The sequence below is a fragment of the Armigeres subalbatus genome, chromosome 3, assembly GCF_024139115.2.
Source record: "Armigeres subalbatus isolate Guangzhou_Male chromosome 3, GZ_Asu_2, whole genome shotgun sequence".
Lineage (NCBI taxonomy): Eukaryota > Metazoa > Arthropoda > Insecta > Diptera > Culicidae > Armigeres > Armigeres subalbatus.
This window is the reverse complement of record NC_085141.1, coordinates 303,864,266-304,008,444: the sequence shown is the minus strand read 5'-3', so window position 1 is coordinate 304,008,444 and position 144,179 is coordinate 303,864,266. Positions and strand designations below refer to the sequence as shown.

Here is a 144,179-nt window from a genome sequence, read left to right as displayed (position 1 = left end):
CGCAGAGATATTGGTGATTGTCCATTGTTGAAGGGAGCGGGTGTTGGCATGGATGATCCGTCTGATGTACGACAAGGACGAGAAAAGTAACTTATCATATTTGAATGGATCAATAGTAATGTAACCACCACTCGCAAGTAGAGCACCAGGTCTTATCGGTTTTGTTCTGTAGGTTAATTGTATTTTTTGCGACTCTTATTTTATGCAGCGAACGGAGTTAAACCTGGAGCCAATGCCTTTTTTTACTTTCTGCCACCACATTGAAAAAATCAAAAAGGTTGTACTGAAAAACTATGAATAAATTAACACTATAACCATATGTCTATTTTCAGCATGAGTTTATCATTTACTTTCCATATTAACATTGCTATTATAAATAGCATTTAAATTCTGAGTTTTATTTATCTGTTCCTAATACGAGACACGGCCATTACCTACACTATTATTTCCATTACTCTGATTAGTATAATCCATTCGAACTCCTTAATGCGAATCAAAAGGCTGCACATAAAATTCATCTTGGCGATATCGGCAATAATTCAATAACGTTGCACATAGTTTTCATGTATAAAAGTAACTGGTCGTATTCTAAGTGCAGGGCATATATATGTAATGTGCGTTTTTATTTGAGTGCACACACACATATACAAACTGCAATAAATAAATTGTTTTTTTTATCAAGATTTGCATTGATTACAGGTGCATATCGTTCTCAATCATGTTACACCGTATTTTCATGAATGCAAGATGTGAGTAGTGTTGTTTTCGATGTTTCTAGCGGGCTTTCGTTTTCGGGGCTTTCGGTGCACGGAGATCCGAAACAATCCAAAATTAAGTATTTTTCACTCAACTTGACAGCTAAGTGCAACCACTCAAAATTGAGTTATTCGCTACACGGATAAAAATATAAAAGTTAAATAGATTAAAATTTAAGCTAAAACCATATTCGGTCTATCCACTCATTGCTAGGATTATTTTTGATTTAATCTTTTGAGGATTAAAGTTGATTTAATCATTGCAAGGCTTTCCTTGCTATAATTGTTAAGCAACGGTGTGCATGTTGTTTACATCAAAATCAAATATGAAAAAAATGAAAATGAAAAAATAATAAACAATGATAACGTCACGACGTTGAAATGGAATTTTGAAAAAATACGGGATTCAAGCTACGACTAGAATGTAAAAGTCCAAGGGCAAAAAGTAAGTTCCTTTGAATGGAAATGTGATCAAGAGCGGAAAATTACGGTTCGTTTTTATCAGTCTTTTTGCGAACGTGTTGAAACTTGAGTACTAGCTTGGGTTCCATATGGGGTATCAGTAGAAAATCGATTGAATTTGTTTGATTGCCAAGGGAAACGACACAAGTTTTTCTGGGCTGAAAAGTTCCGAAAACGATGGTGATTCCTCCAAAAAGACAACAAAACCCGCATGCCGTCTTTTGTGAGGGATATGCCGTCTTTTTCGGCATAGGAAAACCTCGTGGAAAACTTGTTTCTTTCCCCTTGAGGAATTCGTCGGTTCGGCGCAACTCCGGAACAAGTGCGAAAAATGATTTTTTTTAACGCACGGCTCAATTTCTCATAGTCTTTTTGCTGACTTCACAAAGCCGGACTCGAGTCGGGCAAGATGGCGTAGATGATTCGTCAAATAAGCTGGAACAACCTGAAAAAAAATGAAATGTTGCTGCGATTCGACCTACCTTGATGAATGACAAAAGTGTAATGAATGTTTTTCTCAAGTCTCAAGAGTAATAATGCGAGCTTGTTAAGCATTTAAACATTTATTTTTCAGAAAATCATTACAATGCTTAAAAAGCAAGCGAAGCTAAATTTATTAATAATCCTTGAAACAATTAAATTTTGAAAAAGCTTCAGAAGGATTAAATAATAAGCTAATTAGCTTTTTATATTTTATCCGTGTAAGTACTTAAATTTGAGTTATTTTATAAACACTCCATGTTAGGTGATTTTTACTTTTATTCGAAGAGTTGCTTTTGGGTGAAAATTACTGAAAATCTGGTTTCTTGTAAAGAATTTTAGGTGATATATTTCTGGTATATGTTAATGGCATGATTGAAATAAAAAAAATCGAATGTATTCGTTTATTGCATTATATAAATAGAAAATCACATGAATAAAAATACTAAACGTTTTCCTGTTCCGCTGCCCTCGCCGCTGCCATTATCAGGATCTGTAAGGAGAAAGAATTGGAGAATTGAACAAAAAAGTGTCGAGGAATTGAGCAACATAAATCTGAGGATATAAAACCCTACCATGAATGGGTTAAGGATAGTTGTGTAACTATAAACATTAGATTTAATGGTTCCACCCGAGGTTCCACCTACCATCAATATAAATATGTGCGGTCTCGGTGTGGCACTTGCTTTTGCCATATTATTTTCGCATCCGGAAAATGGCACCGACACGGAAGGCACTGAAGCCACATTCCAAATCCAGTGAGGCGCTCACTTCCGGATGAGTGTTCGAGAAGGTCATTTCTAGACCAACATTTGAAAAGGGCGTAACAGCCAAAATTTATTCCTTCTGATTCTTCGCCTACATATAAAGCTTTATATGTAGACAAAGAATCAGAAGGAATCAATTTTGGCTGTTACGCCCTTTTCAAATGTTGGTCTAGATTTAATTAATCCTCGGGTTAAACCATCTTCGTCAATTGAAGCGATGCAGCAACATCTGCGGCTCGATTGCCGGTGTCGGTTAGTTTAAGTTTTTCTTTGGAAAGCATCCTAGAATTAAATAAACTAATAAATACATTTGTTTTATTTATAATGAATTAGTTTTTACTCACCTACTTCAACACAACTTGAATTTCGGTTGATTAATCGAGAATAAACTTAGAAAATTAAAATAATGTTAATTGATTTGATTCCACTCCCTTGAATCTGTTGGAATATCAGGTAGTGTGCGACGCTTCGCTGTAGATCGAAGATGGATAAGAAGCGGGCGCCGGTTAGTTGTAGTTGCTCTTTGGTATAGATTAAGGAAGTTTGTTATGGATTATTGTATATACCTATTGTTGAATAAAGAGAACTGCAGCTGCTGGCAGATGTATCAGTCAGTAGCCTGCCGTGGTGTAGAGAGGGAACTCTAGTTTGTTATTCTTTGTGAGGGGGTTCCCTTGTCTCGGCCAACAGGTTATGGGCCCAGGAACGATTCCCGTTCTCCATCTTAGTGGGATGTTATTGCCATCGACGTTATCGCAGTGGGATCATGGATCGGCCGCATAAGTCGCGTGGCGCAGTGGGATCATGGATCAGCCACGTAAGTCTTGGGTAGCGCCGGACGGAATTCATCAGGAGGGTGGAACGTTCGGTAGGATGCTGGCTGGTCAGCAGGAGTCCAAGAGGAGCTTTGGATCGGAACATTCAGGAGCTGGTCGGCAGAGCATCGAGAGGCGCTGTGTAAGCTTCGGAGTCGGACCACTTGTACAGGCGCATGTGCTGGAGAGGTTGTCGTACAAACATCGGAGTGGAGGCCATTTGTACGGGCAACGGATATGAACCAGGAGGAATTGTTCCGGCGAGGAGGAGCTCTGGACGGGAGGCTCGGTGTTAGGAGGAGCCAGGACAGTAGCGACGCGTGCACACTAAGGAGGAGTGTTGGAATATCAGGTAGTGTGCGACGCTTCGCTGTAGATCGAAGATGGATAAGAAGCGGGCGCCGGTTAGTTGTAGTTGCTCTTTGGTATAGATTAAGGAAGTTTGTTATGGATTATTGTATATACCTATTGTTGAATAAAGAGAACTGCAGCTGCTGGCAGAAGTATCAGTCAGTAGCCTGCCGTGGTGTAGAGAGGGAACTCTAGTTTGTCATTCTTTGTGAGGGGGTTTCCCTTTTTCTGGCCAACAGAATCTAATGACAAGTAAATTTTCAGCCAAAATCAAGTTATGGCTCAACACGTAATTTTGGATACTTTCATATAAGCAAATTGATTCAGAAGGAAGTTATCAAGCAAGACTTGTCAATTAAGTAAAAAGGACCCATCTACCAAAATAAAATTATATCCAAAATGGGAGTGTTGGGAAAACACTCAATTTTGAGTACTTTCAATCTTGATTTTGGATAGTTTCGAATTTCAGTGTGCTTTCGGGTTTTCAGCACAAAGTTCGAGTCGAGCCGTCAGAGAACGTGCGCCTCCAGCAGTGTTGTGCATCGAGGAGATATAAACAATAATAAACCAAATCGTTTCAGTTGATTTTAAATAGATACCTATTTCATGAGTTTTTACAATATATAAATACCTATGTATAGTGATAATAGTATCAACTGATTTAGATTGAAAGCTTCAAGAAAATTGGCCGTCATTGAGTACAAAACACAGAGGAACGACAGGTATTAATTATATGAAAATGACTTGCATAATTTTGATCTCCATGGCCAGAAATAATTCCCCTCTTCTATTTCTAAGCAGAAATCGTCAATTCAATACATCCCTTGCCATTCAAAATCAACCCGACTGAGGAAATATTTCTTGCGATGCCACAGGACTCAAAACGGGAAAGGAAAAGTACGCAGGTAAGCATTTACAACGTAATTCGCTAAAGCGGGCCTTGAACTGCACCAGTAGGGTGTTCCAAAAAGTCGTTTTGCAATTTTAATAATGTGCGTATCTATTTTTTTTTCATCAGTTTACAATTACGGGACTGTTAATCAAAAAAACAGTTTACATTCGTCGACGTTATGTTTTCGAATGAAATTGATATTTTCCGATCAACCTCAACCTTTGATTCTAAATGAAGAACTAATAAATAAAACTTTTCTTGATGAGACCTCAATGAGCACTGACCATTAAAAGTTTTGGGACACCCTAAACACCAATTCAGTGTTGCTGTAAGCGTTCTGCATTAGCAGATCATTGTGCCCTTGAGCAGAAGACGTGCCAGTCGATTCGGAAGATTGTTGTGCTCTCTCAGGGCCAAACAGTCTTGCAGCATTATCCTAATAGTAGCCTTCTCTATCCTTGTAGTCCACGATGCATTCGAAAAGAAGTCACTGGAATGAAGTAATTATCGAAACCAATGGAATGGAGAAAGTCCGTCATTTTACATGTTCCGTCTGAATTTGCCCCGTTTTCTTGCAGGCCCCCTTGTCGCCGTGTCCCATTCCGGACATTAGTGACGATGAGCTGGTGTCGATCTCAGTACGGGATCTGAACCGTACCCTCAAGCTTCGGGGACTCACCCGGGACGAGATCGTCCGGATGAAGCAACGGCGTCGGACGCTGAAGAATCGTGGATACGCCGCAAGTTGTCGGATCAAGCGGATCGAGCAGAAAGACGAACTGGAGACGGAAAAGTCGCAGGAATGGCGCGACATGGAAAAGATGCACGAGCAAACCAACCGGATGCGGGACGAGGTGGATGCCCTGCGGAACAAGTACGAAGCGCTGCGGAAGTTTGCTATCGGTGAAAAGATTCCACTGCCACCGGAGTTGGACATTTTGGGTTAGAGGCAAGATATTCCTTTAGAGTTTTAGGATGGTGTAGCTTAAAGTGGGGGAATTCCCGTATGTATAATTTAGCAGAAATTAGTAGGTTTATGTTAATTTGAACTAAGTGGTGTTTGTTAATTGATATTTTCTTGTGTAAAGTCAATCATCATACAATACTATGATAATAAATAATTTTAACGAAAGCAATTCATAATTGTTTTTCACTCATGACAGGGGAAACCCGAATTTTTATGTATATAGGTATGGGTTGTTGCCAGACTAAGGCCGGAGTAGCCTGTGCAATACATAAAAGTCTTCTCCATTCAGCTCGGTCCATGGCTGCACTTCGCCAACCACGCAGTCTGCGGAAGGTCCGCGAATCGTCCTCCACCTGATCGATCCACCTTGCCCGCTGTGCAATCGCCTTCTTGTTCTCGTCGGATCGTTATCGAGAACCAGTTTTACCGGATTACTGTCCGACATTCTGGCTACATGCCCGGCCCACCATATTCTCCCGATTTTCACGGTGTGAACGATGGATAGTTCCAACAGCTGATGCAACTCGTGATTCATTCGCCTCCTCCACATACCGTCCGCCATCTGCACCCCACCATAGATGGTACGCAGCACTTCCCTTTCGAAAACTCCCAGTGCGCGTTGGTCCTCCACGAGCATCGTCCAGGTCTCGTGTTCGTAGAGAACTACCGGCCTAATAACCGTTTTGTAGATAGACATTTTGGCACGGCGGCGAACTCTATTCGATCGAAGCGTTTTGCGGAGTCCAAAGTACGTACGATTTCCTGCCATGATGCGTCCCGAATTTCTCTGCTGGTATCGTTATCGGCGGTCACCAGTGAGCCCAAGTACACGAATTCTTCGACCACCTCGATTTCGTCACCACCGAAACTCGTGGTGGGTGGCTTACATTGACCTCTCTTGAGCCTCTTCCTATCATGTACTTCTTCTTCGACGTGTTGATGACTAGTCCAATCCGTTTAGCTTCGCTTTTCAGTCTGATGTAGGCTTCCTCCATCCTCTCAAAGTTACGTGCCATGATATCAATGTCGTCGGCGAAACCAAATAACTGGACGAACTTCGTGAAAATCGTACCACTCGTGTCAATCCCTGCCCTTCGTATTACTCCCTCCAAAGCGACGTTGAATAGCAGACACGAAAGACAATCACCCGTATTGTAATTGCCGTAACCCTAATGCGCGTTTCGAAGGGACTCGAGAATGCCCCTGAAACTCTAACTACGCCTACTACTACTACTACTACGAATCACCCGATCCATCGTCGCCTTGATCAACCGTATCAGTTTATCTGGAAATCCGTTTTCGTGTATTACCTGCCATAGCTGGTCCCGATCGATTGTATCATATGCGGCATTGAAGTCGATAAATAGATGATGTGTGGGCACGTTGTATTCGCGGCATTTCTGCAATACCTGACGTACGGCGAACACCTGGTCTGTGGTAGAGCGTTCACCCATAAATCCCACGAACTCTCTTGCAATTGGTGTTAGTCGGCGGCATAAAATTTGGGAGAGTATCTTGTAGACGGTGTTCAGCAATGTGATTGCGCGGTAGTTGCTACAATCCAGCCTATCGCCCTTTTGTAGATGGGACACAAGACACCTTCCATCCACTCCTGCGGCAGTACCTCATCCTCCCTCCCAAACCTTGGTAATTACCCAGTGCAATGCTCTAGCCAGTGCCTCACCACCGTGTTTAAATAGCTCTCCTGGTAGTTGGTCAACTCCAGGTGCTTTGTTGTTTTTCAGCCGGTCGATCTCGTGGATTTCCTGGAGATTCGGGCCGGAAGTCGCATGTCCTGCGCGCATGCTCCTAGGTTCATTTCCATACCTCCACCGTTGTCTGCCGGTTCCCAGCTTGTTGGTGGTGCCACAGCTTTGGTAGAAGGTAGCCGCTCGATGCCCGCTTTTCCACACTTTCTGTCCTGTCCAGCAGATTTCCTGCAGCCAGGGTGGCCAGTGAATTTTGAATTTCAAATTCCCGGTTATTTCCCGGTATTATGGAAAATTTCCCGGTACAAAAAAATATATAAGCATTAGAAAAAATTAAAAAATCCGCGAATTCATAAATATTAAAAGTAGAAAAGAATTTCCATATAAACAATTAAACTGCAACTGCAAAATTAAATGTAGAAGAGTGATTTTTGCTGGCTAAATAATACTATTTTTTACTTAATTAGTTTGATTTTTTTATTCTAGTAAGTATGAACTCATGACAAATTATTTAGACATTCTGCAGAAAAATATCAAAAAATATTTTAAAAAAAATGTTTAAACACCTCATATACAGACATAAATACAATGTTCTATTCATCGAAAGTCCATATGTTTGTTAACGTTTGAAAGTATAGTTCGTCGGTAAAGGTAGCCTCACACCTCGGGAATTTTGTCCGCGGATTTTTCCCCATGTATTTTTGCATATGCGATGTTTTCGGGATTTGGGCACGGAAAATAAAAATCCCGGCCCCATTTAAAACGCACGGGGACCAAATTCCGGCGAAAATTTTTCCCGAGGTGTAAGGTAGCCATAAACAGAAATACCGAACCTAAAGGCTGCCTTACACCTCGGGAAAATTTTCCGCCGGAATTTAGCCCCCGTGTATTCCGAAAACATCGCATATGCAGAAGCACATGGGGAAAAAATCCGCGGACCGAATTCCCGAGGTGTGAGGCCACCTTAAACCTCATATCAGAGATGCATCCTGAACAGAACATGAGCCAAGAGCGTGCCTATGTGTTCAAAGCTTTGAACTCTGAGCACAGTTCAGTGTGCACTGGATTGGTATGCAAGCAAAACGATCATGGTAACTAAGATTCCTTAGATTTGGAACTAATGCAAAAACATACGAGCATGCTTGATTTCTATACGATAGATGCTCACGTGTTCCAATACTAGCCGAAAAATGAGTAGCATGCCGTCGTTTGAGTTTGTTTTCCTAGGATACAAGTTGCTAAGTTAGGTCAGCGCTCTTGAACAGTGTGCAGTGTTCAGAACGTTCTGAACACGAACACGCGTTCTTGTGTTCACAATGCATCTCTGCCTCATATGATGTCACGAATTAATATAATGTGTAACTGTGAATCAAATTTCCATCGTCACAACTCTTTTTTTTCAGCTTTTTTGAATGGCTTTGGAAATGTTTCAATATTTGAAATAAAAGAGGAGGGATACCAAATATATTTATTTGGACAAATTGGAGAACCTAAAAGGAATCGATTGAGATAATTAAAAATCAAGGAAAGTTCAAATCAGATTTAATACAAAAAATCGGTGCAATCAAAGTTGATTGCTCATGTTCCGGGTACATATAAGTAACCCGGAGTTGTAATTAATTACTATGTCTGAAACTCAACTTTGGTCAACTTGATTGAATGAGGTATTTAGGGTCTTCATAAATACATGACCTACTTTAGAAATATGTAAACTCTAAAATAGAATGGAATTAGCAAATGAGTCTACCAATTCTCTCATGATGTTTGATATTACTGCACTAATTTTTACAAAGAGACAAATGCAGATTTGATAATTTTCCCGGTGGTTATTAAATTTCCCGCATATTTCCCGACATTTTCCCGGTGATTTTCAGTTCCCGGTTTTTTCCCGGTTATCCCGGGTTTCCCGGTTCGCTGGTCACCATGTGCAGCGCTACGACGTCGAAGTTGCGAAGATGTTATTCATCGTAGATTATCCTGTCGCAGCCTGCGAAACCTAGCAACATGCAATTCTATGTTCCAAGCTTCCAATCGTGACCCTTTATTCGTCGCCTAGGTCGTTGCCGATTATATCGAGTCGTACTATCTTTTATGTCGTTCGTAATGGTTGTTTTAAAGGCGGCTTATTGGGCCTGCGCAAACCTCCTGTCTCGTCGGAGGACCGTCGTGTCAGGGCTGTTTAGCGGCCAACCTAACACCAGGACTTGGGCTTGTGCGCTTTGAGCGGCACACGGTCACGGGTACATGCAGCTTTTTATAGAAGTTTAACAGGGCCCACTGTCAAACCCCACCACATCCTAGGCAAGCACCACAACTCGCAGATGGCCTGGGAAGGGATCGTCAAGCCCTTGGACATAGTCCCTGCTGCCTCCAATAGGTATGAGCAGTCTATTTAATCATAATTGGCACATTCACGCTAACTTTCATCTACTCAGTGACTGAGTAAAATTGTAATGCCCTTTTTTGGGCCACGGAAATTTTACTCAATTTCCGTCAAAAGCGGGACTATTCTAAACTATGAGTAGTCCTGCTTTTGAAGGAAATTGAGTTAATTTTCCGTGGGACGAAAAGAGAGGGCAATACAATTTCACTCAGTCACTGAGTAGACGAAAGTTACAGTGTTGCTTCTTATTCTTGTTATACTCAACGCATCCCCGGGCCGTTGCCAATCTACGTTGTATGACACTAGGCAATACACTGCTGGCTTAAATTTTCAACGTGACGATTACTATGTCGAACTCATGAAATCAATGTGAACTCGACTCGTGGAAAACCTATGTAGTCCAGGTTATTCGAGGCTTGTAATAGACCCTTTAGTACAATGGACCTTTCCATCCACTGACTGGTAGGCTGGAGCGTCCCGTCCTCTGCTTCAGACCCAAAAGAGTTCGAAGCAGTTCAGTTTCAGGTTAGTAAATTGCTTAGCTTAGCTTGACTGACTGTACATATCAATAGTTGCTACTCCGTGATTGATCAGAACTGGTGCAAATTGCACTATGTAGGCTTGTAAATATTCGGCAGTGTAGTATTCAGAGTAAGCGGCTAATGATTTTAGTTTGTATAAGTGATTCTAGACTATGAATTGATTCTGCTATTGCGAATAGTACATTAAACATAAGCAATCAAATATACCAATCGTGAAATCACATATTTCGCGTGCCCCAATTTAACGTACAGTGTTACAAGTTTTACATTAGATTTGATTCGATCTCTCAATTTTGCATCTGCACTAATCACGATAGAGAAAGAATCTGTGCATGATTGAGTGCATGATTGTGCAGTGAGATGGTGAGATGGTGTTGGTAGCGCCATCGGGTTGAGTAGCAACGACGAAGATTGCACCGTCAGTTTGTTGTCGATGAATAGATGATGTGTGGGAACGTTGTATTCGCGGCATTTCTGCAGTACTTGGCGAATGGCGAACACCTGGTCCGTGGTGGAGCGTTCGCCCATAAAACCCGGCTTGTACTGCCCCACGAACGCTGTTGAAATTGGTGCTAGTCGACGGTATAACATTTGGGTACCTTGTAGGCGGCGCTCAGCAATGTGATTGCGCGGTAGTTGCTACAATCCAGCTTATCGCCCTTTTTGTAGATGAGATACACGACACCTTCCATCCACTCCTGCGGCAAAACTTCCTCTTGGTAATGATCCAGTGCAGCGCTCTAGCCAGTGCCTCACCACCGTGTCCCTCAAACTGCCGGGACGAATCTTGACAACTTAAAACAGCTCGTTCTCGGTCAATTTTTAACTAAATTGCAAGCGGCTTCAACTGTGATCAAGGGGAATAGTAGTTCCAGCATGTAGATGGGTAAAATGCTCAGGATGACCCTCCCTCTTTTAGAGGGGGGAGTTTTGAAGTGTGGCATAAGTCATTTTTTGAGCAAATGTTTAGTATTTTGAATTTTTTAACGTCGTAACAGGTGTTTTAGTATAAGTAATTAATGGTCAATGTGAATGGTTGACAACAATGGTCAAATAAACATAAATTGACCTCCGGGTGACCTTCCAATAGGTTCCGGAAACCCGGAATATCCGGTATAAAAGGCCAGCATAGAATCACCGAATATATCGGTCTTCCGACACCTCAAACTTCTCAGAATCTCATAGGTAACTTAGAAATCGCCATAGTTTTTTGGGAGGATAAACTGGCCATTTGATGGCCACGGAACAGGTTCTGGAAACCCGGAAATTCCGGTAAAAAATGGCCAACATAAAACTACAAAACAAATAAGCCTTTCGATACCTCAAACTTCTTAGAATATCATTAGTAATCTGTAAAAGGCCTTAGTTTCTTATTAGGGTAAAACTGGCCGTGCGGTTGCCATGGAACAGGTTCCGGAAACCCGGGATCTCCGGTAGAAAATGGCCATCATAAAACTACAAAACAAATTAGGCTTCCGACACCTCAAACTTCTCAGAATCTCATGAGTAATCTAGAAAACGCCTTAGTTTTTTGTTAGGGTAACACTGGCCGTGCGGTGGACATGGAACAGGTTCCGGAAACCCGGAATTTCCGGTAAAAAATGGCCAACATAAAACTACAAAACAAATTAGGCTTCCGACACCTCAAACTTCTCATAATCTGATGAGTAATCTAGAAAACGCCTTAGTTTTTTTGTAGGGTAAAACTGGCCGTGCGGTGGCCATGGAACAGGTTCCGGAAACCCGGAATTTCCGGTAAAAAATGGCCAACATAAAACTACAAAACAAATTAGGCTTCCGACACCTCAAACTTCTCATAATCTGATGAGTAATCTAGAAAACGCCTTAGTTTTTTTGTAGGGTAAAACTGGCCGTGCGGTGGCCATGACACAGGTTCCGGAAACTCGGAATTTCCGGTAAAAAATGGCCAACATGAAACTACAAAACAAATTAGCCTTTCGATACCTCAAACTTCTTAGAATCTCATAAGTAATGTAGAAAAGGCCTTAGTTTCTTGGTAGGGTAAAACTGGCCGTGCGGTGGCCATGGAACAGGTTCCGGAAACCCGGAATTTCCGGTAAAAAATGGCCAACATAAAATTACAAAACAAATTAGGCTTCCGACACCTCAAACTTCTCATAATCTGATATGTAATCTAGAAAACGCCTTAGATTTTTTGTAGGGTAAAACTGGCAGCGCGGTCGCCATGGAACAGGTTCCGGAAACCGGAATTTCCGGTGAAAAATGACCAACATAAAACTACAAAAACAAATTAGCCAAACTTTTCAGAATCTCATGAGTAATCTGGAAAAGGCCTTAGTTTCTTATTAGGGTAAAACTGGCCGTGCGGTGGCCATGGAACAGGTTCCGGAAACCCGGAATTTCCGGTAGAAAATGGCCAACATAAAACTACAAAACAAATTAGGCTTCCGACACCTCAAACTTCTCGGAATCTCATAAGTAACTTAAAAAACGCCATAGTTTTTCAGTAGGGTAAAACTGGCCATGAGATGGTTATGGAACAGGTTCCAGAAACCCAGAATTTCTGGTAAATAATGGCCAACATAAAACTATAAAACAAATTAGTCTTCCGACACCTCAAACTTCTCAGAATCTTATAAGTAACTTAGAAAACGCCATAGTTTTCCAGTAGGGTAAAACTGGCCATGGAACTGGTTCCGGGAACCAGGAATTTCCGGTACAAAAGGCCAGCATATAATCACGAAATATGTCGGTCTTCGAACACCTCAATCCTCTCAGAATCTGATTAGTAATCCAGATAACGCCATATTGTTTTGGTAGGATAAAACTGTGCATGTGATGCACACGCAACAGGTTCCGGGAGCCCGGAATTCACGGTACAAAAGATCAACATAGAACTATAAAACAGGTCCAAACCCTTATCTTACCTTACACATTACTTTCTCGTTACTAAAGATCAAAGTAGAGCTATAAAATAAATCAGTCTCGGATGACCACTTTGACCAGCTATTAGATCTATCGCAGCATTCCCCGTATTCTTAATGTATAGGTGCATCTCGAAATACTCCAATACTATTGATAAGCAACAGTGTTCGGAAAACAAACCACCCATCCCCCCCCCCCAGACCAATTTTCTGGCTACGCCACTGATAAGCAATGCAGTATCGGTTTCGATATAGTTCTTGCTTTTTCTCTCTCAAGAGGATCATGATAGTCTATTTGGACCCTTTACAGAGAGCAATATCATTGAATGTGCGCCCCTTATCATAAGAATTCAATCCTTTCTTGAGAAAACAGAACCGTAATACTGTTATTTGACCAAGTATTGGAGCCCTAGTCACCTCTTTGTCTTGCTTTTACAATATCACCAGTAAAGCACCACACCTGGGATTTAGCTATATGTACAAAACCATTTCTAGCTAAAACATTTGTCCTGCAATGAGAATTTCCGTCATCTTCAGGGAAAAGTTAGGTTAGTTATACTTCAGATACTTCTATTGGTAGCGTAATCCTTAACTAAAACAACTTATAGCCCTAGCTCGGAAAATGGATTTAGCTAGGGCTCGGTTTGGTAGGTCTTACTCCGTAAGACACTACATACAAGTGATCTTTCCAACGTTACATAGAACTACAAAATAAATCAGTCTGTCGACCCCTCAAACTTTTCACAAAATTGTAAATTATTTGTAGGGTAGAAATGGCCATGCAATGGCCACAGAACAGGTTCCAGAAATCCAGTATTTCCAGTGAAAAAGACCTACATAGAGCATCTGTACAAATCAGTTTTCCGACACCTTGAACACCTTGAACCCCTCCCCAGCTGTCTGCGAGTCAGGGAGAACTGCCTAGGGCGTGGTGGGATTTAGCAGTGGGCTCTGCTAAAATCCCTCCCAAAAAACCACAAGTGCCCGTAATCAGACTCTATCAAAGCGACTGTGTGCCGCTTCAAAAGCACAAGCCCAGGGAGTGCCAATTGGCATGGGGAGTGTCCCTACTTCGGTAGGGTAGCGCGTGAGCTGCTTCGGCAGGGAGTGAGTGATCTGGTTGTGCTGAGGCAGGAGTGTCATAGCGTGTCGCCGCTATTGTCACCTCGAAGCGCAGCAGAAGTCTGAGTATGGACTGCACATGCTGAGGTAGGAGTCGAGGGACCTATCGACACCTCGAGGCATGGCAGTGGAGTGTTAGAGTGAGCACCCGAAAAAGGGTCACATGGAGCGAATGGTCTTTGGAGAAGCTGCTTCGGCGGCAGGCACACCTACAGTTGTGCACATGTGGTGCATGGGGAGTGTCCCTGCTTCGGCAGGGTAGCGTGTGGTCTGCTTCGGCAGTGGTGTGATTGATCTGCTCGTGCTGAGGTAGGAGTGTCGTAGCGTAATATCTGTAGGCCCAGGCAGTTACCGCTATAGACACCTCGATACTGGCAATACTGGCAATTTTATAGCCACGGAACAAGATTCGGAGTCTCTGGAAAGCCCATTCCGATAGCCTAACGTGGCTTTTTGTACCGGATATTCCGGGTTCCCGAAACCTATCATGAAACTATGGCGTTTTCAAAATTACTCATGAGATTCTTAGAAGTTTGAAGTGTCGGACGACAGCTTAGTTTCGAGGTTCTATGATGGCCTTTTGTACTGCTTGATACGGACTTTTGGAATCTATTCCGTGGTCATCACATGGCCCAGTTTTACTCTACCAAGGAACTAAGAAGTTTTCTGGATTACTTATGACATTCTGAGAAGTTTGAGGTGTCGGAAGACTAATTTGTATTGTAGTTTTATGTTGGCCTTTCGTGCCGGAGATTCCGGGTTTCCGAAACATTTTCCGTGATCATCCCATGGCCAGTTCTACCCTACCAAAAAAACTATGCTGAAAACTATGGCATTTTCTTAGTTACTCATGAGATTTTGAGTAGCTTGAGGTATCGGAAGACTGATTTGTTTTGTAGTTCAACGTTGGCCTTTTGTACCGTAAATTTCGGGTCTCCGGAATCTATACCGTGGCCCTTAATTACTTATACTAAAATATCCGTTATGATGATGATTTCAAAATACTAAACATTTGCTCTAAAAATGATACAAAACTCCCCTCTAAAAGAAGGAGAGTCATCCTGAGCATTTTACCCATCTACTTTCTGGAACTACTATTCCCCTTGACCACAGTTGCAACCGCTTGCATTTTAGTTGAAAATTGACCGAGAACGAGCTGTTTCAAGTTGTCAAGATTCTTCCCGGCAGTTTGAGGGGTAAAAGAAACCTTGAGAAAAAATATGTTACCTTTGAAATTGTTAATTCATTCATCTAATCCGAGCACCAGCATTTTTGGCGTTATTGGTTCATTTATAATTTGGCGTCAGTAGTAAGAACTTTAATTTGAGGGGATAATCGGTCAAGCGATTAGTCAATTGAAAAAAAAGTCAGGCAGTTTCAAATATAAGAGAAATTTTAATTGAGGTGCCGAAAGCCTAATTTATTGTGTAGTTTTATGTTGGCCATTTTGTACCGGAAATTCCGGGTTTCCGAAACCTGTTCCATGGCCATCGCACGGCCAGTTTTACCCTACCAAGAAACTAAGGCCCTTTCCAGATTACTCGTGAGATTCTGAGAAGTTTGAGGTGTCGGAAGCCAATTTTGTTATGTAGTTTTATGTTTGCCTTTCATACCAGAAATTCCGGGTTTCCGGAACCTTTTCCGTGGCCATCGCATGGCCAGTTTTACCGTACTAAAAAAATATGGCGTTTTCTAAGTTACTTATGAGATTCTGAGAGGTTTGAGGTGTCGGAAGCCTAATTTGTTTTGTTGTTTTATGTTGGCTTTTTGTACCGGAAACTCCGGGTTTCCGGAACCTGTTCCATGGCCACCGCACGGCCAGTTTTACTCTACAAAAAACTATGGCGTTTTCTAGATTACTCATGAGATTCTGAGAAGTTTGAGGTGTCGGAAGCCTAATTTGTTTGTAGTTTTATGTTAGCCATTTTCTACCGGAGATTCCGGGTTTCCGGAACCTGTTCTATGGCCACCGCACGGCCAGTTTCACCCTACCAAGAAGCTAAGGCGTTTTCTAGATAACTTTTGATATTCTGAGAGGATTGAGGTGTCGGAAGCCAAATTTGTTATGAAGTTTTATTTTTGCCTTTTGTACCGGAAATTCCGGGTTTCCGGAACCTTTTCCGTGGCCATCGCATGGCCAGTTTTACCCTACTGAAAAACTATGACGTTTTCTAAGTTACTTATAAGATTCTGAGAGGTTTGAGGTGTCGGAAGCCTAATTTGTTTTGTTGTCTTATGTTGGCTTTTTGTACCGGAAATTCCGGGTTTCCGGAACCTGTTCCATGGCCACCAAATGGCCAGTTTACCCTCCCAAGAAACTATGACGTTTTCTAAGTTACCTATGAGATTTTGAGAAGTTTGAGGTGTCGGAAGACCGATAAATTCGGTGATTCTATGCTGGCCTTTTATACCGGATATTCCGGGTTTCCGGAACCTATTGGAAGGTCACCCGGAGGTCAATTTATGTTTATTTGACCATTGTTGTCAACCATTCACATTGACCATTAATTACTTATACTAAAACACCTGTTACGACGTTAAAAAATTCAAAATACTAAACATTTGCTCAAAAAATGACTTATGCCACACTTCAAAACTCCCCCCTCTAAAAGAGGGAGGGCCATCCTGAGCATTTTACCCATCTACATGCTTGAACTACTATTCCCCTTGATCACAGTTGAAACCGCTTGCAATTTAGCTGAAAATTGACCGAGAACGAGCTATTTTAAGTTGTCAAGATTCGTCCCGGCAGTTTGAGGGTTAAACAGCTCTCCTCCTAGTTGGCCAACCCCAGGGGCTTTGTCGTTCTTCAGCTGGTCAATGTCCTCCTGTATTTCCTGTTGATCCGGAGCCAGTAAAATTATGTCCTGCGCGCGTTCTCCCAGGTTCATCATCATACCACCATCTTCGTGTGCCACATCGCCATTGAGGTGTTCTTCGTAGGGCTGCCGCCACCTTTGGATCACCTCATGTTCTCAGTTCACTCATTGGCTATGGATGTGGCATAGTTTGCAAAAGATCAATCAAAGACTTTGTAGTACATATTCTAAGTATCTAGCTTCAATCATGCAAACAAACAAAAATTGAAAATTTGTATGAAATTTTTTTCCCGTTTTTGGCAACATCCCCATTTTGGCAACATTAAAATCCGGTCGTGTTGCTAAAATCGGGAAGGGACTGTATTCCCGATATTGAAGAAAGCTGAATTTGGATATTTTATGATGTTAAGCTTTTTTAGATTTGACGTATGTTGCTCGGCGTTGGTGTTGGTGTTGGCTACGCAAAACATGAGCTCTTAGCATAGGCCTGTTCCGGAGCGAGTAGAACTCCAAGGCATGTTGGAGTAGGGGTTCGTCTGTGTATTCAAAAGAAGAGTACACTTTGAAGATGCAAACCAGGACTCCAAGGCATTTTGTGTTCATTTCTGAGCGAGTAAACATCAGAGACGTTTTGACGTAGGACTGCATCTGGGTATTCTATAGAGGAGTACACTTTGCGAATGCAGACTCCGAGGCATTTTTTTGTGAATGTGAGTAAAACTCCGAGGCATGTTGACGTTGAACTACGTCTGTGACCACTTTGCAAATGCGAAGCTGGATTCCAAGACATTTTGTGTTCATTCCGTAGACATAGGACTTCGGCTGTGTATTCTATAGAGGAGTACACTTTGCGAATGTGAAGGACTCCGAGGCATTTTTTTGTTGATTCCGGAGCGAGTGGAAATCCGAGGCATTTTTACGTAGGACTACGTCTGGGTTTTCTATAGAGGACGACACTTTGCGAATACAAAGCAGGTGTCTGAGACTTTTTTGTTCATTCCGGAGCGAGTAGAACTCCGAGGCATGTTGACGTAGGATTACGTCTGTAGAGTACACTTTGTGAATGCGAGCCGACCTTCGAGGCATTTGCGTGTTTATTCTGAAGCGAGTAGAACGCCGAAGCATATTGACGTAGGACTACGTCTGTGTATTCTACACAAGAGTACACTTTGTGAATGTGAAGCACTCCGAGGCATTTTTGTTTATTCCGGAGCGAGCAGAACTCCGAGGCATGTTGACGTAGGCCTACGTCTGGGTATGCTATAGAGGACCTCTGCGAATACAGAGCACGACTCCGAGAAAATTTGTGTTTATTCCATTTTGTGTTCATTCCGAAGTGATTAAAAAATCCGTCTGTGTATTCTATGGAAGAGTACACTTTGCGAATGTGAAGGACTCCAAAGCATTTTTGGTTATTCCGGAGCGAGTAGAGCTCCAAGGCATTTTGAGGTAGGACATCGTTTGTGTATCCTATAGAAGAGTATACTTTGCGAATGCAGAGCAGGACTCCGATGCAACTCCAAGACATGTTCGTCTGGGTATTCTATAGAAGACCACAAGAATGCAGAGCAGGACTCCGAGACAATTTTGTTCGTTCCGGAGCGAGTAGAACTCCGAGACATGTTGACATAGGATTCCGTCTGTGGCTTCTATGAAGGAATACATTTTGCAAATGGACTCCGAGGCGTTTTTTTATTTATTCCAGAGTGAGTAAAACCCCAAAGAATGTCGACGTAGGATTACGTTTGCAAGTTCTATAAAGGATTGCTCTTTGCGAGTACCAAGCAGGACTCCAGGCATTTTTGTGTATTCAGAATTGTGCAAGAGCAAGTAGAATTCCGAAAAAAAAATTAAAATGTGACCCACAATCATTATTAGTGTTTAGCTAAAATATGACGGTACTTAACATATTAAGTTTGTTCTTCTTTGTGTTAGATGTTAATGGTACTACAATATTATGAATTGTTTTAATTTATTTTGAAGCAATTTGGATATGATTTTTCTTTATAATGAAATATTTATAAAATTGAAATCATATTCTTACAAAGTTCAAAGAGTAGGGAAGGAGAAAGATGTAGTATTCAGAGTAAGCGGCTAATGATTTTAGTTTGTATAAGTGATTCTAGACTATGAATTGATTCTGCTATTGCGAATAGTACATTAAACATAAGCAATCAAATATACCAATCGTGAAATCACATATTTCGCGTGCCCCAATTTAACGTACAATGTTACAAGTTTTACATTAGATTTGATTCGATCTCTCAATTTTGCGTCTGCACTAATCACGATAGAGAAAGAATCTGTGCATGATTGAGTGCATGATTGTGCAGTGAGATGGTGAGATGGTGTTGGTAGCGCCATCGGGTTGAGTAGCAACGACGAAGATTGCACCGTCAGTTTGTTGTCGAATTTTAAAACGAACAGTCGCACCGCTCTTCAACGGCGGATTCCATTCAGCCGTTTTCGGCTGGAATACGACAGGCAGCACTGGATGAAGGTGATGTTTTTTTATTTCATTTTTTTTTATTTTCTTCCTTCCTTGAAATCGATCTCACATTCCCGAAGAGGTATTAGGTTCTGCAGCGTCTGTATCTAACCTCAAACTGATGACAGATTAGTAGTACTTCGCGTTGGACTCGGGGGCAGCCAACCAATCACGAACTCGAACTTTGTCGGAGTCCTCGTCGGAGTCAGTGGAAAGTACTACTGAACTGTCAAAAAAGTTCATTTGACGAGGACCGAATTCATTCGTGACGTCATGCTGCAGAACCTAATATACAATACACATTCACCCAGCAAAAGACAAAAAATCACCACGCGTTTATATGGGCCACTCACATTCATGCAGTAACGCACGAACTGAGCAGCCTGTCAGAGCGACTTGTGTTGGGTGGAATCAAGATGAATTGAACACCACTTGATGTTCCAATCTGCCAAATTCACGATTCAGCCATCTTGGATTTTAGTATGGGAGAGCCAGCCGGTTTGTTGTCCTTTTGCACTGGAAATGAATTTTTCACCCCCGCTTCGCAACAACAACTGGCATCTAGGTTGGGACGTATTATATGAAGTCATCGTGATGATTAGATTTGAATAGTTAACGGGTCGCATCACGGAACACTTTTTCACTTAGGTGGCGATTTCTAGAGTAATTTCCAAACAAACTTCAAACTGCGCGTGCTCAGTCTAGTTACATCCAAAGTTGCTAAAAATTTAGGAGGATTAATAAAACAGCAAAAGTCAGTATAGAGGAGAAAAAAAGTCAAAATTTGAATCACTCTACTGAGCAATCAGGTGCACATCTATTCTGACGTCGTCTGACAATTGTTTGTTGTCTAGGATGCGTCGCAGTTATCGAATGCCATTTGCTAACTGAAACGAAAACATGTTGCAGTTATCGAACGACTAGTGTATTGTCCATAAGAAATTCTTGGAAAATCCCATTGGCCGAAAGCGACAGATGGCCGAACTGGTAATTTGGCCCAAATAGTCGTTTGCCCTAACAGGTCGTTTGGCCGAATTGATCATCATCCCAAATATGCTGTTTGGCTGAAATGGTCGTTTGGCAGAATGGAATATTTGTCCGAAACTATAGTTTAGGCCAACAGGTTATACGGCCAAATGTCAATAAATGAACGAGTAATTTATTCCAAGATATCCATCCATTTGGCCTAATGACATTTACGTTGAAAAAGCCTATTGTCAAACGACCGTTGAACGAAATTCCGTAACCTCTCTACTTTACTGGCTTTTAAGCCAAAAGCCATCTATAATGGGATGGGATTTGGCATTATGCCGGATTGTACGTTTATCTGAAACTGTTATCAGGTCAAAAATAGTTTGACCATAAATGTAGGGATGGTAATTTGGCCCGAAAATGTCCTTTCTGCAAAACAACCGTACCCAACCCTACCCAAATTACCTATTCGGAAAAACGTCTTTTTGGCAAAATGATCAATTCAGAACAACACTTTTCAAGGAAGGTTGCAGAAAGTACATTTTTGGGCCAAATGGCTCTTTCTACTAAATCATTTTTGGTAAAATGATCTATATTCAGTCAACCGACTTTTTCATCCAAACGGCATATTCAGGCAAATCACCTGTTAGGGTAAACTACTTTTTACAAGTCTGCCCAAATTTTCCTTTTGGCTGTACATTGCTTTCGGAAAAAATGATGGGGTTGTATACAAGACACGACCGCTCGACGTAAACTACGTAAAACCAATGTGATGTAACTTTTAATGTTTGTTTGCTCAACATTCTGGAGCGACGCTAGCATACTGTCCGCAAAACTTGCACTGGAACACTTAGTTGGGCAACAAAATAACTTTTCTCAGTAGTTAATATAATATAAAATTGCTTCCATCTTCACAAATGTAACGTTTTCCAAAAACATGTTTCACTGGTCAAAACGCCCCAGTGTAGGCAGGACAATATGCCCTTACCAATTGGACACAAGCGCGGCGAGCTTGCATCAGTTGCTTCCAAATTGTATGGACAATATTGAAATGTAATTCCAACCTGCTTAAATGAACTTATGTTGGTTTTTACTGTCAAGCACATAAGAATGTGTAACCTTTTTATTATGTGATTGATAAAATACTAATGAAGGGCTATGAAACGTCTTTGGTTAAGGTGGGGCGTATTGCCTAGGCACTTTTTGAAATCCATTTTTTACGAGTTTTCAAAAAAGTTTTATTACGTGTTATCTGTAATATTTATATATGACTACTTACGGGCAATGCATTTGCGACTTCCTGGACTACCAAATAACACAAAGTTTGCATAAATTGCGTTGAAAAGTAAAAGTTATCGAGGAGTTGCCTTAGGGGGGCATATTATACCGTCTTACCCTATATAGAAGAGAAAGAGCTATCCTAGCGACACTACTACCCAGCTTTAGCAGCATCTCCCACTCTGTGAGGAAGTAGGGACCACACTGTCTATAGCAGCTGGGCCTCCCCATTCATACACCCCAGTTCATCAATTGATAATACCCTAAAAGTAGGCAATTATCGTGGATTGGAACGCGCTGCATAGGAGATGAAAGAACTAAAATTTTGCATTAAAGAACTAAAATTTTCAATAGTTTAGCTTCGATACTTAAAAGTTTCAATATAACTGGCAAATTGGTGGAGAGTTTGCGAATCGATTGGTATATAAATCTTTAAAATCCATTGAAAGATAAAGGACCTATTAATGTTACAAATCTAACATGATTTCGTGACGGTCCCCAATTTTGAAATTTTCATTTTACACCTTGTATCCGAGTCTTCCCCTTAGACGTAGTTTACGTCAAAACTACATTTTCGGTCAAACCAGTTTTGACCTGATAATAATTTCCATGAACCCTTAAGTTTTGCTAAATGTTACCTGGTTAGATGTCTATTGGCCTAAAGCCAGCATCGACTTAAAAATAGAGAGGCCACGGAATATTAAAAATAAAAAGACCATTTCGTCAAACAAATGGCCATTTCTGACCATATTACCCGTTCAGTACGAAGTTCAATCATTGAAATTTGGCCGTATGACTTTTTCGGCAAAATGGCCCATTCTGTCAAAACACTATTTCTGCAAAATGAAATTTTTGGCCAACGATCGTTTCGGCCGGACAACCTGTTAGGGCAAACGGATTTTTCGGCCAAATTGCCAGTTCGGCCGTCTGTCGCTTTCGGTCAATGGAACTTATCAAGAATTTCTAATCGAAAATAGAAAGAATTTTCTGAGGCAATCCAAAAAAATTCTCAAAAATTCCGAGCATGTTTTCGATGTTTTAAAGTTGGCTATGCCAAACTAGCCGTTTAGTGAACTTCTTCCTACAAAAAAATCACTCTAATAAAGGATAAAAAGCTAGCCGTCTTAAGTAATCTAGATTGAGGAAGTCAACATTAAAGCATTTCTTTCACCAGTCACAATTTTCTGTGTGAATTTCAAAGATTACTCAACAGAAACTCAATAGGAATATACCGTGGATATTCCGAATATTTTCCTATAGATTCTCTTCTCTTCTTCTTCGTTGGCATTACATCCCCCACTGGGACATTGCCGCCTCGCAGCTTAGTGTTCATTAAGCACTTCCACAGTTATTAACTGCGAGGTTTCTAAGCCAAGTTACCATTTTCGCATTCGTATATCATGAGGCTAACACGATGATACTTTTATGCCCAGGGAAGTCGAGACAATTTCCAATCCGAAAATTGTCTAGACCGGCACCGGGAATCGAACCCAGCCACCCTCAGCATGGTCTTGCTTTGTAGCCGCGCATCTTACCGCACGGCTAAGGAGGGCCCCTTTTTCCTATAGAAATTTGGAACAACTTCCCGTGAATACACTGAAGAGATTCTCATGTAAATCTCAATCAACTTGGTAAATGCAAACAGCTCCTCTTGGTAATTCCAAAGAGTTCTCGAAACTTGAAAGTATTTTTCGTAGAAAATTTATAAATAATTTTCAAAAAAATATTTTGGAAAAACTGTAAATCTCCCATCAAAATTTTGAGGCGAAATTCAAAAGATTATCCAGTTTTTGTCTAGAAAATATCCAATATGACCAATTCAGCCGAACGTCACTTTCGACCGAATATCCATTTCAGCCAAATGGCTTTTTCGACTAAACGACTATTTCGACCGAAGGACATATTCACGATTTGTTCAGCCAAAGGAACTGTTCGACCAAGTTACATTCTCGGCCAAATAACTTTAGGTTAGATATCCTTGCGAAGTTTGAAAACATAATGAGATCATATAAAAACCTTATTTTGATTTGGACTTCAAATTGAGTCATAATTTGTTTTCAAATACCGCCATCGGGGGTGACAATGGGTCTGGGGGGTGAGAATGGGTCATCGCTCTCACCGGAAGCCTCGCCGGAAGCATGGAGGTCGTACAGCAAAATCGTTCAGAAAGGTCTCTTATATGTCTTCTTGCCCTCAGATGCATTCAATCCATTCTGCAAGCATTCTAAGTAGTTGAAACAGTAACGCATTCTCACCCCCATTTGACCCATTGTCACCCCCGACGACGGTATGTATAAATCATTATGATTGATTACATATTTTGATCTCATTTTGCTGTAGAATACTAAATTGAATGATATGACATCAGTGGCGTCGCGTAACCTCACTTTTTACCTGTGCACTGATATAAAAAATGAAAATTTTGATATTTCTACAGCCCAAACGGAAAATAAAATTATCAGAGTTGTTTAAACTAATCAAAATCTAGTTATTCCATATATTTTCCTACGAAAATTCCTTAAATTTGAGTCCAGTGCACAGGTAGATTGAGGTTAGGGAAACGCCACTGTATGACATCAAACTGTGTAGGGGAAACCGCCAAATGTTGAACAGCTAATTTTGTCGTCTATTGTAGAACTCCCATAAGAAATGCACGTGCGTTCAACAATAGGCGAATAAATTAGCCGTTCAACATTTGGAAAATTACCGTACTTATTTTGCTATCGGAAACCAATATCAAAATTAGTTTTCGATTTGCTCTCATCGATAGCAGGAATAGTTTTTGATTGAATGTCACAGTAAGATATTTCTGCTATTACCGTTAAAACGACCAAAAATATATCATATTAGGTAAACATAATCGATGATTTCACAACATTAAAAAAAATCGATTTGTTCTTAAGCTTTGCTCGGAAGGCTTCTACCAAATAGTCTTTTCGGTTAAACGACATATTCGGCTTAACAACTTTCAGCCAACGACTCTTTTCTGTTCAAAAATTCAATTTCAATTAGATTTTTTAAATTTCAACGGGAACTCCTTCGCAATTTTCACGCTTAGTTTTTACGGAGAGCTCTTCAATGGAAATAATTGTTATCTTCACGAAAAATTCTCTGGAGTTTCAACGTGATGTTGTAGAGATTAGGAAATTATATGGAAATTGCACTGAATCTTTGGAGTTTCCACTGAAAATTTGAATCGGCGTGGAAAATTATCGATCAGCGGCGTGACAAATTTGAAACGGCGGCGCGCCGATGCAAAAACGTCGGCGGCGGCGGCGTGCCAAAAACTGTCGGCGGCGGCGGCGTGGCACGGCGGCGCACACCTCTATCGCAGACCTACATAAAGTCACTAATTCGCACTCCTATTTCTCTTCTTCCAGCTCCACACAGGATAACCGTCTACGGAATTAAGAAAGAATTTATTTTTCCAAAAAGTGACCATGGAACAATTCTGTATAAGAACCTATCAAAACCTGTATAAGAACTGAGCATATGCCAAAATGCTAGATTCTTATACGCATATTGTAGCTTTTTAAAATATTTGTTCGTAAGCTTACATTTTTTGAATAAGAATCCAACAATTTCGCATATGCCCAGTTCGTATACAGATTTAGGTAGGTTCTTATACAGAATTGTTAGAAACAGTTGCTGGTTGGGTGTATGCTCAGTTGAATGAACCAGAGCGTGCTCCATTAAGTAAGCAAAATTACGCCTTCCTTCAACTGATACCTCGGAGTATCAGAGTTGATGATAGAGCAACCTAACGGTTTCATCCTGAATAAACTACTAAATATCGTTAACTGTTCTTCGTAGTCTTACAATTAGTCAACTAACACGCATGTCCTTCATGGGAACATCGATCACATAGAGATCTTGTTCAATACCCTCAAAAAATGCGGTCAAAGCAAAAGCCTCGTTCGCCCATCGTGCACATCTAAAACAATTTTTATTTTTAGTACAATCAATTAACACATAGGTAGGTATGATACAGATAAATAGTGATCAGCATCGTCAGCAAAAGACATTGGGCCACCGATTGTGGCGGGCACGTTTCACGATCACGAGTCTCTCGTTCTGATTCGATTACCCATAAGGCAAGTATAGCCCGAAAACGAAAGCAAGAACGATCTTGTACCTTTGACCCCCGCCAAAATCGCCGAATGATGCTAAATTAGTGCCGAGGGTGAATCAGTTCTGTGAATTTATTCTTTACACACCTACAACCGATCTACCGATCGTCCGTCGGTTTGGCAGTTTATCACAAAACTCGATCACACACGACACGCCACTCGGTTGAGATTGGACCAGAAACACACTTTCTATGGTTTTCGCACGAACGCCGAATGAATAACTTAGTTGATGCCCAATGAATCTTTAGATCGGTTGGGATCGATAACTGATAGCGATTGGTCTCAGAATAAAATAGTGAACCCTCATACTTTCTTGTGATGTATGAAATGAACAGCACTGTAAATAGCTAGAGATTCACATGACGGAAACACGAAAGCTATACAATGTTGCGATTACTCATAGGAGCTTATAGGCAATCTGATGGATATTACCCAATTTGCTGCTACGGATTATTTGTACTGCAATAAAATAAGGTCTCAGTGTATCACCGATAAATTAGAGATCCCTACCTTCATTCTGGTAGGAGTCCCTAAAAGTACTCCCGATTTCCTAGAAGGGAAGGTGGGTCTAACGGGAGAGGTTCAATATCCAAAGCGTGGCCCATTTATTTTAATCCCTCTGTCATAAGACTAGGTATTATAGGGTGGTTCAAAAAATCGATTTTGCTCCACAGTGCTCATCTGATTCTTTATCATGTTCTGAGTGACCTCTGAAAATTTGAGCTCATTTGGATTGAAACTGATTTAGCACAAGTGATTTCAAGTTTGCATGCAAATTAGTATGGGGAAATTTATTTTTTCAGTATACAGTGAACGTTCGCTAATTGGGGTTTTTCTAGTTGGGGCGCTTTTTAGTTGGGGGTTCGACAATTGGGGCGAAACCCAATTAAAAAGCAGCTAAGCGTCAGAATGTGATGTCAAAAACGCGTTGACGTTTTATTTCCGTGTTTGGCGGGATCGATATTTTCTGGCGCGTAAAATTTTCTTTTGTTCAATGCAAAAAGTAAACAACATTGACGCTTGTCAAACCGCCCCAATTAGCGAACGGCATTCGCTAGTTGGGGTGAGGTCGTGCCCCAATTAGCGAACGATCACTGTACTGTAAATGACGCTTCCGCATTAAGCGCAGGTTAAAAGAAAACCTACATAGCTAAAAGGAATACTCAACAGCTTTCACCCAACGAAAACATCATGTTGTTTGATCGTTCCAATAATTAGTAATATCGATCGATATCTCGGGATCTGTGAGATTTAGAAAATTGCCGTCTTATGCAAAGTTGTTCGCGAATTGTAAACCAATATGTCGAAAAAATGGGACGAACTATCCAAAATGACCATTTTACGGACATTCTGAATTATTCGGAAAGCCGTCTGGTGGCCACCTGCGGTTATAGCTGAGTAAGACTTTGAAATATCTTCAAGATCACCTTCAGAAATGGTTTAGAAAAAAATGCGCTGCTCTAGGACGAACTTTCCAAAATGACCATTTTTGGCCACCTGCGGTCATAGCAGAGTAAGAACTGTGTATTAGCTCAAATATCACCATCAGAAATGGTTTAGAAAAAAATGCGCTCCCCCAGGACCAACTTCCCAAAATGACCATTTTTACCAATGTTCCAGATTCTTTAGAAGGCCGCCAGGTGGCCACTGCGGTCAATATAGCAGCGATCACCGTCAGAAATGGATTAGAAAAAAATGCGCTGCTGTAGGACAAACGCCATTTGGCTACCAAGATATTGGAAGCTTTCAACATTCACCACTGATTGCCCGGCTACTGTGAAACTGGAAGGGGTCACCGTGTTTACATCCAACGATTTAGTCTTGTTGACGTTGATGACTAAACCTGCCGAAGAGGAGCGCTCGGCAAGAGCGCCGTTGAGCGAGGAGTACAACGTCATCAGCCAATTCGAAGACGTTATAGGCTGCCATAGCAGCCCGCTGTTTGGTTCACGGTCAATCGCATCTACCAGAATCTCGTCGATTACGATGAGGAACAGTAATGGTGACAGAAAACATCCTTGCCTCACACCATCTACGACCCGCATAGGGTCGGACAAGACCCCATTGTGCAGCACTCTACACGAAAAGGCCTCGTGCTGTGCCTCGATGAGGCCGATGATTTCCTCAGGAACCCCCTTGCGTTTCAGGGCGCCCCACATATTCTCGTGATTGAGACGATCGAAAGCTTTTTCGTAAAGCTATGTCATTTTCAATCCGGAATAATAAAACATCTGTATCTAGGTAACGGAATGACATTCAAATAAGGTTAATACATCAAAACAAAGGTAATTTATTGTACTTTAATGAAAAGTTTTCTAGTGACAATTCGCACTTTCTTCTTTATTCCTCCCATCAAACGCTGCACACCTCCGGAGACAACTTCCTTGGCACATTTGATCCACATGTTGGTCATCCGAGTCGCGTCCGGTGTAGTTGGGTGGATTATGTTTTTATTGTTGAAATCTACGTTATTATCGCGGTACAACTGAATGACTTCCCGGCTGTAGTGGCAACTCTCTAAATATGGCTAAAACTTCACGGGACCTTCATGGGCTTTCATGAAACTTAGTACGCGGTTTTGGAAACATTCTTCCTTGTACAGCTTAGAGTCCATCGTCTTATTCGTAACGAACACTTTGGTCTTTGCTCTGCAGGCCATGCAGGATCTTCCGGCACGGAATCCATCCTGCTGCCGCCGGAGAGTCGCATCGATCTTCTCCTGAATTCGGGCTAGGATAATTTTGCATAGAACTTTGACAACGGTACACAGCAACATAATGCCTCGCCAGTTATCGCAGACAGTCAGGTCACCCTTTTTGGGAACCTTCACTAAGATACCTTGCATCTAGTCGACCGGGGAAGTTGCGGCTTCCCAGGTGTTACGAAATAAACGATGCAGTAGTTTAGCGGATATCATGGGGTCAGCTTTGAGCATCTCGGCTGATATGCGATCGACCCCTTGGGGCTTTATTCGATTTCATGCTTTGTATGGCTGTTTGAATCTCTAGCAGTGATGGAGCATCGGTTTGACGGGTGTTATACTTCAGATCCTAGGCAAATCATGCTGAGGTGGTGGTACTTGAAAGAGTCGTTCGAAGTGCTCGAACCAGCGTTTTAGCTGGTTTAGGTCTTCCACGCTGCCACCTTCCGGAATATCTGCAGCACGCGTCTCCACTACTTCAACGAAGGACCGTTTCACAGTGACATCTTTCAGTCGGCGTGTGTTGAACCGTCGTCCAACTCTCTCCTCCTGCCGACGAATCCGTACAATGCGCAGGCGTATTTCGCCGATGAAGAGGTGATGATCAGATGCGATATCGGCACTAAGTTTATTCCGTACATCAAGAAGGCTCCGTTTCCATTTTCGGCTGATTTTCTATAAAGCCGTCACGGGAGACCCACGTGACCTTGTGAACCGGTCGATAAGGGAAGAGCGATCCCCCGATCACCATGTTGTTATTACCACAGAATTCTGACAACAGCTCTCCGTTTTCGCTCATTTCTCGGAGACCATGGCGTCTCATAATGCGCTCATGGTTCGAGTTGTCGGATCCGATCTTTGCATTGAAGTCGCCCAAACAGATCCTGATATCACCCTTCGGAATTCTATCTACGACGGCATTGAGTTGGCGGTAGAAGTTCTCTTTGTCTTGCAAATCGGCAGCATCGGTTGGCACATAATGTGCAATTCAACATCGCGCATATTTGTCACCCATCATGTTTGCACTGCTACACTCGGGAGGAAGGTGGGATCGACTGACTGCGAATGTGTATACTCACGATGACTGACACGATCTGTCATTTGACACATGCATGCTAGGCCTGTTCATGATAATAGGCCTGTTCAATGCCACACATCTCCCCTCTTCTCCAAAAAAATGATATCACTCTTTTCTTCTGCATGAAAAAATAATAACATCTACAACATATTATGTATTATTCGGTTTCTCTCTCATCATGATACAAAAGCATCTTGCAGCAAACAATCATTCCAGGCACACCATTGTATTGCGAGCATCTCATTTCATAATCGGAGAACACACTTAAATGGTGGCACGCATGCATATGGGAAACCACTCTCAAGGAATTCCCGTGCAGTGGGCGTCTCGACTCACAATTGTACTCCTGAAGAAACATTTCGCTTTTACTTCAAATCACTACTACTACTTCTACTTTTTCAAATACACGTCCGATCCACTGTGCATCCACTGTGCATTCACAGATATCGTAACCAAAAAAAAATCCCGATAAACAGCTCCAAATCATGGCCGAATATCTAATCTCAGTTAAATCAAATCTTTTGTGTACCCGTGATCTTTCGGATCTACAACACCAAACTACTTGTAGGCAATCGACCATTGCTGAGCAAGAGATTCTTGGATAAACTGTGACCACTCCGATTCACAATAGCATCGTTCTTGCGGGCGTCCCACCAACGCTGAGGAAGAAACACTTGAATGCGGGCGTCCCACCACGCAGAATTGTGATCATTCCAATCCACAATAACACCGTTCTTCTTGCGGGCGTCCCACCAACGCAGAGGAAGAAACACTTAAATGCGGGCGTCCCACCACGCAGAATTGTGATCATTCCGATCCACAATAACACTATTCTTCTTGCGGGCGTTCCACCAACGCAGAGGAAGAAACACTTGAATGCGGGCGTCCCACCACGCAGAATTGTGATCATTCCTATCCACAATAACACCGTTCTTCTTGCGGGCGTCCCACAAACGCAGAGGAAGAAACTCTTGAATCCAGGCGTCCCACCATGCAAAATTGAAATCATTCCGATCCAAAATAACACTATTCTTCTCGCGGATGTCCCATCAACACAGAGGAAGAAACTCTCGAGTGCGGGCGTCCCTCTAGCAAAATTGTGATCATTCCGATCCACAATAATACTTTTCTTCTTCCGGGTGTCCCATTAACGCAGAGGAAGAAACATTCGAATGCGGGCGTCCCACCACGAAGAATTGTGATCATTCCGATCCACAATCACACTGTTCTTCTTGCGGGCGTCCCACCAACGCAGAGGAAGAAACACTTGAATGCGGGCGTCCCACCACGCAGAATTGTGATCATTCCGATCCACAAAAACACCGTTCTTCTTGCTGGCGTCCCACCAACGCAGAGGAAGAAACACTTGAATGCGGGCGTCCCACCACGCAGAATTGTGATTGTTCCGATCCACAATAACACTATTCTTCTTGCGGGCGTCCCACCAACGCAGAGGAAGAAACACTTGAATGCGGGCGTCCCACCACGCAAAATTGTGATCACTCCTTTGAATGTGAACGTTCACCACACAGAACTGTGATTCATGTACAGCTACAGCAATCAAGCTCTCCTTATTGAACTCTGTCGCTCCCCGAGACAACGCATGCGAAAACGATTCTTCTTTTTCATAGTTTTGTCTTTTATTCTTCTGCTTATCACAGTTGACCGACTTTTCATAGTACTATAAGTGTTTCCAATTCGTAAAAGTGTAATTTATGTTTCACAATGGTTTTCATATCGGAATAAAGCACATTCATAACTTTATAATATTAGGCATCACAAATATGTTCTAATACTCTTCGAAGGAAAGAAGTCTTCGATAATCGAATGTAATTCAAAATATTTTATTCTAGATGCATCTGACAGTTCGTAGTAGCGTTTGGCTGAATGCAGATGACGTTACACTTTCTCTTCGCAAGTCCCATCCCAACTTGAACCTTAAATTTTCCAAAGAATAGTTGAAAAACTTTCAAAGAGTTCCCGATCTTTCGAAACTTAGCCAACCTTGTAGCCAACACTAGCCATCCTCAAAGTAAAAATTTCTCTAACACATTCCAATCCATTGTACTTAGATTCAAAGAACAGTACGAATACGTGTTCTTGATAATTCAAACTATTGTAATAAAAACATTTGAACATTTTAACATTAAATTTTCAAAATGAACTTGTTTTGAGCGCAAAATCGTTTTAAAACTGTAGTTTGCTCATTGTTTTCATGATTGTATCATGCTGCATTATTCAGTAGTGGGGGCGTTTTGCATCATTTTCTCCTGTAACAAACGTAAACATTCAAAATTCGCACACACACTTTCGCAAAAGAAATCAGTATTGAGGTAATTTGACAATGAGGGATAAATTTATCTCCCAAATTAGAGCAAGCAAACAAAACTGTCCAAACCATTGCGAAAAAAAATCGGATTTGGGTCCGTGGACAACAACCAAAAAGCAGAATCCCATTGACAAAGATGCATATTAATCGTCACTCTTCTTACCGATACAAAAAGCTCCGCTGCTTTTAGTTTTTCGGCTACGTCCGAAATTGTTTTCTTTCAAACACTTCTATTAACATGATGGGTGACTTCATGCAATATATTTTCAAGAACTCCTAGCAGAATCGCCAAAATGTGCAATTTAACGTCGCGCATATTTGTCACCCATCATGTTTGCACTGCTGCAGCACTCGCGAGAAAGGTGGGATCGACTGACTGCGAATGTGTATACTCACGATGACTGACACGATCTGTCATTTGACACATGCATGCTAGGCCTGTTCATGATAATAGGCCTGTCCAATGCCACACACATAACATTGGATTATAGTAAGGTTTCGAACCCATGTTCTAAATCTGGCAACGATTATCCTTTCGCTTATAGGTTCCCACTTCATAAGCGCAGAGTGTGCCTGAGCACTTGGTAGGAAGCCAACTACGCGATGCCGGAGAGCGTGTTATTCTTTGCGAATATCGATTGCGATAACGATAGCGATAGCGATAGCGATAGCGAGAGATGTTTTTGGAGGTAAATCAAACCTCTCGACCGTATGGGGCATCAGACTACGTGTTCATCCGGGGAATAGCATTTCACACTCAGCCGCTGGATTCCAGAACAGACACTTTTGAGCCGCACCTCCTTGACGAACAGACGCTCGATCAGTAGGGTCAAATTTGTTTGAAGTCCCACCCAACACAAAGACTAGGCTGGTGCGCTTTGAGCGGCACATGGTCGCATGGATAGGGCCTGCTTGCGGACACATGCAGCTTTTTATAGCAGTTCAACAGAGTCCACTGTCGAACACCACCACATCCTAGGCTGCCTCTACAGAACGCACCATCTCACTCTAGCTGATGTCGGAAGGACAACAGTGCCCAGGATAAACTACCAGCTAAGTACGCAACCCTTAGCTGGCGGTCAATTGTCATCGGAAGACCCGTGGAAACGTGAGTGTTGGAACTGGTAAGGACTAAAGCTATGTTAGACGCTCCTTCCCGGATGTCAACTCACCAAACTTTTACTGACATCCTATTATTTTGTTTGACATCTACGGTAATGAAATAACTGAACACGTCGTCAATTTGTTACAAAAAAAACTGTTATTTCGGGCAGTTCAAATTCATTTCTGTTTAGTACTGAGTATTCGGTAATCCGAAAAAATACCAGGCCCATAGATGTTCAGCAGTTTGAAAACCCTGTTGCCGACAACAGTAATCTGATTTTACTGTGCAGGAAAAGGAAGTATGGATGAGTCATAGGCAGTTCTACGATTTTTATTATTGTCTTTATTATGGATGCTTCCAGCCCTAAGCTAGCTCATCTCTAATTGGAGATTAATTTGCTTGTTAATGTTTTATTCAGGAAATTCTCATGTGATCCGAAAAAATATCATTTCGGCCGCATTTGACGTTACGTTAAGACGTTACATAATTTTTTGGATCCCAGCAAACCAGAAACACAGTAGTGGTGGATAAACAAAGCACAACCCGTGAATATTAGATTGAATTTCAGATTAGGTTGAATATCATTGACACAACAATTTACAGAGCCCAGTAGTACCTCCAATTTATCGACAGACTCACTCCATAATCGGATTTTTCTTAATTCGCATAGGTCCGATGTCGATTCCGGTCACTAATCAACCTTCCAAGTTTTCTTGATGCGACTAGCCTCAATGGCGATTCCGATCATCGATCAACCCACTTCTTAGCTGTATTTCATTGAACTAACTAGGTCCAATGGCGTCTGCATAGTTGGATTTTTCTTGATTACTGGATTTGTTGCTGGATTCGATTCCCGGTGTCGGCCTAGGCAATTTTCGGTTTGAAATTGTCTCGACTTTCCAGGACATAAAAGTACATATCATCGTGTTAGCCTCATGATACACAAATGCAGAAACGGTAACTTGGCTTAGCAATCTCTCAGTTGATAATTATGGAAGTGCTTAATGACCACTAAGCTGCGAGGCGGGAATGTCCCAGTGGGGGATGTAATGTCAATGAAGAAGAAAACCAGCTTCCAATGTTTGTTGGGGTTGGTCCGATGGCGATTTGGGCCATCAACTAATCCATTCAAGAGACGGGTAACAAACTGGGTTATGGTGATTCCTATCGTCGGTTTACTTACGTTAGAGTTGAATTTTTTGACGTAATTAAGTTCAGTAATATTCCTTGAAATCATCGACCGGCTTTGGATTTTTGTTGATCCGAATAAGTCCAATGCAAATGCAAAAATTCACATATAAATAAAAGAAGAAAAAAAAATCTAGTAGTGCGTGGGTTCACGAAAAAATATATTTTCCTTTTGATTTGCGTAAGCTTATTCTATCCTTTTTTTTAATTTCAAGAGTTTTCTAGGAACTTCATGGTAAGTGCTGTGCGGAATCCCCACTGGGCAGTCCAACAACGTAGCAGTCACTGAGCATATCGCCCATCAGGACGGGCTAGTCTATAGGACATATCGATCAAACTTTATGATTTTGACCGCCATCACTCTTCTCAAAGCCCTTAGAATGGCTCTGCTAAGTTCCCAGAATATTTTGCGAATAGTCAAAAAAATACCTCGAAATTTCAAACATTCTTAGGAGGAATTCCTGCAATCTACAATTCCTGAAATTTAAATTGTTATCCAAATGTAAAATATTGTAGGTACATTTTTTCCTCGGTAGAAGGCCTACGGCTCTGATCAGAGAACATCCATAAATAACGCTTAGAGGGTGGAGAGGGGCTTGCCTGGAGTGTGGCGATCCTTAAAAAATTTCAAATGCATCATACAGAAGTGTGACATAAGGAGGAGGGGGGTTTAAAAAGGTCCAATTTTTGCGTTACGTGATTAATGAATATTCCTTTACCAATAATGTACATTTTTAAAGTGTTTTAATTTATAATCTTTAGACATTTGGTGACCTCAAATTTATCGGTGAAGGCACGGTATTACCAAGCCTGAGGTGATGGGTTCGATTCCTAGTTCGACCAACAGGATCTCTCCGGCTGATTTTTTTCTATTTCTTTGATCATAGTGTATCGCAACAGTGTTAAGGATCGATCCGCTCAAATAATAAATGCCACAATCAGAAGATGTATCCACTTCTGACAAAGTTTAGGTATTCAGGTCTTGGCCATTTTTTCGGGAAGGGAAAACTCTGAATTCCCCTGAGGATATAGTTTTCATGACAGCCACATGAAACACTGCAGAAGTAGAAGTGCCTAATGATCGCTACATTGCGAGGCGGGCAATGCAATCAAATTCAATTCAAACATCCAGATGGTATAAGGTGAGCATGGTACACGATTACGACAACGGGCGAGTTCTTAAAAACATCAGCAACAAAACAATCCGAGATCCTAGAACGACGGAAGGTGAAGCAGACCACGGGGCGAACTTGCAGCCGAACCGAACGTCGGATGAACTTCCCTTACGAATTCGTCCCCCATGGCCGGTGTATATAAATAAAATCCCCAGTGGCAAGTACGTTTAGTCTGACCAAACCAGTAGCACCACCCGCAGTTCGATATCAACAGGTAGGTTCAACGGACGATTTAGTGAGTGATACTGCAGCGGTGCACCGCACGCACAATTGATGCACTCGAAATAATCTTCGGTGGCACCAAATTTGGTGATTGATTGGTGATCGAATTGAAAAATAGACTGTGTGCATGGTGAAATACAATTCGCAATGAGTGTTATGCAATTAGTTTGAAGAGATGAATCAATATCTGGAACGGCTGGAAGATACGAACGGACTATGGATAACGAACGTTGAATGATTCATGTGGACATTTTGGTGCCTTTAAAGGTTTTCAAGAAACCTGTACTATCGTGCAAATATTTGAAAACTGAACTCCAGAGTGCAATGAAAACAATATAAGCAAATATACAAGCACTGTGTGTTGTCGTAGAATTCCAGGGAATAGTGAATCTAGTGTGGATAAAAAGAAGAGAAATAAACCATCTGATTCTCTTGAAGTTTAAAGGAGGCGATCAATTAGGCCGACGTTATGACATAATGGGGATTATTTTCTGTGCTCCATTTTTTTTCTTATAATAAAAACTAGCAGATGTGTCAATATTTAAGTGAAGAGAATTTTCTAGTGTGCTATGAAGAATTTTTTTTACCAAGCCATGTTTTCAGTTCATTTCAGTTAAATTTAGCTTCTTGAAGCGTGCACGATATGTGGAATAAATGATCTTGGTATTATTGTTGTTCAATTACTATCCAATAAACCCAAAGTGTGGCCTATGTCCACAAATTACTCCATATGCGCCCGTCACCAGCCACAAAGTCTACGGAGGATATCAAATCTTTTTCCACCTGATCAATTCATGAAACAATTATGTGCTTTTAATTAGGGTTATGAATGGTATTCCAGGGCAGGGTCCCCTTTCCGGGCAGGCTCAAAACCAGAGATATAGGAAAATTATTTTACCAAAACTCCTCGATAATCGAGTGTGCTCATTCAGGAATTTACGATGCAACAAGTTGAAATTGAACTTAAAGATGCAATTGCGGCTTTAGAGTGGTGTGCCAAAGTTCAATAGCCTACCGGGAACACCAACCAATACTCTATCTTATACTTGTACTTGTCGGATCATTATCTAGAACGATTGTTATTTGGTATTATCCGATATTCAACGACCTCAGTCATTCGATTTTCATGACGTGTGTAGATCGGTGCAAAATTGAATGTATCGTCCCTGTCTCGCCTCGTTATCGTCTCCCGATTGAACACAGCCAGTGAGTGCACGGTCTGATCCAGAGCCGACGTTCTCTTACAGGTTCCCTAACAATCATCACGTTTACTGGCTTCGCCTCCGGCATACGTAGTTCATTACACACCTGACGGAAAAGGAAGTGAAAAAAAGGAAAGGAATGTGGATGGGAGAACAAAGGAAAAGTTTGGAAAAGGGCCCTTGAAGAGGGCATACAACGCATAAGCGTACAAGAACTTATAGCTCTTTACCACAACGGGTTATGAACAACAAAATACTCTGAAGGTTCAGGTTTCTGAAGTCAGTTTCACTAAGTAAGTGTTTACCAAATATTTGGAAACGCAATTGCGCATTCTTCTTCTTATTGGCATTACATCCCCACACTGGGATAGAGCCGCCTCGCAGCTTAGTGTTCATTAAGCACTTCCACAGTTATTTAACTGCGAGGTTTCTAAGCCAGGTTACCATTTTTGCATTCGTATATCATGAGGCTAACAACGATGATACTTTTATGCCCAGGGAAGTCGAGACAATTTCCAATCCGAAAATTACCTAGACCGGCACCGGGAATCGAACCCAGCCACCCTCAGCATGGTCTTGCTTTGTAGCCGCGCGTCTTACCGCACGGCTAAGGAGGGCCATAAACGCATAAACAGGGCAAATACATATCAGATGGTAACAAGTTCCATAACCAGATTCACAACTAACACAAACAGATGATTCAACACGTTGAATATTTGCCATGTGATAGTTCAGTCGGTAGTGACCTGTCAAGGCCTTGATTAAGACACTGCAATTCTGTTTAGACAGATTAGCTACATAGCTTGCTACTACCGGAGATGGCTCCCGGATGTATAATTTTGTTTAAGGACGTGAATCCAGACTACTCCAATGCCATTTCTGCTGAGTGACAGCCCAAGAGTTGATCAAAAGCTTCACCCAACACTTGGATATTGGAATAGCTGGCTCAGGACCAAAAAAGTCATGTGATGCTCCATTACGAGCTAACTCATCAACCAATTCGTCTCAAGCTACAAGGTGTAAGGTATTAACTGAATTCAGTTCCTCAATTTGAGTTCGACATGCGATTACTAACTTCGACCTTGAGTTGGCCGAAGCGATAGTTTTAGTGGCTGCTTGGCTATCTGAACAGAAGTATATTGCTTTGCCCATATTGCGTTGCTGCAGTACAGATAGCACTCCACCAGGGATTGAATCCTAAAGAGAAAGAGCAAGTCTCTCACTTATCTAGACTAACATTTGAAAAGGGCGTAACAGCCAAAATTTGATCTCTCTAGTATTTTGTCTATGTATATAGCTATGTATGTAGATAAGGAATCCGAAGGAATAAATTTTGGCTGTTACGCCCTTTTCAAATGTTGGTCTAGTTATTATCTCTGTATACATATACGATACGTAGCATACCGCGAGAAACTTTTTTCGCAAGCTGTCATGATAGAGGACTGATTCGGGATGTTATACCCCATGATAAATTTCTTTTAGAAAGCTCCAAATGTGGGGAGCACTGGTTCTGATGATGCATTTCAACTTGTTCTACACAGTTGTGCAGTAACCAACACAAAAGGAGCGAAAACAAAGCGAAAATCACCATTTTTCTGTGGCCATCCGTTTCTGTTTTTTCGCACTTGCATACAAGTTTGATAAATTTGTTATCATGGCTTGTTATTATTCGGAACAGTTTTTGCATCTCTTTTATCGTTGTTCGTTATCTATTGAGAGCGATTTCTGCAAACCCTGCACTCCACACATTATGGCAAATATTTCCGCTTGAAAGACAGTACAGTGTTTTTTACCCAGTGAGTGTGACTGTTAGCTCCAATCTCAGATCACGCGAATAGACGCCTGCACCTGCTCTACCTTCGAGAAGGGAGCCGTCAGTGTAACAAACAATGCTGTCCGACATCATTCTCTCCAAATAGCCAGATATCCACTCATCCCGCGAGGGAAATTGTGTTGGAAATGTCCTATAGGGAAAAAATACTAACGTTTGTGAGATCACTTGGAGCAAGGAAAATTTCGTCCCAATTAACCATAAGCGGTAACAACGAAGTTTGCATAGAACTGCGGTTTACAGGATTCTCTTCCATAAAACCGAGTACCCATAATCGGTAAGTACAAGTAAATGCTTCTTGTTTGAGATGTATGTGTAGTGGGGCCACGTCGAAGAGAACTTCGAGAGTAGACCTGTGCGCCGCCGCGCCACGCCGCCGCCGCCGACACTTATTGACGTACGCTCAACGCCGCCGAATTTCGAATTTCACGCCGATGATTGGCTAACACAAAAATCACTGTATGCAGTGCGTTTGCATCTGCCGAAACAAAGCAACCTATCAGGCATTAATTAAATAGCTATTATACCTTTAGCAGATTTGTTTGCTTTTATCTCTGTCACTTTTACAGGTATTGGCGTGCTAAATGTTAGGTCGTCTAAGAGCTTCTTGGCTACAGACCTACAAATCAACGAGCGTAGCGATGAACTACTAATCTCATATGGAATTTCATGTGGAATAACCTCATTCTGGTCACATTGGGCGGTTCACCATCTTTTTAAAGGTTCGAATTTTACATATATTAATTGGTCTAGTGCTTATATACGAGGCTACAAGTCAACACTGTGAATGCTGGATTTGAATTCTCAGTCTGGTAGGATTTGGGCATGGGGCATGTGACTCACCAAATTGAACATTCTCTTCACTCCTCCTTGTATGTACCTAAATTGCCAGAATTGTTCTGAAAAAAAATGGTCCTGGAGGAAGTTCTGAATCTTGTAGAATTTCTGGATTTATCCCCGCAGTAATTTCTGGAGGATTTTCTGAAGGAATCCCTGGGGAAAATTTCGAAGGAATTCTTGGATGAATGTCCAAAGAAATTCTTCAAGAATGTCGGTAATTTCTTATGGAGTTCCTTTGGAAATTGCTCTAGGAATTCGTACGGAGATATCCGAAAATTCGTTCTAGAATTTTGATAGGAAATGACGGAGAAAATTCCAAAGGAATTACTAGATGAATCTCCGAGGCAGAGCAGAGGCACCTAAGCGAAGCCCGCAGGGTAGAGAGAATCTCCTTTCAACAGTGTAATCCAACAGACTAATAAATAGATTCGCTATACTTTGTATTTTGATAAAGTATTCCCCGTTAAATTTCTTTGTTTTATTGAAATAATTTCCGAAGGAAGTTCTAAGGAATGCATTAAAAAAATTCTTAGAGTCTTGTGGAATTTCTAGATCTATCTCCGTAGTCATTTCTGGAGGATTTTCTGAAGGTATCTCGAAGAAAATTCCGTAGGAATTCTTAGAGGAATGTTCAAAGCAATTCTTTATGAAATTTAAGATGGCGGTAATATCGTAAGAAAAATCCTTTGGAAATTATATCTGAAATCTGAAAATTTGTATTCTACGAAGAAAATGGCGCAGGAATTCCGAAGGAAGTACTAGATGAATTTCCGAGGGAATGAATTGTCTTATGGAATACCTGGAAAAGTTCCAGTGGAATTGTTAAAATAATTTTGTAGCAATTTTTGAAACTATATATGTATACATGTAGTTAACCACCATCATGGCTTGAGTCTTACTCTGTATACGCCTCTACCCATTAGTATAGTCGAATTTATTTACCATTCTGCTTTCAACGCGCTGCTGTATAAAAGGCAAAAAACAGAGACACTTACGCGAAGCCCGCGGGATAGAGAGAATCTTCTTTCAACAGTGTAATCCAGCTGACCAACAACGAGATTTGCAATACTTATTAAGCTTCCCGAGGGATGGCTTCTTCAAGGAAGTTTGCGTCAAATCCATTACTGTGGGAAGGAAAGTTTTAAAGGGGTACTGCCGTTCTACGCATGCTTGTACCAAATTCAAAAAACGACAAATGAGAAAATGGCATTTGAAATTGAACACTAATTTTCATTGCTGGCGTATAACCATAATGCAATATCAGATTATTACATCACAGAACCATTCAGAAGACTTCATTTCATAGAAATCATTCTTATTTTTCACTCACAAATAGAATTTGCGATAACGATCATGAAAATAGTTTGGCGGGACAGTTATGCCGAGAAATAGAGCACTTGTTTTATGGTTTCTACGCATATCAGCCTCGTTCAATGCATGATTTCGTGAATGACTACTGCGATTGACATATGTCTCCACATGCTTTATCTATGGAAGTGAACCTTCCACGTGGTTGAAGTGATTATTTCGCTTAGAATGAGTATTGTACAAATTTCCCCCATTAAACCAATGCAACAGGCTAAGATTGCAAGATCTAAACAGAAAATGCTATTTCAATGTGTGTTGCTCCATCAAATAACAGAATCCGCCATAATGATGAATTTAATCACCGCGAGACAATTATGCGTAGAAATTAAGCAATGGGACAAATAGACTTGATGTTGTTTTCAATGATTTTCCGAACAAAGTTCGAAATCTGTTAGAGTTTTCTAAAAGTATACATCAAGCTCTATGGTGAAAAGTCAAAATCCACAAAAACTAACATGGGACAACTATGCGTAGAAGGGCAGTGTAGTATTCCAAAAAAAAAAGCTTTGAAAAAATTCCTTATGGAAATTTTAGAATTAATCTTAGAAGAATTTTTGAAGAAATTTCCAGAAGAATTCCTTAAGGTCCTAAGATCCTGAGAAGTTCCGAAGGTATTTACGAAAAAATCCGTAGAAATTTTCTAAGGAACTCCTGCAGTAAATTCCCAAGGAATTCTTGAGAATATCTGAATATCCTCCGTCTCGATATTTTGGGAATTTTTCTTGACATGTAGACTTGATTCTAGAGTCAAAACTGAGATTGCATTACTACTGTCCGGATTTTCTATAAAAAAAATCGCAGAAATATAGGAATTTTTGTTTATATTCCAATAGCTATTTGTTTAGTAAATCCAGTAAAACGTCCTTCGTAAGTTCCTTTCAGAATTCCTTCAGATATTCCTTCTGAAATTCATTTAAAAAATCTTTTGAGGTTTCTTTTTCGGATATTCCTTCAATTCAAAAATTCCTTCAGGAATTTCTTCGAAAATCTTTTTAGAAAAGCCACCAGGAATTAATTTGGACATTCATCCATTTCTTCAGAAAACACTACTTAGAGGCCTTTTCTCAGAAATTCCTTTGGAACTTCCTCCAGGAAGTCCTTAGGAAATTCCTTCAGTAAACCATACAAAATTCCTGCAGGAATAATTCCGGAACGAATTCTAATTTGGAGGAATTTTTAAAGGAATTTTCGAAGAAATTTCCAAAGTTATTTGAGTCTTAAACTAATTTTCAATTGAAAAAAATACACTTAAACAACGGTTCAAAAAAATTGAAGGAATTTACAAACGAAATTTCCCAAGATTTCCCTTGCTTCTTTGTTCGACAGAAGACTTATTTTTAGCATAAGAATCGTGATTCTGGCCTAACCAGTCGAATTTTTGATACTTTTTGGAAACATGAATAGGTCTAATCTACAGGAATTCCTGGAAAAATGAATTTCTGGAGGAATGATCGAAGCAATTCCTGTAGGAAATTCGGAGAGAATTCCTGGAGAAAGTTTTAAATAAATTCCAGAGGGAAATTTCGAAAAAATACCAAAAATATCTTCCTAGTGTTTCCGAAGAAATTCTTTGAGGAATTCCTGGAAGATTTTTTTATTAGAAATTTCTTAAAGAAATTCCTGAAGGAATTTTATAAAAAATGCGAAGGTTTTCTTCTAAGGAAATTCCTTAAGGAACTTTTGGAGAAATTTCGGAACGAATTTCCGAAGAAATACCCAAATAAATTTTCATAGGGAATTCTTAGAGGAAGTTATGAAGGAATTCATTAGGGAAATTTTAAATTATTTCTTATAATTCCCTTTTCGAATTTTCTAAGGAATATCTTGAGGAATTTCAAAACGAATTTCTGGATTTATATCCGAATTACTTTCCAATGAACCAATAGCCTAGTGGAGGATGTAATGTAAACTTTTGCTATTAGGATGTTCACCCCATCAGCCTGACTGTAGCTAGCAGTTATACAAAAAACCCTAAAATTCATTAAAAGCATCATATGCCTTGCCGCGTAAATTTTTTTTCTGCTCAAAGTTCTTCACGCCAATTCACGCCGCCGCCGCCACCGAACGTTGCTTACAGCGTGACGCCGCCGCCGCCGGTGTAAAAATGGCCTTACGCCGCCGCCGTTTACAAATACTTCGGCGCACAGGTCTACGAGAGCAGCCGTGAGAATTGAAGAGAACGCACCAGTCATTGCCATTAGGCACATCCTTCGAAAATGGCCTAATTTAGACTGAATTGTCCTCACTTCACCCTTTTGCCACCACACAAGACATCCATAAGCCAAAATTGGTCGTATAACTGTTATGTAAATCCATTTGACATATTTGGGTTTAAGACCCCAAGTTTTACCAAAGGTTCGTCGGCATTGGCTGAACGCCAAACACGCTTTTTTTTTATTCTGAACTCAATGTTAGGAGTCCAGGAAAGCTTTGAATCCAAAATTAGGCCCACAAACTTTACCTGATCAGTAACATTGAAAAAGATGTAATGGACGAATACCATTACGGTAACGTTTTTCCGTGAAAAGAACAATAGATGTTTTATTCGGATTAACCGAAAGGCCATATTGGCGACACCAACTTTCGACTACCTGAAGAGCGTTTTGCATCAGGTCGAATATAGTAGTAGTAATATACAAACCGAATATCAATATTAGAATGTCGTCAGCAAATCCATAGGTAGGAAAACCACCATTATTGAGTAATCTCAATAGCGTATCTGCAACAAGATTCCAAAAAAGTGGAGATAATACTTTCCCTTGAGAGCATCCGCAGGCACTTAATTTCCTAATCGCTGCTAGACGTAATGTCAAGTACTGCTATATCGACACATCCAGGGAAGTGCGTATCAAATAAGTGCTCTAACGATCTTCATCAGCAAGCCATTTGGCTTGCGAATTCCGCCAACTTGGAAATCCTTGGATCTCGCAAGAATTTTATTCAATCGACTGGCTTCACTTAAATTGGAAACATTTGCACAAAGGTTTTTCCAGCCGGATCAGCAGATCGTAGAGCCTTCTTGTAAGCTTTGCGAGCCAATTAGAAAGAATCCGTCCCTGCTGAATGGCGTCTGTTCCAACTCCTTCTAACAAAACGCAAAAGGCAAGCATTATGTTGCTGTGTACCGTTCTAAAAGTTCTATGCAAAGTTATCCTAGCCCGGATTCAGGAGAAGATCGATGCGACTCTCCGCCAGCAGCAAGCCGGATTCCGTGCCGGAAGATCCTGTATTGTCACGCTCCGTATCATTCTGGAGCAGGTCAACGAATTTCAAGAGTCCCTTTACTTGGTATTCATTGACTACGAAAAAAAACTTTCGACCGTCTCAATCACGAGAATATGTGGGGCACCCTGAGACGCAAGGGGTTCCTGAGAAAATCATCGAGGCACAGTACGAGGCCTTTTCGTGTAGAGTGCTGCACAATGGGGTCTTGTCCGACCCTATCCGGGTCGTAGCTGGTGTGAGGCAAGGATGTATTCTATCACCGTTACTGTTCCTCATCGTAATCGACGAGATTCTGGTAGGTACGATTGACCGTGAACCAAACCGTGGGCTGTTATGGCAGCCTATAACCATGGAGCATTTCATTAGCTGATGACGTTGCACTCTTCGCTCAACGGCGCTCTGATATGCAGAGTAACTTCAACGACCTTGCCGAGCGTTCCTCTTCGGCAGGCTTAGTCATCAACGTCAACAAAACCAAATCGTTGGATGTAAACACGGTGACCCCTTCCAATTTCACAGTAGCAGGGCAACCAGTGGAGAATGTTGAAAGCTTCCAATATCTTGGTAGCCAAATGGCGTCAGACGGCGGTGCCAAGTTCGACATAGGCGCACGCATTAAGAAAGCAAGGGCTGCCTTTGCGAGTTTAAGAAATATCTGGAAAAACAGGCAGATAAGTGAACGCACCAAAATACGAATTTTCAACTCTAACGTGAAATCTGTGCTGCTATACGCTAGCGAAACATGGTGTGTATCAGTTGAGAACATGAAAAATTCACATAGATGCACTTGGATGATTATTTGACCCCAAAATCCCTTAAATTTCCAACTTTTTCCAACAAAATATGTATAGTGCTATGTATGGATCTACAATGAAAAACAGAATTTCAGTGTAATTTTTGAAAGATAAAAGTACCAAAATATGAAAAATTTTAATGTATGGGACATTGGGGCAAAACCAGCTCAATAACTACATACAGAAGTGTCTCATGTCTATAAAACATCACTCAATGAATTTATTTAAAAAAAACTGCTTTCGAATAAGCCCTTAACCTTATCTGTGAGTCGCTCGTGAGAAAAGTTATCCTATTTTGTATAAAAAATTACATTAAATGAGCTGTATGACCCCTAAATCCCCTATAATTCAATATTTTTAATGAATTATATGATTATTTGTTATTTTCATTATATCATTGGAAAATATCAATTAAATCAACATTACTACATCATTTCTTTGCTCAGAATCATTGAGTTATATTATTTCATAGGGGAATGTGGGCAAAAAGGTAGGAAAAAAGAGTATCTCACATCACCTCCTATCTATGATCACATCAAGACTCATAACATATGACTATTTTTGTCTAGTTGTGCTATCGGGTATGTTTGGAAATGTTTGGCATCGGTGCTTTTCAAAATATTTAAAAATCGTTTTTTACTCAATAAACAACCAAATAAAACATATGTGAAACGATTTATTTCATTAATTTTTGTTCGGCAAACATTTGTAAATATCTGTTCAACACTTTGAGACAATAATATCAACACTTATCTGTAAATATTAATATTTTTACAGAATACATGAAAATTGCACATAAAATGCACTTTGATGCTTATTTGACCCCAAAATCCGTTAAATTTCCAACTTTTACCAACAAAATATATTTAGTGGCCTTCTGTGGATCCACAGTGAAGAGATAAACACAATTTTAGTACAATGTCTTGAAGATAAAATGACAAATAGTTTGGAAACTCGCGATATATGGGGCATTAGGGCAAACCGAGCTCAATAACTACATACAGAAGCGTTCCACGTCCATGAAGCAGCACTCACTGAATTCTATGCAAAATTCCCTTTCGAAAAAGCACTTGATTCTGTAAGTTGTTCGTGAAGAAAGTTTTTATTTTTTTTGTGCAATGTCTGACGGAGCCTTTATTTAACCTCAAGTTGAGATTGAATAAGAGTAGCCGATTCTTTCGGAGAAGCAAAAAAGTCAACTACGCCATAGTTCCGGTTAGCGCAGTAAGGGCTCAATACTGCGAAGGGTGCCCTGGTGCTTCACAGGTGCCGTTAGCGGTTCGGTTCTTTTTAGACTTCCCTAACCATTCATTCGTAGGCACGGAAGCATAAAGCCGCGTCACACTGCGAGTTTGGGGTCACCAGTATAGTGGACTTTTACCACTGGAATAGGCAATCCGTAGCGTTATGCAGCGTACATACCAGTCAAGCAGTTTGACGAACATTGACTCCGCCCCCAAGAAAACGCTTTGGTTGCTGCTTTGTTTGAATGTGTGTGAAGTTGTTCGAACAATCATTTGACAGTTGGCGGCTCGGTTGGAAAAAATTAAAACGGTTTGATTTTGGTTTGAGTTGCCGGGGGCGGAGTCAAGCTTCGTCGAACATGTTTGAGCATTTGTAGTGAAGTTGCAAAAACCCCCATATATTTTTTGATGGTTGATGCTCAAGTTGGCACTTCGGTCGTTCGTGTTGGTTCCGCTGTTGGTAAAACTTGATCGATGTTTGGATAAAGGAGAGGTGGAGTCAATGTTGGTCAAACTGCTTGACCGTGTGTACGTTTCATTATTCTTAGCCAGATAACTGACTGCCGACACCACACAGCTATCTTGGCTGTTCGGGGAGAGAAGTTGACATTGACTTTACGTCAACTCTCAATGTGGCCGAACAGCCGTAACCCTTATCTAGACCAATAGACGAATCCAAGTAAAAATAAGAAGAAGACACACGACGGTGTTAACTTTGACAGATCCTACAGCGCAGCATAGGAAGATCATTTTAAAATGCTTATAATAAATTCTAGACAAATTGTAATTAAAATCTGGTTGATGTACGATACGGAAAAAGTTCTGAAGTACTTATTCGAAAGCTTATCTCATTTTTTTTGTATATTTTCCAAAAATGTATCTATCATACAGTTCGGAACTTTTTCCGTATCATACATCAATCAGATTTTAATTACAATTTGTCTAGAATTTATTATAAGCATTTTAAAATGATCTTCCTATGCTGCGCTGTAGGATCTGTCAAAGTTAACACCGTCGTGTGTCTTCTTCTTATTTTTACTTGGATTCGTCTATTAGGTTCTGCAGCATGACGTAACGAATGAATTCGGTCCTCGTTAAATAAACTTTTTTGACAGTTCTATAGTACTTTCCACTGACTCCGACGAGGACTTCGACAAGGATCGGGTTCGTGATTGATTGGCAGCCCTTGAGTCCAAGAAGAAGTACATATTTACTACTAATCTGTCACCAGATTGAGGTTACATACAGTCGCTGCAGGACCTAATATAGCTCAACCACAAACTTTAACACATATAACGTGATCATGGAAACTCATGAAAGAATAATACATGGTTGGAAATACAGAATTATGCAAATTGATGGAAAATGGAGTAATTTGAAAGGACAAGAGTTGTTCAATGTGAATAGTTTATCTTCTGCACTTACAAAGTTTCCTCTGTTTAGTGGTTTTATAGTAGGGGAAATGACGGCTTTGGCAGGTTTTGTTCTATTATTGTCAGGGGGTTTTGACGTAGGACTACGTCTGTGTTTTCTATATTGGGGTACACTTTACGATTGCGAAAATCGGGGACCGTCACGAAAATATGATAGACTTTAAACTTTAATATCTAAGCCGTTTCTCGATGGATTTTCATTTTTTTTTGACCATTCGATCAAGGATGAGTCAACGCTTCTTTGTATTTATTTGAAAATACTGATTTTTAAGTTTAGAAATAGGTAAACTAACCAATCACGTACATGCATCACTAGCACAGACATCAAAAATCAATCACTTGCGGGTTTGGATCTAATCCTCAGTTTGAACAAGATTTTACGCATAGCAGACGCATCAAAGCGATCGTAGCGGAGCGGACATAATAACATTTTCAAAGAAAATCCATCGCATTGGTGGTAGTGCTCCATGTGTTGCTGCAGATCATTCAACCTCAACGAACCAGAATTTCATAAGAAGAAAAGGTTGACCATAAAAATAGCACTGTGGCGATCCCGCTCCGCCAGTGCCGATGCTGAAGATTTATTACAAATTGTGGTGTCAGTTAGTTGGATAGGAAAAGGGAAAGAAAATTGGTTCTTCTCAGGATCAACATTTTACGAAAAGAAAGAGTTAATTGCGAAAATGGACTGTTTCGGTGGCATCGGGTTTGGCGTGGTAGTTTGGTTGCTGTTAGTGATTCCATCCATTAAAATTCACTACATTATCTCCCTCCGACGCGCTATCAAATTCGCTATTTACGATTGAGTTTTGCACTTTGAAGAAAGTTTATTTCGGATAGTCGGATCAACCTTCTGTATAAAATCAATGAAGACGCCACCTCAGTGGAAACTATCTACAGCAACCACCCATCGGTGAACGTCGCTCGGACAGCCAGATGCCGAAAACTACTGTTTTGCAATATGAAGAAACTTCATCTCGAGTCGAATTTCTGTTGTCGTTCCTCGCAACAATACGCATCTAAGATAAACTACATCTCATAACCAAATTCAGAATCGAGAAAAGTTCATAGGATTCTTAGAATTTGTCATTCTTCGAACGGTCCGTTGTCTGCGGAATCTCGAACGAAATGGCTCGCGCGCGCTGAAAAGCAGCTTTCTTATATCTAATGAAGTAATTCCATTAGCCCCGCCCCTTCATTAATCGTTATGAGTGCACATTATATTTACACCCATATCAGATCACAAAGGGGCGGGGCTAACGAGCTTAATTTAAATATTAAATACAAGAAAGCTGGAGGCTTAGCGAAAAATCATCAAGTGGCTGTCGGACAGTTGCAACGCAAGGTGTCGACAAGCGGTTGGATGCAATTAGTTATTGCCTGATTTTCTGAAAATTGCACGCGGTGAACCCTTCATGAAAGGTACCGCCGCGCTTTCTGCACCCTGTTTACTTGATTCTTATGGGTGAATAGCATTGCGGTGTATCGTTTGGCGCGGCCGTACCTTTCGACAGTCATTCGTGAAGTTTTGTACAAGTACTTATTTGGGAACATTACAAACGCCGCATATCCAGAAAATCTGACAATATTGGACAGCAGGCGCATTGGGAAAAGAAAATTGGTTCTTCTAAGGACCAACATTTTATGGAAAGAATTAATTGCGAAAATGGACTGTTTCGGTGGCATCGGGTTTGGCGTGGTAGCTTGGTTGCTGTTAGTGATTCCATTAATTCAAATTTACTGCATCATCTTCCTCCGACGCGCTATCAAATTCGCTATTTACGATTGAGTTTTGTACTTTGAAGAAAGTTTATTTCGGATAGTCGTATCAACCTTCTTTTGTATAAAATCAATGAAGACGCCACCTCTGTGGAAACTATCTACAGCAACCACCCATCGGTGAACGTCGCTCGGACAGACAGATGCCAAGAGATAATGTTTGGTAATATGAAGAAACTTCGTCTTGAGTCAAATTTCTGTTGTTACTCTTCGCAACAATACGCATCTTAGATAACCAACAGCTCATAATTTCATGAGTTTCTTAGAATTTGTCATTCTCCGAAAGGTCCGTTGTCTGCTGCGGAATCCCGATCAAAATGGTTCGCGCGCGTCAGAAAGCAGCTTTCTTATATCTAATGAAGTAATTCCATTAGCCCCGCCCCTTCATTAATCGTTATGAGTGCACATTTTATTTACACCCATATCAGATCACAAAGGGGTGGGGCTAACGGGCTTAATTTATTAAATACAAGAAAGCTGCTATTCAGCGCGCGCGAGCTATTTTGATCGGGATTCCACAAAGAGCGGTTCGTCATTCGATGCAGCGGAGCGGACACAGCAGCACAAAGGCGGTCGGACAATTTCAACGCAAGGTGCTTAGAGATGTCGTAAAATCCCGATTAATCGATTAGTAACTAATCGATTACTCTTGATTCCTGTCGATTATTGAATCGATTGATCGTTGGATAATAATCGATTCAAAATTAATCGATTATTACAACGATGAATCGATTAATCGAAGTAATCAATTAATTTGCGACATCCTTATGATGTCGTAAAATCCTGATTAATCGATTAGTAACAAATCGATTACTCTCGATCTCTCTCGATTATTGAATCGATTAATCGTTAGGTAATGATCGATTCAAAATTAATCGATTATTACAACGATTAATCGATTAATCGAAGTAATCGATTAATTTACGACATCTCTAGGTGCTGTCAAGCGTTTGGATGCAGTTAGTTATTGGAAGGACGCATTGGGAAAAGAAAATTGGATCTTCACAGGACCAGCATTTTATGGAAAGAAAGAGTTAATTGCGAAAATGGATTGTTTCGGCGGCATCGGGTTTGCGTGGTAGCTTGGTTGCTGTTAGTGATTCCACCCGTTCAAATTAATTGCATCATCTCCCTCCGCCGCGCTATCAAATTTGCTAGTTACGATTGAGTTTTGCACTTTAAAGGAAAGTTCATATCGGATTGTCGGATCAACCTTTTTTCGTATGCATAAAGACCTTTTTGGAGGACACCATCCTCAAAAATGGACGAAATAAAGGAGAAATAAGCAGAATCAGAAGTAGCGTGAAACCAAGCTCAAATATATTTATATGCAGCGTTTGGTTTTCGCCCGCGATGTAAGCGTTCGTGGCAAAGTAAGGATTGTGATGTCCCCGACTGAAAGCCAGTCGAGTGGCTTCAGCGGCCAATGAGTCATGTTAATTCCACGGTTAGAGACTCAAAGTCCATCCAACTGGGAACAACTATTCGACTTCTTGATTCAGTTGGCCTCCGAGCAGTTTGCTCAATGTTAATAAAACGACACAAATTATTATGGCAAATACTATCAATTTCGAATAGCTACGTAGTCCTACGTCTCCTTTGCGTACAACCCGATTGGGCTGCACCTTTGAGTTTTTGTTGACCAAATTTAATGAAATTTGGCCACAATATAATTTGATATGCAAAGAATGTTTAGGCCAAATTTGAGCATAATTAGTTATAGAACACCCCCCTGACAATAATAGAACAAAACCTGCCAAAGCCGTCATTCCCCCTAATAGAATTATAATTTTACTTCCACCGAATCAACTACATCTCTTGCATACAACGTTTCGACGGGTTCCCCATTCATCGTGCATTATAAATTCAGACGAATCTTTTGCAAGACAGTTCTACATTTAAATAACGTGCAAATAATAGATTTTAATTCAAATATGAACCAAAAATTAAGTAAATGAATTGTTTATTTTTATTGAAAGCTTACTGTTATTTCCATATTATTGTGAATCTTTAACAAACAAATCCAATTTTTATTAGGCCTAAATAATCAAAAGCGAACATTGTATCCACAGTCGCATGCAAGCCGCTCCTTTCAATTTATCAGCGGTTTCTTAGTCCCAACTCCCAACATGGTGTTATACACAACATATATACGTTGTTCAATGAAATTCACAGCCTTATTTTCATTGAGCAAAATTCTGTATTTAATTTTTACCTCGTCGCCAAATGTAGTATCGGATGCGATAGTAAAACACGTGTCTTCGTTGCAAGCGTCAAGCATACAAGACCCCGGTTAATTAAATGCCTACCATGATTATATCATATTTGAATCCTCTATAAGTACACGTGACCGTCCCGATCGTACAGTCGACACCCTGTTATTAAAGTTTGAATTTCAGCTTATGATTATTTGCCTAATAAGACTAAAAAAACATGATTTACTTTTTTTTACAGCGCATCAAGCTAGAACTCCATCATGCCGGATTACAAGGTCTACTACTTCAATGTCAAAGCCCTGGGCGAGCCTCTGCGGTTCCTATTGTCCTACGGCAATCTGCCCTTCGATGATATCAGGATTACCCGCGAAGAATGGCCAGCTCTGAAACCAAGTAAGTCACTATTCATCGAATACGTTATCTTCTGTGCCTAACTCGATATGTTACCGATTTTTAATATTATTCATATGTATTGACACAGCTACTTAATTGCATGAAAGATGCATTACTTTTAGTGTAAATGTAAGTGATATCTGCTTAACACATTGAATGTGTAATATTTTGACCACTTTTAATCATGATACAGCATGTTTGATCCCATGTATATACCTATTTTAGTATATCTATTCGACTTTCACAAGAGAACCAAACCGTTTCGCCCATTATATCATTATTTTCGCCCGCTGTTATATTGCATGCAATCAAGAATGTATCACATTGCATCACACGTAAATGTGTATGAGTTTGATGATTACATCCCGAACACAAAGCATGCTTTGCCTGTACAACCGACTGTTTAATGAATAATTGAAACTTTGATGACATGAAGGCTTCAAACGGCCTACTCGTTGATATCGATTTGTTACAATGCAGCAAGGAAAATCATTAGCTACTGTATTAAAATTTTAATATACGCTGGATTTCAAGGAACAGCTCACGACAATGATGACACATTCAAACAACACACACAGTGTACAATATGGCAGCTTTCTCATCGCTTGATCATCCGTTATCGACATCATATAAACCATAACTATTGTAACAATGTTTGGTGGCAGCTTTCGGGGGAGGCACTGGTGTTATCGAAGAACCCGCTCCTACGAACCGACCATAACCAAACCAAACGATTTGCTTTTTCTTTCCTTTTCTTTTTCTTTTCCCCGTTTTTTCCCCGGCTTACAGCAATGCCCATGGGCCAGATGCCAGTCCTGTCGGTGGACGGCAAAAAGGTTCACCAATCGGTGGCTATGTCCCGCTATCTGGCCAAAGAGGTCGGCCTCTCCGGTGCCGACGATTGGGAGAATTTGATGATCGACACCGTAGTCGACACCATTAACGATTTCCGCCTGAGTAAGAATTTCGATTTAAAAAAACTGGCGTTGTCATTTGCTGCCCAAGTAGCGACAAATGGCATCCTAAACGAACCAATTCGCATTTTTTTTTTAATTTGCTGTTAACTAATTTTTATTATTTGATACGTGGGCGCCAGATATTTCTACATTTTTGAATGGCGAAGAATATATTGCGTTACTTCTCGAAAATACTATTTCATTATGCAAATGGCAACGCTCGTGTAAGATCAGTAAATCGCATATAATGCTAAGCTTCACTTCCTCGTAGAAATCGCCGTTGTATCCTACGAACCCGATGATGATGTAAAGGAGAAGAAGCTGGTCACCCTGAACAGTGAGGTCATACCATTTTATTTGGAGAAACTGGACGATATCGCTCGCGAAAACAATGGCCATATGGCCAATGGCAAAGTAAACGCTTTTTAGTCAACCTCTATTCTTAAGGACATTTGTTTACTAATCCCTCAAATTTCGCTTACAGCTAACTTGGGCCGATTTGTACTTGGTTGCCATTTTGGACTACCTGAACTACATGACCAAATCTGACCTCGTAGCCAACCATCCGAACCTGCAAAACGTCGTGGAGAACGTTACGAGCATTCAATCGGTCAAAAACTGGATTGACAAACGACCCCAAACTGAAATTTAATCCACAAAAACCTTCGTAACGATATACGTGCTTTGAAGAAAGTACACCTTCACTACTATTACTACTACATTCAACGGAGACTATCACTACCAGTAAAACTATCTAACGTTGTAAAACGCTAGATAAGCCAGTTCAGAATGAAGCATTGAGATTAAATCACTGTCACACACATCCATACGTAAACAAGTTCACTAACCAAGACCAGTGAATGAAGCATTACACAAATATTTGTTATAAGAAACGATAATAAAACTATAAGAAGTATGAACCAATAAACTTCAACTACACATTTTATCTGGCAAATCATCAGCAAAGCAATAGACATGTTTTCCTTGCTGCATCCCCTGTGCAAAACCGAGATCCTCGATTAATTGTTCGCTGAACTAACTCTAAGCTCTTCTGTCTCTAAAAGTTCGTTTGTTTATAAATGTGTCTGTTCACTGCTGATTCAGCAGTGCTGATAACAGCAGCGCCTCCCAGCAATACCCGAAAATAACGTAAGTTTCACGCTCATTAAAAGCCATAAGAAAGCTGCTCTCATCGTTTACACTTTTCCCAACACTTTAAATAAACTCCGATCTTAATTCGAAGGCAAACATGCTGAACTTTGAACATGCAAATCCAGCCTGTATTAAAGTTTAACAAATATTTCTCTGTTTTCTTTCTCGCTTTTTCTTCTCCTTCCAACTCGTTTCCGTTACAGCCATGCCCATGGGACAGATGCCGGTGCTGGAGGTCGACGGCAAGCGAGTACACCAATCGTTGGCCATGTGTCGCTACGTGGCTAAGCAGATCGGTCTGGCCGGTGCTAATCCAGTGGAGGAGTTGCAAGTTGATGCGATTGTTGATACGATTAACGATTTCCGTCTAAGTAAGTATTGATGTCAGGTAGGGAAGAAGGAGGCATAATAATTTGCTAAAAAAGCCCAATAACTTTATTATGATGATCACATTTAAAAAAAAATTGTGATGGTTTATTATCCTTAAAACGCTTTTAAGCCGTAATTTTTAGGGAACAAAGCACCATGCGTTCACTTTTTATTTTCCGACATCATGTTAACAGGCGACATGTTAACAGGCTACCGCTCAATCACTTTCCCGATTCGTTTTCTTTAATATTTTTATTTCACAATTTTCAGAGATCGCCATCGTTGCCTACGAACCGGACGACTTGGTAAAGGAGAAGAAGATGATCACCCTCACCAACGAGGTGATCCCCTTCTACCTGACCAAGCTGAACGTGATCGCCAAGGAGAACAATGGCCACCTGGTGCTGGGCAAACCGACCTGGGCCGACGTGTACTTTGCCGGCATCCTGGACTATCTGAACTACCTCACCAAGACCGATCTGCTGACGAACTTCCCCCAGCTGCTGGAGGTCGTGAACAAGGTGCTCGAGAACGAGAACATCAAGGCATACATTGCCAAGAGACCGGTGACTGAAGTCTAAGGAAGCAAAGCAAAAGTCAAAATGCCAAAATGACAGCATGAAGAATTGCAAGCAAACTATAAACTCGAGAACGCTAAATGATTGGAACGCTACGCCATTTTTGTGCTGTTTTAGTTTAGAGATAAGAAGTCGCGCGAAAGAATCAAACCTGTTCTGGGAAGGAATTGTATCTATTCCTGCCATGATGGTGGCATCTTTTATGAAACCGTATTTCACTAATTGAACGTTGTACATCTCCACAGTTAGAGAATATCTAGATTCTAGTCAGTAGTTCGTACGTTTAGAAGTGTAAAAAGAAATATTTTAAGTTTGTCAGTAAGAGCGGGTCGGTCGAGAGAATACATTGTGTGTAAAGTCCAAATCGAAACTAATGAACAAAGGTTTTATTTCTTTTTGTGAAATCCAACACACGCTTTTGGTAACCAGCGCTCGATACCTTTTCCTAATACTCACTAGCATTACATATCCAACAGAGAGCATAAGTTTTCTTCAAAACCCAACAAACAATTTTAACTGAATAAGCAAGTGTTTTAGCTGAAGAAGACTCTTTTTGGTTGAATAAGCGCTCTATCCGCGTCCAATGTTTGTTGGCTATACGTTATTCCGTTAGATCAGTCAAACCGCGCTTTTACTGTTTCTGACAATTATTCGGAAGCAACCGGCTCGTTTAAGAATTAATGGAAGAACAGATATGAAAAGCTATTTACTGGAGCTCTTAAGACTAGTACGGAAGCTTAAGACTACGGGGGCTAGTTTCCCAACTATTTCGGGCTTTGCTAATCTTGTTTGATACTCTCACGGCCTCGGAGAACGTTGCGAAGGCAGAACTGAAATTAGACATCGTGTAGCAGTGTTTACTAACAGACGAAAACGTTCCGATGGAGCGCCTCTTGAAGACAAGTCGTGGGCGCATGAAACAGGGTTGTCGTCAGCGTGAAAGATAACCATGGCCGATTTGGATCCCGGGTGCAATACTTACTTGATAATTGATGGGCTACAGCTCTTCGATGAACTGACGCCGTATGGAGTATACTTCTCCACTGGACTCGATCCTGGTCCAATCGCTTCCAGTCGCCCTGAACATTGAGCGCCCTCAGGTCCACTTCAACTGCAAAAAGCCATCGTGTACGCGGCCTTCCACGAAGCTTGCGGCCTCTTCCGGGTTCTCTATTAAATATTATCTTTGCTTGACGTTCTTCCGGCATATGAACAACGTGTCCAGCCCACCGTAGTCTGCCGTGTTGTATAAGCTTAACAATATCCTGCCCTTTATACACCTGGTATAACTCGTGATTCATGCGACGCCGCCAGATACCGTTCTCATGTTTACCACCGAGTATTGTCCGCAGCACCTTACGCCTTATATCCACAAGGCCACATGGAAATCACCTAATCAAGTAACAGAAAACCAAATCGACCACGTTCTAATCGACGGTAAATTCTTCTCCGACATCACGAACGTACGCACTTACCGCAGTGCGAATATTGAATCCGACCACTACCTCGTTGCAGTATGCCTGCGCTCAAAACTCTCGACGGTGATCAACACGCGTCGGAGTCGTCCGCCGCGGCTAAACATTGGGCGGCTACAAGACGGTAGGCTAGCCCAAGACTACGCGCAGCAGCTGGAAGTGGCACTCCCAACGGAAGAGCAGCTAGGCGCAGCATCTCTTCAAGATGGCTGGAGAGATATTTTTTTTTTGTGCTTTATTAATGTGTTTTTTTAATTCTAGGATTAAGTTCAACACAGATGGAGAGATATTCGATCCCCCATTGGAAGCGCCGCAACCGCTGCACTAGGCACGGTGGCTCCGGATCAGAGAAACGACTGGTATGACGGCGAATATGAGCAGTTAGTTGAGGAGAAGAATGCAGCATGGGCGAGATTGCTGCAACACCAAACGATACAAACGGGCGCGGAACAGACAAAACTCGATTTTCTGAGGAAAAAGCGTCAGCAGTAAGATCGAGACCGTGAAGAGACGGGGGAACTGTACCGCGCTAATAACGCACGAAAGTTCTATGAGAAGTTGAACCGTTCACGTAAGGGCCACGTGCCACAGCCCGATATGTGTAAGGACATAAACGGGAACCTTCTTACGAACGAGCGTGAGGTGATCCAAAGGTGGCGGCAGCACTACGAAGAGCACCTGAATGGCGATATGGCAGACAACGGTGGCGGTATGGTAATGAACCTAGGAGCACGCGCGCAGGACATGCGACTTCCGGCTCCGAATCTCCAGGAAATCCAGGAGGAGATCGGCCGGCTGAAAAACAACAAAGCCCCTGGAGTTGACCAACTACCAGGAGAGCTGTTTAAACACGGTGGTGAGGCACTGGCTAGAGCGCTGCACTGGGTGATTACCAAGGTTTGGGAGGATGAGGTTCTGCCGCAGGAGTGGATGGAAGGTGTCGTGTGTCCCATCTACAAAAAGGGTGATAAGCTGGATTGTAACAACTACCGCGCAATCACATTGCTGAACGCCGCCTACAAGGTACTCTCCCAAATTTTATGCCGCCGACTAACACCAATTGCAAAAGAGTTCGTGGGGCAGTACCAGGCGGGATTTATGGGTGAACGCTCTACCACAGACCAGGTGTTCGCCATACGTCAGGTATTGCAGAAATGCCGCGAATACAACGTGCCCACACATCATCTATTTATCGACTTCAAAGCCGCATATGATACAATCGATCGGGACCAGCTATGGCAGCTAATGCACGAAAACGGATTTCCGGATAAACTGATAAGGTTGATCAAGGCGACGATGGATCGGGTGATGTGCGTAGTTCGAGTTTCAGGGACATTCTCGAGTCCCTTCGAAACGCGCAGAGGGTTACGCAAAGGCGATGGACTGTCATGTCTGCTATTCAACATCGCTTTGAAGGGAGTAATACGAAGGGCAGGGATTGACACGAGTGGTACGATTTTCACGAAGTCCGTCCAGTTATTTGGTTTCGCCGACGACATTGATATCATGTCACGTGACTTTGAGAGGATGGAGAAAGCCTACATCAGACTGAAAAGCGAAGCTAAACGGATTGGACTAGTCATCAATACGTCGAAGACGAAGTACATGATAGGAAGAGGCTCAAGAGAGGTCAATAAGAGAGGTCAATGTAAGCCACCCACCACGAGTTTCTATCGGTGGTGACGAAATCGAGGTGGTTGAAGAATTCGTGTACTTGGGCTCACTGGTGACCGCCGAAAACGATACCAGCAGAGAAATTCGGAGGCGCATAGTGGCTGGAAATCGTACGTACTTTGGACTCCGTAAGACGCTCCGATCGAATAGAGTTCGCCGCCGTACCAAACTGACTATCTACAAAACGCTTATAAGCATAGGCGTAACTAGAGTCTCGGTCTAGGGGGGGCCATGGGGGCCATGGGGGGTAATTTTCAAAGGCGAATCAAAGCACTGTGCGCATGGATTGCAATAGAAATTGTTTGACTAAGTTTGTCGCTCATTCGTCCTAGAACTAACTTTAAAAAAACGCGAATAATACAATTGATTTCCAATAATGCTGTGATTGCTTCAAAACGCTGTGTCTGTGTCAACTTGGCTTCTTCATGTTACTAAATGTGGATAAGTGTGTAATCTAAGATTCAAGAATCTTCTTCGAATTATCTATAAATGAAATTCGATATGAGTATATTTCTGAAAGTTTTCAGTGTTACTTAATGCATAAAGATCTCGATTTTTTTGAAACTTGAAATTTTTGAAACTCTTTAGATGTGGAATAAATTCCACGAAATTTTGTCATAATCAATATAAGTATTCATGCAATTCCAAAATGTATGTTATGTGCTGAAATAGTTAAGTACCGATGAACACAAATTTGGAATCCTAAAGTGTTTTTTATGAATCATAAATTCCATGAGTCGCGCAGCGAGCGAGATGGGCAGACCAGGTGCAGAACGACTTGGCGAGCGTGGGGCGTATCCGAGGATGGAGAGATGCGGCCTCGAACCGTGCATTGTGGCGTCAAATTGTTGATTCAGTGTTATCTGTTTAGATGTTAACTAAATAAATGAAAATGAAATTCCATGAGTCATAAAATTATGAGTCATAATTCAAATTCCAGAATAACATAGGGTTTTTGTAGTTACTGACGTTAGGAAGAGGCTTTATTATGGTTTTCTGAATAGGTGAGAGATTTCTCTGCAAAAATCAAAGAGACTTGAGAAGCAACCAAATCGATCTGAATTAACTAAAGCAGGCACAAAAGAGTTTTCCGATGATCCTTATGAAATCGCCAAAAAATTAAATGGAACAAGATCTTTCGAGGATTCTAAAAATATTTCTTTAATGCAATCTCTGTTGTGAGTGCGAAGGTTGCCTAAGTTTTGTCCTAATACTTTCAATGGAATGCGTTGTTGATTTTTCGGTCATTGTAACAAAGATTCTTAAGTTTTATAATTTTATATCTTTTTGTGCCAGAATTATATAGCGAGAGCAAAAAGCTCCATAGGAATTTGATCAACTGTTTTGCGGCATACCTTGCGATTAACTCGAAGATTTTCGAAAGAATGGTCGTTCGAAATTTCATTGACCGGATTTGTGTACATGTGCTCATTTTGATATAGCTGCTTCAGTCTTTTTTGAAGCGGATGGTAGTTTAATAGAACAGAAATATTTATATCTTAATACAATTATGTTTTTATGTTTCTGCGACCAGGATAATAGTCAAACAAATGCAGAACAAATTTATTATTTTAAGCTAGCAACTGAATTAGAAGCGGCATTGATTTTAGCTTAAAAATCGAGAAAATGTTCCCGGGGGTCCAACTTAAATATTTCGATGCTTTGCTGAACAAATGGTCATAGAGGTTGTTCGGATGAACTAAATAAGTTCCACTAACTTCTTGTAGCAGCTGGTCTTTGCAGCAGGAGTCGCTTGAGGACAAGCGGGCTCAGTCGATACTGGAGCGGACTACAAGTCGACTTAGTGGTCGATTTGAGACGGGGCTTCTCTGGAAGACGGTTGAGATTCACTTCCCGGATAGTTATCCAATTTCCCTGAAGCGAGCGACACATTTGGAGAGAAGGCTGGAAAAGAAGCCGGAATTATACCAGAAGGTTCGGAATCATACCCAGGACTATTTGGATAAAAGCTATGCACATCTGGCGACGGAGGAGGAAATAGCCAATACACAGAGCGACAAGGTTTGGAATCTTCCTCTGAACGGCGTTCTCAACCCGAAAAGCCCGGGAAGGTGCGACTAGTCTGGGACGCGGCAGCAACTGTTCAAAGGGTATCCCACAATTCAATGTTTCTAAAGGGACCTAAGCTACTTGTGCCATTAGTGTCGGTGATTATCGGTTTCCGGGAACGAAGGATTGCTTTCAGCGGGAACATCCGAGAGATGTATCACCAGCTGAAGATAGTTACGGATGACAAGCAAGCACAGCGCTTCCTCTTCAGAAACAGCGGCAGTTAGTCAGCGCAAATTTACGTGATGGACGTCACCACGTTTGGTTCTACGTGCTCTCCAGCATCGGCGCAGTACGTAAAAAATCGGAACGCGGAGGAGTACGCAACTCAATTTCCGGAGGCGGCTGCAGCAATCATTCATCGACATTATGTCGATGATTACTTTGACAGCGTTGACACGGTCGAAGAAGCGCTAGAACGAGCGCAGCAAGTGAGCTTCGTTCACAAGCAAGCTGGTTTCGAGATTCGGAACTGGGTTTCGAACTCAGTGGAAGTACTTTCAGGCCTTGGAGAAGATAAACCCATGGAGCCGGTTCTATTCAACCAGGATAAGCAGTTGGGCAGCGAGCGCGTGCTTGGAATTACATGGGATCCAGAAATAGACGTGTTTGCGTTCACAATAATGCACCGGGAGAGTGTCAGAGCGTATTTGTACGATAGTAAGCGGCCAACGAAGCGAATAGTTTTGAGTTGCGTGATGGGATTTTTTGATCCACTTGGTTTGCTATCGCCATTCACTGTTCACGGTAAAATAATAATTCAGCAATTGTGGCGAAGCGGTTGCGAATGGGATCAGCAGATCGGCAACGAGGAGTGGTGCAAGTGGAAGCAGTGGACGGATCTCCTACCGGAGGTAGAAGCCCTTCAAATACCACGGTGCTATCTTGGTGACACAATATCGTCGTCGGTGGAATCTCTCGAGTCACACATCTTTACGGATGCGAGCGAGCACGCCTACGGATGTGTTGCTCACTTGTGAGCAATCGTGAATGGGAAGATCCATTGCAGTCTGGTTATGTCCCGAGCGAAGGTAGCGCCACTCAAGAAGGTGTGTTACGGGTTCGTGGCAGACTTGAGAAAAATGAGGGCATTCCTTTCGATAAGCGGTTTCCGATTATTTTGGCCAGGAAACACGAAATCACGAGAAAGCTGATCATGCACTATCATGAGAAGTACGGCCATGCAAATCGAGAAACGGTTTTCAACGAGTTGCGGCAGAAGTTTTGGATAACGAATGCTAGAGCGGCGATTTTGAAAGCAACGAAAGAATGCGTGTGGTGTAGAGTGTATCGCTGCGTGCCTCAGGTTCCGATGATGGCACCGTTGCCGGTGCAACGAATTACAGCTCACTTGCGTCCATTCAGCGCGGTGGGTGTCGATTACTTGGGGCCAGTGGAGGTCACAGTGGGCCGTAGGAAGGAGAAACGATGGATTGCCGTCTTCACGTGTATGGCGGTGAGAGCGGTACACTTGGAAGTGGTTCACAGTCTATCTACACAATCCTGTTTGATGGCTCTTCGACGTCTTTCTTGTAAGCGAGGAGCTCCGGAACAAATATTTTCGGATAACGCGACATGCTTCCGCGGAGCCGATGCAGTGATGGTGCGAACGATCAAGAACATCAACAAGGAGTGCGCTGAAAAAATGACAACAGCAGTAACAGCGTGGCATTTCAATCCTCCCGCAACACCTCACATGGGCGGTGTTTGGGAGCGGATGGTGCGGTCCGTAAAGGAGGCAATGCGTGCGTTGGACGATGGGCAGAAGTTGACGGATGAAATTCTCGCGACAATGCTGGCTGAAGCTGAGGACATGATAAACACACGTCCGTTAACATACATTCCTCAAGATTCAGCGGAAGAAGAAGCTATTACACCGAACCACTTTCTCCGTGGGTCGGTGACGAATGCGGACATGCAAGTAGATGGTTCCGTAGACTTTGCAGAAGTGCTACGAAATACGTACAAACGGTCGCAGTATCTGGCAAATACGATGTGGGAGCGTTGGCTGAAAGAGTACTTGCCTACCTTGAACCATCGCCCAAAGTGGTTCGAGGAGCGAAAATCTTTAGAAGCTGGTGATTTGGTGTTCGTAGTCGACGGCAAAAACAGGAAGAACTGGGTGCGAGGAAGAGTGGAAAAGATAATCGAGGGGTCAGATGGACGTATACGTCAAGCGGATGTAAAAACTTCAGATGGAAAGGTGCATAGGCGAGCAGTGGCGAATTTAGCGGTGTTAGAGGTTCTAGACGGTAAATCCGGAATCTCAGGTGAAGCTACCGGATGTTACGGGCTGGGGAATGTTCACACCGCTGAACAGTGCTAGGTCCGCAGTCGGTAAAATAGCCGAACCCTCTGCCAATATAATTTGCGCAATACGCAAACAGCGCTTCGCGCGATAGGCGAATATGGGAAAGGAACAAACAAAAACAAACCAGAAAGTTGAATTGAATGAATGCAGTGTAAATAGCTTATTATAAATTCTTGCTAAAACCAGTGTTTTAAGGAGAGATAGCCGGAGAAATCGTTGAGAAACGTAGAAATTCCGAAGATTTGCCTCTTACAGAACACTTCCCAGTAGCATTATACTGCCCGAACCGTTAGTTTACGCTAGTTTGTACGGTGATCAGCTTGAAAGTGCAGTAGAAGAAAAGGAAGAAGTCGAAACGGATTTGCAATTGTAAGGAAGAAGGGCACTATAAGATTTTTGATTTAGTTCATCCGAACAAACTCAGTGGTGAAGTCCATCTTGGATTCGCTCATTGTGGTGAGGGTATCCGTAACTCAATGAGCGAATCCAAGATGGACTTCACCACTGAGAAAGTGGTTCGGCGTAATAGCTTCTTCTTCCGCTGAATCTTGAGGAATGTATGTTAATGGACGTGTGTTAATCATGTCCTCAGCTTCAGCCAGCGTTGTCGCGAGAATTTCATCCGTCAACTTCTGCCCATCGTCCAACGCACGCATTGCCTCCTTTACGGACCGCACCATCCGCTCCCAAACACCGCCCATGTGAGGTGTTGCGGGAGGATTGAAATGCCACGCTGTTACTGCTGTTGTCATTTTTTCTCAATTAAGAGTTTGGGGGGTTTTTGTCTCGGTAAGAGCAAATTTTGTTTTGTCTCATTTAAGAGCTTTGTTTTGTCCCGTGTACGGAGGAACAGGCCGTTTTACCCGACTGCGGACCTAGCACTGTTCAGCGGTGTGAACAGATGTGATAACGAAACAAAAATATGTTTATAGAATTCATAATCAAAATTAAGAAATATGTAGGAAATATGTAAATGAAATAAAAACTGACTAAGTTGGAATTACTTTTCAAAATTTTCTGGGGGGGCACAAGTAGGTCTGGAGGGGGCCAGCCCCCCCCCCCTCCGGCCCCCCTTATTTACGCCAATGCTTATAAGACCGGTAGTTCTCTACGGGCCTGAGACCTGGACGATGCTCGTGGAGGACCAACGCGCACTAGGAGTTTTTGAAAGGAAAGTGTTGCGTACCATCTATGGTGGGGTGCAGATGGCGGACGGTACGTGGAGGAGGCGAATGAACCACGAGTTGCATCAGCTGAGGCAGTGGTCCCCAGCATGCTTACTATTGAGGGCCGCATTGCGATTTTGAGCTGCTGAGGCGGGCCGCAGTACATAAGACGAGCTCGGTGGTCTAGTGGCTACCGCTTCTGCCTGATAAGCAGGAGGTCATGGGTTCAATTCCAGGCTCGTCCCTTTCCTACTTTGTTATTCTATCCTAGTTCTTTCTGTGTTTCACGTTCTACCAAAACGATTCCTACTGTTATAACCTTCCATACTAACAATTCCAAAACCTCCCGTGGCACCTATGAGAGGTCGTAGAGTTCTCTGCATCTTTCTTAAGTAGGTGCCCAACTAACCATCCTTCCCCTTCCTCAGCATTCGCAAGGAACTGGCCAGATCTCGACTATTGGATAGTGCATTGCTTCCATCTAAGAGATAGTGATTCGTCCCAAATCAATATTTGTGGTAACGGATGACAGTGATGCTACTCTCATACAATAGTCTTGGCGTGTACCACCTACGAAATTGTGCGAATTGCTCAATGCTAATGCTAATGCTAATGCTGAAGCAGGCCGCAGTACATTTGCAATATTTGTGTTTAATTTTATTACATTATTTTTTATAAGTAAAATAAAATTTTAACAGAATATTTAGCAATATTGTTCACTATAAGTTGCCACGCGTGTAACAACGACTAAAATAAAATTCCACCTAAAAAATTAGAATTTTTCCATAAAAAAATAGATAATTTGCCAATAAAAAAAATCAGGGTATGAGCAATAAATAAATATACAATTTCCAAAAATAGTGCAAAATTTCCACAAACAATTGAGAATTTTCCACAAAACAAAAATAAATTAGCCCTTTTAAAAGTAAGAATTGCAATTATTAAATAAGAATTTTCCATAAAAAAATCAAATTGTTCAACAGAAAAAAAAGAAAAAAAATTCCATAAATAAATCAATATTAGCAATAAACAATTAGAAAATTTCCCATAAAATAAATATTTTGGACATTTTCCAAATTTTTGAGGAAAATTTATAATTCTTCATTGAAATTTTATTTTGCTGCTAATAACGACAGCATGTTTCAAAAGTGTTTTTAAAGCCAGGTGATCATGCCAGCATTGTTGAATAGAAATCGAATAAATCTGCATTCCGAGCCTTGCTTTCATGCTTTCCTATCAATTGAGTTCTCTGAAACCATTTCTTCAACAATAGCAGAGATTTTGAAAAAACTTGATTTCGTTCAATATTTTCCGTAGCTTAAAGTACGTTGGTGTGACAAGTGATAGTCAACGTGTTTTCTAGAGTTAATATTCCAACAATTTCCCAGTTGAATTTTACTGAGCCCTAACTTATTTTTAAAAGAGAAGCATTCTTCTTACGGAGTAGTGTAGGGCAACATTATTCTTACAAGAAGTTCAACAATAAACTCCTTTAAATCCGCGATGAAGAAACACACATTTTCTGTTTTTATAGCCCGGGGCAGTAACAACGAATTATGTTTGCTGTCGAGCTTGGCAGCGATGTAGTGATCAATTTGAGTAATCATGATGAAACCACGATTCATGCTTCATATATTAACAATGGTATAATCTAGACGGAATACCCGAATGCAACGAAAAAAATGGCATGATGAAAAGCTTCTCTTGCCTAACAATGGGCCACATGTAGTGTATTCTCTGAAATCCTTCGCGGGCCGCAGGAAAAGGCTTGGAGGGCCGCACTTTGGGGATCACTGATCTAAGGTACCACATGACGTCGATATTTCATCCATCCAACGTTATACGAATCAGCCGTATCAGTTTCACCGGAAACCATGTTCAAACATAATTTGTCATAATTCATTCCGTTTCACTGAATCGTACGCCGCCTTGAAATCAATAAACAGATGATGTGTCTGCAAGTTGTACTCCCGGAATTTATCAAGGTTTTGTCTCAGGGTAAACATTTAATCCGTCGTTGATCGGCCCTCACGAAAACCTGCTTGGTATTCGCCGACGAAGGACTTTTCAAGCGGTCTCAGTCTGTTGATTTTGTACGCCGAATTAAGGAGGGTTATTCCTCGGTAATGAGGCCGTCCAAACAGCTAGCAGGCATTTCCTAGTCTTTCCATATTTTTGATATAATATGGTGCAGAACTTCATAAATCACTTGTTCATATTCTTTCTTCTTCCTGCGGTGGGTTCGTTTTTCGGCTGCTCTTGCTTCCTTGTACCGATCTCTATTCGATCGGGTACCCAACACCAACATCCGGCTTCTGGCAACGTTCTTCTCGTCTGTCACTCTCTAACACTCCTCATCGGTTCAATCAAAGGTAATTGCCTATTTCCGGGGATTAAACCACCCGACTTGGACGTTAATTAACAATGTTATGAAAACTCATATGTGAATATGTACGTTATGTGGAAGATATTGATTTGGAAAATGTATTGGAGGTAACCACTTTCCCTTCGATGGGACTCGAACCCATGACCCTAGAGTACGCTAGACTGGTGCTTTAACCAACTAAGCTACGAAGGACCTCCGTCGGCCTTCGCAACCTAGCGGCTACTGAACGAGCTCGAGATTCCCAAATTGGACGCATAGTCAAATCACTCGCAATCCATTTATCAAGCCAATACTTCCACATGTGTATTGTACACGTCCACATTAGAGGAGCGTGAGTATTTCTGGCGGCTATACACAGTCTAGCGTACTGTAGGGTCATGGGTTCGAGTCCCATCGAAGGGAAAGTGGTTACCTCCAATACATTTTCCAAATCAATATCTTCCACATAACGTACATATTCACATATGAGTTTTCATAACATTGTAAATTAACGTCCAAGTCGGGTGGTTAAATCCCCGGAAATAGGCAATTACCTTTGATTAAACTGAACTTGAGTTGCGTGCTCTTGCCTACGCAATGCGGTCGGGTCTGAGCTTGACGACCGACTGGCAAATAGCTTACACAACCTCACTTGATCAGTACCGTTGCTGATGAAGAATGTGTATAGCCGCCAGACATTCTAAATACTCACGCTCCTCTAATGTGGACGTGTACAATACACATGTGGAAGTATTGGCTTGATAAATAGATTGCGAGTGATTTGACTATGCGTCCAATTTGGGAATCTCGAGCTCGTTCAGTAGCCGCTAGGTTGCGAAGGCCGACGGAGGTCCTTCGTAGCTTAGTTGGTTAAAGCACCAGTCTAGCGTACTGTAGGGTCATGGGTTCGATTCCCATCGAAGGGAAAGTGGTTACCTCCAATACATTTTCCAAATCAATATCTTCCACATAACGTACATATTCACATATGAGTTTTCATAACATTGTAAACTCCACATCGAACCAACCCGTCCTGGGTCGCCTCTGTGCAGTCCCTACCACGTCTCGTGCTGTATTGCTCACCGCTCCATGGATCGACTCTCATAGATCGTTGATGTTGTTGCTAACGTTGATTGCACTTATCCGTTCGTCGAGCTTCTGGTAGTACTCAGCCGATACTCCTTCCGCCAACAATCGCTGGATATTGTAACGCATCGTTCGCTGTGATCTCTCGATCGATACAGTTAACAACCGTGATCGAATTTTACTGACAACGAGGTAGTGATCAGAGTCAATGTTCCGACCTTTGAATGTTCGCACATCGATAACATCCGAGAAATGGCACCTATCCACAAGAACATGGTTTATCTGGTTGCAAGTTTCACCATTTGGGTGTTTCCAGGTGTGCTTTCGGATATTCTTTCGTGAAAAGTAGGTGCTACTGATGGCCATCCCTCTGGCAGCCTTAGGCCGTTGTCCTGGTGAACAGACTCTTGAAGCGTACCTTCTCACTCTAGCTGTCAGAAGGACAACAGTGCCCCGGCTGCACTATCAGCTAAGTACACAACCCTTAGCTGACGGTCTTTTGTCATCGGACGACCCGTGAAAGCATGAGATAGGAACTTGTGGGGACCAGAACTCTGTTAGGTGCTCCTTCCTTGATGTCAACCCATCATTTTGCAGCCTAGATGTAGTGATGACGAAATTCTAGTTCGCGACGTTTAGTACTAGCCGAATCTATCAGCGAATCTACTGTCGGTCAACGAGATTGTGAAGAAGGGCCACTCTATCATTTTCAACAATGAAGGGTGCGAAGTGATAAATCAAGACGGCGACATCACAGCTACTGGTAGTCATCAACATGATCTGTTCAAGCTAGAAGAACGAAAACAAACTAAGAATTGCGCTATGGTATGCTCATCAGCAGCACGCATCTGGCCAATGGAAGTCTGGCCAATGAATTGGTGACCGAAGTTGATATTAACGGAGGTAACATGGCTGATTGCAAGGTGTGCCCGATGGGCAAGAATAGTCGACATCCATTTTGCAAGCAAAGTACCCATGCCGATACTCGTTGTGATCCATTCTGACATTTGTGGGCCAATGGAGGTCAAGTCGCTAGGAGGAAGCCGATATTATGTAGTTTTCATCGATGACAAGTGGCGTAGAAAATGTGGACGTATTTTTTGAAAACGAAGTCGGTTCAAACTTTCCGGGATTTCCACGCTATGGCGGAACGAAAATCTGGTAGAAAAATGAAGATACTCAGAACAGTCAACGGAAAATAATGAACGTCAACGCTGGTTTAAAGAGCCATTTGCAGCGCCACGGAATCATTCATCAGACGACAAACGAAACGTGCGAACAGGTCGATCATGAAGCGTGCCAGGTGCATGTTGCACCTGGTAAAGGTATCCAAAGAATTTTGAGTAGAAGCTGTAGCCACGGAAGTGTATTTATTTAATCGTTCTCTAACCAAAGGTCATGATGTAACACCTCAAGAAGCATGGAAGGGTAGGAAGCCTAGCCTGTCTCATGTTCGAATTTTCGGAACAAATGCAATGGCTTTCGTTCCAAAGCAAAGGCGAAAAAAGTGGTATGCCAAGACTGAAGAATGCATCTTGACTGGATTCGACGAAGAAACGAAAGGGTATAGATCATACAATCTGCAGCCCAAGAAAATCATAATTTATAATTCCATTTTACACAATCAAAAGCTCTAACAAAAGCATTGTTGAAAATCGGTAAACCAACCAATACCGTACGTGCATCACAAGCACAGACATCATAATCGTGCAACTTACGTGCAAGAACTTAGTAACTATAGTGTAACTTAGTAACTTAGTAATATTTAAATTTTCTACATTCATTGATTCGACGCTAAATGTTTGTAGAAACAACAATAAATATATTTAACTAAAAATCATCCATTGTTGAATCTTTGTTACGGTGTATAATCAAACCGCAGATAAACAGACGTAACAGCCTGAACATTTTTCTGAAAAATCCATCGCCCAACTTCTCTACCACCATCTTGCGAGCATGTTATACAAAACAATGTTTCGTTTGACATTGTCACTAGAAGGCGCTGGAATGAAATGTCAAACTCGAAGGATTACAACGCTAGCGCCTCTAGTTGTGAATCGCGCAACCAATCAAATTCAAATTGAACGTTGAAGTCATGATCGATGGTAATTACTCTAGTGCTACGACTGTTTGTTTGTGATCAAACTATGTCTGCGAACCATAAACAGAAACAGTGGAATTTGTCGTACTGCTCAAGAGTTTTGGTTTTGAAATTATTAACGTCATTTTGGGTAAGTAAAACACAATATTATGTTTGAATTCAAACATTCGCTTTGGCGATTTTATTCTTAGCTGCATAAACGTCAGAATCCAATTCACTAAAATTCAAAATCGAAATGATTACGCTTACGAAAGTTTTAGAAACAAAAACTAATCAAAGTAAATTCAATATGCTAAACTTATTTTAGTTACAAAAGTTTAGAATGCAAAAATTGTAATAATAGATTGCTTGATGGTGTGGTAGAGAATGTATTGCTTTTGAGCAATTCTCTGTGAAATCATTATTTTTTTTTCGAGATTTGAATTTTGTATTTTTTGATTTCCCTGAAATTTTGTATATACATTCTTTGTGATCAAAAAACATAATTTGCATCATTGGTTTGTCATTTTGACTCTAGACTAACTTTTGACAAGGGCCCAAGCAAAAAATGGTTAAGAAAATTATCAAATTGAAACATGACTGAACCCACGTCAAAGTCAGGAAGAAGCTCATGATGTGTAATAGATATTGTACGTTGAGAAGATATTATTTATACACATTTCTGAAATACAGCTCAAATTATGACAACCTAACCAACATCAATAAAAATACTTCAGTACCGGTATTTTCTTGGTACTATCGGTCCTGGACTTCTGAGTACCGTAGTACCGGCACTACAAATAGGGGTCGCTACTAGGAACCCTACGCTGTATATGTACGTAATGTTATCAGCCGAAAACCAGTTCGAACGTATTAGGGGAGAACAGTGCATAACGCACCCACGGGGCAAAATGACCTCACTGATGAAATCACTCATATATATTTTTGTAGGACATTTATGAACGTATATTACCATTACAATTCAATATTGAGCTGCAATGGAAGAAATGAGCAAAATCCTTTCATTTTCATTTAAATTGAACAATTTGCGAATCTTTCACCCCACCCGTGATTGTCTTTCAATCCATTAAGACAAAACAAACAGCCAAGCGTTCACCATTATTTTACATGCAATTGAATCATACACAATACCATTTTGCCCGAGGCCCATTTTTAAAACTTTTTTTTAAATAATAAAAAAAGTAATAATTAATAAAGTAAAAAAAAATAATTTTTCAAGAGATCATTGTGAAATAAATTTTAAATTTTGCATCTACACGTCGAAAAAGCTTAAGGGGTGCATTTTGGACTGTTCTCCACAACTTTGTGTTATTCGTGACATGCTCTTCAATCAATTTGCGCCCTATGCAAACAATAGGGTGGATCGAAGAATAATTTTTGCTTCTAGTCGCTTTTTCGATCCTATGAGTCAAGTTCCAAGTATTTTTCCAAAATACTATCAAACTCATTTAGACTAAAACTTTCCAGTATAACAAGGCCAAATTATGTTGTACGCTGGAACAAGACATTAATTTTTAGAAAAAAATGACGTGGAATAGAATCGGATTTGTAGAGGAACTTCTCTATTTTTTTTAATTCGGGATTATTGATGCTTTTATCTCCAATAAGTGGGTGTTTTTTATTATTTTTTTATAAAGCATACGAAACGATTAAAAATATGAATATGGAATTCATGAGATGAATAACCGGAGTAACCCCGGATATGGGGTCATTTAACCACCCTATCTACCTAGACTGGTTGATTGATTGTGAGAATGATTAGACAAGCCATACGAACCAAAAACCAAAATTTAGGCATCAAAGATTCATCTAATAATGTTTTCCAAGAATTTGTTGGCATAAAAATTAAAATATAAAATACTCAAGGAAAAAATGAAATAATTGAAATAAGTTCTGTAGATTCTTATGATGAACGGTCGCTCAAATCATTGTAGTCGGGCTTGAGACGAGCCAGCCTGGGGCTGAAAGTCTTGATAACATAGACAAAAAAATTGTGATCGGGAAAACTTTCGTCTGCGATTTTGGAGAAGACTTGACAAAAGATACAACAATTACACTTCAAGATTTCGATGTAAAATTTAATTTTTTTTTATGATGAGCATTTTATTTCAAATTACCAGATAGGTTCCCCAAAACCATACTAGAATCTCTGCCTGGAACGACGAACGATGGCGATGACCAAGCATTACTCGAATTGAGCCGAGCGAAATTATCACACTTTCCGAATTCCTATAAATAAACCCCCCTGAGTCGGGAACATTCAGTCTGATTAAATCGGTCGCTCCAGAAGGTAGATAGCTGCAGGTGAGTCCATCAAACTTTTGAATGATTGTGATAACGAACGGTTACGTTTGCGTTTTTGGAAACATTAAAATGTGAGGAATGGTCGCACTGTACGACTCAGATGTAACTAAAACTACTATGAAATAAATATTACTATAAATAAATAATATTGCAAAGGATCGGTTTAAATAAATTCGGAAGCTGAAAATTAAAGTGAGAATGGGATGCTGTGAATGATTTCAGTAATAAATTATTTATTTATCTTGTCACAAATACCATACCTTTAACATGGTTTAGAGGGGGTGAATAAATCGACAATAAATGATCAAATTTTGGCGTGGTTAGTAAAGTAGTACCAGCTAATCAATACAGTTTCTCAAATTAATTTAATGTTCTGAAATCCTTAAGAAAAAGGCTCCGATTGTTTTCATACACATATTCGAAGCATGAAAATAAACTAACACTTGCGATTCTGCAGAAAAGCGTCATGCTTAATTTTTTTAAGCAAAACCGCTACGTGTGACGTGTGTTTTACTCAGTTACCCTCTCCCATCAAAGAGTTTAACTTGTTTCAATGTATCCATCGATTCTTTAACTAATTTCAGGCTAACTTTCCCAAAGAACACCCATTTTTTAAACCTCTATTTCAAAAATCGAAAACAAATTGTGTTGCAATGTGAACCGGTCTAAAGAGTTGGCATGATGTTGGTCCAACATCGGACGAATGTCATGCCAAAATTAAATTGCAACACTTTTACGATTTTTTGTTTCTAATTATAAATTCGACAAAATGAACTTACATTTCTGGAATCCAATCAAGATATAGGAAGACAATTGTAGCGAACCATAGTTTATAATATTAGTTTAATCAAATGAAGGGTTGTCTATATCCCACATGAATAGCTATAGCAGCATGGCTGATGTTCATGGTACATATAAACCTTTGAAAAAAAAATGTGACAAATTGTCTACGCAGAGGGCGGAAGTATCTAAATCCAATTAAAATCTATCCACGTAAAGTATAAAGAGTGCCTAAATATCAGATTTATTGTTTGTTTACAGCTCATTAAATCCCACTATCAACATGCCGGAATACAAGCTCTCTTATTTCAATGTCAAGGCGCTGGGAGAGCCCCTGCGGTTACTGATGTCGTACGGAAATTTGCCTTTCGAAGACATCAGAATTGAATTCGAAGACTGGCCAACTGTTAAACCAAGTAAGTCATGAACTTGTTGCAACCTTGCAACCATGGTCCGAGTTTTCACGATCACCTTTGGATCAATTTGCCTAACTGGATGGTCGCAAATTGTGTGCTTTACATCGCGAAATTGGCGAAAATAACCGACGACATTAGCGTTTTATTCAATTACAGATATTGAAGGAACCATCAAGATAGGGAGAGATCGAGGAATGGAAGGCAAATTGAAATGGGTACTAGATTCGAAAAAGCTCGTTGCAAAGAAAAACGACAACAAAAACATTGATTGTCATTTCTTATTGTCGATGTGTCTATTATTGTCCAAAGATGGTCTAGTAGCCTAAAAATTTGAACATATAGACATAAGGAGAGTGAATCCTGAACAAAATATGATCAGAACACATCGAGATAGAGAGATAGGGAGGTTATCGAGACGTAGAAAGCCAAAATGTGTGTAGATTGAAGGGACCGAGGAAACCATCGACATAGGGAGAAATATCAAGATCTAGCACATCGAGAAGTAGAGAGTCGACTGTATTTCGTGAATTTCGGTACTCTATTTAGGCATTTTTTGAAATCGTTTTTCATTCCATGAAGCGGTGTGCGACACGCTTACTTTCACCTACTCAGTGACTGAGTAAAATTGTATTGCTCTCTTTCTATCCCACGGAAATTTTACTCAATTTCCGGGAAAGGAGGACAACTCAAAACTATGAGTAATCCTGCTTTTGACGAAAACTGAGTAAAATTTCCGTGGGAAGAAAAGAGATGGCAATACAATTTTACTCAGTCACTGAGCAGGTGAAAGTTAGAGTGGACGTCTTAAAACCCTTAAAACAGAAAATTAGTCGGGATTCAGCCAAATCACACCAAGCGCCATAAAAAAATTACTCATTTTTCTGCGCAAGCTTTCGTTTAGCAGATTTAATTGATCGCAAATCGTATCGGATATTCCTCAAACCCATAACAACATATGTACGTATGATTTTATAGGGTCCGCGAATTGTGGCAGAATTATGCCAAACGTCCATTATGTCTAACGTACTTATGCCTAACGTCTTTATGCCTAACAGGGTATACCCGATTTGATATGCAATTACTTTCGATTTCCTTGTACGAACAAAATATCAGAAGTCAGTCAAAAAGCCGCTTGGTGCAGTTTGGCAGAACCCCGACCAATTATTTTCTATAAAAATTGACAATAACATTCACATAATCTTAGGTGTAGGTAGCAGCATTGAAAATCAAATCAAACCTCATTTTTATCATCACATTCCTCGATTATTTTTCAGTGCCCACCTTGTAGTATTTATTGCACTCTGCAACTACATTTAATGACTAATAAGCTACTGTCAGGCATTAGTATTCCTATATTGATTCGTTATATTTATTATTCATTATTATCGATTTTTATTTTCTTCCTTTTTTTGCAGCAACGCCCATGGGTCAGATGCCGGTACTGTCGGTGGACGGCAAACAAGTGCACCAGTCGCTGGCCATGGCCCGCTATTTGGCCAATCAGGTCGGCCTAGCAGGAGCCAACGATTGGGAAAATCTCACTATTGACATCGTCGTCGACACCATCAACGATTTCCGTCTAAGTTAGTATGACAGTCAGACAAGATAGACAAAAATACTCGAGCATGGCCATTTTTTGAAACAAAAGATATTTTAGTTACTAGATAAATATTGTCGCTTCGGTTCCCTTTGTTCTGCTGTCCGGAACATGTTGGGTATCAAGCTGTCAAATCGTATAGATTTTCCTTCTTTGACATTTAGCTCCCCTATCCTCGCCAGCAAAAGATGTTCCGGACAGCGACGACAGCGACAATCTTTATCTAGTAACTAAAATATCTTTTTTTGAAACACAATGAACTCTCCCTTACTCGAGGTGTTTTCCAACTCGATATAAATCTTGGCTACTCGGCTACTCTAATATTTTTTTCATCAGCTCAATCAAAGTGAATTGCCTATATTGCAGGTATTAAACCACCCGATGACATTAATTTATAATGTCTGTCATCAGTCTGAGGGTCGTTGGTTCGAGTCCCATCGAAGGGAAAGTAGTTACCTCCAATACATTTTGCAAATCAATATCTTCCACACAATATTCACATATGAGTTTTCAGAACATTTTTTTTCGTATTAATTTTAACATTTTACCAGTCTAACTCGATATTCTCCTTATCAGTATATTACAATAATTATAATGTTCTTTATTTATGTGTGAACTAACGTTTTCAGCACATCGAATATCTCTCTCCCTGTTTGTAATCATTTTTTTTATTGCCACGTTCAAATCGATGAGTTCGAAAAAGTATTCGCAAATGGCAAAGGCCGTCAATTGTGAATTAAATAGTGAATTAATATCAAACATGCCTAATGTTAAATCTCACTTGTAGAAATTGTCGCTGCATACTATGATCCCGATGAAAATGGAAAGGAGAAGAAGTTCGCCATTATAAAGAAAGAAGTCATTCCATTTTACTTGGAAAAATTGGAAGAAATCGCCCGCGATAACAACGGTTACTTGGCTAACGGCAAAGTAAATTCCCGAAGAGTAATGCCTATTACAGAAGATATTATTTTACTAATCAAACATGTTTGATTTTAGCTCACTTGGGCTGACTTGTACTTTGTTGGCCTTTTGGATTACCTGAACCATCTAGCCAACACTGACCTCATCGTCGACCAACCGAACCTGCAGAAGGTTGTCAAGAACGTAACGAGCATCGAATCGATCAAGAATTGGATCGATAAACGACCACAAACTGATATGTAATGGAAATAAAAAATCCACTACACATACTGACACACCAGCACTATGGATCGGGAAAATCAAGTTTAGAATATGGCTTACTGCTAATTAGAGAAGATGCATACCGATTTGGTTTGCCTACGGTTTTGAGAACGAATGAACTTGAGGAAAGATCTTTGTTCGTCACGCTATAAAACGTGTGAATTTCATACCTACCTCATTGTAGTCAACGGATTTGTGTATACAGGTGAAATGAAACAAATGTATTTACCAATTAAGTTGATTAAATAAACATTAAATAAAAGCTAATTAAAACTTACTAAAATATAAGGCACAGGTTCCATCTAACAAACATGTTATAGAATAAAAGAAATGTTTTCCTAAAATAAAAATCTTTTTTTTATTATTATTATTGCCATTTTCAAATAATTGCACAGACTGTAATAATAGTGACTACAATAACGGACTTGGTGGTCATATGGGCTAACACTTCTGCCTCATACCCAATGGGTTTAATCGTTCCATTTCTCCTTCTTTGTATATTTTTATATATTTCTCATATTCTAGCAATCGCTAGAATTGGAAATGGGGTTTCATATCGTTTCCATCTTCTATCCTCCATATCTACAACTTGACTAATGGACCCTCTGAACAAACCCCCAAATTAAACGCTGGAATCGATGATTTCCTGCAAACTTCTGTCGGATGAATTTGCTTCATACACTACCACTCCGCCAGTAGTATGAAAGCGCGCTTTGAATATTGTAACACACCAAAAAGTTTAGCATCACTCCAGAGCTATATTCGTGATGATGTATCATCGGATTTTTTCCGTTTAAAATGATGGATTCTTCAACAAATTTGTTCAAGATGATATGTGCCTTAGGAAGGAGGACAATTTGGCTCCCTGAGGTGCATTGTGCACCGGCAGCAACAATTAAATGTCCATGAAGAATGAGAAATCTTGCATAAAAAATTAGGAAATTACCAAAAAAGAAATAAGGGTACAGCAATAAATAAATATAAAATTTCCACAAAAAATGCAAAATTTCCATAAACAATTAAGAATTTTCTACAAAACAAAAATTAACTTTTAAAAGGAAAAATTGCAATTATAGAAGAAGACTTTTCCATAAAGAAATGAAAATATTATAAATAAATCAATATTAGCAAAAAACAATTACAGAATTTTTCACAAAAAAAAAATATTTTTTTTTCAGGTAAAATTGAAATTTTTTCACAAAATCTATATACTGCTGTTGCAGACTCCAGAGAAAGCTTTCCCTTTTCCGATTCAATTTATAAACTACAGCATCTGTCACTTCATACATTTTCTCTGTCGTTTCGCATGGCATACTACGATGACAACACAAAATATCAGCTTTTTGTTTCAGTGTTTCGAAGGTTTTCAAGCCTGCGGAAGAATTTATTGACAGCTGCGGAAGAACTTTACGGAATCTGCAAAATGAATTTTTTTCAAAAGATGCCGAGTACATAAAAATGATATTCTGTCTGCCTGACCCTTAAAGATTCGGAAACTTCTGCATAACTCGAGAAGTAATCAAGCAAATGGAACCAAGGATGTTATCGATCTTTTAGTAATCTGCGTTCGAGCATTTACTGCCGTGAATCGCATATTTGTCCCATATGAATAGGAAACCCAGTAAAGATGGGACAGATATGCGATTCACGGGATTTTAGTAACTTGTCAATAACTCATTCCAGAGGCTAACTTTCAAAATGTGTTGTATGGTGAATTTCTAGTGCGAAGGTTTTTCTACTGCTCTGTCCAACAGTTCGTTCTTTAAATTCTACTAATAACGGAGCTACAGCGTTAGTAGCAGTAACTTATACTAAATGATTGAAATTTTGTTATCTTTCAGTTATTGCAATTGAGTTATTGCAACTTGCGCCTTAACTCCGTTAATAGTGGAATTCAAACATCGACCTTTTAGGCAGAGTTGTAGACAAACCTTCGCACTAGAAGTCCACCATTCAATTCATTTTAAAATTTAGACTCTGGAATGAGTTATTGACAAGCTACTAAATGATCGATAACATCCTTGAATGGAACCAAATTTGGCATGTGGATGTTTTTAAGAATAAGAAATATATTTATGATGATTTGAAACACCTCCCCGCACTAAGGGAGGGGGTCCCCGTACAAATGAAACACAAATTAAAAAAAAAAAATGCAAGACGAAGTTCGACGGGGCAGCTAATAATCAATAAAGAGCAATAAAAATAATAATAAAATTTTCATTAAAAAAATATAAATAGGGTAGAGAACCATTTGGGCAGCACCTCCTATTCCTGTCAGCAATGTTCATTACTCGAGCGCATTCCAACCAAATTACTTGTTTTTTTAGTACATGGTTAGTTTCTGTCGATATCTTGTGATGTACAAACAATCAAGCAGGCAAGAAGTGTTTTCCCAAGCTTGACAAATTTTCGCTATTTCAGTGTGCATATTTGAAAATGAAAATTCACCCGCCATAACCGCTCAAAGTTGAAGAACGTTACATTCCCAGCCTAGCGCTTTATCAAGTTTTTTGAAAAGAACAGACGCACACAAGTTGGTAATGACAATTTTCTGGATCTCCGCCGTCTTACTTCGCCGACTGAACGTCTGCCGTTCGTCTCAAAATCGCAGAGCCTTAATTCTTCACGGAGGTTTGACGCAGTGGAAAAAAACTAGGACAGTCACCGTTGGACAAGAATCCGTCAATGCTGAATTTTAATCGATTGATCGTAAGAATTCGGGGTTGTAAGGAAACAAATTCTCAGGGTATCGTCCGGTAAGTTCATTTTTAAATTACTGCTATTAAGAACGGTTACGTGTTGGATTTCAAAGATAATAGATATGAATATGGTAAATTGAGTAAAAGGCCTGTATTTTAAGTTTGTTTGCTTCAAACATGTTTTACAGCTCATACATTTATTGTAACAATAAGATTCCTACCAGCGCCGTAGCGCGCCAGCCTCTGGAGGGCGCGGACATCAAGAATTCGTTATTAAATAGAAATTTCATTGAATTTTATTCGTTAAGGAATCAATTGATAAAAAATCGACTACAGATTTGAGTAAACTGAAGCAAACAAAGATATTATTTATTTCTATACCAACATGTCATATAGATGGCTCTCTCAATACTGTAGAGTAAACAAGCTTTACCAAGCTATGCGGTCACAATACTTCATCTTATTTGGCATCAAAAGGCTATCGGCTGTCAACTGAAAAAAATAGAGTTTAATTGATTTGTATGTTTAAGTACAGTTAGAATGTAGTCATATAACGGTATTAGATATGCATCTTTGCTTATACCTTCAAATATTGTACTAGGACCACAAATTTTGTTTAATTCATCCACCCACCACCATCAACTAACCGTAACCGGAGAATTTAGATTACAACATATTTAGATGGTTGTTTCCTCATTTGAAATCACAATTCTTCTAATTTGTGCAACTTCCTTCCACCCACAAAAATCAACCGCCCAGTTGTTTATATTATTATGCTGGAGACGATAAACCTTTTTTGTGCATTTCCCTTCTTTTTACTGCTTGTATTTTCGGCAGAGGCAGAGATAACTGCTACCAGCCCGAACTTCCTCAACGAACTGATGGTAATTTTAACAGATTTGGCCAGCTGTCTAACGACTTTGAAGGCAGAAAAATCTCTACACCCGTGGTTATCATTATTAATCAATGATACGAGACGAGCCAGCCTTGGGCTGAAAGTCTCGCAAATAAAGACATAAAAAATAGTAATCAACTTCAGTTCGTATTGCATTACATTTAATTACATCTCATATTGTTATCGTTATTTTACATTAATTTTGTTGAATGTTTTTTACTTAAATACATCATATATCAAACAAACTAATATTAATACATTTCCTATAAACGTATTCTCTAGAATTTCTTTTATACACGTTTTAAAACTATTTTCGAGGATGTTTATTTTTCATAGCACTCATTTGGTTTTCGGGAATGCACATATGTGCAGTCTATTTCTGTACCAGTTTCATTATGAAAACATTTTCTTCATTTTTTATATATAATTATGTTGCACACCCAAGAATAACCGAACGATCAGCAGAATTCCCTTAGCAACAACCACACCGACCCACATCAGGAATAAGCACATCAGCACCTTTGCACCGGACGTCGACCATCGTGCCATGCAGAGACCATTGGCCCAGAAATTGCAGTATCATCAAGTTTTAGCTATTAAGTAGGGCCCAATCAATCGAGTTTAGTCAGTTAGTATTCAGTTCCCATTCTAGATAGTTAATCAGTGACTTAGTTCGTGAATTAATTGTATCTTAATTTAAGTAATGAGTAAATAAATTGTTTTTTTTTACTCACACCCGGTCCTCCGACTGTTTTTGGCGCAGCCGTACGGCGTTAAGTAAAGTGAAGTTGTAATAACAGTGCTGGTGGTTATACTAACAAATTCCCCAAAGTGTGATCCGGAGACGCAGCCACTACAAGATAGAGCAGCCGCATCCATCTCTTTGTGATTGTTAAAGCGAAGACGACTCGAGGTCACCGCCGCCAACTTTACCAACACTCAACGACCGAACCATCAGGTAAGTGAATCTTTTTCCTTTTATTAAAAGTGTAAAAGTGATACTTCCATTCTGGAGAGGCACTACAAGATAGACCTCCCAGACAGTGCTTTATTTGAACAGAGTCATACTACAAGATAGGTGTTTCTTGAAGAATTTAGTGCTAAATTTGAATAGTGCATACTACAAGATAGGTGTATATTCTACCTTTTCGTGTGGAAAACTACAAGATAGAGCCCACGATCCCATATTGAATGCCTAAAGTTAATAAGAATAAGTCTGCCCTACACAGAGCTAGGCAACTTTTCATTCATTCTAATTCAAACGATTCGGAATCAGAGGATACCCAATCGGATCATTCAGAGGAATACTCACACGTACCCTTAAAACCGATATTCCATTATTGTGCTCTTTGTCGATAGACGAATCTAATATGGAAAACTTAGTTAAAGATATCGCTACCGAGCTTAGCACCCTAGCTCAAACACTGCATATCATTCAACAAACTCAGAACGAACAACAACAAACCCTGAATGCGCTAACTCAGCAGAACGGTACTTCAGGAAAAATCAGTCTGACGGGAAATAGTGCGATGCAACCAGATTCCCTTCAATTGTTTAATGACTTATTGAGATGTGCTGGTCCGATCAAAGCGATTCAGTCTTTCGATGGCAATAGAAAACAACTCTCTAATTGGATACAAACTACAGAAAAAACTCTTAACGCATTTAAACCGCTAGTATCCGACCAACAATTTGAAATGTACACCATGGCTATAATAAACAAAATTGAGGGCCGAGCAAAAGACATAGTATGTCTTGCAGGCAATCCTCAGTCTTTTTCAGAAATTAAAGACATTCTCGTTGCCACCCTTGGTGACAGACAAGAATTGTCCACATACAAATGCCAACTTTGGCAAAATAAAATGATAGAAGGGGTTAGCATCCAGCGATACTACCAAAAGACAAAGGAAATAGTACAAAATATTAAAATTATTGCTAAACAAAATCAAAAGTATCGAGATAATTGGGATGCAATATGCGACTTTATAGACGCTGACGCATTAGCCGCTTTTATAGCTGGATTAAAAGAACCGTATTTTGGATATGCCCAGGCAGCACGTCCAAGCGACTTGGAAGACGCTTACGCCTTCTTATGTAAATTTAGATCCCAGGAAATCACCGCTCAAAACATGACCGATAAGCATAATCCGAAATTTTATAAGAATAATAATCTACAGTTGAAACATGAAAAACCAAATTCGTTCAAGCCAGTAAATCCAACACTTCCCTCTAGCCAGAGTACTGATAGCAATACGCATAAACATACTTTCCAAAAAGTTCATCCTATGGATACACAATCTTCAAATAGTAAACTAACCCTCAATAGGAGACAGATAAATAATAATGAATTAGAGGAACCCCCAATAGATGAAGATAACGTTAGTGCTTCAGAAGATGAAACGGAGCTCTCCATAAATTTTTGGCAAACAGCTTCGAGAACCCCGATAACATGAATTTTTTACCTTATATAAGCTGCAAAAATTCAAAAACTAATGCAGAATTGAAATTACTCTTAGACACCGGAGCGAACAAAAATGTTTTGAGACCAGGCATAATTCCAAAGACACAAAACACACTTAAAACTACTATAAAAAATATTTCAGGCACATACTCAATTAATCGAAAAGGGAAAATTAATTTGTTAGGACATAATCTTCCAAAACAAACATACTACGAAATGAAATTTCATAATTTTTTTGACGGAATTATTGGTTCCGAATTCTAGCCAAAACTAAATCAACCATCGATTTTAACAATTGTACCGTCACAATAAACGGGATTAAAATTGGTTTTCAGAAATTTTATCCCACGGCTAAACTTTTTCACCACACCATCACCATCGATACAACAACTGATGGAGACTGGTTTGTCCCAACACCTCAAAAGTTAAGCAAACAAATTATAATTAAACCAGGCCTATATAATTCATGCAATAGTAAATCTACTATTCATGTTATGACTACATGTAAAGAATTCAAGGAAAATCTACCAAAAATTGGATTAAGAGTAAACAATTTCGAAACCATTACTCCTATTCCAATTAGTTCGGAGAACAATCTCGAGTTAGATGCAATCAATGAGCTTATCCGTACTCAGCATCTTTCGAAATTAGAGAAACATGAACTTTTATCAGTAATACTACAACACCAGCAAGTTTTATTGAAAAAGATGAGAAATTGACAGCCACTATGGCTATCAAACACAAAATTATTACTAAGGATGATGAACCGGTATACACTAAATCTTATCGCTACCCTCATCATTTTAAGGCAGATGTTGAAGAACAAGTTAGAGACATGTTGGAAAATGGAATTATCCGCCATTCTACTAGTCCTTACTCTTCACCAATTTGGGTTGTACCCAAGAAAACTGACGCTTCGGGAAAACGAAAAGTCAGAGTTGTGATCGATTACCGTAAATTGAATGAAAAAACGGTAAATGATAAATTTCCCATTCCTCAGATCGAGGATATTTTAGATAGTCTAGGGAAATCGGAATATTTTACCACCCTTGACCTGAAATCTGGTTTCCACCAGATTCAAATGGATCCGAATCATCAAGCAAAGACAGCCTTTTCTACGGCGCAGGGTCATTTCGAATTTGTTCGGATGCCTTTTGGCCTCAAAAATGCACCTGCTACATTTCAGCGTGCAATGAATTACATTTTAGCCGACTATATTGGAACGATTTGTTATGTTTATTTGGATGACATAATAATCATCGGATTCAATCTGAAGAACCATTTGGAAAATATCGCAAAAGTTTTGAAAAGACTTTCAGATTTCAATCTCAAGATTCAATTAGACAAATGTGAGTTCTTGAAGAAAGAGACTGAATTTCTAGGACATGTTATTACCCCAAAGGAGTAAAACCAGATCCCTCGAAAATTATTAAAATTCTCGACTGAAATTACCTGCTTCGCAGAAAGAAATTAAGCAATTTCTTGGTTTAACAGGCTATTATAGACGGTTTATAAAAGATTACGCGAAACTTGCTAAACCGCTTACCAAATATTTGAAAAAGGACATCGTTGTGGATACAAACGATAAAGAATATAAAAAAGGATTTGAAAAATTGAAACTTATTTTGACTTCTGATCAGATATTATCATACCCTGATTATGATTTACCATTCATACTTACTACTGATGCTAGTAATTATGCATTAGGAGCGGTCCTTTCACAAATTCAAGATAACAAAGAAAGACCAATAGCCTTTGGAAGCAGGACACTAAATGGAGCAGAGGAAAATTACTCCACAACGGAGAAAGAAGCTCTGGCAATCATTTGGGCCGTCGAAAAATATCGTTCTTATTTATACGGAAACAAATTCACATTGATTACGGATCATAAGCCATTAACCTTCATCAAAACTTCAGTTAAAAATCAGAAAATTTTAAGATGGAGACTCGAGTTAGAAAGTTTTGATTATGATGTACAATATAAGGAGGGCAAAGCAAATGTCGTTGCAGATGCCCTAAACCGAAAAACTGAAACTGAGACTAGTCCAATAATAAATAATTCTGAAACTTCTGAGAGCATTGATAATTTTTCCCACCAAGCCAGTCCACCTTCGGAAACGAATGATGAAAACGAAACGACAGACGCAGACACAATACACTCAGCAAACTCTTCTGATGACGATTACATTCACTGTACGGAACGACCGATAAATTACTTTAGAAATCAAATAATTTTTAAAATTTCTCGTATCGAAACAGAAATTAAAGAATCACCCTTTCCCCACTACCATAGAGTAACAATTTGCATGAAACAGTTTGACGAACAGTCCATTTTAGATGTTCTAAAAAGATTCCACAATAATAGACAATCTGCTATTATGGCTCCCGAGAGCATAATGGGCCTTATACAAGAGGTATACAAGAAACATTTTAATAAATCAGGTCATTTTGTATTAACACAATTCAGAGTCGAAGACGTAGGTAACGAACATAGACAAAACGCATTAATATCAAAAGAACATGAACGTGCACATAGAGGAATCAATGAAAATGAAAATCAACTCAAACGTAGTTACTTTTTCCCCGGAATGCATGCGAAAATAAAAAGTTTAGTGAACACTTGCACTATTTGCAATACCCATAAATATGACAGGAAACCTTACAATATCAAAATTTCTCCCAGACCCACAACCGATAAACCTATGGACAGAGTCCATATGGACATATTTTCGATAGACAGACACAACTTTTATCACTCGTGGATTCATTTTCTAAACACACACAACTGTTACCAATGGATACTAAAAATCTTATAGATGTTAAAAACGCTTTAGCGCAATATTTGGCTACATTTGGAACACCTAGAGAAATAATCACCGATCATGAGACTACTTTCAGATCTGTAAAACTAAGGAGTTATCTGGACAACATTGGAATCTGCCTCAAATACGCATTATTGTCAAAAAGCAACGGCCAGGTTGAGAAAACGCATTCAATGATAATTGAGACACTAAACGCAAATAAACACAAATTCCCGAATTTAAATACAGTTGCCCTTATCCACTTAACAGTTTCTTTCTATAATTCCAGTGTCCACTCTTCGACGGGATTTACTCCAAACGAGGTTTTGTTCAATCAGGAGAACGTTGTCATCCGACAAGAAATTGACGAATCGGCACGAGAACTTTTCATTAAGGTAAAATCAAATTTAGACAGGGCGGCAGATAGACAAAGCAAGCAGAATAAATATAAAGAAGAGCCCCTATTTTTAATGATCAACAAGAGGTTTTCATCAAACCTAATATCAGAAAAAACTAGAACTTAGAGCTAGACGAACTATTGCACAAAAAGTCACTGATAGAACTTTTAAAACAGTAGAAACATTAAACGACACAAGAATAAAATTAAAAGAATTAAATCAACTCAAGTTTAAACATGTTATTGACTCTCATATTTTTCAACCTAATTTCAACATTGATTAATTCACAACATTTAGAAATGCGAAATCTTTATTCAGACCCTGTACTTTTATTTAAACTTAGAGAATGTAAAATCCAAACAGGCGTAACAAAAATCATTCATCCAATTAATTTGACTAATATAGAGATTAACGTACTTCTTTTTAGCGAAATAGCCAAACGAACAGATAATAAACTACCAATGTCAAAATTATTATTTCAAAAAAGTAGGGCATTAGTTAACAACTTTTACCAATTGAAACCTATTAGTAATAGACGACACAAACGCTGGGACAAAATTGGTCAAACATGGAAATGGATGGCAGGCAGCCCCGACGCGGACGATTTGAGGCTTATTAACAGAACTTTGAATGAGCTTATAAACGAAAACAATCATCAAATTAGGGTGAACGACGTTATTAACAACAGGATTCAAGAGATGTCATACACCATCAATAATTTAATCAAACAACAGTCAATTACCAACAAACTCATATTAGAGGAAATTGACGCTTTAACTCTAATACTGTACATTGACACCATCAACGATGTACTTGAGGAAATCCAAGATACAGTAATAAGGGCGAAAATTTCTTTAGCAAGCAGTAAGCTTCTTACACTGAAAGAGATAGTTTTCATGGATTCACTATTGCAGGATCAAGGAGTCAAACTAGAATTTCCACAAGAAGCGCTCAATTTCGCCATACCAAAGATAGTCACAAAACATGATCTATTATTATACATACTAGAAATTCCTGAGATAGAGAAAAGATCTTCTGAAATTATCGAGATTTCCCTCTCACAGTAAACGGAAAAATAATAATCGACTTACCGAGATTCATTGTCAAGTCGAAGGATCAAATCTTCACAACTGTTAATCCAGACAAATTCGTTCAGCGATACTCAGACTTAAAGTCATTGAAAGACAATTGCACCTACCCAATAGTCATGGGTCTAGCAAGTCATTGTAATGCACAACAATCATTGGAAATGCAAATCACTCTAATTTCGGAGAATAAACTTTTAGTCCAAAATGCAGATCAAACCAAATTATCATCAAGCTGTGGACCAGACGATAGGAACCTATCGGGCAATATTCTCATCACATTCAGCAACTGCAGCATCAATGTAGCCAACAAAACCTTTATGGCTACAGAGATAATCAACCCACCAAGGAATTGCAAGGAGCATTTCCAAGCTTAAAAATTCACTGGAACGTCAATCTCCAACCAAATATCTCAACTTTAACAAATCATACTATCATCAACAGAAAGCACATCGAGAATATCAAACTAGAGCAGTTTTCCCATCAAACCTGGATATTCAGCCTAATAGGAGGATTGTCAACCACAACGGTAATTATTTTCGGAATAACGATCTTTGTCTGTCTCCACAGGAAGAAAATAGTAGTCAAAATTAAAAGCCCACGTCTTAGACAAAATGCAACAGGACAAACTGGTATCTCCAAGAATCTTGAACACCCTACAAAGGATCAAAACAAGGACGAGGACGTCCTTTCTTTACCCCCCGGAGGAATTATGTTGCACACCCAAGAATAACCGAACGATCAGCAGAATTCCCTTAGCAACAACCACACCGACCCACATCAGGAATAAGCACATCAGCACCTTTGCACCGGACGTCGACCATCGTGCCATGCAGAGACCATTGGCCCCCGAATTGCAGTATCATCAAGTTTTAGCTATTAAGTAGGGCCCAATCAATCGAGTTCAGTCAGTTAGTATTCAGTTCCCATTCTAGATAGTTAATCAGTGACTTAGTTCGTGAATTAATTGTATCTTAATTTAAGTAATGAGTAAATAAATTGTTTTTTTTACTCACACCCGGTCCTCCGACTGTTTTTATATACATAGGCTTGCATTCAGTTCAGTGAATCGGTTACCGATGTACGTATACATGTAGTTAGTGATGCTAAATAACAATGGTATCATCCATGGTTGAATTAAAAACTGACTATATAGCTCATCAGTCGAATTTTTATTAATTTATTAAGATGGCACTGCAAAGATGGTAAAGGTGTCTTGGGAAAATGATATATCCCATAAAGTATATTTCTATGCAGGGTTCGTACTCATTTGATGAGACGAAATCATGTAATTTTCTGGTCGATGGAGAATGTTGCGTAGTTTGTGGTGAAAAACATCTTTGACTCATTTAGTCATTTCTCTTTTCTTTTGAATAAACCTCGAAATCGGCTCTTTTCACTCCTCACTCACTTTTCGTGAAAACTTGTGGTAAGCAATTTCAATAAATTGTATTTTGACGGGAGTAATTAAAAAACGTTTACAAGCACGGAAAATATGGAGATGTTGTAAGTAAAAATATGATATAAATATATCGTCTTATGAGTTTTCGCTTGTTTTTCATCGCTTTTATTTCTTTCTCTTTTTCTCGTTCCAGAGAGCGAGTAATGGCGCTTAAACCTAGGCCTATATATGCACTGATGTCCATAAGGATTCGTCATGTTTTCATATCATTCTGAATTTATGCGAAAACTTTTGTCAATCAGTGTATAAGCCAGGGCATTAGACTAAAAACTGTGCCCCATCCCAAGACGTCGAGGACCCAAGGAGTGTACATTAATCTTCTTAGCAAAGTCACTCCCAACGATTCGTCAATCATCTTTCCCCCTGAATGTGAAACGGTTGGTACGGTTGTCCCCGTTTCTTCCTTTCGTAGATTCAAAACTCTTTGTTGATCATGTTATTTATTACTAAATAATCTGATTGCCGGGAGGTTATGGATTATCTCCCAAATTCAAGCCTGCACGGTGGGCCTGGCCGTTTTGATACTTGTGTCATATTTATAATATGCTGCAAATATTAATGCAGACAAGAAAATGCTCGGGAATACAACCGACATTTCCAGGATGCTTTTCAATACTGGCTGTGCATGTGCTAAGACAAGACAAGACAAGACAAGACATATCTTGTGATGTACAAACAATCAAGCCATTTGGTTGGAACGCGGTCGAGTTATTAACGATGCGGACGGGAATACACACTTAATCCACTTTTTTTTTCTCGGTAAAACGAATTGACGAACATGATCGTAAAATCCAATTTTAACTGATATCTCGTTAATAAATATGACGTTTATACAAGTAACTGAAACTCGGTAGTCAAGTTTGCCATAGTTATTGGCAAACTGGAATTTACCCGAATTTCGGTAAACTCAATTGTCAAAAGTATAAATCTCTATCGCGATCTACCGTTAGAAAACACGTGGCCATCTTCAGTTCTCTTGGTAAGTTTTTATTCTATAGCTCAAATTTCCTTATTTGTACTTATATAAATAAATTCTCGAAGCATTACAAGCTGCATTCAATATTAACATAATAAAAATTATGTATGTTTATTATTTTTAGGAAACAATATAGCTGTAGTCCATAATAGAACCATTCGTCAGAGACATAGCAAGGACGACAAAATCCGACTTCCCCGCAGGAAGGAGTTCGAGCTACAGCTTATTATATATCTTTATACAAGGATATGTGGATCCGCAGAATGATGTTTCAGAGTGGACGTGACCACGTTTATTGTTGTATAAACTTCATGCTGAACCAAGGGGAACGACACAAGTTTTTTCAAATCGAAAAATCCCGAAAAAACAGCATATCCCACTAATACGGCATATCTTCTGCGTGTTTTGTCTTCTTTTTTGCGCGATGTGCCCTCTTTTTCAAGGTTTGCCTGCTGCAGCTTGAAAAAACTTGTGCCTTTCCTCTTGTGCTGAACCATAATTTTGGAAGTAGTTTTCGTGTTTGAACACACTACATACTAGTTTTGTTTCGATTTATGAATATGAACAGCAACAAAAACGAACGAAATATATTATTTTTCATTTGCATTTGCGCTTTTAGTTTTTTTTATTATTTTGGTCTATCTGAAAGTAAATAAAAAATCACTGGATTTCGGCAAACCACATTACCGATCTATTCGGCAAAGAACTACCGAACGGAACGGCAATTTTTGACAGATGGGTGGTTTCGCACATTTTACGACCAATCGGTAATCTGAACTTTCACCGAGATTTTTACCGAAGTATCGGCTGTTGGATTCTCGGTAATTTATTTTGCCGGCCTCGGTGAAAAAAATTAAGTGTGTAGGGGGTGCTGCTCAAATGGTCCCGCTCCCTAATTGATAACATTTTACATGAACGTTAAAGAAGTGGTCATCTATAAAAAAATGTTCAGTATTATTTATTTTCTATTTCTTCACGGAAATTTTCATATTTTTTTATTGCTCTTTATTGATTTTTTTCGTGAAAAGATTTTATTTTTTTGTGCAAAAAATTGTTTTGTAGTGAAACATTTTGATTCCTTTATGAAAAATTCTTTTTAGGTATATTATTGCAATTTTTGCTTTTAAAAGTGCTATTTTTTTTTTTGTTTTGTGGAAAATTCTCAATGGTTTATGAAAATTTAGAATTATTTGTGCAGACGCGTTTCCCTAACCTCAATCTACCTGTGCACTGAGTTTAAATTTAAGGAATTGGTGTGCGGAAATGCTTAGAATAACTAGATTTTGATTAGTATAAACTACTCTGATAATTTTCTTTTCAATTTGGGCTGTCAAAATAGCAAAATTTTCACTTTTTAGGTCAGTCCACAGGTAAAAAGTGAGGTTACGCGACGCCACTGTATTTGTGGAAATTTTATATTTATTTATTGCTCATACACTGATTTTTTATTGGCGATTTTCTATTTTTTTTATGGAAATGGACCTCCTGGAGTTCCGGAGCATCCGATGAAATGGTAACCTTCACTAATTCTTCCTAGGCTGTGAACCATTCCGCCGATTCGTTTAACTTTTAGTTAAAATTTGACATCGTTTCCCATCGTGGTTAAAAGTTTACTCCGAAGCCGACCCATTTGAGTTTTGACAGATTGATAGTTATTTTGAGCCAAATTCGCCAATTTACTCGCGAACAATAGTTAAAATAGTTCAATAGTTAAAACTGTCAAATCTAACCATGCTCCGGAGCAGGGTTATTTTAACCACGAAGAAATAACAATCGAACTGTCAAATTTTAACTAAAAGTTAAACAAATCGCTGGAATGGTTCACAGCCCTAGAAAGCTGCGAATTTTTTTTTAAACCGTATGTGGTGGCAATGTTAGAGCCAAATGAATGCTTGCATCGCTCATTGACCCCCGGTGGCCACCATCTGGTCTTCCGGGAGTTCCGAATTTATTTATTTATTTATCAGACTAAGGCCGGAGTGGCCTGTGCTGCACATAAAAGTCTTCTCCATTCAGCTCGGTCCATGGCTGCACTTCGCCAACCACGTAGTCTGCGGAGGGTCCGCAAATCGTCCTCCACCTGATCGATCCACCTTGCCCGCTGTGCACCTCGCCTTCTTGTTCCCGTCGGATCGTTGTCGAGAACCATTTTCACCGGATTACTGTCCGACATTCTGGCTACGTGCCCGGCCCACCGCAGTCTTCCGATTTTCGCGGTGTGAACGATGGATGGTTCTCCCAACAGCTGATGCAACTCGTGGTTCATTCGCATCCTCCACGTACCGTCCGCCATCTGCACCCCACCATAGATGGTACGCAACACTTTCCTTTCAAGTGCGCGTTGGTCCTCCACGAGCATCGTCCAGGTCTCGTGTCCGTAGAGAACTACCGGTCTTATAAGCGTTTTGTAGATAGTCAGTTTGGTACGGCGGCGAACTCTATTCGATCGGAGCGTCTTACGGAGTCCAAAGTACGTACGATTTCCAGCCATTATGCACCTCCGAATTTCTCTGCTGGTATCGTTATCGGCGGTCACCAGTGAGCCCAAGTACACGAATTCTTCAACCACCTCGATTTCGTCACCACCGATAGAAACTCGTGGTGGGTGGCTTATATTGACCTCTCTTGAGCCTCTTCCTATCACGTACTCGTCGGCGAAACCAAATCACTGGACGGACTTCGTGAAAATCGTACCACTCGTGTCAATCCCTGCCCTTCGTATTACTCCCTCCAAAGCGATGTTGAATAGCAGACACGAAATACCATCATCTTGCCGTAACCCGAAGGGACTCGAGAATGCCCCTGAAACTCGAACTACGCACATCACCCGATCCATCGTCGCCTTGATCAACCGTATCAGTTTATCCGGAAATCCGTTTTCGTGCATTAGCTGCCATAGCTGGTCCCGATCGATTGTATCATATGCGGCTTGGAGTTCCGGAACGTCTGGTAAATTGACCAATTTCAATAATTCTCGCTTAACTTTTCAAAAGGACCTAAGTAACATTTTTTTCATGAATTAATTTGAATAGCACAACCAACAGAACAACATGAAAGCTATCGATTGCAGTATGAAAAAAATGTTACTTAGGTCCTTTTGAAAAGTTAATTATTTATTTGTTTGTTGACTTAATATAGAGCCCACTGGTTTTGTAGGAACCAGGACATCCGTTCGAGCAGCGGAACCACTTTAACGCGTCGGAAGAAAACACACAGAACAACCGGGAACTTAGTATCGACACGTGTGTATTTATTTACGTTTGTAAAAAGAGATAAAACACGGAGAATGAAAAATACGTAATAAAAGTAAATGAATCATTTGTTTGAGAAACTGCATATATCCATTTTTCCCAATTCCGAGAAAACAACAAAAAACTGTTTTTGAACAAAATGCCACCGGATCTTTTGATTTCTTTGATACAGATCAATAGTTTTTGTCAAAATTCAACATCCTGGGACACTCCCAGTTTGAAAACTGCAAGCAGTACTTCATAATTGCTCTTCTAAGTGCGTGTACATTAGACTGGTCATTAGACGTGTACATTAGACTGGCGAGAAAAAAATATTGTCGAATTCCACGGGGCACCCCCCAGGATTGTATCTTTTGGTGAGAAAATCAATCTCAGCCAAAATATATAGGAAAATACACCTCCGACACTCATTCGATCTGGAAATTGGTTCTGATTGTTTATGATTGACCTCAGAATTGCAAAAACGGCTTTTGTTATGTTTCAGAACAATTCCACAGAACATTGTACGATGATTAAAAGAACTTTTATATACTTTTCAGCTGACTCAATTCGATCTATAAATTCAAAAGAACACAAAACAGCCCCTAATAAATCAACCGAAAGCTTCCTTGATGTACACTTAGCGAACTGGACTATCGAAATTCAAAACTGGCGCCTTATGAATCTTCGACTGATTATTCTACCAACAGTGCTTCTTATACGCAGTTACCTTCCCGAGTAACCAAGCGTCGATGGGCGTGTGGTCTACATACTGGCCTCCCGACCCGACGTTTAAGGTTCGAAACCAGTCTGCCGCACTTCACTTTTTTTTCAAATGAAAATCATCATTCATAAGTCAACAAATTGAAGTTCATACCGATTCCTTGTGGCAAATTTTCATAAGGCGTTTGATTGAAAATCATATGTCCATTTTCCTCAGTGTAGCCCTCCTCCTCTGTAGCTCTGTAGCCGACCGAACAATGCATCCAGCTCAAGTAAATGTTTTTCGGCATCTCCTCCTTCCTGCAGCTTCGCGTCACACAGCTTCATTAATAGCGAAAGCTGAGAAGTTGTCGTCGACTTCTCGTGATATGCTTTGAGTGCATCCCATACTTCACGAGCAGATACACAATGCTGAATGAATGACTCTGTTCCACGCATAAAGCGATTGTAGCTCGAGCTTTCCTATCCGCCAGGAAGCCGTCTCCGGCTCGGGCTTAGGTTCTTCCAGAACATGCCACAGATCTTCTCTCGTTAGAAGCATCTCGACTTCAAACTTCCACGTCGCATAGTTGTTGTTGTTGAGCTTGGTAACGGTAAACTTCCCCGCGTCTGCCATTCCGCTCCGACAAACAACACAACCAATAAACACACGGACGACACAAAAACTTTTACTTTATTCGAGAAACACTCCGATTATCCTGTCTAAGACGAGTTTAGTACATTCCATTTAATTCCACAACGTTTTGTTATTTATACAGATACGTATTTTGACCTCAACTGTGAGGCCGTCTTCACACGGTTAGATGACTTTACCCATTAATGGGTAGTGTCTGCAGTGTCTCGTACTTGACTCGACTCGCCCCGTGACTAGATGCACCAACAGGTTTACCTCGGATTTCTACTAAGTGGTCGTTAAGAAGTTTTGGATTATATGGAAGTAGCCGATTCCCGACTATTTATAAATCAATTTGAATGCATAGAAAACTGAACTATTTCTCACTCGTTATCGAACCCAACCACCCTCAGCATGGTCTTGCTTTGTAGCCGCGCGTCTTACCGCACGGCTAAGGAGGGCCCCAATCCATCATGTAAGAAAGGTAAAATGTTGCTATTGGTATAAAGAAACTGATTAGTGTATCCAGGATCTCCATCGAGTTAGGGAGTACATCTAGTTACAGAACAACGAGTATGGGAGAGTTCAAGGTAGGAATATTGCATTGATTTGGCGAAAGATTTTGAGAAACTACATCCAGAATAAACAGTTTCAGTTCGTTTCACCCGTTAAAGATCAAAAGGAAACATCATCTCAAAGCAGCATTGCCGGAAGAGGGTGAGCTCGAAGAGGCCCCTCTTGAGGACTGCTGCAATATAGTTAACGCACTCGCAGGGCAAAATGGTTCAACACATAACATCGTTTTTAATAAGTTTTTAGCGAATATTTCAATTAATATTCAAAATTATTAGGGTAACCGTACCCTTAGTAGAGGTAGCACCAATAGTGGAGGTGGTGGGGTTTAAATGAGATTTATCATATTTATACACGTTACGATGGTTTCAGTTGATGCGTCGTGCTTTAAATATCCTGTTAAATGCAATTATCTTAAGATTTCGCTTGAAAAACTATTGGATACAATGCTTTTCCTTAACAAAATTGACTCCCTTGCACCTATAGTGGTGCAACTGTACCAATACTGGCGAGTCTCATAAGAAACCAATGGATAGCACCACTATGGTAGCCAAAATTAATTTTTACCGCCACTAAAGGAACAGTGTACCAATAGTGGTGAAAGCAATATTTGGTAATTGTTGATGTTAAATGACATCTACATCGGTTGTAAGATGATTCCAAACGATTAGAAAATCAACATATGGTTGATCATGCAAGAGTTTGGAATTTTAATACGTTATAAAGTCACAAAGAGCTAGTTGTTTTGAGTAGAAAATCAATGCGATATGTAACCAATATTGTCAATATTTTTGTTGAGTACAGTTTTAGAAGTGAGGTGTTATTCTCATCTATAGTACCCGTAATGCTGGGTAGATACCTCTTCGTGGTGTGTTACGGGGTAAGTTCTACCATGGTCACATTGCCAGCTACAGGCACATCCTGACCCAATAAATACCTTCCCAATATCCAACTCCATGGTACTTATTTCTTATCTTCCTAGTAACGGTACAGATAAGCGTGGATAGGAATAGTAATTCTAATGCTTTTGTCATTTTTGTCATAGATTGAAATTAAAGACTACACCCACCTTGATTTCTGATAGCAATCTGGACAGAGATTTCAAAGGAAACATGAGTATCACTAGTTTCCAGTCCACGAAATATACCGCAGCAATGCCATGCTTTTGTGTTTTCATATATTCGTAATATATTTATTTTTCATATTTCATTATATTTATTTTTCATATTTTTACATTTATTTTTTTTTAAATTTCCATATTCTTACATTTTTTTTTAAATTTCCATATTTTTATAATTTCATAATTTTACATTTTAATATCTTTTCAATTACGTATTTTATACTGTCCTAATTTTACACTTTCGTGTTTTATTATTTTTGTGTCTTGAAATTTTCATATTATTATGATTTAATATTGTCATATTTTCATATTTCTTTAAATGTAACATTACACTTTCATATTTGATATTTTATTTTGTAATATTTCATATTTTTGTATTTTCATATTTATATAATTTTATGTTATTACACTTTCATATTATGATATTTTTATAATATCATATTTTCCATATTCTTATATTTTACCTATTTTATACATATACCACTTTATGATGCTTTTATATTTTTATGTTATGTTTTATGTTCATGTTGGAAGCATGACCACATTTTTTATACCTCTATATGTTCATATTTTTATACCTTTGTATTTTTAAATTTCAAATTCCATATTTAAATCATTTGTATTTTCATATATTGGTATTTTTTTTTTCATGCTATCATATTTTCATATTGTTATAATTTCAAATATTTTATTTTCATATTATTTTTTTGTCTATCTTAGATCTTTATACTTTCATGTAGTTATAATTGAATTGAATTATCTTTATTTACGAGATTTTTGGTCCTAGGCCGATTCATCTCGTGATGTTGTTATAATTTAATTAGCATATTTACACATTTCTATATTTTCATGTTTCCGTTTTAATATTTTTGTTAAAATATTTTTATTATTTAATTTTTATACTTTTTACTTTTTCCATGTTATATATTTTTGTGTTTTAATATTTTTATATTATCTTATTTTCAGATCTTCATATTGTCATATTTTCAAAAATTTTTACTTTAACATCAATTTTTATATTTTAAGACATTCAATAATTTCATATTCTCTCGCTTTTATGTTTTGTGGATTCATATTTTTTATTTTGATTTTTTATTTCATTTTTCCATATTTCTTTATACAGCAAATTTTTATTATTTTATTACATTATATTTTTATGTTTCCTTTTTCATATTATAAAATTTTCATATTTCCATGCTTCTATATACTTATATTATTGTATTATGTACCTTCATATTTTCATGATTTAACATTTTCATAGCCCACTACAAAACATCCCAGGAATGAAAGCTTCACAACCTGCCATATAACCTTTATGCAGACGACGTCCTGGCACATAATCTGCTATCTGATATTCATAACATTCTAAATAATAATTGAATTCTTTACAATTTCCAGCTTCTTCTACAAGAGATGTACAGCCCGAGTTAACTTCGGCTCCTAGTTGATGTTATATTCTACAAATATATATAATATTTGATATAATTTCTTATCATAATGTTATTCATTTCACTACATATTTATATACAACTACCAAAATAAGAACTTAAAAAGAACGCGATGCGTATGGTACGGTATGTCCACGCATCCTTCAACCCCTGTAGATTCGTGATATGTATCATGTTGAAGTGAATACTTGAACACGATACATCTCGAAGAATCATCTCTGCGGCAAACACAACGCAGTGGGCCTGGCCGCTTTGAAGTTTATGTCATATCACTGGTATGCTGTGAGCCTCAATATTGACAAGAAAAATTATTGGGCGTCATCTAACGCAATGATTTTCCAGGATGCTTTCTTTGTACTGGCTGCGTTTGTGTTCGATTAGATTAGATTAGATTAGATGAGGTGTTATTCTCATCTATAGATATATAAAATTATATGTATAAATATCGTTCTGGATATATGCCTGGTGTTGGAAAATTGATCTCATCAGTGCCCAGGACGACGGAGGTCCTTCGTAGCTTAGTAGGGAAAGCACCTGTCTAGCGTACTGGGCTCGTGGGACCCCAATACATTTTTCGAACTAAATCTTTCACATGTTGAGCAATTGCACAAATCGAGTTTCTGAGATAGTAATATTAGAGAGGTCAAAATAGCACTAGAGGAAGATAGATTCCATTGTGATCAACAGTTTAATTTAATTTGCATTCCTTCTAATGCATTGTAGCAGTTTGCGTAAGAAAAAAAAACATTTTCTCTGAAAAAATACATTTGCACACACTCATAAAAGTACAACATTTTCAAATATATTTATTTATGTCGCACCACCGGATTCAAGCAATATAGGCATGTATATGTGAGTACATCGCCCGATTTCGCTGCGCTATCGGTCAAATTCTTATCAACGACAAACGGAGCCAAGAACGGAGAAACGGTGATGATGACGAGCAGAATGTGCGGTAGCCAATTCAAGCAGCCCGGAGAAAAATTTACATTTTATTCGAGGGGTGCCAACCGTAAACTGTAGAGTGTGCGCACGATGTATTATTTGATCGCGCAAGAGGCTGGGATTGGCATTTCTTCTCCGGATTAGAACATTTAATTACAGAAACATTGTATTGATTAAAAGATACACTGTTTAATGTCCTATACGTTGTGATTGGGTATGGTTACAACAAACGCGATGATACCGATAGTATAGTCTAGAGCTCAGCACCGGCGGCCAAACTAGTTGTGTTTGCACGAACATGTGGTTTTTGTTGACCACCGAGAACAAACATATTGGGACCACAGAAAATGATCAAATCAATAAATAGATAAATAATTCAAGACAGTGATTATCGGTGTTGGTGCATTTCTTGTGCACACTAGAAAAGGTAAAATGCCTACATGAAAAGTCTAAAGTAGCACTAACAGATAGGTAGGTCCTATTATTTATTTTTATTGAACTTATTTCAAGAATCCCCGTTTAACGCTTACGTTAGATGAAAGCGAATTGCGCCAAAAATTTTATTGTTTCTTAATACTCGGTTTAAAATTAGTATTGAGTAATTCTCGCTGAAACCGGGCCACTATTTACACGAGGTTCTTAAAAATGACAAAATTTATATTCTTTCAAAAGCTTTCGGCGAGTATATTAAGGGTCTGTCTCATTTGGAGAATTAAACTGAAATTAAACTTAAAAGCGACATTTCAATAATTATCAAATAACCCTGCTCGCAGAGCAAGATTACTTTTGACAGATATCGAATCATTTTGCATTGAAGTCTTATTGGAATTGCTGGGTAGCACCAGCCATTCTTACTACCGGGTTATTTGTTAATTTTCGAACTGTCACTTTTAAATTTAATTCTCCAAATGAGACAGACCCTAAGGATCCGAGTTAAATTCTTCAGAAAGATGAACCCCTCGTTAGTTATACACGAAATCATTTTAATGGACCCCTCGATTTTTGTCAATTCTTGACTCACCAAAACTATCATAACTCCAACATTTCTCAACCGATCGTAGAGATCAGCATATCGTTGGAAAGAGGAAGAGTGTATCCTCAATTTGCAATAGTAAAAATAGAAGCAGCCATATTGAATTTAGCCGCCATCTTGGATTTCTTTTTGAAAACTATTTTTCCGCCAGGTTCGCAACCATCGATATTAATACACCGATGGAAAGCTTAGCTTATATTGTACATTGTGTCCAAAAATCTCAGGTGTATGTTTTTTCTATCAAAAGTCATGTACGATTTAGCAAATTATTTTTTGAAAGACCATCTGACCAACGAACATTATTTTTATTGTTAATATGGTACTATGACGTCAGTTCCTTGATTTCATACACTATTCTAAGCCAAATATGTTTCAAAAATGAAAAGCATATCTACAACAGTATTTTATTTGAAGGGCTCAAGAGTTTTGAGCATAACGGAGCCGTTTTCAAGTTATTGAATAAAATAATTCAATAATTTTGGTATTGGTAAATAACACTTAACTTTTTATAGAAAAAACATACACCTGAGATTTTTGGACTCAATGCACAATATAAGCTAAGCTTTCGATCGATGTATTAATATTCAAAATCGGTGGTTGCGAACCTGGCGGAAAAATAGTTTTCGAAAAGAAATCCAAGATGGCGGTGAAATTCAATATGGCTGCTTCTATTTTTACTATTGAAAATTGAGGATACACTCTTTCTCTTTCCAACAATATGTTGATCTCTATGATCGGTTAAGAAATGTTGAGTTATGATAGTTTTAGTTAGAGGCCTGAATAAGAGAAACGCGGATAGAAAATATGACTCTGCCAACACTGCATTCAATCTTTTTCACCAAAGAGCAACACATGAAAAGGAGAAATGATTTATGTAGATAAATTCTCACAATCCGCTATTTAATGTGTCCACATCACATGACAATAGAATCCAATAAACAATGCAATTTAATTTCATAATCTATAAATGACTTGCATATATTATTGCAAACTAATGTAAAATGCATTCAAATTTGTTTATTTAAAAACGGCATAAAATCGAATTTAGCCGTTTTCAGTATTTGAACCAACATTTTGGCTGCTTGACAGGTCTCCTGCTCGATTGGCTGCTGTTTTTTGACGGTTCGATTGGCGGCACATACCTATCCGCGTTTCTCTTATTCAGGCCTCTAGTTTTAGTGAGTCAAGAATTGACAAAAATCGAGGGGTCCATTAAAATGATTTCGTGTATAACTAACGAGGGGTTCATTTTTCTGAAGAATTTAACTCGGATCCTTAATATACTCGCCGAAAGCTTTCGAAAGAATATAAATTTAGGCATTTTTAAGAACCTCGTGTAAATAGTGGCCCGGTTTCAGCGAGAATTACTCTATTTTAGTCATACATTGCTTTTGAATCCATTGTCCATTGTCAGCTTATTTTGAAATAGCAAACAATGGGGCAAGGTTCCACAATGAATGCGACTTGTTGCATGCAAATCGGTTAAGAATGAATTATTCAAAAATGAGTTACATACAGACAGACATCACCTAATTTCGTCGGGCTGAGTCGATTGGTATTAAGAATTCTTTCACAAATTACGTAATGCTTAATTTGATGACTTTGGACCCCACCATCATCTCGTAACACTTTTTGTAATTTTGTAACTTTTTTAATTTTGTATGGTTCGTAACGCTCGGCCTGATCCCTTCCTTCCCCCTACAGCGTTTCATAATTTGTGAATGGCGGGTACTATGTTGTTCGATGGAGCTTTAGTCTTGGGCCCTTTCGTCACAGCTCAACCAGTCGCCGTATGACCCATAACGGGATCGAATGCACTCGCGATCGCGTGTACTTCCCGGTAACAACGAATTCGGTTGCAATGGAAATGAAAGAAAATCGGTTGAGATCCGCTCAGACCGGCTGTCGGGCCACTAAAGCATGATCCACATAGTATTTGGCCGCACGAAATTAGACATTTCTTTGCCGAAAAAGTACATAAAAAGGTGATTCAGGTTTTATTATACAGGGAATTTAGTAAACTTTGAAGGAAAAAATATCGAAAAATGATTCAATGGCATTTCGGATGAATTCTCGAACTTTTCTCTCAATACCACTCGTTATTTTTTGCACAGCAAAACGGTCAACTTAATCTGCCATTTTTTCACACTACTTCTCCATATAAGATGGTTTTCTGATTGTTTTGCACCTTTTCTAAAGTTTCCCTATGATAATTGCCTAATATTCTTTGTTGGCACGAAAATTAGGGCATTTTGGGGATTTGATAGTTTTTACAATAACGTCATTATCATTCGGTTCAAACCATTCCATTACATCCCGTCTGTAATGGCAGCTTGTTAAGTCAGGCCAAAGCAACACCGGACAGTCGTGTGATTGAATGGCAAAAATCGCTTCTGAAGACATTCCTCCTTGTATATTTGCCCATTTATGGTCGCTCCAGTGATGAAAACTTTAGTTTTCTTTCCACAACTGCAGATGTTTTGACATACCATTAATTTGTGGGCAATATTGCCGGCATAGACATATTTGAATTTTCCTGGGGCATTACCCTTCCGTTTGGCAAGGTAAAACTTGTGTCCCGGGAATTGAAAGTCAATTTTTTTTTTTTTTTTTTTCATGTAACCCGTTGGCAGTCTCTCGACTCAAACTCTACTCCGGGTCCATCCCTGTTATTCCCCACGGTAATTAAATTTGCTTCTATGAGCCTCTATTTTAGATCAATAACAGACGTTCCTAAGCCACGTTGCTCAAATGGTCACTGTTTTAGGCCTGATCCAAATAGTTTTATTAAATAGTCCCCTTCAATAACATGATCACTGTTTTCACCATTATAACTATCACTCATCACTCCAACTTAACACTAGGTATATTCCCTGTTGATCCGGTGATTAAATTTGCTTCTACGAGCCTCTATTTTTGATCATTAACAGACGTTTCTAAGCTACGTTGCTCAAATGGTCACTGTTAAGGCCTGATTCAAATAGTTTTCTACAAAATAATCCCGGTAGCATCACTTATTATCGTTTTCACCACCATCACTATCATAATTACTATTGTCCCTGTTATCACAAATATCTTATTTACAGTCATGAACACACACACAATGAATCGATCTTCGAGCGCTGTTATATATCATATAAGAACCGACACTTCTACTAGCTTTCATTGGACATGTACCGAATATTTTACATTATTTCTAGTATAATTATAAAATAATTCCCACTTCTAGCACCTCAACTCAATATTGCAATTCATTCTTCATGCTCACTGCGAACATGTTCCCATCCCAAATCAACTTTATCTTTTACCTAGCTTCTTCTGTCACTATGTCTACACCACCAATACCAACTTGTGTATTAACCTTTTCACTAACACTTGCATAACCACACAACATCACCATTTTCATATCAACAACCATTGTTTTCACAATTTCATCGAGATCAGCAATTATCACTACTATCCCTACTACAATGTTAACGCAAACAAAAACTAGTCAGTCATTTTTTTTTTCTAAATTTGCAGTTTCCATCAAACAAATGAAGCTCAAAAAATAATAAGCTTAAAATCTATCGCGAGAGTCAGTCTTATTGTAGATATGATGACAAAGAGAGAAAACTCGTTTTGAAACAATAATAACGCACTAGATTTTGATAAATATGACTCGTTTAAAATTTATTTTGGAATCTATTTAGTCTATTTACCAGGCCACACTTCAGTACCGTGCGCCCAGCAATCATCAAAAATTCTCAACTTAACAACATCGAATACTGTTGCTATGGGCCTGTTGGTCTTCAAAAGTTTCGAAATCGCCTCCGAATAAAATTCAACAGGTAATAATTTTACAGACATTTCTTGAGCTTCGAATTTTTGATAGGCTTAGGAAGTCTTATAATAGATCTTTATGTCTATGGATCTACTGTTAATCTAGTCATAATTATGTCGAATGTTTCGCACTGTGTCATTATTACTCTGTCTGTCTTAGTTATCTCATATTTCCTACGTTATTCAGTTCAATTCTATACTTATTGTAGATTATGTTACGTTTTGATGTCAGTTCATTGTCTCTATTGCTAAAGGTCACCTCCTCTCAGACGAGTATCCTAGTTCAAGCGTATAAGTAAGCACCGCTTAAGAGTTAAGCAAACGTGAAAAAATGCAGAATGTCTTGATGATATTTTCTACTGGTTAATTCCTACCTAGCTATGTTTAAGCGTGGCTACGACTCATCATCATCAGGGATCGCCTCAGAAAAGTATTGCCGCATAGCAGAGATCATCATCACTGATGAAAAGGACCTCTACCTGTCTGCATCACCATTCAAGGCTCCAAGATACGATGTCCGTTGAATCACATGCACATGCGTAAAATCAGTGCATCAATGCCAGATTATATGTGACGCGGCATTAAACAAAAAAACCCAGATTAATCCACCTACAGTGAGATTTTGACCCTTCCTTAGTTATAAGGAATTTTTTCCAGACTCCAGTATTTAAAACGAGATAAAACTACTCAGCTTCCCACGGCGATTTACCGTGAAAGTGACAAAATAATTGCCTACCCAAAGGCGGATGTCTTGGGTTGAGTGACAACTTAACGAATGATAACATACAGTACTTCATGCTGCCTATCTATAAGGCGCTCGTCGGATTGAATAACTATTGTGACATGGTTAGCAACTATCGTAACGCTGGTTGCATATATTGTACTCGTAATTTCCAGAGACCTCGATATTAGTTTATCCAGAACTAATTTAATCAATCATTGATCTGAGCGAAACTCGATAGCGTTCAATAATAACATATATTTCACCTTATGGTTGCCTAATTTGGTAAAACTAAACTTGTTCAATACCTTAAAAATGAGTGAGATTTTTATGGTAGTAAATTTTAGAATTTGCACACATACGCACACATACATGCATATAAGTGATCTATTAGTGTCTCAAAACATGCTCACATTTGCTATCTAGCTTCTACTGAAGAAATTTTTGAAATCCCTTTCAATTTTTACGTTTTTGCTTTTCTGAGAAGATTTTTTTGTACATGCTTCTATATGTTCCTCAATAAAAATCATTTGTTTCTTTGAAACAAATCAGAAAAATAGGCATAATTCCATATCATATCATTTGTTATAATTATATTTTCAATGTCAAAGTGAATTTGTTTCAAATACCATACATTTTATTTAATAATTAACGAGATTTCTTGATAGATTAATACGTAACAACTACCCATACGCTGCTGCAAACAAAGACCCAAACGACGACCCGACGAATTCAACAGCTCTCCCATGCAAACCAACACCATCAACGCGAGGGTCTCTGCTACCTGTTGACAGTGCTGGTCCGCGCGAGAGCGCCACCAGACTCCCGAAATCGACAGTCGAGCTCGAGTCCCCGTCCACAAAGACAAGTCACTGTTCAAACGAATGTTGCCTTAATTGACTCCCCCATCCCCATTCTTTCCGAAGGATACTCAATATAAGTTCCACCGGGAAGCCAAGCACCAGAGATTGAGGAAAATCAGACAATCCAGTATCAGGCGTCTCGCGTCTGTTATTTAAGCAGAGAAGATGTTATAGGTGATATTCTCAATACGGCCGTTCAGAATGGTTCAGCGGATGCAAATTATGGATCATTATTAGGTCTTGTAATTTTGAACAAAACATTCTGAATACACGCGATAAACTATGAATATTATTATATCGGAGTTTTCAATTAGGATCGCGAATCAAGTAAAAATACTGATAAGTATAAGTTTGTAATTACTACCGACATTGTATTTGTGATCAAAACTGACATTGTGTTTTTAGTTAAAACTCAAGTATACTAAATACGTAACGGAATAAAGTAGTGTTATTAAAAAAATTATAATAATTTACATTATAAATTCTGATTAATATCAAGATACTGATCCAACATCACATCTTCAAGGGCTCCTCACAAGCTACACATTTCATTCAGGCACTTTAGAACGTCCATGTAGTAACTTGTTCACACTTGAAATCTGCCTCGACCAAGTTGGCAGAACGCGCCCTTACCCTTTCTGAACCAAAGGGCAGGGGGAATTGAAAGTCAATTTTAATATCAATTTCATCGCCCATCAAAATACATCAATTGTATTTCGTCAGAACTTGCTCGACCAGCATTCTTGCGCGATGTTTGGCAACCAGATTCTGTTTCAGGGTCCTGTTGGGACGCTTACTGACATCATATGACTTGAAACATTCGCGCCGAAAGATTATTTGAGCTGTGCTGTACGGCGCAGTGAATCTTTTTGCTAAATCACGCAAGGAAATCCCAAAATGGTTCCGAACTGCTCTGCAGACTTTCACTTGTAGTTTCTGGTCGTATGATCCACTTCTACGATTGTTTTGTTCTACGCGATTCAGCAATAGTGTTTCCTGATAACGTTTGACAGTTTTTACAGTCAATTTTGGTAATTTTAGACACTTTGAAATCATTCCTCCTGACCATGTTAGATTTTCAACGCGAGTGTGCAAAATTTGTTCCCATCTCTTGCGTTTCATTTTCGATAACTTTTGAACGTGAATGAAGAATATGCTTCTCCTCACGCTAAGCAATACAATCATTTATAGCAAAAGTGTAATTTCCAACACTGAAATTTTATTAAATAATTATAGTATTCTAATAAAATATTTTTTACTCGGGCGTGTACTCCCTGCGAATTCATCCCACGGTGCGGTGGGTATATAAATAAAACCCCCAGTGTCGAGCAGGTTTAGTCTGATCACTCCAGTAGCACCGGCCGGCAGATAGATACCAGCAAGGTAGGTTCAATCAAGATTAAATCGACTGTGATAATAACGAGGTTACTAAGTGCCTCTTTTGGTGACATCAAATTTGGTATGATTGATTGTGACAGACATATCATATTGTTGTGTAGTAAAACATAAGGCGAGAAGAATGAATGGAACCGGGGTTGTATAATGCCGGCGTGAAATGGAAGTAGTGGAACCGATGTGATGAGTTATAAGCAAATTATTCAATCTATTGAGAGGCATAGTACTTGAAGGTTGAGGTCAATTTTTCCAGTGATGTTATTTTTGAAGCGTTCGAAATAGTAACTGCGATGGAGTTTCGTACTGCATGTTCTACAATAGGCATAGAAAATATAATCAACTATTCTGTATAAATAGATTTCATTCACGTAATTTAATTTTAATGAGAAATATAGCGTTTATGACAGTTAGTTTATAGTTTCGTTAGCCGCTTGGAGCACATATACGCACATACCGGTGAAGTGAGTATTGTAGTAGGAGTTCAATCACAGTTGCAAATTAGAAAGATGCGAAAAATGATTGATACAGTCATCCCACAACTATGAATCAGTTAAAAACCCACATTAACGTTAGCGCTTATTTTCCTACAAAGTAGTCATGTTTGAGGATCAAAACGATGACGACGATCGATTCAGGGCGTGGGCGATGAGATTAAATTTGTAATACCGTCGTCGGGGGTGACAATGGGCCAAATCGGGGTGAGAATGGGTCACTGTTTCATCACTTAGAATGCGTGTAGAATAGATCGATTGTATCTGAGGGCAAGAAAACAAAATTATAAGACACCTTTTTGGACGATTTTGTTTCTCACCCCCTTGACCCATTGTAACCCCCGATGACGGTAACTAAATATTATGTGTATGCATGCTGACTGGAGAAGATCGTTTCAGATTGAAATTATTATAATGCCACCATTTTTATATGAGGCTTCATACAAGTGGGGTTGCTTTACAATGATATAAAAAGATAGAAGAACATTAAAAACATACGCTGTGTAGGTCATCGCAAAACATGCTACTACAGTATATTGAAGGACGGATATAATTAGAATAAGGCGTTTTTTCTGAACAAATAGAATAAGGCTTATATTATAATGCTAGACAAAGGCCTTCGTGTGTCTTACTTATGGATCAAACCATCAGTTATGGAGTTAATTATTTTGCTTCATAACTGTGGACGATTCATATCTGTGGAGTCACTGTATGGTGCTGTATGCCAGTATTTATAAATATGCCTTTGGCATTGGAACGAACGAAAAACGACGCTTATGTAAAGGAACAGATGTTTAAACGTGCTTAAAGTTCTATCCCCTTATAACACATGTGTAGCAGTTCTCGACAAATTGCAGTACCGAATACTGATACCGTCGAACAGCTTTGGGTAGCTGTGAGTTTTCAATCTCACTCTCTTTATATATGTGTCGTCTATATTCCCCCGGATCACACACAAGACTCGAATATGATTGATCAGCATTCACTTAATTGGATCACCAACGAAATTATTATAAGGGATAGCTTATTAATAATTGATGATTACAGTGATCTATCCGTTCCTCTACCCGAGCAACACACATGTTGTAGAGTAGTTACAGTTACTCGAATGCAACCAAATTTGGTCTTATTTGAGTTGAGGCAACCAAATCAGCATGAGTTGTGCTACTAGGGTAGCTAGCATCGCTTCAACTCGGGCATTGAAAGAAGTCTTTCATTTTCCATGTCTTCAAGAGAGGAAACAAGCGTGAAGCCAGTAATTATCGTGGTATAGCCGCACTATGCGCCACTTCAAAATTGTTCGAACAAGTAGTCTAGAAGTTTTCACTCCACAACTGTCAATAATTCATCTCTGACCATCAACATAAGTTTATGGCAAGGCGTTCAATCGATACGAATTTGACTCTCTACACATCGTTTATCAGACTCAATTTACACTGATTTTTCGGCTGCCTTCGATAAAATCAATCATAATAAACGGTTGCCAAGTTTGATCGCCTAGGTTTTTCCGGATCCTTTCTGTTCTGGCTTGAATCTAACTGGTCGTGAAATGGCCATCAGCATTGGAGAATCTAACTGAGACTATCTAACTGGTCGTGAAATGGCCATCAGCATTGGAGACTCTACCTCGCAATATATAGATGTTACCGTCGTCCGGGGTGACATTGGGCCTAGAGTGGTAAGATTGGGCCAAAAACGAAAAATGTTTCAACTCCTAATAACTCAAAAACCGTTACTAATTTTGATGAAGAATTCAAACAGTTCGAAGTTATATTAAAATTCACGTCTAGGAAATCACAAAACAAATTCCAAAAACTAATTGTGCTCGTACGATAATGCTTGGAATTTGAATGTAAAACTATTGAGCGAATGAAACCGTATTAAAATAGTGTCAGTACTGCCCCACAAATCTATTACATAACTAGTTTTTAGATCGATGGATACCTGGTTATCATGTTACGATAATCTGTTGTTGTTTTATCGAATTTTAATAATATTTATATAACGGTTCTGGTTTTTCGTAGCAACGAGCAATGCACGCAAAAAAAGGGTGAGATTGGGCCAAGCTTTCAGTTGAGTAAGTTGGTAAGAGCCGTAATGTAGGCAATTATTTTGAATGAACGATTGAATTGTTTCATCGTCACCGCTGAACTATTTCATTTGGCCCAATGTTACCCCCCGTGCGGGGTGAGAATGGGCCAATTTTGAACAACATATAACTTTGAAGAATTTCCATAATTCATTATTTTTTCCCCAAACAGCGGTAAATTTATTATTCAAGCTTGTACCAAACTAATTAAAACATTATTCCAATGTTAACTACTAGAGTGTTGTAACATTTACTTGGAGCTTATCACATTTTGGCCCAATGACACCCCCGTTGGCGATACCTCAGGTGTAACACAAGGGAGCCACTTAGGTCCTTTGATATTTCTAATATATATTTAAATGATGTGAATCTCATACTCGAATCTTTCAAGCTTTCGTTTGCCGATGATTTTAAATTGTACTGGATGGTTGATCATGATCAGGATGCTCTATTTTTGTAACGTCAGCTGGACACTTTCGTCAAATGGTGTGAGACAAATCGCATGGTCCTCAACGCCGATAAGTGTTCTGTAATTTCTTTTTCCCTTAAGCGCTCTGCGGTTGACTTTTGTTTTAAAAGCAGACCTACAGTTATTAAACGAGAATCTGTTCCTAAAGACCTAGGTGTGTTATTAGATTTTCAATTGACTTTCAAGGATCACATCGCCTATATTACCTCGAAAGCGTTCAAAACACTCGGATTTATTTTTCGCATAACAAAGCACTTCAATAATATCCAATGTCTAAAATCGCTTTACTGCGCTTTAGTGAGGTCATTACTAGAATATTCATCAGTTGTCTGGGCTCCTTTTTATCAAAATAGCATAATGCGAATCGAAGCAATTCAGCGTAAATTCGTCCGTTTCGCTCTACGTCGTCTTCCTTGGAATGACCCACATAATTTACCCAGCTATGAGGCACGCTGCCGACTCACTGGTTTAAATCTATTAAGTGATCGTCGAGACGTATCCAAGGCGCTGTTCGTTTTAGATCTTCTACAATCGAGAATTGATTCCCCCGCTCTCCTTTCTCAATTGAACCTTAATATACCCTACCTACCGTCCACTTCGATCAACTCCTTTCATTTTTTTGAGAGGAGCTCGCACAAATTATGCGCAAAACGAGCCTTTCACTAGCATGTGTCGCACTTTCAATCGTTGCTCTACCGCGTTTGATTTTCATCTTTCCCGGTGTATTCTTCGGAAAAGGTTCACTATACTCCTCTCTACATCCGACAGTATTACACATTAGGCCAGGTAGCTTTATTGATGTATTTTTTGTATAATATTAAGTAATTAGGAAGTTAAGTTTAAGCAAAATTATGTATCATTTGGAAATATTGTTATCTGTTGATATAAAAGAAGAGGAGGTTTTGCGCCCGTTTGAGAAAGATTTCATGAATAATTCTACTCAAACGGGCTTTTCCCTGCTCCAAATAAAGAATAAAGTTCTAATGGAAAACAAGCAGTTTTATCGGAGTAAAATAAAATATAAAATAAATTGTAGTTTTTAAGAAGGCTTACAAATAAAACAAAACGATACTTGAAACTCTTCTACTTATAAATACTTATTTTTTGCAGAGTCGTATGCCATATTATCTGAACAAATTTCCTTGAAACGGAAATGAAGACGAATGGAGTGAGCGGGATATCTTACCTCCAATAGTAAAAACAAATAAGTTGCACGTTTTGCCCATTTCATGTTATTGACAAATACCTAACAGTTACCCACAGAGAAAGTTTCTATCAATATACAAGCTCAGTACTTCAAAAGTATTGTAATAAATTATCTTTGTGTAAATATTCAACGACATCAGAGAAAGAACTTTTGTAAAGCAAAGACAGTATATTACTGTACCTTCGACCAGAAACAGCATGTGCAGTAGCTGGATGTCCGTAATCAACTTACTTTATTGTTCAGATTTTATTACTTTTGACGTGAAGTTAACGATCCAGTAACTTATGAAGGTGCCAATTTGTCTACTTGTACATTTAAATGATAGTTTGGATGCGAAGTACATGTGGCATCCCTCTGCACATAAACGTGAGTAGAATGAATTGTAAACATTGTTTTCTACGATTTGAACAGAGATATTTATGTGATATCACGCTGCACTCGTTCAAATGCCGTTAGGGTTATGTCTTGTATTTTCATCCAAAAAGTTTTTAATATTAATATATGAAATAATTAATAATATAATAATAATAACAATATTACAAAATAATAGCAACATTATTTTATATTAGTAAATTATTTAGAGATTTTGGTCGAATGTCTTCACCTGTTAAAAGACGAATTAGTACTATCCAATTTAATTTAAAATTTGTTCTATCAAAATAAAAAGGTGGAATGGAGTGAAAACGTATTAGCAATTTTTAATCTGAGACTGATACGAACGTTTTCCCCTTTTGAAAAAGGTATCCTAAATATGTCGTATCGTAAATCAAAGAGCTTAGCAAATGTCTGTCTGTCCGTGTATATGTGAGTGCATCGAAGTAAAGGAAAACATTAGCCATCTTCTCATATAGTAATCCTTAACCGATTTTTTTCGCAACAAATTGCATTCGACAGGGACAAAGCCTTGTTGCTCACTATTGAATTTAACAGCAATCGGTTCTATACATATGTACATTAATCCATTACTTATTGCTTTACAGTACATCAAATCCTATAAAATCCAAACAACAAGATGCCGGAATATAAGCTCTCCTACTTCAACGTCAAGGCCCTCGGCGAGCCCCTGCGGTTCCTACTGTCCTACGGCAATCTGCCCTTCGAGGATAACCGAATCGAATCCGCGGACTGGCCAGCTGTAAAGCCAAGTGAGTAACTGCTTCAATTATTTTCTCTGCTACTAATTAATAATAATGATTGATTACGATAAGTAAATTATTTATAGAGCTTTTTAGTGGAATGTCTTCACTTGTCATAAGACGAATTAGTACCATCCCATTCCATTCCACCACTTGATTGTGTCTTTACGGATACGTATTTCGACCTCAAGAGTAAGGCCGTTTTCAGTTTCTCGGACTTAGTTAAGTACTATCAAGTGGTGAAATTAAATAGGATAGCACTAACTCGTCTTTTAACAACATTACGAGTTCAAAGCAGATTTTTGAAAATAACGAATGAGTTAAGTTTCATGAATATGGTCGCCTATGCAAATAAGCGTTACTGAACATAAGCTAGCATTATTTTTTCGGCATCAGAATTCAGATTAGTGCAACCGAATGAGTCAAGTTTGATTGCGTAACAATCAAATGACGTACCTTTCATTAACATCCGATTGGTCTATGATGCAATCATTTCGTTATCAAATCGCGTATAGCTATAATGTCGCTATAAGTATAACTGTCCCATATTTGCTTGGTTTCCTAGGCAGATGAGACAGTTATGAATGCATGGGCAATAAAGATAAGGCTTCTGAATTTAGCTTTCCTTATCACTTTTGTCACACCAGATTTGAAGATGGTCGCTCAAGCCGTTTGCAGTACATATTACTAATTACCTGGTGCCACCTAACGATATCATCGCTCGGTGTCATATAAGTGCACCATGTTTGAAAACCGAGTCTGGAATTATCAAGAAAGCGGTCAACAAACAACCAGTCGTATTTGGACCCCCAGTGAGAGGATCTGATTACAATTGTCAGTTTATTTTTATCGTATGGCAACGGGCGCAAACTTTTTTTTTTTAATTATTTACTGTTAGAGGTTTTTAGGTTCATGTCTGAATGGTGCTTGCCTTTTTTTCAAATTGTCTGTGACAGTTACAATGTTTTAACTTAAGCTAAACTTACCCTAATTAGTACTAAAGGTGCAAGTTGCAATAGAAGATGGCAACGATTTTTGTCTAAAATTTTATTTATTTCTTTTTGTTGATGTATAAGGTCAAGTAAATGATATGAACTTGGAATTTACATCGTCAATGATACAGCAGGGACTATAAGGGGCCCTACTTAACATAGCGGTAAGATGCGCGGCTATAAAGAAATACCATGCTGAGGGTGGCTGGGTTCAATTCTCGGTGCCGGTTTAGGTAAATTTTTGGTTTGGAAATTGTCTTGACTTTCCTGGGCATAAAAGTGTTAGCTGTTAGCGTGTTAGCCTCATGGTGATATACGAATGCAAAAATGGTAAATTGGCCATGAAACCTCGCGATTAATAACTGTAGAAGTGCTGAATGAACACTAAGCAGCGAGGCGGCAATGTGCCAGTGGGGAATGTAATGCCAATAAGAACAAGAAGATAAGGATAAGACTTCACAACACCTTTACCCATGGGGGTAAAGGGGGGGGGACCTGGAACAAGCTCAAAACTGCTATTCAAAACGATGGCATTTATCAAAAAGGCATTAATAAAATATTGTATGTTCACCATAATAATAAATAAAATAATAATAATGTTCACCATACTGAAACATTTGAGCTTGAGCTTGAGCTTGATTGACTACTCGTAGTTGCTACTCCATTATGACCAGATCAGCTGTTCTTGCACAGGGAACCAACAGATGTTTTCTGGGGACTAGCTCACATCTTCAATGTACAAGTACTGGTTATCTCATTTGTTAGGTCATAATTCCACGTCAGAATGCAAGTCAAAGTAGGGAAGGGGGAGGAAATGATGATGCAATCACTCGCCCACTGCAAGCCGAATATACCTCTGCACTTGCCACGAGTTCATGCGGAATTTGTTGGAATTTTTGGGTTAGGTTCGAGAGGCAGAGGTCCGTCTTGGTTAACGAGCTGCCAATGTGATAGATAGGAGAAAGCAACTGATGGAATTTCTTATTGGATGTTTGGAAACGCCCTTTATAGTTCATTTCCAATTCTAGCAGATTACTGTTAGAATATTCAAGTTGAATAGGTATAGGGGCCCTCCTTAGCCGTGCGGTAAGACGCGCGGCTACAAAGCAAGACCATGCTGAGGGTGGCTGAAATCGATTCCCGGTGCCGGTCTAGACAATTTTCGGATTGGAAATCGTCTCGACTTCCCTGGGCATAAAAGTATCATCGCCTCATGATATACGAATGCAAAAATGGTAACCTGGCTTAGAAACCTCGCAGTTAATAACTGTGGAAGTGCTTAATGAACACAAGCTGCGAGGCGGCTCTGTCCCAGTGTGGGGATGTAATGCCAATAAGAAGAAGAAGAAGAAGATATAGGAATTGAGATGGAAATGGTATGGAAGTCCATTTCCAGTTCTAGCGATTGCTAGAACATGAGAAACATAGAGAAAGATACAAAGTAGGAGAATGGAACGGACCTGGGATTGAACCCACGACCTCCTGCGTATGAGGCAGAAGCAGTAGCCATATGACTACTAAGCCCGCTATTTACCATACTGAAACATTTGAATAAATAAACAATCGAAGGTGGTAATTATTTTTAAAAACAATTTAAAAAGAAATAAATGGTCTGGTTTAAGGTTTAAGGTTCACATATAAGGGTGGAGTAAGATTGGAAACCAACATCCACTTGTTTTATGTGAGTGTTTGTGCTGCCACTCGAAGTTGCACTACTACAGTTATTATTTTGCGGCAGATGAAAAGAGACAAACGCAGGGCCGGATTTAGCCGGAAGGGGGCCCGGGGCCGACAGCTTGTGGGGGCCCCAAAATGTACAAAACAGGTTGGTTTTGATACACAATATTTATTGGGGCCCGGAGTCACGCACCACCAACCCCGCATAAATCCGGGCCTGGACAAACGACACTCCGCCAATGTTGATTAGATCGGAAAACTCTTTCCATTGTCCAATTTTTCTTGAACCAGATGAAGAACCTTGGCTGTGCATAATTTTGCCTTTAACTTTAAATCTTTCGCGATTATAAACGTGGCATTTCGTCTCTCGATTAAAAAAGTCATATCGATGACGATAATGGAAATATTTAATGTAAGGGTCGGGCAGGAGGGCGACATCGGCCCTCGACTCCGAGACCGATTACCACAGCAGCTGCTGGGCAGTTGCACAGTGCTTAAGATTCAGCTGTGCTACTTGCACGGCTTATTCCTATTTTTCTCTTCGATGGAACATGAAGATCCACCCATAACGTGGCTACAGGCTTGCTTTTTGCTGGCGCAGATGAGACACTTTGGTGCCTTATCGCATTCCTGCGCCTAGTGTTCTTCCTCACCACAACGACGACACAGGTTACGGTCTGGGCCCTTACACCGATAGTACCTGTCCACTAAAGGCGGCTGGAGTTTGCTCATTGGGCATACGGACCAACCGATCTTCAATTTCCCTCGCTTCATTACCTTTTTGGCTACCACAACCGGTAACCTAAGGTACGTGCGTGCCAAAGGGACGTCCGTGTTCGTGACCTTGTCCAGTTATTTGTCCCCAACGACCTCACCTCGGCGTCGTCTCCCACGACTTCTTGGGCCAGCTTCCTGTAGTCAGTCCCACTAGCCTGCGCTCCGCGTTTCAGAACCAAGATCATTTCACCGGTCTTGGTGCGTCTGACGCTTCACACGTCCTGACCCAGCGCCGAAAGATTTTCGGCCGCCCGCATCGATTCAAGGACTTCAGCGTACTTTAGCTTATCAGTTTTTACCAACAAGGCCTCGCCTCTGTCCTTAGCTTATTTGTAAGTCGAGATGCGTTCGACTTCCGCTTTGCCCTACTGATTAGCTGTCAGAGATTTTCGGTCCCTTGCGCCGATGGCGTAGGCAGGCTGGTACCCTCTTGCAGCCTGGTGACTTGCGCCTGGTTGGTGCCTTTCGCCTTTTTGGGCCGAGAAGCCATCTTCTTGGGTCGACGCCCTTCGAGCTCTTCTGCACCCCGATCTGCTCCATCCAAACGACGTTTGGCCTTTATGGTCGCACTTCGTTTGGCTTTGCTATCTTCTATCTTCCCACCACCCGCCTGATAAACGCATCCTGTTGTCCTGCGACTCGAACAGCCTGGCGGAGCATCCGAAGGTTCTGTTTCACTGAAGTTATTACTGAAGTTCTGCCTTGCGTTCACGAACTCGATGATATAATCGAGTTGCTTGGCGACCACCCGCATCCCGCGTAGTGGCCTGCCGAGCGTGATGATATTGCTATACCCCGTCACTTCTGGGAGACTCCGTTGCTGCTAGTTGCAGCCTCCGTCACTCCGCTCTCCGCCTTCCTGGGCGACCTCATCAAACCCCCCTTGGCAAAGAGATTTACCACCTCCATGCATAACGCATCGTCAAAAGTATTATTTTGTGCTTAACTTATTGTAATTATGTCGCCCTTGTGGCTGACGTTGAATACTACTAGAGTAGTCGCCTTTAATGATCCCATGGTTATCTTTGCATGCCTTACGGAGCATGCATGGAGCCCAGGCAAGGGTTGGCACTTAAGAGCCGCGCACATAGAATACGTTTGCGTTGCGTTTGACAGTTTTCCATGGGAAATGTGTCAAACGCAACGCAAACGTATGCTAGGTGCGGGGCTCTGAACACTAAAGAGCCAGATCAGCGCAAGTCAGGAAAGGGCATCTGAGCCCAGTCCCACCCAGCAGGCAAAGCTTGATGGCAGGATTGGACAGCGTGCTACAAGGCCCGCCACGGTTTTAGGGGTCAGAAGACAGCCTAGCCATTAGCCCACTCGCCGTTTTGAGTCAGTGTCACCCGGCTCTACTTAGAGAGTAGAATATCTCACTGCCAGCCCTCGCTTTCACAATATTACTAGACTATCCAAGACAAGGTCCGTTAACACGCGGCCAGAATGCCATAATCAGGGTCTCGCTGGCATTGATACTGATGTGCCAATTAACACTCCTTGGGCTCCTGTGCGCTTTGAGCGGCACACGGTCGCTTTTATAGAGCCTGTTTGCGGACACATGCAGCTTTTTGTAGAGGTTTAACAGAGCCCGCTGCCAAGCCCCACCACGTTCTAGGCAGGATCTCTCCTAACTCGCAGAAGCCGATGGGAGGGGTTGTGAATACAACATAGTCCCTGCTGCCCTCAACGTCTGAAAGATTTCATCAGGCAATGTATCAAAATGAAGATTATTGGTAGGTTGTTACAAAATATTAAAAGTAAGTTTTTTACGTTCTTGATATCATGATTTGAAGTTCTTTTCTTAAATCATTTGTTAATCTATATGCATAAAAATGAATTTCTGTCTGTCTTACCCTTATAGACTCTGAAACTACTGAACCGATCGTCGTATGCAGAGGTTTTTGGGACCGGGGAAGGTTCTTAAGATGGTTCGACGCCCCTCCTCCCTTTGAAAAGGGGAGGCCCCCATACAAATGAAACATATTTTTTCATAACTCGAGAATTAATCAAGCAAAGGGAACCAAATCTGGCATGTGGAGGATTTGGATTGCTTCTGTGGTATTTTAAAACTCTTCCCCCTTCTGAAAAAGGAGGGCTCCTATATAAATATAAATGAAACATAAATTTCTGAATAACTCGTGAACTAATCAGAGAATAAATCAATTTTAGGCGAAACGAACTTCGTCGGGTCTGCTAGTATTGAAATAAAACAGTCACTGATTTCCTTTATCTCTTTTGTTTCACAGCAATGCCTATGGGGCAGATGCCGGTACTGTCGGTGGACGGAAAACTGGCGCATCAGTCGGTGGCAATGGCCCGATATCTGGCCAAGCAGGTTGGCCTGGCCGGTGCTGACGATTGGGAAAATCTCGAGATTGATACTATCGTCGATACCGTCAACGATTTCCGTCACAGTAAGTTTTGATAGTTGCTTTCGATGCATTACTCATAACATTATCTAACTACGAACTGTTTTCTCATTCCAATTTTATCTTCCCTTACATTTATATTTTTGCTGTTCCTGATTTGTTCACTTTTGCCTTCTTCTCATTTTACTTTATTATCATTTTCTACGTTTCTACCTCTATCGTTTATGTCTTTTAACTACTCATTCATCTTCCTTCTTCATGTTTAAATTTTCTTCGCTTTTTCTTCCTACATGTGGAAAATGTGATTAAAAAGCTAATATAGTTATATTACTTCCTTTGTAGAACTTGCGGTGGCACACTATGAGCCAGATGAAGCCGTAAAGGAAAAGAAGTTCGCCACCGTAAACAGTGAGGTCATCCCATTCTATCTGGAGAAGCTGGACGAGATCGCCAGTAAAAATAACGGATACTTGGCCAACGGCAAAGTAAGCGCTCCAACATTAATCGACATACCGTAGAAACTTTCTTTACTAATCCCAATGATTCATCTTATAGCTCTCCTGGGCCGATTTGTTCTTTGTTGCCGTATTGGACTACCTGAACGGTATGGCTAAGACTGATCTCGTGGCTAACCGACCAAATCTGCAGAAGGTGGTGGAAAACGTTACGAGCATCGAAACGATTAAGAAGTGGATTGCAAAGCGACCGGAAACTGTGATTTAATCAAGGGAACGTTAATCATCATTGCTATATTCAACACATTGTCTAAAGTTGCCAAACGAAGTATTTAAATTTGATCACTTTCATTACGCCTAGTTGATTTAATATACGTCACATGCATTGAGCAAAATGTTTTTTTTTTTCTTGCTGAATATACCCAAATTTGTAAGCGAAGAGCAAAAAAGATTGATGCCAGTAGGGCAAGACGGCCACACTAAGCGGTAATATTTGTAGAATATTGAAACTCCTGCGAATTCAGCTGATTTGTCCATGAAACACTTTTATGATGACCTCCCAAGTAACAATTTCCATGCTTCTTGGATTTATCTAATTCTTATTGCGGACTTATGACAGCAATCACCAAGCTGATTGCTCAGTTTTATTGGCGCTCTTATTGCTATCAATAAACCTCCCATAAATCTGCTGAAAAATGCTTCAAACGTCAAATGCCTATTGACCATATGAACAGATCTATGGTAGTGATGAAGAGCGTAATAAATCCAATTTTCAATGCTCGAATAAAGCTACAATTTTTGGTCATAATGTGGTCAAATTAATTACACCCATAAGAATGTTTGTATTGGAAAGAGTTTATGACGGTGTTTTATAAAAGCAAAATTTTTCTGATCAAATTCCATGATGGCCATATTGAAAACGGAAAAACATTTCGTAATCAGTGAAATATATCACTGAAATGCATGATTCAACGAAATTTTTACCGCTTATCATACTTTTACCGATAAATAATTTTATTAATTAATAGTTTTGGCAAAAATACTAATCGTTTTAGTGGACATCCTAGATGTTGTGGTAATCAATATTTACGATTTATTTCCCTGAACTACGTTATATGGCCGGCGCGTGGTGTTCAACCTTTTTTTTCACAACATTTGACCATAAAATCGGAAGCGCACTTCTTTTCAATGTTACTGAATCGAAAAAACAACCTGAAATAAAATATTATTTTGTTGTCATCATCATAATTTTCATCAACAATCCATTTTGTTATTATTTTTCTGCAAAGATTTGTTTCTCTTTTTTAAAGCAACATTTTGACAGCTGCCGCAGCATAATTCCCTTTTTTGCGGGTGGTTTAAAAAGGGTTTCTATATGCTCTTATAATAGGCTTATAGTGGTTATCTAGAGAGGGCCACTTGGCAATATCTTACTGTTATAGTGGTCATCAGAAGGTTTCCGTATATTACTCGGTTTTATTGTTAGATCTTATAAATTGATCTTGAAAACCATTCTTAGAGCGGAATAAAACTTAAAATGTTACTTGGGCTGCCTTTGACAAAAGTATCAGGAAACGTTGATTAACGTTAACGTTGGAGACGTTTGAGTATCTTATAAAAAACCAGAATAATCCACCCAGCGTTGGTGGTGCCTTTCTCACATTTAGTTAAGACACCAACCTTATATGGGGTTTATATGGTCCGATGTACCATTTTCTACATAACTTTTAAACGCAATGACCATTCGTTATCAAATTCAATAGTGATCAACAAGCCCTTGTCCCCTATCGAATAAAACTTGTTGCGAGAAAATCGGTTAAGGATTTCTATACGAAAAGTTGTCTAATGTTTTTTATAGCTTTTGTGCACACACATACACACATACATACACACGGACAGACAGATATGTGCTCAGTTCGTCGAGCTGAATCCATTGGTATATAACACTATGGGTCTCAGAGGCTTCTATAAAAGTTCGTTTTCGGAGTGAAATGATAGCCTTTCGGTGCAACTTCGTTTTACGAGAAAGGCAAAAAGGTGTTTTTATGATGCCTAAATTTATCATATGGGTCGACATGGCCACCCCCTCGGGGCAAAACGAGCGAGGGTCAGAAATCATATTAAAAGTGTGCTAAATTTATTCTGAACGGGTGATACATTCCTTGCACTTCTAGAGATTTTATTCAAATAATGTTTCGCTTGAAAATGTATTCCATGTTGATTTGTTGACCTCTGACTCTACGACAATATCTGAATTTGCCTAAAGCAAATTTAAGATTAAAAACAATATCCGTTGTTTAAATCATCTCTCATTCATTCAGAAACTATTTTGATGATGTATTAAATGCATTTAATGGTTAGGCGACTCTTATTCCTGAAGATGACCCTGTTCTCAATACAGTTGGCAATATTGTCCCAAGTCGATGTATATCCAAAGATTTATATCCTATCGATCATAATTTCTGTAAATCTCATCAAATTATTAATGGAGATAAGCTATAGTTGTAAAAAAGCCTTTGTAAATATCAATTTGTGCTGTAAAATGAGTAATTTTGGCTCCAAACCTTAAATTATGTAACTACAAAATATTTTTTTTTAATTAATATTTCAAGCTTTTTTTGTACCTTTATTAAGGAGACGTTTAGCCCCAGGCTGACTTGTCTCCGAGTATATTTCAAGCTGTCAAAGTTCGTTTTTCAGTTGTATAGCCTTTTTACATTATTGTTAACCATCCTTTGTAATTATAATGTGAATATAAAGCTCAATTTATTTATTTATTTAATTTGGTCATTCAGGTCAGTTTTGTCTGAATTACAAATATACATTATACTTTACAATAGATACCAGCCTTTTTAAGAAATTCTAATGTTTTTTTGAGTTGTTCAATGTTGTCTCCAATAGCGGTGTACAAAGAGTCAGCGATGCCACACTCGTTCCGAATGTGGTCATATTTTCTACAGTCCAATATGATGTGTTTAACCGTTACTGCTTCTCCGCATGTTTCGCACTGCTCAGGTTCTGTGCGGGACATCAAGTGACCATGTGTTAAAGTAGTATGGCCGATCCTGAGGCGGGTAATTACCCTACTGTCACGGCGTTGAAATTTCCTTGAAGATGTCCATTCAAAAGGAAATGTTTTGATTTGTCGTAGCTTTGTTGTGCATCTGTTCCATGTAGTGGACCATGAGTTCCACAATGAATGACGCACCAGTCGTTTAAAATCAGGGTAGGGAATGTGAGGAGTTACTTCAAATGTGGGACAACTTGTAGCTTGCTTGGCAAGTACATCAGCACGTTCGTTGCCAAGTATACCAACATGAGCTGGTATCCAACAAAGATGCGTGTTACCTTTACTTCTCGCTAGACTTCGTCGAATTTGAGTAATCCACGGATGATTAAGATTTGTACCATGGACAGCAGAGAGTACGCTGCGTATTACTAAAGATTACTAAAGGTGCTGATCCAGAATATTCGGTTATAGCACAGACAAACAGACATAACACATTGAACATTTACTTATTAAATTCATCGTCGTTCAAACACTTACGACATCTGTTGTTTTCACTAAGTTGGGCAAATCACGAACTAGATGGCAGTAGTGAGTAAACATCAAACTCGAGAAAAAACGATGTGCGCGCCACGAGTGATCGATTGGCCAACTAATGATTATTTGAATTGACCAGCAAATCAGTGAACGATGGAAATTTGACAAGTGTTATGTCTGTTTGTCTGTGGTTATAGCTTTAAGAATCGCCCATGCTTCAGCGCTGAAGATTGATAGTCCTTTAGGTAACTGTATACTAAAGTCGCGATCAGGGTGATGAATGCCACAGCCAACTCCAAGTTCACTCACAGAACCATCGGTGTATACATGTATCCGTTGCGAGTATTCATTTCTGATAATTTCTTCGAACTGTAACCTTTTTGATATTGGGGGACCATGATCAAACCGGGGAATGTTAACATTTTCCACTTTCAAAGAAATTCCTCCAACGATAATGTTGGGTATATCCAGATTGAGCATGTTTGCAGCTTCCATAGCCCGGAGATAAGGGGGGGGAGTTGACATCAATGCGCATTCGTTCCTGTTGTCTCATGGCGTATAGAATAATTTGTTCTTTCGCGTAGAGATCCAAAGGCAATATTCCAGAGTCAGCTAAGACGCTTTCAATCGGACTGGATCGGAAAGCGCCAGTACAGCACCGAATAGCCTCATGGAAAATCGGAAATATAGGTTTTAAATCGGTTGCACTTATAACAAGGACTCCGTATAACAATTTCGGGAGAAGTATACAGAACATTGTTGATCTGTCTGCACCGAAACTTTTTCCACTTAGACATTTGAGCAAGTTCAATACCTTCCGTCCTTCTGTTTTAGAGGTCATCACATGTTGTTTGAAGCATAGCCGAGAGTCTAACCATATTCCTAGCACTTTGTGTACTTTAATAAAATTGATAGATTGATGCCCGTAGTTGAGAGGCGGCTGCTGTTTTTTGTGGTACCGCTTATAACAAATATGCATGGCGACTGTTTTAGCGATCGAAATGTTAAAACCTGTTCTTCTACTCCATAGGGCAATTTGTTTGAGAACTTTCTGTAATTTGTAGCGTGAGTGAAGAACATTTGAGCTGATGACACCGACGGTTATATCATCAGCAAACATCTCCAACAAAGCAGCGTCCTTCACGTATTTTCGGATAGAATTCACAGCGAGGAAAAAGAATGTTACGGCTAACACCGATCCTTGAGGTACTCCATTTTGAAGTACCTTTGTCGAAGAGATGTATCCGTTGTAGCAAACCCTAAATGTGCGTTCTTCGAGGAACTTATTGCAGAATTTGGCCATCCTTCCACCAATGTTAGCTTCACACAGTCCTTCTAAAACCAAGCGACGCCAAGTTCTGTCATAGGCCTTTTCGATATCTAGGAATAGAATTTCAGCGTGCTCCTTGTTCTCCATTGCTTTCCGTCCAAATTGTTCTATTTCCGCCAGCGTATCCAAGGTTTGCCTTCCTTTTCTGAAAGCAGCTTGCTGATGGCCGAAAGTGTTCTGTTCTTCCAATACGTCCATCAATCTTTGATTTATCATCCGTTCGAATAGCTTGAGGACGCAACTGGATAGATGGATAGGACGAAGGTTGTCGGGATTGTTCGGGGATTTTCCTGGTTTCGGAATAGGAATGAGCAAAGTTTCTCGCCATATTTCAGGAAAAACATTTGTAGTTCATAGCTGGTTATATGTTTCTAGAAGTTTCCTTTTCGCATAGTACGGTAGGTGTTGCAGCATCACATTGTGCACTTCATCTGGACCGGGAGATGTACCAGTGAGTCGATCTAATTGATATAGGAGTTCATGCATAGTATTTTTTTTTTGTGTATTCCGATTCATCCGCAGAAAAACTAACAGGTATTTTTTCAAGTCTCATTTTTCTCCGACGAAAGCTATCATCAAGTGTTTCGTCTGACGACGATCTCTCAAAGTGTAGTGCCAGGTGTTCTGTAATCAGTTCGGGGTCAGTGATATAGCTTGAACCAGCTAGGATTCCTTCTGCTTTGCTACTCGATCGTTTACCGTTGATAGAACGAATTTTTGACCACATTTCCTTCACTGGAGTAGACTGATTAACAGACGAAACGTATTGTTCCCATTATTATTATTATTTATTCAGACTAAGGCCGAAGTGGCCTGTGCGGTATATAAGAGTCTTCTCCATTCGGCTCGGTCCATGGCTACACGTCGCCAACCACGCAGTCTACGGAGGGTCCGCAAGTCATCTTCCACCTGATCGATCCACCTTGCCCGCTGCGCACCTCGCTTCTTGTGCCCGTCGGATCGTTGTCGAGAACCATTTTCACCGGGTTACTGTCCGACATTCTGGCTACGTGCCCGGCCCACCGCAGTCGTCCGATTTTAGCAGTGTAAATGACGGATGGTTCTCCCAACAGCTGATGCAACTCGTGGTTTATTCGCCTTTTCCACGAACCGTCCCCCATTTGCACCCCACCATAAATGGTACGCAGTACTTCCCTTTCGAAAACTCAAGTACGCGTTGACCCTCCACGAGCATCGTCCAGGTCTCGTGTCCGTAAAGGACTACCGGTCTAATTAGCGTTTTGTAGATTGTCAGTTTGGTACGGCGGCGAACTCTATTCGATCGGAGCGTCTTGCGAAGTCAATGTACGTACGATTTCCAGCCACTATGCGTCTCCGAATTTCTCTGCTGGTGTCATTTTCGGCAGTCACCAGTGAGCCCAAGTACACAAATTCTTCTACCACCTCGATTTCGTCACCACCGATGCAAACTCGCGGTGGGTGGCTCACATTGTCTTCTCTTGAACCTCTTCCTATCATGTACTTCGTCTTCGACGTGTTGATGACTAGTCCGATCCGCTTAGCTTCCCTCTTCAGTCTGATGTAGGCTTCCTCCATCTTCTCAAAGTTACGTGCCATAATATCTATGACGTCGGCGAAACCAAATAGCTGGACGGACTTATTGAAAATTGTACCACTCGTGTTAATCCCTGCTCTTCGTATTACACCTTCCAAAGCGATGTTGAATAGCAAACACGAAAGACCATCACCTTGCCGTAACCCTCTGCGGGTTTCGAAGTGACTCGAGAATGCCCCTGAAACTCGAACTACGCACATCACCCGATCCATCGTCGCCTTGATCAACCGTATCAGTTTATCCGGAAAACCGTGTTCGTGCATTAGCTGCCATAGCTGGTCCCGATCGATTGTATCATATGCGGCTTTGAAGTCGATGAATAGATGATGTGTGGACACGTTGTATTCGCGGCATTTCTGCAGTACTTGGCGAATGGCAAACACCTGGTCCGTGGTGGAGCGTTCGCCCATAAAACCCGCCTGGTACTGCCCCACGAACTCCCTTGCAGTTGGTGCCAGTCGACGGCATAAAATTTGGGAGAGTACCTTGTAGGCGGCGTTCAGCAATGTGATTGCGCGGTAGTTGCTACAATCCAGCTTATCGCCCTTTTTGTAGATGGGACACACGACACCTTCCATCCACTCCTGCGGCAAAACTTCCTCCTCCCAAATCTTGGTAATGACCCAGTACAGCGCTCTAGCCAGTGCCTCACCACCGTGTTTAAATAGCTCTCCTGGTAGTTGGTCAACCCCAGGGGCTTTGTTGTTCTTGAGCCGGACAATCTCCTCCTGGATTTCCTGGAGATCCGGAGCCGGTAGAATTATGTCCTGCGCGCGTTCTCCCAGGTCCATCACCATACCGCCATCTTCGTCTGCCACATCGCCATTCAGGTGTTCTTCGTAGTGCTGCCGCCACCTTTGGATCACCTCACGCTCGTTCGTAAGAAGGTTCCCGTTTATGTCCTTATAAGTGAACGGTTCAACTTCTCATAGAACTTACGTGTGTTATTATCGCAGTACACTTGCTCCGTATCTGCACGGTCTCGATCTTCCTGCTGGCCCTTTTCCTACGGAAAATCGAGTTTTGTCTGTTCCGCACCTGTTTATATCGTGCCTCGTTCGCCCTCGTGCGGTGTTGCAGCTATCTCGCCCATGTTGCATTCTTCTCTTCCACTAACTGCTCACATTCGCCGTTATACCAGCCGTTTCTTTGATCCAGGGGCACCGTGCAAAGTGCAGCGGTGGCGGACTGAATATCTCTCCAGCCATCTTCAAGAGCAGCTGCGCCTAGCTGCTCTTCCGTTGAAAGTGCCACTTCTAGCTGCTGCGCGTATCCTTGGGCTACTCTGTCGTTAGGTAGCCGCCCAATGTTAAGCCGCGGCGTTCGACTTCGACCCGTGTTGTACACCGTCGAGAGTTTTGATCGCAGGCATACTGCAACGAGGTAGTGGTCGGATTCAATATTCGTATTGCGGTAAGTGTGGACGTTCGTGATGTTGGAGTAGAATTTACCGTCGTTTTGAACGTGGTCGATTTGGTTTTCCGTTTCTTGGTTAGGTGATCTCCATGTGGCCTTGTGGATATTTTGCGGGGAAAGAAGGTGCTTCGGACTACCATTCCGCGGGAGGCTGCGAAGTTTATACATCGTTGGCCGTTGTCATTCGATACGGTGTGCAGACTATCCGGTCCGATGACCGGTCTATACATTTCCTCCTTCCTACCTGTGCGTTCATGTCACCGATGACGATTTTAACGTCCCGCAGTGGGCATCCATCGTATGTCTGCTCCAGCTGTGCGTAGAACGCTTCTTTCTCGTCGTCGGGTCTCCCTTCGTGTGGGCAGTGCACGTTGATGATGCTATAGTTGAAGAAACGGCCTTTAATCCTCAGCTTGCACATCCTTGCGTTGATTGGCTGCCACCCAATCACGCGTTGGCGCATCTTACCCAGCACTATGAAGCCGGTTCCCAGCTCGTTGGTGGTGCCACAGCTTTGGTAGAAGGTAGCCGCTCGATGCCCGCTTTTCCACACTTTCTGTCCTGTCCAGCAAATCTCCTGCAGCGCCACGACGTCGAAGTTGCGGGGATGTAATTCATCGTAGATCATCCTGTCGCAACCTGCGAAACCTAGCGACTTGCAATTCCATGTTCCAAGCTTCCAATCGTGATCCTGTATTCGTCGCCTAGGTCTTTGCCGATTATATCGAGTCGCATTATCTCTTATATTGTTCGTAATGATTGGTTTTCTAGGCGGCTTATTGGGCCTGCGCAAACCTCCTGTCTCGTCGGAGGGCCGTCGTGTCAGGGCTGTTTAGCGACTTGGGCTTGTGCGCTTTGAGCGGCACACGGTCGCTTTGGTGGAGCCTACTTGCGGATACATGCAGCTTTTTATAGAGGTTTAACAGGGCCCACTGTCAAACCCCACCACATCCTAGGCAAGCCCCACAACTCGCAGATGGCCTGGGGAGGGATCGTCAAGCCCTTGGACATAGTCCCTGCTGCCCGGGTATTGTTCCCATGACTTCTGCTTTTCTTCACTAATGATCATTTCTGGCGCTACGAAATTCAGCATGCATCACCGGAAACATTGGGCCATCTTTATCCATTCTTCGACAGATTCTGAGGGCTTTCCGCCTTTTCCTGACAGCCTCAGCTACACGATCACACCACCATGGAACAGCACGTGTTGGAGTTTCTTCGGAAGATTTCGGTATAGATCGTTTGGCGGCACTAACGATACATTCTGTTAGCTCTTCTATGCTATATACACGGTCATGAGAGATTCTATTTTCAATTTCCTCCTCATATTTCGTCCAATCGACGTTTCTACTTTCCAACAAGGGCGGCGTTTCTGTGTAGCAGGAGTATGGAATTTTCCGATGAATATTGGTATATGGTCACTTCCGTGGAGGTCATCCCCCACTTTCCAATCCAGTTTATCTGCTAATTCGGGCTACAAATAGAGATGTCCGGCGTCGATGAACTATAAACTAATTGATGTGGATAAAGCGTTACACTTCCGTCATTTAAAACTATTAGATTTTGTTCTTCTAGAATAGCGGCTATCATACTTCCACGAGAGTCGTCGTTTTGTTGACTCCATAGTCCATATTTCGCGTTAAAGTCTCCGAGAACTATGACAGGGCGAAGTAATTGGCTAAGCATTGCTTCCAATTCAAGTTTGTCTACTTCAGCGTTTGGAGGAAGGTATACAGAACAGACTGTTGCACTATAGGGATAGTTGATTTTCAAAGCTATTGCTTCGATGGTGGTTTGTAGCTTCACAGGTTCGACTTTGGTTGTACTAGAACTAAAAGAGCTACTCCACCTCCGTGAGCAGTTCTAGATTTCACATATAAGTCATATCCTTTTACTTTGAAATGAGGGTTCATGCCATTTAGTTTTGTTTCCTGAAGAGCTATAATAGTCGGATGGTGTTTATTCACAATAAGCTGCAGTTCAGCGAGCTTGGCTCGCGCACCGTTACAGTTCCATTGAACTATGAATGTGATAAGTGGGGTATATTGTCGAAATCGACATTTTCCGTTTCCACTTCATCCAAATACACCACATCTGTATCGGGTATGGGATCATGGCAAATCTCTAGAGCCAGTGTTTTCGAGGTCGGAGAAGTTGAATCAGATGAGTCTGACTCCGCGTTGACGAATTTGCCGTCGATACCCTTTGGAACGATACCCTTTGATCTGCCTTTTCTGGGACGCTTGAGGTCCTGACCGATAGTTGAGTTGAGTTGATTTTCCGTGGCTTTAACCCTTATGCGGCCAACAAAAAAAACACACGTGGATGGCCGACAGGGTACCCGTGTTCCACTAAATTGATATTCTCATAACTTCAACAATTTTCAACCGATTTGGATAATTTTGACAGTTTTGGAAACAGAAACTCATATACTTTTTGCACATTGTCAAGGTTTACAGCCTATGCCCATGGTTATTCAAGAAATCTTCGAAGTAAGGCTTAAGAGTCTACACGCGTAACCAAAAGCCATTCAACCAGTTTCAAATATTCTACAAGCTCTTTGCGCTTCTTAGAATTGAAGGTGTTCATAGTATATCCTTCGGGTAATGCAAAAATCCCTGAAATGAGGTCTTAGTCATCCGAGAAATCTCTGGAGTAAAGCCTAAAGATCTACTCGCGTAACCAAAGGCCTATTATGCAAATTCAAATACGGTACATGCTCTTTGTGGTACTTAGCATAGAATGCGTTCACAGTAAATGTTCCGAGTCATCCAAGAAATCTCTGGAGTAAGGCCTTAAGGTCTACACTCGTAACCATGGGTCTATGGACTTGTCTCAAAAGTGGTACATGCTCTTTGCGCATCTTGAAATCAAATGTGATCACTACATATGTTCTGCGCTATCGAAGAAATCTCTCGGATAAGTCCTCTGTCGCCTTCATTGCATATGTGCATGGTCATCCAAGAAAACCCTGGAAAACGCCTTCAGGTCTACACGCGTAACCAGAGATCTCTTAGTTTGTTTCAAAAGTGGTTTATGCCCTTTGTGGTACATAGAAAAGAGCGCTTTCATTGCATATGTTTATGGTCATCCAAGAAAATCCTGGAAAAGGCCTTAAGATCTACACTCGTAACCAGAGATCTTTTAGATTGTTTCAAAACTGGTACACGCCCTTTGTGGTACATAGAATAGAACGCCTTTATTGCATAAGTTCATGGTGACCCAAGAAAACCCTGGAAAAGGCCTTAAGATCTACACGAGTAACCAAAGATCTTTCAGATTTTTTCAAAAGTGTTACATGCTCTTTGTGGTACATAGAATAGATTGCATACCAAACCAGTACGCTAGACAGGGGCTTTCCCTATTAAGCTACGAAGGACCTCCGTCGTCCTTCGCAGTTTAGCGGGTACTGATGAAACCAAATTCACAGCACCGGGCATGTAGCCGAACTCTCGCAATACATCCTTAGAAATAACTCTCTCATATATGTTTTTGTACAATGCCAACCAAGTAGGATGAGCTCCTACACACTTGCTTCATCACCAACGGCGCTCGATGAAGTAGGGTTGTGTGAGATTGTGCCAGTTGGTCGTCAGATCCCAACCCGACCACATAAGCGAAGAGAGATCGCCTTTCGAGTTAAGTACATTCAAAGTTAATTGCCTATGTTCCGGGTATTGAGCCACCCGGAGTGGAAATTAATTACTATGTCTGAAACTCGATTATGCATATGCACAACATGTGATAGATTAAGTTCTAAAAAGGTTTTGGAGGAAAACCGCTATCTTCCGTCCTTCCCAGTTGTTCTTCAATAACTGCATCCGTTACGGAGGTTGATCCACCGACCTTGACTCTATGGAGTTCGTAGACTACCTGGAGCCCACGACAACAACAAGAATCACTTGGAATACAAACATATACCAAGAAAGGGTCACGCTACTTGTTTATTCTTCGATAACTGTCTCCATTACGGAGATTGATCCGAAGATCTTGACTGTATGGAATTCGTAGACTACCTGGAACTCACGACAACAACAAGAACTACATGGAATACAAACATATACCAAGAAGGGGTCACACAACAGGTTTATTATTCAATAACTGCCTCCATTATGGAGGTTGATCCACAGACCTTGAATCTATGGAGTTCGTTGACTACCTGGAGCCCACGAAAACAATAACTACTTGAAGTACACACATATACCAAGAAGGGGTAACAAAACTTGTTTATTCTTCGATAACTGCCTCCATTACGAAGATTGATCCACAGACCTTGACTCTATGGAGTTCGTAAACTACCTAAAACCAATGACAACAACAAGAACTACTTAGAATACAAACAAATACCATGAAGGCGTCACACAACTTGTTTATTCTTCAATAACTGCCTCCGTTACCAAGGTCGAACTCCATACCTTGACTCTATGGAGTTCGTAGACTACCTGGAGTCTTCGACAACAACAAGAACTACTTGGAATACACACATATACCATGAAGGGGTCACGCAACTTGTTTATTCTTCGATAATTACCTCCATTACGGAGATTGATCCGAAGATCTTGACTGTATGGAGTTCGTAGACTACCTGGAACTCACGACAACAACAAGAACTACATGAAATACAAACATATACCAAGAAGGGTATACACAACTTGTTTATTCTTCAATAACTGTCTCCATTACGGAGGTTGATCCACCGACCTTGGATCTATGGAGTTCGTAGACTACCTAGAGCCCACGACAACAACAAGAATTACTAGGAATACAAACATATGCCAAGAAGGGGTCACAAAATTTGTTTATTCTTCGATAACTGCCTCCATTACGGAGATTGATTCGAAGACCTTGACTGTATGAAGTTCGTGAACTACCTGGAATCTTTAAGGGCCCTCCTTAGCCGTGCAGTAAGACGCGCGGCTACAAAGCAAGACCATGCTGAGGGTGGCTGGGTTCGATTCCCGGTGTCGGTCTAGATAATTTTCGGATTGGAAATTGTCTCGACTTCCCTGGGCATAAAAGTATCATCGTGTTAGCCTCATGATATACGAATGCAAAAATGGTAACCTGGCTTAGAAACCTCGCAGTTAATAACTGTGGAAGTGCTTAATGAACACTAAGCTGCGAGGCGGCTATGTCCCAGTGTGGGGATGTAATGCCAATAAGAAGAATGAGAAGAAGAACTGCCTCCATTACGTAGGATGATCCACAGACCTTGAATCTTTGGAGTTCGTAGACTACCTGGAGACAACGACAACAACAAGAACTACTTGGAATACAAACATATATCAAGAAGAGGTCACAAAACTTGTTTATTCTCCAATAACTGCCTCCGTTACTGAGGTTGATCCCCAGACCTTGACTCTATGGAGTTCATAGACTACCTGGAGCCCACGACAACAACAAGAATCACTTGGAATACGAACATATACCAAGAAGGGGTCACGCAACTTGTTTATTCTTCGATAACTGCCTCCATTACGGAGATTGATCCGAAGATCTTGACTGTATGGAGTTTGTAGACTACCTGCAACTCACGACAACAACAAGAACTACATGAAATACAAACATATACCAAGAAGGGGTCACGCAACTTGTTTATTCTTCGATAACTACCTCCATTACGGAGATTGATCCGAAGATCTTGAGTGTATGTAGTTCGTAGACTCCCTGGAACTCACGACAACAACAAGAACTACATGAAAAATAAACATTTGCCAAGAAGAACTTGTTTATTTTTCAATAGCTGCCTCCATTACGAAGGTTGATCCACCAACCTTGGATCTATGGAGTTCGTAGACTACCTAGAGCCCCCGACAACAACAAGAATTACTAGGAATACAAACATATGCCAAGAAGGGGTCACAAAATTTGTTTATTCTTCGATAACTGCCTCCATTACGGAGATTGATTCGAAGACCTTGACTGGATGGAGTTCGTAGACTACTTGGAACTCACGACAACAACAGGAACTACTTGGGATACAAATATATAACAAGAAGGGGTCATGCAACTTGTTTATTCTCCGATAACTGCCTCCATTACGGGGATTGACCCGAAGTCCTTGGCTGTATGGAGTTCGTAGACTACCTAGAACTCACGACAACAACAAGAACTACATGAAAAACAGATATATATCAAGAAGGGGTCACACAACTTGTTTATTCTTCAATAACTGCCTCCATTACGGAGGTTGATCCACAGACCTTGAATTTATGGAGTTTGTAGACTACCTGGAACCAATGACAACAACAAGAATTACTTGGAATACAATCAAATACCAAGAAGGGGTCACACAACTTGTTTATTCTTCAATAACTGCCTCCGTTACTGGGGTTGATCCACAGATCTTGACTCTATGGAGTTCGTAGACTACCTGGAGCCCACGACAACAACAATAACTACTTGGAATACAAACATATACCAAGAAGGGGTCACAGAACTTGTTTATTCTTCGTTAACTGCCTTTATTACGGATATTGATCCGAAGACCTTGACTGTATGGAGTTCGTAGACTACCTGGAATCAATGACAGCAACAAGAACTACTCGGAATGCAAACATGTTTTGAGAAAAGATCATTGGATGACCCGGAACATATACTGTGAAAGCATTATATGCTAAGCACCATAAAGAGCATGTACCGTTTTTGAATTTACACGATAGACCTTTGGTTACGTTAGCAGACCATAAGATCTTATTCCAGTGATTTTTTGGATGACTGAGGCCTTACTACAGGGGATTTTGGAGATCCAGAACACCGACTATTCTAAGAAGCGCAATGAGCATGTAATATATTTGAAACTGGTTGATAGTCCTTCGGTTACGTGTGTAGACTCTTAAGTCTTACTTCAAAGATTTCTTGGTTAACCATGGACAAAAGCTGTAAACCTTGACAATGGGCGAAAAGTATATGAGTTTCTGTTTCCAAAACTGTCAAAATTATCTAAATCGGTTGAAAATTGTTAAAGTTATGAAAATATCAATTTAGTGGAACACGGGTACCCTGTCGGCCATCCACGTTTTAAAAAAAATCAGGCGCCCCTCCCCACGTCCCTCCTCACTGTATCAACGTGATTTTTTCACAGATGCTACATTTTATGGAGTTCTTAGATGTCACCGAGTTTCAGCTTTCAGCTATAAAAATTCATTGAAATATCACCACTTGAAGTTGAAAAAGGAACACGGGTACCCCGTCGGCCGCATAAGGGTTAAACGAGTTGATAATCACCTGTTGAGCGGTGATTTTGTTTTCTAAGGCTTGAATATAGCTGTCCTTGCTTTCAATTTTTTTGGTTAGCTCCTGAATAGTTCCCATGTATCTTTGCATCCTTCGTTCCATTTTCTGCAGTTTTTCTTTTCAGTCAATAAAGCTCAATTAAGTCATAATCTACGTTGGCTGTCTTGCCCCATATGGCGATCTTAAACCACTTTCCCCTATATATGGTTTTGTGGTGGCTCGTGTCCATAGACTAACGGACTGCCATCATCGCCTTCATCACCATCAGCAAGGGAGAATCGGGACTGCGGACCAAGAGCAGTGGCGTAGCCACGGGGGTGGTTTTGGACATAAACACCCCCCCCCCCCCAAAGACAAAAATTTTAGAAGAAAATTATTGTTCGAACCTTCTTGAATTAAAAAAAATGTTCAGAAAACCGCCCCAGACCAATTTTCTGACTACTCCAGAAAACAGTTAATCACCGATAAAATCTGAAATAATTTACTTTGGATAGGGGTAACCTGTAGGAACATCACATCACATTCCTATCTATACATGTATCATATGAATGTCAAGCAGTTGCATTGATATTTAAAAAAATGTTTACACTTTTATTATTGATGCAAATTTTGTGGAATTTGAATATTTTCAAATCACGTAATCAATCATATTGTTATAACAACTATCTAAGGAAGGAACACTTCATGATCATAAAAGAAAAAGGCTAGGAAAAGGCTGATTTCGAAGGCACGACCCTACATATTCTAAACCTTAAGATACAGCTACATATTGAGACATTGTGGGCGTTGGAAGCTTGGATTATATTATAAGGCATTCGGATAAATGACTCCTCATTAGATTGGTACTTCAAAATAGCTAACTATATAAACCTATCAAATGCAACAAATAATTTTAACAAATAAATGCAGTATTTCCGATTGTTTCACTTACCGATCGCTCACTGATGTTTCCAAACTGGTTTCCGTTTCTCCGCAAAACTGCGGATGCCTTCCTGGCCGTCCGCCGTTGCCAGGTTCTCAGCCATAACTTGCTCACCTCTCTGATAGGCACTGTTTACGTCCATTGCAATTTGTTCATAGAAGAACCGTTTCCCCAGTGCAATCACAGCACGACTCTTCGACTTTATGGCATTGCAAATGGTTTCTACTTCCTGATCCAGCTGATCCGCTGGAACCACTTTGCTCACTAGTCCAGATTGTAGTGCCTCCTGTGCGCTAATGGGAAGCCCCGTAAAAAGCATGTAAGAAGCTTTCATACGTGGAACAGCCCTGGCCACGGCAATACCTGGCGTTGAGCAAAATATTCCAAAATTGGCCCCCGGCGTTGAAAAGGAGCTCGTATCACTGCAAATTGCCATATCACACGAAGCCACCAACTGACACCCGGCTGCTGCAGCCAGGCCATCCACTTTAACAATGACCGGAACGGGAGCCTTCAATATAACACCTATCAACTCGGAACACTTGGCAAACACTTGCCTATGAAAGTCGGACCCGTGGTCCGGAGTCAGCTCTTTCAAATTATGTCCGGCCGAGAAAACGCGCCCTTTGGCGGAAAGCACGAAGCAACGCACTGCCGGATTTTGCTGGTTGGAAATAATGTGCTGCTGGATGCTATCCATCATTTCGATGGACAAAGAATTGCGAGTTTTTTCGTTGTCCAGCTGAATGTGACCAATTCCATTGGATTCGGTGAAAGTGCTCAATCGCCGATAAGCAACTCCGATTGGCGAAGCCTGCAATTACAAATTTGATAATAGGTATACAAATTCACAACATATTTGATTTAAACTTGAGATACCTTACGTGCTTGAAGTAAGTAAAGCGTTCTTAACATGGTAATAAACTAACTAACAGGACCACGTAAAACTGAATGAGAAAAATTACAAAATTACAAAAATTATATTTCGAAAATAATTACGCACAAGCAACGGAAACGAACAAAACAAAATAAAATATTTAAAAACAGATATAGTAGGAGATGTGAACAGCCATTCTAATAAACACAAATTTGATATACACAGTGGTGAACGTATACGACCAAAATCCAAAACAATAAAAATGAGAGTTTTATTTAAAGTCCTCACGCCCTCACACTCTTTGTATATGACAGTGTGTAATGGTGGTATGTAGCTTGTAGGTAGCAGATGTATTAAGAGCCAGGAAAAAAAAGGCTCTTGATTGAATCGTACATGTAGTGAATGAGATTGATCCTTTCCAAATCTAATTCAAATCCAATAAATTCAAATCCTCTATGGAATTGCAAGAGAGTTCGTATGGGGCACTACCAGGCGGGATTTATGGGTGAACGCTCTACCACAGACCAGGCGTTCGCCGTACGTCAGGTATTGCAGAAATGCCGCGAATACAACGTGCCCACACATCATCTATTTATCGACTTCAAAGCCGCATATGATACAATCGATCGGGACCAGCTATGGCAGCTAATGCACGAAAACGGATTTCCGGATAATCTGATAAGGTTGATCAAGGCGACGATGGATCGGGTGATGTGTGTAGTTCGAGTTTTAGGGGCATTCTCGAGTCTCTTCGAAACGCGCAGAGGGTTACGGCAAGGCGATGGTCTTTTGAGTCTGCTATTCAACATTGCTTTGAAGGGAGTAATACGAAGGGCAGGGATTTACACGAGTGGTACGATATTCACGAAGTCAGTCCAGTTATTTGGTTTCGCCGACGACATTGATATCATGGCACGTAACTTTGAGAGGATGTAGGAAGCCTACATCAGACTGAAAAGCGAAGCTAAACGGATTGGACTAGTCATCAACACGTCGAAGACGAAGTACATGATAGGAACAGGCTCCAGAGAGGTTAATGTAAGCCACTCATTACGAGTTTCTATCGGTGGTAACGAAATCGAGGTTGTTGAAGCATTCGTGTACTTGGGCTCACTGGTGACCGCCGATAACGATACCAGCAGAGAAATTCGGAGACGCATCATGGCAGGAAATCGTAAGTACTTTGGACTCCCGCAAAACGCTTCGATCGAATAGAGTTCACCGCCATACCAAACTGACTCTCTACAAAACGTTTATTAGAAGCGAATGCACCACGAGTTGCATCAGCTGTTGGAAGAACCATCCATCGTTCACTCCGCGAAAATCGGAAGACTGCGGTGGGCCGGGCACGTAGCCAGAATATCGGACAGTAATCCGGTGAAAATGGTTCTCAACAACTATCCGACGGGAACAAGAAGGCGAGGTGCACAGCGGGCAAGGTGGATAGACCAGTTGAAGGACGATTTGCGGACCCTCCGCAGACTGCGTGGTTGGCGAAGTGCAGCCATGGACCGAGCTGAATGGAGAAAAATTTTATGTATTGCACAGGCCACTCCGGCCTTAGTCTGGTAATAAATAAATAAATGGATTGGATTTGGATTGGATTTGGATTGGGATTGGGATTGGATTTTGATTTGGATTTGGATTGCATTTGAATTGGATTTGGATTGGGATTGGATAAGGATTGGGATTGGATTTGGATTGGATTTTGATTGGATTCGGAATGTATTTGGATTGGATTTGCATTGGATTTGGATCTGATTTGGATTGGATTTCGATTGGATTCGGAATGTATTTGGATTGGATTTGCATTGGAATATGATTTGTATTGGATTTGGATTTGGATAGATTTCAGACTGGATTTGGATTGGGTTTGGATTTGTTTTGGATTGGATTTGAAAGGGATTTGGATTGGATTTGGATTGAATTTGGATTGGATTTGGATTGGTTATGGATTGATTTGGATTGGTTTGGATTGGTTTGGATTGGTTTGGATTGGTTTGGATTGGTTTGGATTGGATTTGGATTGGATTTGGATTGGATTTGGATTGGATTTGGATTGGATTTGGATTGGATTTGGATTGGATTTGGATTGGATTTGGATTGGATTTAAATTTGATTTGGATTGGATTTAAATTGGATTTGGATTGGATTTTGATTGCATTTGGATTGCATTTGGATTGGATTTGGATTGGATTTGAATTTGGATTGAATTTAGACTGGATTTGGATTAAATTTGGATTGGATTTAGATTTGGATTGTGTTTGGATTGGATTTGGATTGCATTTGGATTGGATTTGGATTGGATTTGGATTGGATTTAGATTGGATTTGGATTGGATTTGAATTGGATTTGGATTGGATTAAGATTGAATTTGGATTGGATTAAGATTGAATTTGGATTGGATTTGGATTGAATTTGGATTGGTTTGGATTGTGTTTCGATTGGTTTGGATTAGATTTGGTTGATTTGGATTTGATTTGGTTTGGTTTGGATTGGTTTGGATTGGTTTGGATTGAATTTGGATTGGTTTGGATTGTATGTGGATTGGTTTGGATTGGTTTGGATTGGTTTGGATTGGTTTGGATTGGTTTGGATTGGTTTGGATTGGTTTGGATTGGTTTGGATTGGTTTGGTTGGTTTGGATTGGTTTGGTTGGTTTGGATTGGTTTGGATTGGTTTGGATTGGTTGGATTGGTTTGGTTGGTTTGGATTGGTTTGGATTGGATTGGATTGGTTTGGATTGGTTTGGATTGGTTTGGATTGGTTTGGATTGGTTTGGATTGGTTTGGATTGGTTTTGATTGGTTTGGATTGGTTTGGATTGGTTTGGATTGGTTGGATTGGTTTGGATTGGATTGGTTTCAGTTGGTTTTGGATTGGATTTGGATTGGTTTGGATTGGTTTGGATTGGTTTGGATTGGTTTGGATTGGTTTGGTTGGTTTGGATTGGTTTGGATTGGTTTGGATTGGTTTGGATTGGTTTGGATTGGTTTGGATTGGTTTGGATTGGTTTGGATTGGTTTGGATTGGTTTGGATTGGTTTGGATTGGTTTGGATTGGTTTGGATTGGTTTGGTTGGTTTGGATTGGTTTGGATTGGTTTGGATTGGTTTGGTTGGTTTGGATTGGTTTGGATTGGTTTGGATTGGTTTGGATTGGATTTGGATTGGTTTGGATTGGTTTGGATTGGTTTGGTTGGTTTGGATTGGTTTGGATTGGTTTGGATTGGTTTGGATTGGTTTGGATTGGTTTGGATTGGTTTGGATTGGTTTGGATTGGTTTGGTTGGTTTGGATTGGTTTGGATTGGTTTGGATTGGTTTGGATTGGTTTGGATTGGTTTGGATTGGTTTGGATTGGTTTGGATTGGTTTTGATTGGGATTGGTTTGATTGGGATTGGTTTGATTGGGATTGGATTGGTTTGGATCGGTTTGGATTATATTTGGATTGGTTTTGATTTGGATTGGTTTGGATTGGTTTGTGTTGGGTTTGGATTGGTTTGGATTGGTTTGGATTGAATTTGGATTGCGTTTGGATTGGTTTGGATTGGATTGGATTGGTTTGGATTGGTTTGGATTGGTTTAGATTGGTTTGGATTGGTTTGGATGGGATTTGGATTGGTTTGGTTGGTTTCAATTGGTTTTGATTGGATTTGGATCGGATTTGGTTTTGATTTGGATTGGTTTGGATTGGTTTGGATTGTATTTGGATTGGTTTTGATTGGTTTGGATTGGGTTTGAATTGGATCTTTGTTGTTGGTTTGGATTGAATTTCGATTGGTTTGGATTGGTTTGGATTTGATTTGGTTTGATTTGGATTGGTTTGGATTGGTTTGGATTGGTTTGGATTGGATTTGGATTGGTTTGGATTGGTTTGGATTGGTTTGAATTGGTTTGGATTGGTTGGATTGGTTTGGATTGGTTTGGATTGGATTTGGATTGGATTTGGATTGGATTTGGATTGGATTTGGATTGGATTTGGATTGGATTTGGATTGGATTTGGATTGGATTTGGATTGGATTTGGATTGGATTTTGATTGGGATTGGATTTTGATTGGGATTGGATTTTGATTGGGATTGGATTTGGATCGGATTTGGATTAGATTTGGATTGGATTTTGATTTGGATTGGATTTGGATTGGATTTGTATTGGATTTGGATTAGGTTTGGATTGGATTTGGATTGGATTTGGATTGAATTTGGATTGCGTTTGGATTGGATTTCGATTGGATTGGATTGGATTTGGATTGGATTTGGATTGGTTTGGATTGGTTTGGATTGGTTTGGATTGGTTTGGATGGGATTTGGATTGGTTCAATTGGATTTTGATTGAATTTGGATCGGATTTAGTTTGGATTTGATAAACTCAGGTGATAATGAAACACGTCTGTAGTGGTTTGTGGTTTGATAATGAATGAACAATTTTTATTTTATAGCTAACGTCATTTTAATTATTGGCTACTATGATCTTCGATTGTTTCCAACATCCCCTCTCAATCGAATAATCCGAGTTTGTCACGTAAGTGTTGAAATGGAACCTTAGTTAGTCCTTTGGTGAAAATATCTGCCACTTGCTCCTTAGAACAAATGTATATTGGACACAATATTTTCTTCTGAACGCAATCACGAATAAAATTATACCGTATGTCTATATGTTTTAGTTCTCCGTTCAAGAAAGCTGTGGTAACGTCCATTTGATGGATATGGTAATTATTTTGATTTGCAACTGCTAACAGGATTCGGGTTGTTGCTATCCGAGCTACAGGTGCAAACGTCTCGCTGTAATCAAAATCTTTTCGCTGTGAGTAGCCCTTCGCCACCAGACGAGCATTATATCGATTGATGTTTCCATTCTCATCTCGCTTGACTCGAAATACCCATTTGCTATCGACTATATTCTTATTCGCCGGTCTCGGAACAAGCTCCCACGTGTTTGCTTTGCGCAACGATACCATTTCATCATCCATTGCTTCCTTCCAACGGTCCCTATCATCACGATTTTTCAAGTCATTAGCATTGCTAGGAAGATCTTCCACGAACGCTTCTGCACTTAACGCCCATGCGATTTCCTCTTCAGCCAATAACGACATTTGAAAGTCTTTATACCAGGATGGTACTGTAATCGAACGCTTCGGTCTTGATTCTACCTCAGGAATATCATTGGGACACTCTTCAACTAATGTTGATTCAAGTTCATCTTCTTCTACATCATTAGGCTCCGCTTGAGAATCTTGTTGTATATTGTCATTAACTTCATCATTAGATAATTGCTCTTCAAAATTCTTGACATAATCAGCACTGGTAATACTCTTTGTTTGATGTTTCGGAGTTGATAACACAAGTCTCTCATCAAAAACGACGTCTCGAGATATGAAAATTTTCCTTTTCTCAGCATTCCAAATACGATAGCCATTGTTTGCGTATCCAACCATTACATGTTTTTCAGATCGTGCATCCAGCTTTCCTCGTTGCTGCTTTGGTATATGCGTATAAGCGATTGATCCAAAAACTCGCAAATTATCCACATCTGGCTTTCGTTGATACCACATTTCATACGGAGTCTTGAAATCTTGCAACGCCACTGTTGGGCAACGATTTCCAAGATAGGCTGCAGTTAAAACAGCTTCTCCCCACATCATTTTTGGCATCTTGGCATCCAATATTAGCGATCTTGATTTGTCTAACAAAGTCCGGTTCATCCGTTCAGCTACTCCATTTTGCTGTGGATTGTAGGGAACAGTGTACTCCATTGAAATACCTCTCTGCCGACAGTGCTTTTGAAAATCGGTACTCTTATATTCTCCTCCGTTATCGCATCGTAGTCTTGCAATTTTGGTTCCAAAATAAGTTGTGACTTTTGCTTCGTAGTCCATAAAGTGTTCTAGCACCTCATCCTTCGATTGCAGCAGGTACACCACCGTAAAGTGCGTATAGTCGTCTGTAAAGGTAACAAAGTAACGCTTCTGATTCCAAGTATGAGGAACAAACGGACCGCAAACATCAGTGTGAATGAGTTCTAGTGGCCTTCGAGATTTCACTTCATGCACCTCTTCGAACGGTTTCTTTGTCTGCTTTCCAACAATACAAACTTCACAAATATCATTACTTGAATTGCTCAGGTGATTTGCTTTAGTTTTCACCATGTCATGCTTCCACAACTTCCGAAGATTACCTTCCCAAACATGGCCGAAACGTCTATGCCAAAGTACAAAGTCATCAGTTCTTGCCACCATAGCTTTATCCTCACTATTTTCAAGACAAACGTCCAGCTTGTACAAAGATTTTCCTCTTCTTCCAGATGCAACAACTTGATTATCTTTTTTAATCACTACCTAGCCGTTTATAAAGGTGACTTTCATTCCTTCTTGCTCCACGCGTCTTACAGAAAATAAATTGCAACTCAGCTTGGGAACATATAATACTCCATCCATTTTTGCTTTCAGTCGTTTTCCGTTGACCAACATTTCAACTCGTACAGTCCCTGCCATATTTGTTTCCATGGTTTCACCACTTTTCGCTACACTACAAAAAATCCAATAATTTTTAATATATGTTACGACACATAAAATGACCGAAACGAATCAACCATAAAGTTTATTTGGGCTTTATGGATTTCAAAATCACACACATACCCTTAATAAGCGTTAATAATTGTTCTTATTTATAATCCGTTTCAAAAATATGTGTCTAGACTAATGGTTAAAATCCATAACGTCTCACACATAAAATGAATAAATTATTGAATATATAACTGATACGCATACGAATCAAGCGAGAAAGCATGACAAAGTGAGAAAAAACCAAAATGGCTACAATTGTCAAGAAGGAATTTTGCTGATCCCCTCTTTTCATCCGAGAAATATCCAGACACGTGAGTAATATTTATGTCCATGATAATAATGATCCTTATTAATTGTGATTTACATCTTCATACATCATCGTCCTTTACAGATACAGCTTAGGAACATACGTCTACTGCTCCAGAAGTAAAGCCGGCGAGTGGATGACGGCGAGTCTTATCGGTTCATTTGTTCATATTTGGGAAACCGCGATTGCCGGAGTTCCCATTGGGCATGATCAATACACGCTGATAATAATACCATCGCGACAGCAGTTTTCCTTTGCGACGGATTATCCACAGGAGCACCAGAATCCAACACAGCCACAGACCAGCTAGTAACAGCATCATTGTCTGTTTATACGAAGATAATTTGTAAGCAGTATTTTCTATATACACATTTTCTGTATATTCACGATGGACCAATTTTCAACAACATTTGACAGCATACGGTTTATTTTTTAGGCAACGACGATGCTCCTGCAGCTACAAAGTGTTCATTTTAAAACACGGAAAGGAATGTCTAGCAGGGCACGAAACGCACATAGAGCACGACCGCTCCAATATTAACATCCTGATATGTGCGTCATCCCAATAGTTGCTCCGCCTAGGAAAATTTTAAAAGTTCCCAGAAGAAGACTCAGCAGCTCGCTCAGCAGGTGCTGGCAATGAAAAGCAAAGTGCCGGTGGACTAATGACGCTGCTGCGGGAACTGGGTGAACGAAGTGTCTGGTCACAGACCTATACGACTGTGTGAAAACGATCGAGCATCTCAGTAACGTTCAATCGCACCGTAGTTGGATGCAGATTATGAACACGTTGGTGCATCACAAAATCCAAGATCACCTGCAGAAGGACGTGCTTTTATCGTGCTCAAAACCACACCGATGGCAGGGTGTGATGACGGAAGTTACTCTTCTGCCCACAACGAGAATGAAATAACGGTCAAGTTCTTTTTTCGTGCAATGAAGGTAAGATTTTTTTTAATCGTGTTGATGTTATTTGCTGAGATGTTTTTATAATAAAAATCATCACACTATAGATATATTCTACTACCTATACTTCCGTGAATCGCATATTTGTCCCATATGAATAAGAAACCCAGCAAAGATGGGACAAATATGCGATTTATGGTAGCATAGTTCATACGGCATAAAATAATTGCGATTTTCTAATTGTCCACACTAGGCATAGGACTCACCTTCTGCAATCAGGTGCTGTGCAAACTGGCAGAGCAGCGCTATCGTAAGGCGTTGGCTATTTACCTTAAGCTCGACCCGAAGAACTGCAACATCCTAATTCACGATGCAGCTCTTCCTGAGGAAATCGATACAAACACTGATGTGCAAGTTCCATTGCTACCAAAGCCAACATAAATTAGCCTACCGAGGTCGATACGAAAATTAAACCTCCGGCGATAATACCATTTTGTACCGATAGAAAAATTATCACTGTAAGCCTGTCATCAGCGAGGTCATCAGCAGAGTCATCAACTGCAATGAGGATGTGTTATAATGTGTCGAATTTATAGTGCTGTCCAATGAGAGATTGAAGTAGCTCGATGTTTCTTCCTGTCCTGCTCATGCCCATTTGTTGACAAAAAGAACGAGCAGGACAGGAACCACTTCTAACTACTTCGAGCTACTCATTGCACAGCACTGATATCTATCATTATTGATTTATTGGCATTTATCGCCGGACAGATGCTGCTATAACGACAAATGTTTAATGTTGGACGTTTTGCGACTGATTTTCTTCAACTCCGCCAATTATGTTTATGCCTAGTGCTTGAAAATGATGTGGTCATTGACAAACATTTGTGAATTTCAATTATTACCAGTAAACCCTAATTCATAGTTTGAACTATATACAGATTTACAAAGTTTATAACAATAAATTCAAACAATATTAAAAAAAGATCGAAACACCTTATTTGAATGCTTACATAAACTGATATTTCATTGAGAAAAGCTGATAATATATATAAATAAATTCTTTCAAAGTTCATAAATAATTCTAATAAGGTATATCGGAATAAATAATTCGTTTTATGTTCCAAGACTTATACATTATTTATGAGGCTCACTATAAAATTTATTGTTATGAACTAATTGCAAAAATCTATATAGCTCACACATAAACCGGATATGGAATTTTTTGGCAGTGTACAGCAATACGGACAGTTTCTGGCAGCTTGTACATTTCTTCAAAATATGATTCTGAGTTCAACATATGATTTGATGCACCGGAGTCCACGTACCACTCAATTCGCTTACATTCTCCAGAGCTTCCGACAATCAATGCTTCTTCATCACAAGTCGCCAAAAATGCAATATCTTCTTCAATACCTACATTTGCTTTGCCTCTGGTCTCAAATCTCTGTCGTCGATTGTTTGGTCTATAAACTTGATTACGATTCCTCTCATCCGTTGACTTTTCTTTACATTCTGATCGCTTATGGCCTGTTTTTCCACAGTTTTAGCACTTGAAATTCCATTTCTTCCTAACGAAAGCCGATTCTGTATTTCCTGAAGCTTCACTTGCATTCTTATTCGCTCGCCTAGTTTCTTCATCTAGCAGACGTGTACGTACGAATTCCAAGGTCAAACGTTCCGGCTCCACTGTATCCAGTGCCATGACTAGCGCGTCGTATGATGACGGTAACGTTAACAAAAGGTAACAAATTGCATCTTGCTCGTCAATCTTCGCTCCGCTTGCTTTCAGATCACGCAACAACTTGTCGAAATCTAGAAAATGACTTTGTATGTCAACTCCGTCAGACAACTTCATCGTTAAAAGCTTCCTCCTTAAGAAAATTTGACTGCCAAAACCTTTGCGTTGAAATACCTTCATGAGCGTATCCCACATATGCTTGGCAGTAAGTTTATCCTTAACATATTCCAGATGACTTTCAGCGATTCTGTGCACAATTGCAGACTTGCACTTCCGATCCTTCTGAAGCCACTCTTCGCGCTTTGCAGTCTTTTCTTTGCGAACTTCCTCAGTATCGGTTTCCAAAATTCTTGCAAAAGGTTCATCATTAATTGACCGTTCCACACAATCTATCAAATTCCGCTCTTCTAACAAAATCTTCATCCGGAACATCCAATTATCAATATTGGTTCCATTGAAAAGCCATTTCTTATCTTCAACATCCATTTTGAAATCCGTTCAGGTGAAAAAAAAAAAAAAATCTGTATGAGCTTTTGATAATTGCTTCCAGAACTTCAAATCGTCTTGTAATGCAAGATCAGTGTCTGGGCCACATAACCTGATAAACTCAGAGTGATAATGAAACACGTCTGTAGTGGTTTGTGGTTTGATAATGAATGAACAATTTTTATTTTATAGCTAACGTCATATTAATTATTGGCTACTATGATCTTCGATTGTTTCCAACAGGATTTGGTTTGGATTTGGATTGGATTTGGATTGTATTTGGATTGGATTTTGATTGGATTTGGATTGGGTTTGAATTGGATCTTTATTGTATTTGGATTGGATTTGGATTAGGTTTGGATTGGATTTGGATTGGATTTGGATTGGATTTGGTTTGGATTTGGATTGGATTTGGTTTGGATTGGATTTGGTTTGGATTGGATTCGGTTTGGATTGGATTTGGATTGGATTTGGATTGGATTTGGATCGGATTTGGTTTGGATTGGTTTGGATTGGTTTGGATTGAATTTGGATTGAATTTGGATTGTATATGGATTGGTTTGGATTGGTTGGTTTGGATTGGTTTGGATTGGTTGGATTGGTTGGATTGGTTTGGATTGGTTTGGATTGGTTTGGATTGGTTTGGATTGGTTTGGATTGGTTTGGATTGGTTTGGATTGGTTTGGATTGGTTTGGATTGGTTTGGATTGGTTTGGATTGGTTTGGATTGGTTTGGATTGGTTTGGATTGGTTTGGATTGGTTTGGATTGGTTTGGATTGGTTTGGATTGGTTTGGATTGGTTTGGATTG

General features: G+C 40.0%; 6 protein-coding genes and 2 long non-coding RNA genes across 14 annotated transcripts in view; 7 read left to right on the top strand and 1 right to left on the bottom strand.

Moving 5' to 3' along the window:
- The window catches only part of LOC134220589 (uncharacterized), an 835-nt gene extending 516 nt beyond the window's left edge, over nucleotides 1-319 (top strand). Inside the window, exon 2 of the long non-coding RNA XR_009981966.1 lies at nucleotides 1-319. This exon is cut by the window's left edge and continues 279 nt beyond it. This is a non-coding gene — a long non-coding RNA (uncharacterized LOC134220589).
- Nucleotides 320-4,120: 3,801 nt separating this feature from the next.
- Nucleotides 4,121-5,658, top strand: LOC134220588 (transcription factor MafK). Of its 4 annotated transcripts, none has more exons than XM_062699680.1 (4): nucleotides 4,122-4,352; nucleotides 4,432-4,535; nucleotides 4,987-5,022; nucleotides 5,101-5,658. In XM_062699680.1, the coding sequence occupies exons 2-4, from the start codon at nucleotides 4,497-4,499 to the stop codon at nucleotides 5,467-5,469; spliced, it is 444 nt and encodes a 147-aa protein (XP_062555664.1). In that variant the 5' UTR covers nucleotides 4,122-4,352; nucleotides 4,432-4,496; the 3' UTR covers nucleotides 5,470-5,658. The 4 variants fall into 4 exon arrangements, with proteins under 4 accessions (XP_062555666.1, XP_062555667.1, XP_062555664.1 ...); XM_062699681.1 differs by having other exon boundaries at nucleotides 4,429-4,535; XM_062699682.1 differs by lacking the exon at nucleotides 4,987-5,022 and having other exon boundaries at nucleotides 4,121-4,352.
- Nucleotides 5,659-35,469: 29,811 nt separating this feature from the next.
- LOC134222624 (glutathione S-transferase-like) lies at nucleotides 35,470-55,398 on the top strand. The gene is made up of 7 exons (XM_062701784.1): nucleotides 35,470-35,628; nucleotides 51,807-51,961; nucleotides 52,751-52,918; nucleotides 53,189-53,331; nucleotides 53,402-53,558; nucleotides 54,273-54,440; nucleotides 54,709-55,398. The coding sequence occupies exons 2-7, from the start codon at nucleotides 51,829-51,831 to the stop codon at nucleotides 55,017-55,019; spliced, it is 1,080 nt and encodes a 359-aa protein (XP_062557768.1). The 5' UTR covers nucleotides 35,470-35,628; nucleotides 51,807-51,828; the 3' UTR covers nucleotides 55,020-55,398.
- A 5,993-nt stretch (nucleotides 55,399-61,391) lies between these two features.
- On the top strand, nucleotides 61,392-62,561 carry LOC134222623 (uncharacterized). Its single transcript, XM_062701783.1, has one exon. The coding sequence runs from the start codon at nucleotides 61,392-61,394 to the stop codon at nucleotides 62,559-62,561; it is 1,170 nt and encodes a 389-aa protein (XP_062557767.1).
- Nucleotides 62,562-71,437: 8,876 nt separating this feature from the next.
- LOC134225054 (glutathione S-transferase-like) lies at nucleotides 71,438-75,838 on the top strand. The gene is made up of 5 exons (XM_062704816.1): nucleotides 71,438-71,568; nucleotides 72,610-72,764; nucleotides 74,180-74,347; nucleotides 75,149-75,291; nucleotides 75,361-75,838. Exons 2-5 carry the CDS (start codon nucleotides 72,632-72,634, stop codon nucleotides 75,526-75,528), a joined length of 612 nt encoding a protein of 203 aa, XP_062560800.1. The 5' UTR covers nucleotides 71,438-71,568; nucleotides 72,610-72,631; the 3' UTR covers nucleotides 75,529-75,838.
- A 2,755-nt stretch (nucleotides 75,839-78,593) lies between these two features.
- On the bottom strand, nucleotides 78,594-133,523 carry LOC134220585 (enoyl-CoA hydratase domain-containing protein 3, mitochondrial-like). Of its 3 annotated transcripts, none has more exons than XM_062699676.1 (3): nucleotides 133,375-133,523; nucleotides 132,505-133,309; nucleotides 78,594-78,737 (listed from the first exon to the last, which is right to left on the bottom strand). In XM_062699676.1, exons 1-2 carry the CDS (start codon nucleotides 133,408-133,410, stop codon nucleotides 132,512-132,514), a joined length of 834 nt encoding a protein of 277 aa, XP_062555660.1. In that variant the 5' UTR covers nucleotides 133,411-133,523; the 3' UTR covers nucleotides 78,594-78,737; nucleotides 132,505-132,511. The 3 variants fall into 3 exon arrangements, with proteins under 3 accessions (XP_062555660.1, XP_062555659.1, XP_062555658.1); XM_062699675.1 differs by lacking the exon at nucleotides 78,594-78,737 and adding an exon at nucleotides 132,417-132,443; XM_062699674.1 differs by lacking the exon at nucleotides 78,594-78,737 and having other exon boundaries at nucleotides 132,417-133,309.
- Nucleotides 104,688-116,866, top strand: LOC134225052 (glutathione S-transferase-like). Of its 2 annotated transcripts, none has more exons than XM_062704815.1 (5): nucleotides 104,688-104,797; nucleotides 110,046-110,210; nucleotides 115,894-116,061; nucleotides 116,359-116,501; nucleotides 116,572-116,866. In XM_062704815.1, the coding sequence occupies exons 2-5, from the start codon at nucleotides 110,078-110,080 to the stop codon at nucleotides 116,737-116,739; spliced, it is 612 nt and encodes a 203-aa protein (XP_062560799.1). In that variant the 5' UTR covers nucleotides 104,688-104,797; nucleotides 110,046-110,077; the 3' UTR covers nucleotides 116,740-116,866. The 2 variants fall into 2 exon arrangements, with proteins under 2 accessions (XP_062560799.1, XP_062560798.1); XM_062704814.1 differs by lacking the exon at nucleotides 104,688-104,797 and adding an exon at nucleotides 109,292-109,431.
- A 6,863-nt stretch (nucleotides 133,524-140,386) lies between the features above and the next one.
- Nucleotides 140,387-141,675, top strand: LOC134220582 (uncharacterized). The gene is made up of 3 exons (XR_009981964.1): nucleotides 140,387-140,585; nucleotides 140,676-141,181; nucleotides 141,399-141,675. It is a non-coding gene; the product is annotated as an uncharacterized LOC134220582 (long non-coding RNA).
- The last annotated feature ends 2,504 nt before the right edge of the window (nucleotides 141,676-144,179 follow it).

Excerpts from the sequence above, each read along its gene's own strand:
- LOC134220588 (XM_062699680.1), top strand. The coding sequence starts at position 4,497 with ATGCCACAGGACTCAAAACGGGAAAGGAAAAGTACGCAG. Across the intron at positions 4,536-4,986 it reads GGGAAAGGAAAAGTACGCAG|TCCACGATGCATTCGAAAAG; the intron begins GTAAGCATTTAC and ends CTATCCTTGTAG. Across the intron at positions 5,023-5,100 it reads AAAGAAGTCACTGGAATGAA|GCCCCCTTGTCGCCGTGTCC; the intron begins GTAATTATCGAA and ends GTTTTCTTGCAG.
- LOC134222624 (XM_062701784.1), top strand. The coding sequence starts at position 51,829 with ATGCCGGATTACAAGGTCTACTACTTCAATGTCAAAGCCCTGGGCGAG. Across the intron at positions 52,919-53,188 it reads CATTAACGATTTCCGCCTGA|AAATCGCCGTTGTATCCTAC; the intron begins GTAAGAATTTCG and ends ACTTCCTCGTAG. Across the intron at positions 53,332-53,401 it reads GCCATATGGCCAATGGCAAA|CTAACTTGGGCCGATTTGTA; the intron begins GTAAACGCTTTT and ends TTTCGCTTACAG.
- LOC134222623 (XM_062701783.1), top strand. The coding sequence starts at position 61,392 with ATGCACTATCATGAGAAGTACGGCCATGCAAATCGAGAAACGGTTTTC.
- LOC134225054 (XM_062704816.1), top strand. The coding sequence starts at position 72,632 with ATGCCGGAATACAAGCTCTCTTATTTCAATGTCAAGGCGCTGGGAGAG. Across the intron at positions 74,348-75,148 it reads CATCAACGATTTCCGTCTAA|AAATTGTCGCTGCATACTAT; the intron begins GTTAGTATGACA and ends TCTCACTTGTAG. Across the intron at positions 75,292-75,360 it reads GTTACTTGGCTAACGGCAAA|CTCACTTGGGCTGACTTGTA; the intron begins GTAAATTCCCGA and ends GTTTGATTTTAG.
- LOC134225052 (XM_062704815.1), top strand. The coding sequence starts at position 110,078 with ATGCCGGAATATAAGCTCTCCTACTTCAACGTCAAGGCCCTCGGCGAG. Across the intron at positions 110,211-115,893 it reads CTGGCCAGCTGTAAAGCCAA|CAATGCCTATGGGGCAGATG; the intron begins GTGAGTAACTGC and ends TTTGTTTCACAG. Across the intron at positions 116,502-116,571 it reads GATACTTGGCCAACGGCAAA|CTCTCCTGGGCCGATTTGTT; the intron begins GTAAGCGCTCCA and ends TTCATCTTATAG.
- LOC134220585 (XM_062699676.1), bottom strand. The coding sequence starts at position 133,410 with ATGTTAAGAACGCTTTACTTACTTCAAGCACGTAAG. Across the intron at positions 133,310-133,374 it reads ACTTACTTCAAGCACGTAAG|GCTTCGCCAATCGGAGTTGC; the intron begins GTATCTCAAGTT and ends TTGTAATTGCAG.